The 143,793-nt window shown below is 40.6% G+C and overlaps 5 protein-coding genes and 3 long non-coding RNA genes across 9 annotated transcripts in view; 4 read left to right on the top strand and 4 right to left on the bottom strand.

The window, feature by feature from the left end:
• Positions 1-384: 384 nt before the first annotated feature.
• On the bottom strand, positions 385-5,512 carry LOC138981658 (uncharacterized). Its single transcript, XR_011460686.1, has 2 exons — positions 5,310-5,512; positions 385-730 (listed from the first exon to the last, which is right to left on the bottom strand). It is a non-coding gene; the product is annotated as an uncharacterized lncRNA (long non-coding RNA).
• On the top strand, positions 1,320-7,670 carry LOC138981657 (uncharacterized). Its single transcript, XR_011460685.1, has 3 exons — positions 1,320-1,478; positions 4,170-4,318; positions 6,334-7,670. It is a non-coding gene; the product is annotated as an uncharacterized lncRNA (long non-coding RNA).
• Positions 7,671-23,186: 15,516 nt separating this feature from the next.
• On the top strand, positions 23,187-31,602 carry LOC138981656 (uncharacterized). The gene is made up of 3 exons (XR_011460684.1): positions 23,187-23,424; positions 24,050-24,181; positions 30,146-31,602. It is a non-coding gene; the product is annotated as an uncharacterized lncRNA (long non-coding RNA).
• Positions 31,603-33,373: 1,771 nt separating this feature from the next.
• LOC138981648 (NADH-ubiquinone oxidoreductase 75 kDa subunit, mitochondrial-like) lies at positions 33,374-69,653 on the bottom strand. Its single transcript, XM_070354643.1, has 20 exons — positions 69,597-69,653; positions 69,252-69,324; positions 66,888-66,988; positions 66,437-66,544; positions 64,424-64,500; positions 62,672-62,753; positions 62,115-62,179; positions 61,459-61,536; positions 58,248-58,433; positions 56,565-56,664; positions 56,030-56,179; positions 48,733-48,878; positions 40,938-41,066; positions 40,627-40,693; positions 40,154-40,216; positions 38,905-39,066; positions 37,994-38,147; positions 36,785-36,960; positions 36,051-36,185; positions 33,374-34,798 (listed from the first exon to the last, which is right to left on the bottom strand). The coding sequence occupies exons 2-20, from the start codon at positions 69,310-69,312 to the stop codon at positions 34,649-34,651; spliced, it is 2,190 nt and encodes a 729-aa protein (XP_070210744.1). The 5' UTR covers positions 69,313-69,324; positions 69,597-69,653; the 3' UTR covers positions 33,374-34,648.
• A 594-nt stretch (positions 69,654-70,247) lies between these two features.
• LOC138981655 (elongation factor 1-beta-like) lies at positions 70,248-82,797 on the top strand. The gene is made up of 6 exons (XM_070354650.1): positions 70,248-70,411; positions 73,135-73,251; positions 74,920-75,086; positions 77,505-77,630; positions 81,631-81,698; positions 82,655-82,797. The coding sequence occupies exons 1-6, from the start codon at positions 70,332-70,334 to the stop codon at positions 82,739-82,741; spliced, it is 645 nt and encodes a 214-aa protein (XP_070210751.1). The 5' UTR covers positions 70,248-70,331; the 3' UTR covers positions 82,742-82,797.
• A 19,865-nt stretch (positions 82,798-102,662) lies between these two features.
• Positions 102,663-118,468, top strand: LOC138981650 (carbohydrate sulfotransferase 9-like). 2 transcript variants are annotated; one of them, XM_070354645.1, is made up of 4 exons: positions 102,663-103,303; positions 113,057-113,186; positions 114,966-115,003; positions 115,223-118,468. In XM_070354645.1, the coding sequence occupies exons 2-4, from the start codon at positions 113,075-113,077 to the stop codon at positions 116,882-116,884; spliced, it is 1,812 nt and encodes a 603-aa protein (XP_070210746.1). In that variant the 5' UTR covers positions 102,663-103,303; positions 113,057-113,074; the 3' UTR covers positions 116,885-118,468. The 2 variants fall into 2 exon arrangements, with proteins under 2 accessions (XP_070210746.1, XP_070210747.1); XM_070354646.1 differs by having other exon boundaries at positions 102,664-103,303; positions 115,607-118,468.
• Positions 118,469-120,293: 1,825 nt separating this feature from the next.
• Positions 120,294-134,261, bottom strand: LOC138981654 (uncharacterized). The gene is made up of 7 exons (XM_070354649.1): positions 134,017-134,261; positions 133,287-133,520; positions 131,500-131,685; positions 129,701-129,870; positions 122,719-122,901; positions 122,256-122,442; positions 120,294-121,676 (listed from the first exon to the last, which is right to left on the bottom strand). Exons 2-7 carry the CDS (start codon positions 133,462-133,464, stop codon positions 121,666-121,668), a joined length of 915 nt encoding a protein of 304 aa, XP_070210750.1. The 5' UTR covers positions 133,465-133,520; positions 134,017-134,261; the 3' UTR covers positions 120,294-121,665.
• Positions 134,262-137,826: 3,565 nt separating this feature from the next.
• LOC138981651 (uncharacterized) overlaps positions 137,827-143,793 on the bottom strand; it is a 24,317-nt gene continuing 18,350 nt past the window's right edge. Inside the window, exons 8-11 of the mRNA XM_070354647.1 lie at positions 142,572-142,682; positions 141,671-141,790; positions 138,908-138,989; positions 137,827-138,539 (exon numbers count right to left, since the gene is read on the bottom strand). Of these exons, the coding sequence (XP_070210748.1) occupies positions 138,304-138,539; positions 138,908-138,989; positions 141,671-141,790; positions 142,572-142,682 (549 nt within the window). The 3' untranslated portion in view covers positions 137,827-138,303. The remainder of the gene's footprint in view (positions 138,540-138,907; positions 138,990-141,670; positions 141,791-142,571; positions 142,683-143,793) is intronic.

Here is a 143,793-nt window from a genome sequence, read left to right as displayed (position 1 = left end):
TTAACCCTTAGCTGTAAGCTAGATATGCACAAGTCATGTCGGTGCCACATAATGCAGACACACATGTTCCTAGATCCTGTGCATAGTTTATGGATAACGTGTAGTTGGGAAGTTAAGAGTAGAAATAACTAGTATTTAGTGTAGGAGGAGGGTTGGGGGTGGGTAGGGAGGGGGTTGGTATGGTTTACTTTGAGCAGGTCGGTTTCAGTTTTAATAAACAATTTTAGAGAATTGTGTATCTTATATTTGAGTCTTTCGTGTTTTAGACATTGATGCATTTAATAGTTTTAACGAGTTGCCTTTTGTTTTATCATTCTGGTGTTTATCTAGATGTGCTGTGTATCTTATAAGAAGTTCTTAAAAGTTCGAAGTTATTTTAGCATATAGGTTTTTTTTATGGTCTTAACAGTTAAACATGTATTACGTTATCATTAAGATTCATGCTTTGTTAGCACTAAGCAGTTGTTTTAATCAGTCTGGTTTTCTCCTGTTTTCATCTTATGAACATTCTAAATGTTAGACTAACTTATTGTCTTGTACAGAATAACAACTGTGTGAATGGTGCTATACTGAATGAAAGAGTGTGACATGAAGTTCTTTTACATCATTGTAAAGAGTGTGAATGACGTTTTTAGTTTAGATGTCAAGCGCTTAGAGCAAGCCTTTTTAACGAAAGTTTTTGATTTAGCGCTATATAAATGTTCTTCTTCTTATTATTATTATTATTATTCTCAACATTAAGATATTGGATGTTGATGATTAAATGATGAAATGAATAAAAACATTACTTTTTAACTGAATTAATCAACAAAAATATAAATAAATAAAAACGTGTTCTACTACAGCACTTACAGGAACATAGAAACGGTTGCCAGGTAAACTCACATCATGGCACTGCCAAGAGAGAGAAAAAAATGAAACATAGACAACAAAGGGATAAAAGGAAGGGGAAAGCAAAGGCCTGACTTCTTTACGGGCTTGTAAGTCGCTTGAGGCGTGAGAGCCATTGTTGGCTGACGAGGTAACAGTCGACATTGCTTGACGAGTGTTTCTTACACGCGAGAAGTGCTTGCAGCTAGCCGCTCGCTCTGCAAGACAGCGAGAGTTATATGAAACGGTTTGACGGCTAGCTACGCAAGAATTAAACACCATTGGGTGATACCGAAAAGGGTGTCTGCACTGGTCGGCAAACAGCCATGAACATCCAATCGGATTGGCAGCTGTGCGGCTGCCATTTGTTCTCGCGTAGCGAGCACCTCTAAGCCATGCTCACCTACTCTCGCCAAATCCTAGCCTTTCTCGCGGCGAGATTTGCTCAAGAAACGCAACTTCCTCGCCCCACTCGCCAAATCTCGCGTCAAAGAAACGGGTGACTGGCTGCAAGGCTGCAACCGCAGAAGCGATCGAAGTCTGCAAGCGGTGGAAGGTGTCTCCGATTTCTCAACATCAGCTTTTGTTGACTTGTACGCGTGAGGAAGGTAGGTTTGGACAGCGTTTTGTTTCTTGTTGGTGTTGCCATTTTTTATGTTAACGTTACTTTTATCGGTGACAGTTGTCGATCGTAGACATAAAGTCGTAGTTCGCCGCTCTTTTCTATGTTGTCTTGGGATTGACAGTGACAACAGCAGGATTATCACAAGGAGCAGCAGCAGCACTATGTACTTCTTGAACGTTTTTCACCTGTTCTTATGTTAGGCCCGAGATTGTTTCGATTTCGCGGCAAGTAGATGCTCAAAGACAATCTTCGCGCTTTTTCTTTTTTACATTTTGGTCAAGTTTGACTAAATGTTTTAACATAGGATTTAGCGCTCTACAAGTGTTATACATTATTTCTACATACATTACTTCTTCATAAAAAAAACTTGTAAAAAATAAATGTTGATTCGGAAGAAAAAAAAAGAAGAAAGGTTGCATGTTGGAGGAAACTTAACATAAAATGATATGCGAGAAGAACAGCTGAGTATGCGTATAATATGTCCTGTGTCAGTCCGCGTTTCGTCAGCTCACACATTGCAACTGCACCCCATTACTGAAAATGGGTGTGGAGCGATTGTTTGTTTTGGGCCGTGTATAGTTCTGTAGATCCTGTTCGTTCCGCACCACCAACTTGGTCTTTACATTACACAGATTGTGTCAGTAAAGATTGATGGATGGCTTTGCGTTATCAGCGGAAAAATAATCAATAATCACCATGAAAGTGTACGCTTGAGCGGGCACGAAGAGAATTGTATAGCAGGGATATCGTTCGGCGTCGGCAGTCGACAAAACGCAGAAGCTTCATTCTAATCGCCCCAAACTTTGTCGTCATTTCGGCAGATCTGCCAAACTATTCCGACAGCAAGGAAAGGTGATGCTAATAGGAATGCCTAAAACTTCCCAACATTGCCGGAACTTCTGGGACCATGAAGGCAAATTTGCAAACATAAATCCAAGAAACATCCCCTGGGAAGCAATTGTGTGCGTGTGTGTGTGTGTGTGTGTGTGTGTGTGTGTCTGTGCGTACGTGCGTGCGTGCGTGTGTGCGTGCGTGCGTACGTGCGTGCGTGCTTGTGTTTGTGAGTGTATGTGTGTGTGTGTGTGTGTGTGTGTGTGTGTGTGTGTGTGTGTGTGTGTGTGTGTGTGTGTTTGGGTATATAGAATTCCCACTCTTTGTATTATTACTTTTTTTTACATTTAGTCAAGTTTTGACTAAATGTTTTAACATAGACGGGGGAATCGAGAGGAGGGTATGATGTATGTGTGTCTGTGTGTACGTGTAGAGCGATTCAGAGAAAACTACTGGGCCGATCTTCATGAAACTTGACATGAAAGTTTCTGAGTGTGATATCCCCACGATTTTGTTTTGTTTTTGATAAATGTCTTTGATGACGTCATTTCCGGCTTTTTGTGAAAGGTGAGGCGGCACTGTCACGCTATCATTTTCAACCAAATTCTTTGAAAGTTTGGTCAAGTAATCTTCAACGAAGCCCGGTCAGTTTGGTATTGTATTTCAACTTGGAGGCTTAAAAATCAGTTGATGAGTTTGCTCATTAAAGTTGTCATTAAAATCGAATTTTTGCAAACAGATTTAAAATTGATTGCATCGTATTATTCATCAAATTCTGAATCTAAAAATACATACATATGTTATGTTTACTCTTATAATGTGATCACAATTAACGAAAATAGTTTAATTAGTACTACGATTAAATGTTAAGAAGTCGATCCAAAAATAATTTCATCTTATTCTTTACCATTTCCTGATTCCAAAAAAACGTATAGATATGATATGTTGTATTCAAAACAAGCTCAGAAAGTTAACAAGAATACAGAAAAGCGCGCTTTCCTGCTTGGCGCAATTCGCTACCGCGCTATTCTGGCTTGTCAATTTCACTGCGTTTTATAATAATAATAATAATAATAAATGAGCATTTATATAGCGCAACATCATAACTTTACAATTATGCTCTTTGCGCTTGACACATTTAAAATTAAAACACAGTTATACAAGCATTTACATCTACATTCATAGTCAGCAACGCTTAATTAAAAGCATTCACCATCAAACATACATTACAAAAGATTCTTCTACTAAGTAAGTAATAAAAACATGAATAAAATAGGTAGTGAAATGCACGTGAAAAGTGAGCGATTTCCTTCTCGCGGGGATTGACGAAGCTGTATTGTCTTGGTGAAAAAATGCAGTGCGTTCAGTTTCATTCCGTGTGTTCGACAGCTTGACTAAATGTAGTAATTTCGCCTTACGCGACTTGTTTTTTGTTTGTCTTTGTTTAAATTAAAAAAAATTTTTTTTTATGCATTGATTGATTTCCTTGCTTATTAATCTTTAGGATTTTTGTGCACGCAAGAACGCACACGCACGCGCGCACACACACGCACGCACGCATGCACACACAAACGCACGCACGCACGCACACACACACACACACACACACACACACACACACACACGCACACACACAGACACACACACTCACACACACACACACACACACAAACAATGTTGTCTGTGTACCATACATTTGTGTGTGCGTGCGCGTTAATGTATTACGTTTGTATATCAGTCTATCTGTGTCCGTCTGTCTGTCTTTATATGCATATTTTGTCTGTCTGTTTGTCCGTCCGTCGGTCTATATCAATAGATAACACCCTACTTATTTATCTTTCAGTATTTCGTCTCACCACAGGCTCAGATTCAAGCAAGTCTTCTTCAACTTCCAGAATGTCGCTGCGAAGTCACTGTCTTCTCGTCGCTATATGCGCATCTGTGATCTTTTGCACATCCAGGACCACCGCTGTTGTTCAAACAACGTTTGAGGTAAGTTTGTAGGCCCTGTTTGTCTTCTCAAAATAAGTAAAGTATAACAGATCGATGACAAGGTAGTCTGTGTCGTGTGGAGTGTGCTTTATGTATTTAGCTAGCAAAGATTATGTTTGGTTTAAAACGGATTCTTTTTATTTAAAATTGGTATTATGAAACAATAAATAGCAAACAATTAGGGCACGAACTCAAGTGATAGCTGATCCTAAATAACAAAGGATTATTTGATGTATTTACTTTCAGGCTGGTCTACCTATATCATTTTGCTCCCAAAGTTTAGTTTTATCACACTTAGAACAAACCATATGAGATCAAATTTAAGACAATTAGTTTAAGTTTGAGGCCTTTTTCAGAAGTATTTTACTGGACTACATGTTCACTTTAAAGTTTAAGGATAAAAGAGACCTAACACATTGATAGATATTAAAATGTAGACTACATTTATTGCCTATTCTGCGAGTGAGACGACCAAAATGTCCCTAGCTTATTTTCCGACTGGATCCGTGGAACACAGACAGCGTTTGTTTTAGTAGAGACTTTGACAGGAGACACGTGGCTACTGAACTTCTTGCAGGCAAACTCAAAGTACCAGGGAGTGCTCCAAACCAAAATACTAGTCATAAACGTTATCAACTCTTAGCTCTATTTTTTTCATGACTTTTTCCAACACGCCTCGGTTACCCTCAATCTCATGGGTGCCTACATCAGAAAAAATAACTTCATTTTAACGATTAGTTGAACAGAATGTGAACTTTGTCGGAAAATTAGTTTGGATTGTTTGTGATATCCACAACACTGACGTGTAAAATATCACAGGTTAGGAGCCACGACAGTTTCCATAACTCCTCGTGGCAATTTCTTTAATCAAGTTGTCATTCCTGCCTAGAGATTGAACTGAGGGGGCCCGGGTAGCTCAGGTGGTAGAGCACTGGACTTGTGATCGAGAGGTCGCTGGTTCGAATCCGGGCCGGGACGGACACGGGTCAACTTTATGTGCAGACCCAGAGACGGTATCCATCTCCCACCCCCGTGTCACCACAATGGCACGTTAAAGATCTTGGTCATTCTACCATAAGTGCAGATGGCTGATACCACCTAAACACGCAACCATCAAAAAGCCGTGAGGGCGTAAAACTCGAATCGTATAAACCAATTCATGTCCAATATAGGCAATTAAGACCTGACGGACAATAAGCCTTTTAAAATTTACTTTTAGATTGAACTGAAAGTGGGCAACCGAAATGACGTTTTCTCTCGTTTAACTGACCCCCAGCATTTCGGACTAAGTGTTTAAAGGATTCATGCCTTATTTTAATGGCTTTTTTAGCATAGGCCCCAATCATGTTCTCTAAAGTTTCTATAACTTTGGACAATAGTATTCAATAGTCAGTCAGTCAGTTCTAAATAGCAGGTGTCCCCTCTCAATATCCCTCGTAGAAAATTGCTGTGTAAAAGCCGCCGATCTGGTCGCAAAATGAACAGCGGCCATTTGGAATTCATGACCAGGTGAACTGTGACGAATTTCATTGAAACTGATATCCTCATAAATTACAGGTATCTTCTATAGGTAGACAGAAAATCAAACAAAACTCTTGGCAAACAAAACTTTGGGAGCAAAATCAAAATTGGTACACGTTTTAGGATTTCTCTGTTGGTTTTTTATTTGTTAATTTATGTATCTTTTATTTGTCTAATTGTATACCTTCATAAACTTCAACACAAATATGTGGATGTACGCGTATAAAAATTGGCAAGAACGATCGATGTGTGCGTATGTGTGTGTGTGTGTGTGTGTGTGTGTGTGTGTGTGTGTGTGTGTGTGTGTGTGTGTGTGTCTCTCTCTCTTTCTCTCTCTCTCTCTCTCTCTCTCTCTCTCTCTCTCTCTCTCTCTCTCTCTCTCTCTCTCTCTCTCTAAGACTATCTCTCTCTCTTTGACTTACCACTAATGCTTATATATTTATTGTGATAGATTTTTTCACAGCCATAATTTCGTTGTTTCCGCTGTCATACAGATCTGCGAGCAATGCGCCGGTGCCCCGAACTCGTTGAAAACCATGAATCTGGCGTCCGTCACAGCGTGTGCCATTTTCTGCCGCCACCCGGGTGGCGTTACCGGGTGTACTGCCATCCACTACGATACCCAGACTTCTGAGTGCAAGTTGTGGGACGGTCCTGGCCCCAGCGCGGGTGCTGGCGTGGTTTTTAAAGTCACACCATAATTGTTGTGTTTATAAGCAATGATCTGCAGAGAGAGATGGATGGGAGGAGGTGGGGGGGGGGGGGGGGGTATTTTTTGTTTGGTTTTACTGCTGATAATTTGATGACCTGTGAAGACAATTTGTTTAATTACCGATAAATCAGTGCTATAATCAAGAATCAATCCAACAATCTGTCAATCTGTCAAGATATCAGAAAATAAATGAATATACAGTAGATAGATAGACTGATGAATAAATAGATGGATAAATTAATTAATGATAAAATAATAAAATAATTAAGACAATAATAAATAGATCCTTCAATAATCAATAAACATAGTGCAGAGACCGCTCGAAGACAAGGGTTTTAGACAAACCCGCACACCTTCAATATAATGACTACTAGTACTGCTATATAATTCATCTCTTAAATTTCGGTTTGTTTTGATCTATGAAATGTTACACTAAACTGAACAAATTGCTGCGGACCATGTTTTCTTGTCAAAGTGTGTTCGATTTTTTTTCTGTTACTGTTTTGTCAGAAATAATATATTTTTGTGTTCGAAATGTATTGCCATTGTAAATTCTACAACCACTTGAAAAGGATGTCCTTTTCTTTTTTTCTCTTTCTGATTTTTAGAAAATGTATTGAATCAATGTTTGACACATATGGCATAATAATTATTAGTAGTAATTCCGCAGCCAAACCCTGGGAGAAATTGTTTTTGCTTACTGGTACATCAGTTTTCCGGCCATCCGACAAATACAGTCCGTCCATTTTTCCATTCTTCTACCTTTGATTTTTTTTCAACCACAAAAGCTGAGACAAACAAACGTGATACTCATGTGAATTTGTATTAATATTATTCATTTTTATTTTTTATTTATGGCAACAACATACTTGGCCTTTGTCGTCTCTCGAAGTTATTCCATCGTTTTTTTCCCCTTCTTATTTACCCTGTGCAACTTTAAAATACCAACAAATCAATAACACAACAACTCATTTTCAGTTTATCTTGGCTCAATAAAGTTAGTTATTTCTAATATTTACATTACGATTTTTTTTATTTTTTTGTTGCTGCTATGTATCTTACCATGCAATTATCCTATTATAAACATTCTTGAATAAAATTGAGTTATCTATACTAGTACATGAGACTTGTGTTATTTCATTAAATTAGTTTAAAAACTGTAACAAAAATACACCTTAATCCTTACACGATAACCGTCAATGCTCTGTGTGTGTGTGTGTGTGTGTGTGTGTGTGTGTGTGTGTGTGTGTGTGTGTGTGTGTGTGTGTGTGTGTGTGTGTGTGTGTGTGTGTGTGTGTGTGTGAGCATCCTTCGGAAGGGACACATACCAATTATCATACGTAATGTGTATTTTTGACCAAAATGTGACATTTTACACAGATCGAGGCAGTCCTTGGCCTCAAGGTGAACAATGCCTGTCGATCGATATCTGTGTCAAATGTCTTATTTTGGTCAAACATACAAATTACGTTTTTGTGTCGATCTATTTTAGTTAGAATTTATTTTATTCATTTATTTTTGATTAACGCACACAAACATGCACTTTTTTGTTGTTTCGGTAAGCCGCCAAAATATGAATTTTGGTGGGCCTCTGAAGTCACATGGCTCAAAGAAAAACACCCCTGTCGTCTATTCTCAGTCAGCAGATTACGTGCTCGAAGGAGGATTCAAAGACAACCTTCTATTGTTTACCTCACACGTCTTTTTTCCATCTTTCTTTTCTTTTCTATTTTTCTTCATTTCTCTCTGTCTCGATCTCTGTCTCTCTCTGCCTGTCTCTCTCTGTCTGTCTATGTTTCTGTCTCTCTTTCTCTCTGTCTGTCCGTCTCTCTCTGTCTGTCTGTCTCTGTCTGTCTGTCTCTCTCCCTCTCTCTCCCTCTCTCTCTCTCTCCCTCTCCCTCTCCCTCTCTCTCTCTCTCTCTCTCTCTCTCTCTCTCTCTCTCTCTCTCTCTCTCTCTCTCTCTCTCTCTCTCTCTCTCTCTCTCTCTCTCCCCCCTCTATGTTAATCAGCGTAGACCAACGGATTACATTAAATATACAAAGTACCTTCCTTCTTCTGTAAACCATCAAGTTAACTCCTACACATCTATCCAGAGTTTCACATGACGCAAAAAGATCCTGTCACTTTGACACATACCAAAAATCAACAGCGTGTCTGCTTACCGTGAATCGTGGAAATGTTTAGTTGCGGTTTGAACAAAGCCATGGAATTGATTATATAACAAAGGGGCACAGCAAGATAAACTTATGAACGTGGAAATAGATTTAACTGGAGATTTACCAGGACATGGAGGTATCTTTCAGCTATTGAAATCCTGCACTGTCATAAATCGCACACAGAGCCATTGTTTGCAGTGCTTCAGACAAAATGTTTGCGGATGGAGATCGGATGTGCGTGTAGCACTTAATTAACTTTCAGCCACACAAGAGATCTGGCGTATGCTATGAAAGGAGTGTATCATGCAGATGTTTTCCTGCACTCCCTGACCTGCGGCGCATTACTGCGAGACAAAAGTACATTACTATTTTCAACGGCATTATGTGACATGTTGTGACTGTGGGGGGAAAACTGACTGTGGATATCTATACATAATAATACGAATAAAGAATGAATAATATTAAGATCGAACCAACTGTCTTAGTTCAAGGACAGTGAAATAAAATGGTGAAAATATAGCCATAGCAACCAGTACGTACAGTAGGTTTTTGGGGTTGTTGTTGGTGTTGTTGTTTTTGTTGTTGTTTTCTTTTTTCCCCTTCACACACACACCCGCGCACACACAATCACGCTCTCGCACACACACATACACACACACACGCACACACACACACGCGCGCACACACACACACACGCACGCACGCACGCACGCACACACTCTCACACACACACACGCACGCACACACTCACACACACACACACACACACTCACACACACACACACACACACACACACACACACACACACATCCACATACATCCTCGCTCATTTTTTTAATTGACATATTTCTTCATCAGCAAATCCTTGTATTACTGTAATAAACTTGGCTGATAACAATATTTTCTATGTAAAAGAATTGTGAAAGTCACAGTCCTTCCCGTTTTGCTCACATCTCAGATCTGATTTCAGGGGCGGGGATGTAGCTCAGTCGGTAGCGCGCTGGATTTGTATCCAGTTGGCCGCTGTCAGCGTGAGTTCGTCCCCACGTTCGGCGAGAGATTTATTTCTCAGAGTCAACTTTGTGTGCAGACTCGCCTCGGTGTCCGAACACCGCCGTGTGTACACGCAAGCACAAGACCAAGTGCGCACGAAAAAGATCCTGTAATCCATGTCAGAGTTCGGTGGGTTATAGAAACACGAAAATACCCAGCATGCTTCCTCCGAAAACGGCGTATGGCTGCCTAAATGGCGGGGTAAAAAACGGTCATACACGTAAAATTCCACTCGTGCAAAAACAAAAACCACGAGTGTACGTGGGAGTTTCAGCCCACGAACGCAGAAGAAGAAGAAGAAGATCTGATTTCACAGAATGCTATCGTGTCCGATAAGAAATCAATCCATCACAATTCCGACCATGCATTAACATCAGTTTTACATCGCAGTTTGTTTAGGTGTGTGTCCAAGTGTAGGGATGATCTTGTCCAAGTACAAACCTCAACAGATCATTTCAACAGGAAGGACCGTATCTGTCACTGCTTCATGTGGTATTAAAGAACCTTACTACCGGTGTTAAAAAAAAGGGAAAAAAACTATTGTCCACCACAGATCTGTCCTTGCTTTTATCTGGGATGAGAATCCTTCCACATGAACAAATATAAAAAAAATCAACAGGCCAGCTGCTTCGAGTGCAAAGAACAACATTTCAGTAGTATTTTTGCAAATTGATACAAGTGTCAGTAATGACCATTCTGTACAGAAAGCAGTCAGGCTGCTGGCTGGGTAAGAGTCGAAGTGAAAGGATGCTCTTGGTCTTATCCATCCAAATATCATGAAGCGATCTCATTGTTATTTACAAGCTAGTTTGCACGAGAAGAAAGAATCTCTAATTGCCTTGCATTCACATCATGTAGAAAAATAGAATAGTAAGAAGGAAGCCATTTCAGAGAAGTTTTCTGGCGAATTCAAACGAAACAAATCCAAGGAGCTGCGTTTGCTGATTCAAATTAGACACACTGCCGCGGTACAGGGGAACGACTCATGATGTCCGCAAACTCTTCTTTATTTCATATTCTTTTTGGCCTTTTTACGTTTAGTCAAGTTTTGACTAAATGTTTAAACGTAGACGGGGAATCGAGAGGAGGGTAGTGGTGTATGTGTGTATGTGTGTGTGTGTATGTGTGTGTGTGTGTGTGTGTGTGTGTGTGTGTATGTGTGTGTGTGTATACATGTATGTATGTGTGTACGTGTGTGTGTGTGTGTGTGTGTGTGTGTGTGTGTGTGTGTTGTGTGTGTGTGTGTGTGTGTGGTGTGTTTGTGTGTGTATACATGTGTGTGTGTGTGTGTGTGTATGTGTGTGTGTGTGTATACATGTATGTATGTGTGTACGTGTGTGTGTGTGTGTGTGTGTGTGTGTGTGTGTGTGTGTTGTGTGTGTGTGTGTGTGTGGTGTGTTTGTGTGTGTATACATGTATGTATGTATGTGTGTGTGTGTGTGTGTGTGTGTGTGTGTGTGTGTGTGTGTGTGTGTGTGTGTGTGTGTGTGTGTGTGTGTGTGTGTGTGTGTAGAGCGATTTAGAGAAAACTACCAGACCGATCTTCATGAAAATTCACATGTGTATAATATCCCCAGATGTTTTTTCCTTTTTGTTATTAATGACTTTGATGACGTCATATCCGCTTTTTTGTGAAAGTTGAGGCGGCACTGTCACGTCCTCATTTTTTGATCAAATGGATTGAAATTTTGCTCAAGCAATCTTCGACAAAGGCCAGACTTTGGTATTTCATTTCAGCTTGGAAGCTTATAAATTATTAGTGAGTTTGGTCATTACAAATCTGAAAAACTGTAATCAAAATTATTGTTTATAAAACAATCCAAAAATAATTTGATCTTATTTTACATTTTTTTCTGATTCCAAAAACATTACCCAATATTGACGGACTGTGTGATGATATCTTCTGCTATGGTCTGTTGAGACAGTGATATCAAAATCGAGACCGGAGGTCGAGATTTTAATATCACTGTCGAAACAGACCAATAGCAGAAGATATCATCACACAGTCAGTCAATGTTAGATATATTGCTAATTCTCTGGACATTTTGTATTTACTGTAAAGAAATTACATAAGTATTTGTCTCAGTTTTGGCTGTTCCATATCCCTCCCTCTGATTATTATTTCTTTTTGTTCACTCTTTTCTTGTACTTTTCAGTATTTTAAAATGTCTTTCCTTTCAAAAAGTCTTTAGTCACTTGCTCAACTAAATTCTGGGATAATTACATTTTCATACATATTTGTTTGTTTTTAAATGTAGGTGTTTTTGTTTTTGAAGTGGGGAAGCAATAAAGAGGTCGTCGATATCAAAACTGATATCGACGGAAATGTCGTCGATATCACTTTTGCACTGAGCTCAGTTTTGCCCAATTGACCAATGGAAATCCACGTAACATATGAAATAGCAATATATAAGTATGTTATATATGGAGAAAAAAAATACAAGCTCTGAACATTAAGAATATGAAAATTATGATTAAAATCAATTTTCCGAAATCGATTTAAAAACAATTTCGTCTTATTCCTTGTCGGTTCCTGATTCCAAAAACATATAGATATGTTATGTTTGGATTAAAAACAAGCTCAGGAAGTTAAACAAAATAGAGATAATGAAAACCGTGCTATCATGCTGCATGCAACCACTACCGCGCTATACTGGCTTGTTATTTTTACTGCCTTTTCCACGAGCGGGGGACTGACTGTATGCTACTGCGCTATACTGGCTTGTCACTTTCTGCACCGGCTTTCCTGAGAAGCCCTATGAGCTACTTCACTGGAGTAGCTCATATAAGCGTGCAGAAAGTGAGCTATACTGGCTTGTCACTTTCTGCACGCTTATATCGTGCACACGTTGAGCGCTTTCTTTGCGCAAGGCCGCGGGGAACAAACTTATTAAGGTTTTATGAAAAAAGGACTGCAGCCTGTTCATTTCATTCTGTGAGTTCCACAGATTGACTAAATGTGGTAATTTCGCTTCACGCGGCTTGTTTCTTCTTTTTACATTTAGTCAAGTTTTGATTTTTTTCTGTCGGCATTCATAACGCTTTTAGTCGAGACTCGTTTGAATTTTGCCACTCAAATTGCGTGTGCTAAGTAAACTTCGCCGCTCTCAGGGCAAAAAAGAAGGGCGGAAACAAAAACAAAGACGATCCATCGAGAAATAACAGTATGGAAGATAACCCAAACCCAGTGTTTAATATTTGAATATTTGAACGTCCAAACACTTATTTTGAGGTATTCCGGGTGTGTGATGACATGTAGATACAAACCAATCTGTAGCTCTTGGGGCGATTTGAGATCGTGCTTCACAAGTATCCCTTCGTGTATAAGGGGTTTCAAAATCCTTCTCCACGGTTATTCCAGCATATCTTTAGTCAGAAGACATTACAAGTTACGTCTGCAAGAGCTTACACACTGCTTCCACTGCTTTGCCACTGCAACGTCGTTCTTGGATGTTAAACTGCAGTGAAGGAAGGTACGCCAGGGTGTGGTTTTTATCCACAAAATTAAACTTTTTGACTTTTAACAAAAATAGAATCGTTTGTTTTTATTTTATTTTGTATTTCGTTTGTTAGTTAGTTAGTTAGTTAGTTAGTTAGTTAGTTAGTTAGTTAGTTAGTCAGTCAGTCAGTTAGTTAGTTAGTCAGTTAGTTAGTTAGTTAGTTAGTTAGTTAATTAGTTCGTTTGTTTGTTTATTTGGTTTTTTGTTTGTTTGTTTGTTCGTTTTTCTGTTTGTTTGTTTGTTTGTTGTTGGGTTCTTTTTTCTTTTTTTTCTCTTTTGTTTTACTCTTTTTTTTCTACTTTGTTTCTTGGTGGGAATCAGCTTTTTTCTCAGATATATGGGCTTACAAACGGAGTTGTCTTATTATACAATCTCATTAAAATTTTGAAATATTTATGTAAGGTGAATTTAAATTAAATAAAGAATAAATCAATCAATTAATAAATCAATTAATCAATGCGTAATCAAGTAAATAGTAACATTAACAGCTATTGTGTTTTCAGCGTAGCAATAGGGCCCGATATTTAGACGAGACAAGTATAATGCCGACGAGTCGAAGACGAGTCGCATTATACTTGTTCGAGTCTAAATATCGGACCCTATTGCTACGATGAAAACACAATAGCGTTTATATAGCCATTCTGACATTAAATTCTGTGTTAAAATCATGTTTTTGTCAGCAACAAGTACCAGAATGGTCCATGTCGTTGGTTGCAGACGACGGTTCCCTTTCCGCATGAAGCCACGGAAATAACCGAACATTGAAAAACACACGGACATGTATTACGGAGAAAACTCGAGATAACCGGATGTTTAGCATTACGTCAATATGCTAGGAATCATATCTTTCTTTATTTGGTGTTTAACGTCGTTTTCAACCACGAAGTTTATATCGCGACGGGTAGGAATCATATGACGTCATGACGTATCTTGCTTGCCTACGTAGATTGTATGTTCGAAAGTCTGACTTCTGTTGGGAATTCGCGTGGTGAAGACTGCGGTAAGTCTGTAGATGATAAGAGAACAAGGATTGTCTCAGAAGAAACGACTAAATGTTTCAGACCGGTAACTTCATTTCAACATTGCACTGTACAATGGACGTTCTATGTGACAGGAGAGTTTGCTGATTTTGTGTTAAACATTGGAGAGATCGTCTGCTAGAATCAGAGAAAGGTCGCTTCAGATTGCAGCTTCTGGAAATTTGCACGGTTTGTTGCCTGTTGAAGAACTGGGTTTTACACGAGTGTATGTCATGTACATTAAGCAACAACAAAAACACACACAATGCAAATGGCATCGTCTGTCGACTTGTCACATAAACAAACCTGGCGAGGTATGCGTGTACTTTATACACGTGGAAGAAACCGGAACCATGCGTCTTTGTTATTGACAATATGCTTTTGGATATTGGCAAAAATGGCCGACTTCCGTAGCATTATGCTTTGATGATCGGAAAAGGGATGTGTGAGACCATCCAATCACAGCCCCCGAATTCCCCCACGTGTCCATCAGAATAGCTATATAACGTTATAATAAATACATGAAAACTTATATTCGACTGGCCGCTTTTTTCTTTTATTTGTCATTATTACTTAACATGCTATCATTCGATTACAATTATTATTTTTATAAAACCAAATGTAATTTTTTTTTCTAAGATTACAATAAATATATTATACCAATTAACAAAACCCACATATAAATAAAACATAATTAATCTAAAATATCTTCAAAATAAATCTTTATTACTTCAAAATAATGATCAATTAACCAATCTTTTAACTACTTATAACCGCTTATTTTATTTTAAAATTATTCTTATTTTTATTCTTTTTTATTCTTTTTTTTTCTCGTAAAAAAGTCTATAAATGAAATCAAAAATCCCCGTCTGTTTGTCCCATCTCTGTCTTAAAAAATTGTTACATCATTTTCCCACTTGAATTAGTTTGGTTTTTTTAATATGTAGGCTTAGGCTATTTCCTTCTTTTTGTTATAAATGCTGTTATATATAATCACAATGTGGGTTTGTCGTACAACCGTATTATATCCTTATTACAATAATATGTTATCACTCATAAGACTTCTGATCAAAATTTCATGCAAGCACTCAAATGGATTTGCTCTTATTTTATGATAGACCCCTGAGTATCAAATCCCTCTGAAAAATAAATAATATTTCAAGCGGTGTCCCATATCTAAATTTTCCAATACACATTTTTCCAATCAAAATTAAATAAGTTAAATACTTGTACATGTCATCTGTTAAACCATCCTTGCCGCGCACACCAATGAGCACATCTATTACATTTAAAATAATTGCTATGTTATATCATAGACCAAATAGCCTGGACCGCCAACTCGTCACGTGACCCTTCGAGGTTACGACGCTCGACTTTCACAGGGGCGCTTAGCGTCCGGTTTGAAAGACAGTGAAAAGAAAGCACGCTCCAGTTATTTGTGACAATGGGAGGTGACAATGAACTGGATTTTCCAAAACTCCAAACTAAACTTAACAAAACTCATCGAAAAACATGTTCCATATGCACTTTAGCTGAGTTTATTTTAGCATTTTCAGAACTTACCTCGGCAACTTCGTCCATGTTTACAATCGACACCGGATATGACATCCCCCTGATTTCTGAAAGGCCAAGAAGAGCGGGGTAGTAGTTGCGCTGAGAAGGATAGCACGCTTTTCTGTACCTCTCTTCGTTCCTAAATGCGAGGGGCCGCTACCTCGTAATAGAGAGAAAGAGCGGAGAGAGAGCTAGTTGGCGGTCCAGGATAAATGGTCTATGGTTATATGGAGCGTAGAACAAGGTTTCAACATGTTTTCAAAGTCGATGAATTTTCCTGCAGTGAAACAAAAAGTGTTCAATAAAATCAACTTGTTGTATACAAAATGGACATTTAATCATTATTTACTAATCCCATTTTTAAGAGAAGAATATTGGTAGGGTTTATATTGTGCAATATCTTCCATTGTAATTCTCTTAAAGGCAGAGTAAGCCTCCCGTAAACCATCACAGATACGGTCAGGCTTTTACACACAGTACAAACACCATTTCATTTAAACACTCACCAATTGAGAACATCCTAGGTGCCCTCCGTAAAGAGCGAACAATTTTCAAAGAATTTATTTTTGCGTGGTTTATCTTACCCCTGAGCCATCGTGAACCCGTGTGATCCAGTTTTCCCTTTTCACAATGCAGTCGTCATAGTTAGTCATTTGAATGCGACTCGACGTGAGCTTATCTACAATAGCACTTTTTTTTTATGCACGAAACAACGGCTGTGGTTCACAAGAACTCTAGCGATGGCTTTTGACTGTTGAGAGGAACGGCGATTTGCACTGATAAACCGGCCGTCGTCTGCTACGACCCTTGCGTGACCCTGCTTCCGGGCTTTTCTTTTTTTAAACTTTTACAACTTCGAATTGTTCTGATCTTGTCTTGATGAAAAACGAATTCTTTTATGATTAAAGAATGTTTGTGTAACAAGCTGTCAATTTATTATTTAGATTTTAAAAGTTAGGTCTAGCGCAAAAACGAGGCGCCGTTGTTGTTAACGGAACAAGTCTACGAAAATAAATTCTTTGAAAATGTCTCACGCTCGACAGAAAGCAGCCAGGATGTTCCCGTTCGGTGAGCGTTCAAATGGAAGTATGCTTGTACTGTATTTAGACGCTCGGGGAGCTCTGTGATGGTTTACGGGAGGCTTACTGTGCCTTTAATCTGCTCTCTGACGTGGTTTGCTATGTTATGAGCCAAACTTTTTCATCAATTTCAATACCAAATTTCTTCAACCAAAATCGAACACAGCAGGTTGACTGTATTTCATTTCTGTCATATAATTTTGAAAATGTCTCGGTTTAAACATTATTTTATCATTAAAATACAATTATTTTTTAAATTCAGTGACAGAATTTACATAATCGGTATGCTTCCTTGAATAACGAGACAGAGCAGAATAAATAACAGCGTACTGCAAATACAGTTCTGGTGATGGACCAGTTAACCTTTGTACATTCTGAAATTAAAAAATCACATCATTTTCTACAATTGATATTGTATATCTACATTGTTCCACATGAAAGCCATTTTAAGAGATACAGGAGAGTGTTGTTTATTTTTTTCCAACCAATTTTTTTATTTTTTATTTTTTATTTTAGCTTCCTGGTCACCCTTCTATCAGCCTGTGTTAAAAACAATAATGCCGAACTTTCGAGAAAACAAATTATCCAAATAAAGTTGATCGACGATTTCAACTTTAGGAAAATAAACAATAATATTGTTGGTTTTTCTCCGCCGCATGACGTTCAGTATTAGGGGGTTTCCTATTATAAAAAAAACCTGTTTTAAATCATTGGTTATGTTATGTGGGGATTATGATGGTTTTTGTTGTTTATTTTTAAATTGTATTTACTTATGTATTTACCCATTCGTTCATTAAAGGTGTTTTTTCAGAACCGCACCACCAAAATCCAAGATGACGCTGCCGAGCCTACCTGTATGGTTTGTGGCCATATTGTGTGCAACGTTTATCCTGTACTGTGGAGCTGATACTGTCAGTGTTAACGGCACTAACGGCACTCTCTTTGAGGTAGGCTTGTCTCAAAATGACACAAGCAATCGTGACTATTACTGTGAATATAAAATCACGAATAAAGTCCAAATCTTAATTAGTTGTTCTGGAAACACTCGCTGCGGCAGTTTCATATTAGACTTATAGTATATGAGACTTATCTTAATAACTTCATTTCAATTTGAGAATTGTCTCGATAAGTTTATCTACGTGTCGGTCTTGTCTTAATACTTTTTCATCTTAGTCTTACGTCTCGACAACTTGTGGGGGTCTAATAAAACCTACTGCTTCATGGCGAAAACAACCCTGTTTTATTTGTTGCGGAAAAGTTGCACTCCTTCAAAACAGTAAGGCAAACACACTTGGTCACTGATCCGTGGAGGTAAGAAGTAATGGCGGCAGCGAATAATGAACTCCGATGAGCATATTTTTGAAAGAAAAGGGCATCATATCGAGCGGACACCGTGTTACATGTACATTGCCACTCCGGAGTTCATTTTTCACTGTGACCGCTTGCGTTCACTGATCAGCAAAGTGTGTTTGCCTCACTGTTTCGAAGGGGTGCAACTCTGCTTCAACCACTTAAAACCTCCAGATGGAGTTATTTTCGAACATTCTCTATTGCAGATGTGTAATGTCACGACCTGCACGGGACAAGGCTCAAACATAAAGCCAATGTTGCAACGGAAGATTAAGAGTGCTCGTGCCTGCGCCTTGGCCTGTGAGATGAGTGCGGAAAGCGACGGGTGTCAAGCCTTCACCTATCGTTCTGGAGATAATGATATATATGTCAACTGTTTAAAGGATCTCCTCAGTTCAATAATACTCCTGTTACTGTGGCCTTTTTAAAGCGGTTAGCATGAACATGGTTCTTTAAGTTTCCAAGTTTCTTTTTATATTTAGTCAAGTTTTGACTAAACTACTGGACCGATCTTTATGAAATTTGACATGAGAGTTCCTGGGTATGATATCCCCAGACGTTTTTTTCATTTTTTCGATAAATGTCTTTGATGACGTCATATCCGGCTTTTTGTAAATGTTGAGGCGGCACTGTCACACCTTCATTTTTCAATCAAATTGATTGAAACTTTGATCAAGCAATCTTCGACGAAGGCTGGACTTCGGTATTGCATTTCATCATGGAGGCTTAAAAATTAATTAATGACTTTGGTCATTAAAAATCTGAAAATTGTAAATAAATTTATTTATTTATCAAACGATCCAAAATTACTTTTATTTTATTCTTCATCATGTTCTGATTCCAAAAACATATAAATAGGCTATGTTATAATCGGATTAAAAACAAGCTCTGAAAATTAAAAATATAAAAATTATGATTAAAATTAAATTTCCGAAATCGTTTTAAAAACAATTTCATCTTATTCCTTGTCGGTTCCTGATTCAAAAAACATATAGATATGATATGTTTGGATTAAAAACACGCTCAGAAAGTTAAAACGAAGAGAGGTACATTAAAGCGTGCTATGCAGCACAGCGCAACCGCTACCGCGCTAAACAGGCTCGTCACTTTCACTGCCTTTTGTACTACCGGCGGACTACGGTCATTGTGAAAAAATGTAGTGCGTTCAATTTAATTCTGTGAGTTCCACAGCTTGACTAAATGTTGTAATTTCGCCTTACGCGACTTTTTTTCTTTCTTATTAATGCATGCTGTTAACATCTTAGCAGGGACATTGTTGCGAATACGTTTTCTTTCAGGAGTGAACAGTTTAACGGCACAGTAAGCCTCCCGTAGACCATCACAGATACTGTCAGGCTTTTACACACAGTACAAACACCCTTTCATTTAAACACTCACCGCTTGAGAACATCCTAGGTGCCCTCCGTAAAGAGCGAGCAATTTTCAAAGAATTTATTTTTGCGTGGTTTATCTTACCCCTGAGCCATCGTGAACCCTTGTGATCCAGTTTCCTTTTTTCACAATGTAGTCGTCAGTTTGTAATTTGATTGCGACTCGCTGTAAGCTTATCTGCAATAGCACGTTATTATGTACCTCTGAATCTAAACGAAAGAAACGGCTGTGATTCACAAGAACTCTAGCGATCGCTTTTGACTGTGCAGGGGAACTGGCGATAGGCATAAACCGTCGTCTGCTACGAGAACCACGACCTTGCGTGACCCTGCTTCCGGGCTTTTCTGTTTTCAAACTTTCAAAACTTCGAATTGTACTGATCTTGTCTTGATGAAAAAAGAATTCTTTTATGATTTAAGAATGTTTGTGTAACAAGCTGTCAATTTATTATTTAGATTTTAAAAGTTAGGTCTAGCGCCAAAACGCACCACGGTTCGATTTTGTTATCAGACAATCCGCAAAATTAATTCTTTGAAAATTGCTCGCTCTTTACGTAGGGCACCTAGGATGTTCCCGTTCGGTGAGCGTTCAAATGGAAGGGTGTTTGTACTGTGTGTAAAAGCCTGACAGTATCTGTGATGGTTTACGGGAGGCGTATTGTGCCTTTAATCTCTAACTCATGATTTTTGCTCTCACCATCTTGATGTACTCAGAAAAGTAATTTTGTTGGTCTCATTATTGTTTTTATGTCGCTCCACTACAAAGAGCATTAGATACAAGTGATTTTTTTCGTTTATAATCAAACGTTCTACATGTAGATACCAACCTTACTTGGGTTTTTTGTGCGTGTTTTTTTCTGACTCAACACGTCCCTTGTTTTAACCCTTTATGTCTGTGTGTTGTCCGTGTTCTTCAGGGCAAATGAAACATGAACGAAATAAATGTACAAGAGTAGGTCAATTGATGTCTGTTGCAGTTTTGTTCATACTTTTTTCAGAGTGTTCAGGTCCAACATAAATCGATCCAAAATAATTTCCGTTTTGTTTATTTGTTTCCACGCTTCATTATTTCTTCTTCTTGTTGTTTCTGTGTTGTTCTTTTTTCTTTCCTTTCTTTTACTGCTTGGTTCAGCCGTTTATCACTTACGTTATTGCAGGCAAACACACACACACACACACACACACACACACACACACACACACACACACACACACACACACACACACACACACACACACACACACACACAATTTCAAATGATTTAGATGTTTACCGAATTTATCCAATACGGACGCACCTATTCATCAAATTAATTGATAATTACTTCCCAATAATTAATCATCTCATTATTTCATTAAGATTACTGCAACAATTCCCTGCAAAACCTGCTGCTAGAGCAGTTAAAATTTTGCTTGCAGAGTATCTCTTGAACAGTGAACTGTGCCCTCAAAGCAGTCTCATTCAGAGGAGCATGTATCAAAGCGCCGGTCGTTCAAGTATCCTACTCCTATATCCTTACTGTAGTAAGGCCTACTACTTCTATTATTTACTACAGTAAGGGTAGCCTGAAGGAGTCAGATAATTCTATCGACCGGCGCTTTGTTATAAGCTCCTGTGGTCTCCTTGCACTGTTTGGTGAATAAAAGAAAAACTGCAGAGTCTTTCCGTCTTTCTGGTGTCTGTCCATTCCGCTATTGAAGGCACATTCCTTCTCGTGCAAGTGATCGTGTTCATCCCAACAAATCTGTTCCGGCTTTTACACAGGGTAAGAGCATCTTTAAACTTACACAAATCTACAGGCTGGCTGCTTCGTTTTCAATTTGATTAATTGATTTTTTTTAAATCCCACCTATGTTGATCCGCTAAATGAATTCAGCGAGACATTCCCATCCTGCTCAAAATGCAGCCACGTTATTCAATTTCGGTATCTGTTCAAGTGAAGGATGCTCACTTTCCATGAACATGATCGTGTTCGCGGGAAGGACGGTACCTGTAGTCTGTGTCAAGTTCCTGTGTCTCAAATCTGAGTCTTTCTTCTGTGTTGTCAGTGTCGTGAAACAAAAGGGGTAAATCGGTACAGCAAAATATGCACTCTCTCTCAACACTTGTATCTCAAATCTGATTCTTTCTTTTTTTGTTGTCAGTGTCGTGAAACAAAAGGGGTAAGTCGGTACAGCGAAAAATGCACTCTCTCTGAACACTTGTGTCTTAAATCTGATTCTTTCTTCTGTGTTGTCAGTGTTTTGAAAAAAGGGCTATAGGTACAACAAAATATGCATTCTCTCTCAACACTTGTATCTCAAATCTGATTCTTTCTTCTGTGTTGTCAGTGTTTTGAAACAAAAGGGGTAAGTCGGTACAGCAAAATATGAATTCACTTTCAACACTTAAGACGCTAGCATCAATCCCTTATTCTAATCTGGTCAGTGAAAAAAATATCAAGAGTGACAAAGCTTATGTATGAAACTGTAAACACAAGTGGTTAGTCGTTTCAAATCTGATTCTTTCTTCTGTGTTGTCAGTGTTTTGAAACAAAAGGGTTAAGTCGGTACAGCAAAATATGTATTCATTCTCAATACTTAAGACGCATAGCATCAATCCCTTACTTCAATCAATATGAGGCTGATATTATCGCGCGTATTCCGTGGGTACTGTTCTAAGCGCAGGGATTTCTTTTATTTTTTTATTTTTTATTTTATGCAATTTATATCGCGCACATATTCAAGGCGCAGGGATTTATTTATGCCGTGTGAGATGGAATTTTTTTTACACAATACATCACGCATTCACATCGGCCAGCAGATCGCAGCCATTTCGGCGCATATCCTACTTTTCACGGCCTATTATTCCAAGTCACACGGGTATTTTGGTGGACATTTTTATCTATGCCTATCCAATTTTGCCAGGAAAGACACTTTTGTCAATCGTGGGATCTTTAACGTGCACACCCCAATGTAGTGTACACGAAGGGACCTCGGTTTTTCGTCTCATCCGAAAGACTAGCACTTGAACCCACCACCTAGGTTAGGAAAGGGGGGAGAAAATTGCTAACGCCCTGACCCAGGGTCGAACTCGCAACCTCTCGCTTCCGAGCGCAAGTGCGTTTACCACTCGGCCACCCAGACCTGGTCTTAAAAGAAAGATCAACTGAGTGAAAAATCTTCTGTATGAAACTGTAAACACAAGCGATAAGTGGTTGGAGAATCTATTACCAAACACTGGACTTGCCTGAACTTCCGATTCAGTGCAAAACAAAGGCAGGTGATATGAGGAGCTAGACTTGGGCACACCAACAACAGTTCTGCCTTTGTGTACTCCACAAGCGCCTTTTATGGCGTAAACGTTTTGAATACAATTTTAGAGTGATCGCGTCTACACCAACAAAAGTTACAAGCGTGCATGCAGGATCCATATAGACCACACCAAACAACTGGAATGTTAAAACTTAAGGCCCGGAGGTAAAACTCAGTTCAGCTCAAAACAAGATTCCTAAAGTGCACGCGCGCCTTATTGTATTAATTATTATTAAGCCTTAATTAGTGTGCCTGTATGTCTATATATCTGTACGATTTTGTCTTTCTGTCTCTGTGTGTCTGTGAATAAGAAGCGTTTTAAAAAGCTTGTAATCCATACAAACCACGAGTTATTTGTGTCGTACATGGTCTTCTGTCTGCTGTGTGAGTAGCAGACAAGCCACAGTCTTAGGTGTGATTCACCCAGGTATCCGTGACGTAAAACAACTTTGTCTAATCAGAACCCTGAAACGAGGTGAGTTGGAACTTTAGCATATTCATTTCTGTTCATGCAATGTGCGGACATGTTTTTCTTGTTTCCTTGGGTGTAGTAGTTTTTATGTTTGTTTTGTTGCTTTGTTGTTGTTTTGTTTTGTTTTTAATGTTGTTCAGCTGCATCATTTTCTCTTGTGTTTTGCTTTCATTTAAGTTCGTGTGTGTGTGTGTGTGTGCTCTGTTTATTTTTTGTTTTTTTGCTGTCAAAATTTGATCGTTTTTAAGCGTTAGGATTTTCTTCTGATTATTAAACACATTAAAGTAATCACATACAAAAATGTATTCGTTCAATTGCATAAAGTTGACTTAATAAATCACGAAATATACGCTACTGCGTATCTGCATATTTGTGTGTAGATTTTGGCTTCACCCTGGTGATCAAGGCCTATAAAATTAAACTGTCGACTCTCTCTCCCTTACACACACACACACACACAAACACACATACACACACACACACACACACACAAACACACACACATACTTGACACGCACGCACGCACACACACACACACACACACACACACACACACACACACACACACACACACACACACACAGGGACTGGCACAATATAACGAACAAGATATAATTTGGTGTTTCAGAACTTGATCCACAAGCACACTCTCATCCAGAGCGACTGACTGGCCAACATGACCGTGAGTAGCATCTACTTTGTGGCTGTTGCTTGTGTGTCCTTCTTGCTGTGCTCTGCAACCCAAAATGAAACATTTGAGGTAAGTATGCTGATACTTTGATTTTTACTGTGATGTTTGAAGGCAAGGCAAAAGATTGCAGAAACGAATGTAAATACTCTTTTTTTTTGTTTTGAGGATGAAAGTCGCTTGTTCATTTCAATGCTTGTTATTCTCTCTGGTGCCGGGAGAAAGGTTCCGTACAACTCTCGCTTACTCCATTACACATTTTGTATGCATAAAGAACGATTACTTCCCTTTGGTTATTTGATACTCTTTTAAACAAATTAATAAAAAGCGGTCTGCATGCGATTTAGGTTCAAACAATAGACAGATTATAAATGGGTGAGTCGCATGTTGGAACTACATGTATAACTAACAGTCCATCCCTTGTCTGCCGGGAAATTTTTTATTAAGACCCCCATAACACACGAGACAGCTTGATGCAAATCAACGCCAGCAGTTGTTTCCCTTTTCAGAGCATTGTTACTTGGTAATGTCAAAAGAACGTTAACAAAACCACGTCAGATTGCCTTACAGTCAGGAAACATAGCTGTTACCAGTCTGCGACAATCAAGAAGATTTAGGAATTGACTGAAAAATAATAAGTTTAAGTAGGTGCGTCAGTTTGATGAAAATTACTTATTTATCGTAAAAATCTCTACAAAACAAACGTTTGTGTGAAATGTCTGGAATAACTAGCCTATGTGAACAAACTGCATGTACACTCGGGCTTTGGTGAACTAAGAAAAAACTTAAACCCTAAGCGCGTCTCAATTACCTAGGATCCGTATGGGCGGGGACGTAGCTCAGTTGGTAGCGCGCTGGCTTTGTAGCCAGTTGGTCGCTATCAGCGTGGGTTCGATCCCCACGTTCGGCGAGAGATTTATTTATCGGAGTCAACTTTGTGCAGACTCTCTTCGGTGTCCGAACACCCCCGTGTGCACACATGCGCACGAAAAAGATCCCACGTTCACAGCGAAAGTCTCAGGGCTTGGAAAACACGAAGACACGCATGCATCATCTCTCGTCTCCGATTATCATGATCGTATTTCGATACTTTGACGAGACAAACCCAATGCTGGTGTGTCGAAGAAGACAGCCACAGCGGGCTTGTTCGAATCAAAGTATCACACCATATCTTCAACGTATTACCAATACCTGTCCCAATATAGACCAGCTGGTCTAAGAGGACGTTAAACCCCAATAGTCAGTCAGGATCCGTATAACTATCGCTTACTCCTTTACACATGTCGTATGCATAAAGAGCGCTTACTTCCCTTTGGTTATTTGATCGATAGATAAAACGAGCAAGTAGAGTGTTTTTTTCGGACTTCAAACATCTTCCTAGAGGAACCATAAAACCTTGATAACTATTCAATATTTAGAAAAAAATCATGCTATGGATCGGAAGGATTGAAGAAGAAACACTTCATCTTACTCGGGATGATGGCTTCTCTTGAGACTAATTAATTTTAAAGATACTTTCTAATTAAGCTATTGAAAATTCCACAAAGACAGCGACACTTTGTTTGGAAAATCTTAAAGGGATATCTAACTGTTCAGCAACTTCCAACAACAGGAGTACAGGCGGCTCTGTGTATTTTATCGACTGAGGGTCAGTTTACAAAAGATTGATACTTGCTAGTGAAAATTCAGTGAGGAGAGCATGGTATTGTATTATCATAACTGCATTTATACTTACCCGTCATAAAAAAATACTAGGCAGATGCTTTTGAGGGCAGATCTTTCTGATGAGTCTGTTGATTGTAAAACCAAGTATATGACTAAAAAGACCATTCATTCCCCTACCGTATTAAAAAAAAAAACAAGATTGACTTTACATGACCCCCCACACAGACACACAGACACCCCAAAAAATTTAATTCGCAAAATCAAGGTTCCCGCGTTAAAATCGACAAAAAAATCAGAGTAACTCAACCGAAACATGTTTTGCATGTCAATAGACAGAACAATCGAATCTGCTTCCAAAACTGTCTTTGGTTTTGTTCACATATTTTGTCTAACATGGACGCTATGGCATGGTGAGCGGTGTAGGTGTCAATTATCTCAGAAGGCATAAAAGGCAGTTTTTGAAGCCGTTTTAACGGGTAATGAGACAACAAACGGTACATTTAACGCATTGCCTTCACATTGTCAGTGATTTGTGCGAACACATGTCGTAAACTACACACGGAATCTCAAGTCATTTGAGATATTAGTTCTGCTGTTATGCGACATGCCAGAAAGAGTTTTAAAAATAAAGATGTACCCTGTCCGACTGAACAGAAAAAAAAATTAAAATTAGCTTGCACAAAGAAAAATGAAAGCTTCAATTTACCCTTAAATTAAAAACATTTTCAACTATGGCTGTTCACATCGCAGTTGTTTAAACGCACACGCAAATTCTTTGAAAATGCTCTTTCAACTTCTTAAAGACTACTTTCGCGTTGAAATCATCATACAACCCATGTCTGATTAAATATGTACATGAAATTTGAGTATGTTCCGCATCTGTTATTGTTCTTGAAGATAACAACAAATTATTGTTTTTCCGATGAGTCAGCAAAGACCTACCGTCAATTTAAGAACTCTTTCTGGCATGACAAATAACAGCAGATCTAATGTCTCAAATGACTTAATATTCCGTCTGTACTTTACGACATATGTTAACACAAATCACCGAAAGTTTGAAGGCAATCAATGTGTTGAGGAGTTACTGACATGTACCGGTTTTTGTCTCATTATTCACTAAAACGGCCTCAAAAACCGCCTTTTACGGTTTCTCAGAGGAATGACACCATCACCATTCAGCATGCCATTATGTCAGTGTTAAAAAAGATATGTAATCAAAATTGACTGATTTGGATGCAGGTTTGATTGTTCTTTATACTGACGTGCAGGACATGCTTTGTTTTAGCAGTTCTTTTTTTTCTTTTTTTTCCAAACAATATATTTTATACAAATAACTACAAATAATAATGTTGCATACAATGAATTAAATACACTTTAAAGAGTACAACAAGCTTAGCTTATAAACGTGTTTTTGTTTTTTCTTTGTTCCTCGAGCATTCACACAAAAATGCTTCTTATCTGTAACTGCCTATTAAAAATACTTTCCAACGGTAAAAACAAATTTGATTTTTTATATATACTAACGCACATCTTTCCAATCAAGATAATGTGGTTCAATTTATAAATAGTTGTCTTTTTCAACATTACAAAATTCATACCAAATAAAACATCACTAACTTTCAAAACAATCTTACTTTCTGAAGTATGAAAAATAAATTCTTCAATAAACTTCCAAAATCTGTATACAACCGGGCGTGTTCAATGAAATCTATTACATCACAACAATAATTACATTTATTAGTTTCTGTTACTTTCATTTTACACAGGAGAATGTTGGTCGGATAAATATGCAGAATTTTCCAGTGTAAAACTCTTAATCTCGTTTCTTATGTAGACTGATAGGCAACTATTCAAAATCGTTCATCAATTTCTACATTAAACATTCTCTTCCAAAATCCTCCGGAACATGGTACATCTGTTTTCTTATTAATAATCTTTCATATTCTTTGGCACTTGACACATTTTTGCCGTTAAACAGTGAAAAGGTAATACAAACATCATCACTCATATTTACAACATTTTCCCTCATAAATATTGATACATTAGCTTTTACAACATTATATTCAAGAATTCGGTTTGGCGAATTTCCAATCAAATCACATATATACCTTGATATGATAATATGTCTCCCGAACGTACAATATCAGTTAATACCAATACACCTTGTTGTATCCAACTTTCAACAAATAAAACTTTGCCACTATACGTCATGCATGCATTATTCCATAATAAAGTCGGTCCGACTGTACCACGATCATAGTGGTTATCATCCAGCCAATACTTTAACACTGCTTTCCAAAAGTGCGATTTCACTAGGTCTAACCCTTTAAATCTTGCACTTTTTACATTCGATAAAAAAAACCCATTCAAAATGCTTTCCAAAACGCAAATACATCATCTTTGGGGTGAAACTCCAATTATCATTTTCATTTGATGTACTCAATTGTGAAACCCATTGTAATAAAAAAAAATTGCATTTGCCTAATATCGATCATTTTTAGGCCACCTTTTTCAATTTCAAAACATAAAACGTTTCTTTTCACCTTTCCAAAGGCCTTCCGATTACAATCTGTTCTTTGCCACAAAAATCTAAACAATAAGGTATTTACTTCATTCAAAACACGGTCAGGTAATACAAACGCTTGCATGATGTACACACATTGTGAAATTAAAAACGGTTTCACAATACATATTTTCCCTAAAATGCTCAGATTTCGCTTCTCCCATGCGCAAATCAATCGCTTAATATTCCTTATCCTTCCAATCCAATTATCTTCTACCAAAGAAGCACTCTTATCATTACAAAAATATACACCCAAAATCTTCAACTTTTTCTTCCAAACAAAATTATAAAATGTTTCATCACAATGTTTCCTTCTACCCAATCACATCGCCTCAGACTTTCTCTTATGCATCCGTAAACCTGAAAAGCTAGAAAAGTCATTCATTATTTCAAGTGCATAATACATATCAATTTCATCCTTTAAAAAAAAGGTGATATCGTCTGCATACAGAGCAATTTTAATAACGGTTGCAATGTCAACGTTATTCCATAACGAGATTCCTCTAATACGTCAACTCTGTCTATTTTTGATGCCAACAATTCAATTGTGCCAGTACAAAGGCCAAACATGAAAACGGGCACCCTTGACGAATCCCGGCTTTCACATAAAAAATATCAGACAACCATCCACAATACTGCACAGAGCTAACCGTGTCGTTCATTAACACATTCACCCATTGAACAAATTCTGGCCCAAACCCGAATTTTTGAAAGGTTTTTATAATAAACTATTTGAAATACTATCGTACGCTTGGACACAGTCAATTACGACCAATAGACCAGGTTGGTTTAACTCGTGTGACTGTTCGATTACATCATCAATTAACCTATGGTAGACACTTTTCTGCCTTTAATATATCCGACTTGATCTTTCTGAACAATATCACCATTAACGCTTCCTAACCTTTTTGCCAAACACTTGGCTATCAGTTTATAATCGCTGTTTGTAAGGGAAATGGGTCTCCAATTTTTCAACTCATTTTTAGGCAAATCTTTTCCCTTGTGTATTAGGGTAATGACAGCTTTGCGCTGCGTGGAAGACAAGTTTCCATCGTCAAAACTTGCATTAAAGGCGCGATTTACAATGTTCTGATGCGGTTCCAAAACACTTACACAAATTCTACAGTAATACCATCAACCCCCGGGGCCGATCCAGATTTTATTTGTTTAAGTACAGCTTTGGCCTCAGTTATCAACCCTTCACACTGTTTTAGCAGTTCTGATTTTTTGTCAATGTTAAACGCGGTAACCTTGATTTCGCGATTTTGATTTTCGGGGGTGTCTGTGTTGTAGGTTCCACTGTATAGACACTACCTCATGTAAACCCACTCTGTTTTCTGAATATAAGGTAGTAGATCTATAGGCGAATGAATGGCCTTTTCAGTCATATAACTGGTTTTACAATAAACGGCCTCATCAGAAAGATCTGCCCTCAAACGCATCTGCCTAGTTTTTTTCTATGACGGATAGTACGTATAGAAGAAGAAGAAGAAGAAGAAGGAGAAGGAGGAGAAGGAGGAGAAGAAGAAGCAGGAGAAGAAGAAGCAGGAGAAGAAGAAAGAAGATGAAGGGGAAAAAGGAGAAGATTATGGTGATGATGACGACGACGATGATAATGATGATGATGATGATGATGATGATGATGATGATGATGATGATGATGATGATGATGATGATGATGATGATGGCACAACAACAACAACAACAACAACAACAACAACAACAAACAACAACAACAACAACAACAACAACAACAACAACAACAAACAACAACAGAACAAATCCAACCCATTTTTTTGTAATTACAGATGTTTTGCCCAACCCAAAGAGGTTGCTTCGCAGATGACGCCACCAATGAGCTGACCAGTGTGACGACCCAAAGTCTTGTTTCCTGCGCGATGACCTGTGTCTCGCAAAACGGGAGCACGTGCCAAGCCGTCACCTACATCGAGGACACAGGACAGTGTCAGCTGTGGAATGTAACCGAACCCGCGGTTGCCGTTGGTTCCATCGGTTTTAGAATACATGTATAGGCGTAGATTAGTTGGTTTGAACGACCTAATTCGAATGTTTGCAAAGAACAATACCACATACATGTAGTTAAATCAAGCGTAGACTAGTTGCTTATGTTGAATCGTCCAACCGAATGACGTGCCCTTTGTCGTGAAAGTAGTGGTCGAACTGCCAATATCTTAGATTGTACAGTCTTAGATTTTATTTTAGCAGGCAATACAATACTTTGGTAAAATCAAAGTGACAGATCTTCCCAAATTTTCTGTACAGAGTTAAGAGTCATATGTTTTGACTTTTTTTCTTCTCAGTTATAATTATATAAATCAGTTTTAATTACTGATAACATATTTGAAGCGGGGTGGTGGAGCGATAATTACGGATTCTTGTTTATTGGTTCTGGTGAAATACTAACGCAAACTATTAAGTATATGATGGTTGCAAATTCAAACGTGCATGATCATCAGTGAAAAGCTATATGTATGGATAAAATCGATCAGCAATAAAAGGAGATGCAACTTTGTTGTTCTGTGTCTTTTTTCCCTGTCCGCCATCCTTCATACCAGAGTGCCACATCACGTAGAGTTGAATGCATTGCACCTCCTGGGATGATGTACACGAGAAGGTTACCAACTAGATGGGAACCAGCCGCGGGGCCGCCGGTTTAAATAACAAACGCATTTCCAGCGCTTCGTTTCCACCCTTTGGGTAACTTTCTCGTGCACACCTGGTGCCGAAAATCCCACAATAACAATTAATTGAGGAGGTATGACAAGTTTTTATCCTGAAGGTATGAAAACTTACAGTGTTTGTGTGTAAAAGGTAGCCTATCAAGCTTCCATGATAAACGAAAATCCTATGTCACCGACTTATGTAATTCGACACACAAAAGTTCAAAATAAATAGTAAGAAAACTCACCTTCAATCGCCTTTTCTTCCTATTTTGTAAAGCTCATTGTTTATTTCACTATATTCCAAAAGTATCCAGTTATTGCAAACCTTTAGTCAATGTACAGTTGGCACCTCTAAAGTTTGTGGTTGTTGTGTGTGTTCGCTTGTATCGCAAAAAGAAGAGACAAGTATAAAACCTCTAAATATTTCAGGGGTGGGCTCTTGTGATGAAAAAAGAGGAAATCCCTTTTTACAAGGGGGGTTCGGGGGCATGCTCCCCCGAATTTTTTTTAAATGGTACATTAAAATCTGTGCAATCTGGTGCATTCTGAGACTAAAATTTAACTCGGGTAAAAAAGACATTTTCCACACTCCCCACCCCCCAAAAAAACAAAACCAACAACAACAACCCTACCAAACAAAAAACACACTTTCACACAACCATGGTAACAATGTAATGGTGCATACTAACGTAATGAACCATGTATCCATAATCCAATACTGGCAATAGTATGATCCAAGTGACGCCCCAATGCATTGAAGCTCAAAATTACTATTAGTTATCAGGAGTTTTCAGTCAGCACAATTTAACTCTCAAGCCTCCAGTGTTCTGCTCCATCTTCACTTCTCTCCATATCATTCAGTCAACAAGTTATAGATACTGTGATGAAATGGGACGCGGAAAAATAGATTACTCCAGCGGAATTCGTAAGTTGTGTCCGCGGAAATCCGCGGATTCGCGGAAAAGTCCCACCCCTGTTGGAGAATGCAAATACTTCCTTACGCACAAATAGAAAGACAAAACAATCAGACCGAAAGATAAGCGCGTGAGCTTAGACGCACGCACGCACAATCACGCGCATACACACACACCATGGGGCATGTGTATTTGTGTGTGAGTATGTTTGTACGTGTCTGTGCGCGTTTATGCGTTTTTGTGGGTGTTGTGAACCATTTTCGAGACAAATATTTTGTCACCTCTTGACAAGTCTCTTGTGTGTTTCTTAAAACGAGTTTACAACCACACAAAAAAAGAGTATACAGTGTACCAGGTATCAAACTGTTCCGTCCTCAAAGGGGTCACAAACGAATCTGTGCTCTATATTTCTTGTATATTCAGAAACCAAGGGGCGAGATGGTCTTTGATAGAACATGCAGCAGGGTTAGTTAATTAGTTAGTTGTTGCTTTTGGGGTCCAGCGGACCATATAGGCCAAATCAGGAGCCCGAACAGCAGAGTAAGACACCACCACACAACAGTTACTATTGGCAACACTTTGTCTTCAGAACACCAGAATTTCTCATTCAAGGCACAGCCATTGCCGTGTAAATGGATGAGCCAGATCTGGCCAGGCTCCACTTGGACACATACCAAGAATCAATAATCTGACTGCTTGCTTACTGTGCAGAATAGTGTTTTTTATGGATTTATTTTTCTATTTGAAAGCCACTGGTAGATTTCATGAAATTGATTGACTTGTATCTTTATATAAGACATTCATTAATTAGAATTAAATCCAACTCTGTACGGGAAGCAGTCAGGATGTTGATTTTGGGGTATGTGTCCTTCTTCTTCTTCTTCTTCTGCGTTCGTGGGCTGAAACTCCCACATATACTCGTGGTTTTTTTTTTGCACGAGTGGAATTTTACGTGTATGACCATTTTTTACCCCGCCATTTAGGCAGCCATACGCCGTTTTCGGGGGAAGCATGCTGGGTATTTTCGTGTTTCTATAACCCACCGAACTCCGACATGGATTACAGGATCTTTTTCGTGCGCACTTGGTCTTGTGCTTGCGTGTACACACGGGGGTGTTCGGACACCGAGGAGAGTCTGCACACAAAGTTGACTGAGAAATAAATCTCTCGCCGAACGTGGGGACGAACTCACGCTGACAGCGGCCAACTGGATACAAATCCAGCGCGCTACCGACTGAGCTACATCCCCGCCCTGGGTATGTGTCCAAGTGGCGGGATGGTCTTATCCCGTGTGAAAGCCTGGAAGAATTGTGCTTCAACTTCTGTGTTTTATTGTTGTTGTGAACACACACACACACACACACACACACACACACACACACACACACACAGAGTAACTAACAAACTAGCAAACACACCAAAAAGACAGACTCAAAACTTGACAAAAACAATTTATTCACAACTTCTGTAACAAAAATCCTCTTCTTGCTAAGAAGTTAAACTTTGAAAGCCACACTTTTTTCCCTCTCCTTATAATAAGTATGTACAATACCCTCCTTAGATGTAGCACATCACATATCAAGATCAATTTGAATTCACATCTGAGATTAACAGTTTTCAAGAGTTGTCTTCCATGCCAATTTGTAACTGTGTTGCTTCTAAGTGCAGGGAGACAAGAGTACAGCAAAATATTCACTAATTCATTTTAATACTTGAGTTGGGTCTTTCTTTACTGAATGAGGAAGTACACCAACTGATAACAAAGCATCAGTGAGTACTATCAAACATGCTGTCATAATAAAAACAAAGAGAAAATAAAATTTAAAAAAAATAAAGAAAGAACAATGAATAAAAGGAAGAGAGAAAGAAAAGAAAAAGGAAAGAAAAATGGTAGCTAAAAGTGTGCATTACATCTCCATGAACTGATATTCAATATTTCACAGGAGCACACCAACTCAAACACTTAAATGTTCAACACACAAAAACAATGGCTGGACAAACACACTAAAGAACAAAACTTTTGTTCAGTTCCCACATGGCTTAGCTATATTGAGAAGAACACACAAATGTCACTGTTATCTTTCTACAGCAATCCCTCCTTTTAGAGTGTAAAGAAAACATGTCAGAGAGAAGCCACACTTGAAGGACAACTTCTCTAGGATCCGACAGAACCTGAATAATTGAGTGATTAGCTGATAGAAGTTTTCTTTGAAAAGGATCTTTAAATGTCACCTGCACTGTGTGCAGTATAAAAATAGATTTGAGAACAAAGATGTATGCACAAAAAAGAAGTCAGGAATTCAGGACCTTCAGCTCCAACTGCAGGCTATGCCACTGCCAGAGAGATTTAGTATTCATGCAATCCTTTATTTTCCAAGAGTAGAAAAAGAAAAATGAGAAAAGTACAGAGAGAGAGAGGGGAAGAGAGAGAGAGAGAGAGAGAGAGAGAGAGAGAGAGAGAGAGAGAGAGAGAGAGAGAGAGAGAGAGAGAGAGAGAGAGAGAGAGAACATTGTTACCTCAAACAGCCTTCAAATTTTACTTCCAATACATTAACACTTTCTTTATTTCACTTAGAGCAATCCTCTGCCATTTTTCACATCTAAAGTGAGCAAGACTTTCTTTTCAACCAGTCCAATCAACCACTAGCAACACAACTTATCTAACCTTCCTCTGACATGCCTATCACAAAAATTGTCCCCAAAGTGAGTTCTTTCAATGGACACTACTCTCAGCCTCTGTAGCGGCCTGCACACATTTTGCCATGGTAGGTGAAGCGCGAGTGATGCTGTCCGTCATATAGAAATCCTTCAGAACCTGCTGGGGCGGTACCAAGGGCTCTTTGCCCAAACTGGTTTTGCCAGCCTGAAATGCAGAAGCAATCGGAAAGTTTTTATTCTTTGCTTTTATGGAATTGCATTCAGATGATGCTTTTTTGTTTGTTTGTTTGTTTGCTTAACACCCAGCCGACCACGAAGGGCCATATCAGGGCGGTGCTGCTTTGACATTTAACGTGCGCCACACACAAGACAGAAGTCGCAGCACAGGCTTCATGTCTCACCCAGTCACATTATTCTGACACCGGACCAACCAGTCTTAGCACTAACCCCATAATGCCAGACGCCAGGCGGAGCAGCCACTAGATTGCCAATTTTAAAGTCTTAGGTATGACCCGGCCGGGGTTCGAACCCACGACCTCCCGATCACGGGGCGGACGCCTTACCACTAGGCCAACCGTGCCGGTTATTCAGATGATGCACTGAGGTTAAATGGCTTCAAAGATGCAAACATTGACCAGTTCATTCTTTTCTGCAATGGTTAAAATGTTTGTATATCTGACCAAACTGTTCCCGTGTGGGATGATGGATAAGGGGGAGGGGAGGGGAGGGGATGGGGAAAAGTTGGGGGGATCAGGGGATACGACTAATTCACACAGATACCCCTGAAAGTTCAAAGACCTTCACATATTATTTGACTGCTTGCGTGTTGGATATTAACATTCTCGCATAATCTGTAAAACACACTCAAAATGTCCCATTCTTAATGATCTCAAAGTAACAATAATAACAATGTTACTTCATTCATCCAATGTAGGAAACTTGTTTGAACCTTACACCAACATGCTAAACACACACACACACACACACACACACACACACACACACACACACACACACACACACACACAAAGCATATGACACCAAGAAACTGTCAATTATTAAAAATCAAAAAACAAGAAAGGTAGGTCGTTGGAACCTTTGTTATTGACAAAACAATACATTCACAGATATTTTGAACCAACGGTCTTTTAAGTGAACAGACAAACAAATATTCACACAAAACTTATCTTGATAGTTCTATCAGTTTACGTCCACTTGTCAGGAAGCCGAGATAATGAATAAGATAAGTGTTGTGTGAATATTTGTTTGTCTGTTCACTTAAAAGACTGTTGGGTCGAAATATCTGTGAATGTATTGTTTTGTCAATAACAAACGTTCCAACAACCTACCTTTCTTGTTTTTTGATTCTGAATTTTGGAACTTTGGCAGTCTCTTTGTTTTTGGATTTATTTTGTCAGTTATTAAGCAAAACGTGGCAAGCCAAAATTGAACTCTACCTTTGTGGCTTCAATGGCCTGCTTGAAGAAGTTGGCCTCCTCAATTTCCCCGACACGCACCAGTGTGGGTGAAATCTCTGCCATGCGCTGCCGCACCTCCTGCAGTTTGTCGTACGGTAACGTCACACCAAGCAACTGTCAAACAAGACAAAGATCATTAATCATTACAAATGCATACACAGAGAAAAGGGCCTTGTGAATGGAATTAAATAACCGATCAAACCCGTAAGAATATCAACAACTACAAGAAGTCAAAAAAATCAACATAAACAATACAGCTAAAAGTTATAGAAAGGAAGAAGAAAATGTCACATCAACTACCCGGAGGCAAAGATCGAAAACAGACAGCCTGCCAACATTCCAAAATCAAGACTTCTAGCTGGGTCTTTTTCTTCTTGTTTTTGAGTCTTACCAGAGGCTTCATAATATCTCTAATCACTTTTGTAAAAGTCGGCAACTCAGTGAACTAACAACTAAGAGCAAAATACACCGAACATACACAGGCTTTTCTGTTCTTGTTTTTGAGTCTTACCAGAGGCTTCATAATATCTCTAATCACTTTTGTAAAAGTCGGCAACTCAGCAAACTAACACTGGGAGCACAATACACCAAACACTCACAGACAAATATAAAATGGGCAAAATACTAGAAATACAGAAAAGAAGGGGGATTTTCAAAATAGGGAGTGTGCAGAAAGGAAGAGCAGACCAACGCTAAAGCTGACAAGCGCGCACCTCAGACAGAGCCCTCAGGACCTTCCAGTCGTTGCGAGCCATGCCGGGGGGAGTGACGGCTTGGCGTGTCAGCTGTGCGCGACCCTCCGTGTTGACGTAGGTGGCGTCCTTCTCTGTGTACGCGGCGCCGGGCAGGATGACATCCGCCATCTGCGCTCCCTGGTCGCCATGGTGACCTGTTATGGAACCGTCAATGTTGTTTTGAGCTAAGTTTCTTCCTTTGTGATGACTTCACTTTTTTTTTCTCCACAGCTTCTCTTCCCTTCCCCCCTTCATGCTCCCATTTGTCTCTCTCTGTCTCTCCTACTCTCTCAAACAAATGAGCATTAGCTGGAATTTTTACAGAGAATAAGAGAAGTTCCAAACAAATAACAAATCCATACAACTTACTTCTTCTTCTTCTTCGTTCATGGGCTTAGACTCCCACGTTCACTCATGTTTTGAGCACGAGTGGATGTTTACGTGTATGACCGTTTATACCCCGCCATTCAGGCAGCATACGCCGATTTCGGGGGAGGCATGCTGGGTATTTTTGTGTTTCTATAACCCACCGAACTCTGACATGGATTACAGGATCTTTTCCGTGCGCACTTGGTCTTGTGCTTGCGTGTACACATGAAGGGGGTTAAGTCACTAGCAGGTCTGCACATAAGTTGACCTGGGAGATTGGAAAAATCTCCACTCTTAACCCTCCAGGCGGCAGCGACCGGGATTCGAACTCACGACCTCCCGATTAGGAGGCCGACGTCTTACCACCACGCCACTGCGCCCGTCCATACAACTTACAAGATTTACCTCACCACATGTGGTACACTATAAAACGAAGTTACTCTTCTATGGGTACATTTGAGGTAGGACAACACTGCCTGGCACTCTTTAGAGCCATCAATTCCATGAAGTGATCATAGCTTTTACTTTGTTCAGACCTTTACTTTCTTTGAACACACTGCCTGCAAGAACATCTATATAAGTACTCTGATTCTGGATTCCGGCATTGACACATGTACCCATACAATCCCCACCTCGGCTACTGCCTCTCTCCAAGTCCAATCCTCTCTCCAAGTCCAATACTAACATAATGGAAGTTTCAAGTCGGTTCTTTTTTTCAACACTTGTTGCACTGAATCTGGCAGAGCCACATATTCTTACACCGATAAGACAATAACAATTCAGATCATTGTTCCAACAACACCACTAAGTCTTCCTTACCCTGGTAGACAACAAAGGCCCCATCAGCCAGGTCGCTGCGTGTGATGGCACCCTCGTCAGCTCCCAGGAGGAACAACATCTGTGGTTTGGCCTCACGCACACCGCTCACACCCGCGGAGTAGCCCAGGTCCAGTGCTGCCACCTGGCTGGCCACCTGTGCACAGATATACAGTGTTATTAACACACTCCATGCAAATCCTTTTCAGTAGTACCCGAATTCAGTGATCAGGGGAGCTATTGTCCAAACCAGTATTTCTTTGCAAGTAACAACCACAGAAACTAGTCTCTCTGTCGCCCAAAGTAAGAAAAAGTATGCTAAGATTTCACTGACATTGCACTTGGAAGAAAAACCCTGTCAAACAAAATATGAAAGTTGTTGTTGGTGTGTCATCCTGCAATTTTTAATTTCAACCAAAACCATACTGTTAATTAATCCTCAATGTCATCCATCTAAGAACCCCTCATTTACGTACAATATGCAAAACAGTCACTCAAGCTGACTCATTTGTTTCAAAGCATGTTAAACTCTACATGCCTTAGTGTGCGTGAAAGAAAGAGACGGTGCTTGTGCCTTTGCATACATATTTTACTGCATGTAATAGACTTCAATAAAGTGTCTCACACTTTTAAACAAAGTATCAACAACACGACCCTGATAAACTTGAATAACGTGTCTTATGCTTTTAAACAAAGGATGAATGTGAAAACATGAAAGCAAAAACTCTCTACCCATCACCCTGTGGAGATTGTTGAGCCATCGCCATTTTCTCGCAGCCTTTCCGCAGCCCCTGACAGATTTTAATACCGTGTCTCACACTTTCTTTTTCTTCTTCTTCTACGTCTGAGGTTTTCACGCTTTTAAACAAGTTATTAACCTGAGCACATGAAAACAAACACTCTCCCCCACTCACCCTGTGCAGAACGTTGAGTACTCTCCACTCTGCGTCAGCCCCAGACGCTGCCTTGACGCGGTTGGCCAGAGTGGACACCATGAAGTGAAGCGCGCTGCCGTCGCTACGCTGCAGACAGCTGCTGCCCATCACCACCATGGGACGCTTGGCTGACTCCAGCACCTATCCACACATAATGCACAGTGTGAGCAAAAAGACAGAGATCAGTGAAACCTCCCTTTTAATTTAGACAGCCACAACTTTTAGTACATCAGGTCTAAACAAGAGAGCAATTAAATGGAAAGCATTGACAGAAAATATGAACAGAACAGAAAAAGCAAGATCTTAAAAGAGGGGATATCTGAAACCAGGGGGAGGGGGTCGGGGTTAATATGTGATTCCACTGAAGGTCAATTTACTGATACAATGAAAGTAATACAGTACGTTCACTGTACTTAGTAGTGCAAAAAACACATAAACCCTTTACATAAGCATTCAAAAACGCACAAAAAATGTTCATTCACAAAAAAGGATTCCATGTGCTACAAAGTAAAACTTTTACAAGCTTCATATCTGATCTGAGTGAAATACCTTACAAACTTTTAATGAATTGAATGCAGGCTATTATTACAAATCTAAACAAGAAGAGCAAACGCTCGATCGAGTCACTTTCGCAGTTCTGAATATTATATGAGGCATCAGATGGACAGGAAGAAATTGCTATTCACAACACAATGAGTCACGTTCACATAAAATTTGAGCCCGGTCACTTTTATAGTTTCCGAGAAAAGCCCAACGTTAAGTTGTGTGTTGCCGAACAGAAAAGGCTAGTTATCTCCCTTGTTTTTCTGATAACGTTCGTAAAAGGCTACAGATGTAAATACTTTGATGTAAAGAATAATCCTACAAAGTTTCAATCACATCCGATGAACTTTGTCAAAGATATAAAATGTCTAATTTTTCCTTTGACGCTGACCTGTGACCTTGAAAAAGGTCAAAGGTCAACGAAACCATCGTTAAAGTGTAGAGGTCATTGGAGGTCACGACTAAACAAAATATGAGCCCGATCGCTTTGATAGTTTCCGAGAAAAGTCCAACGTTAAGGTGGTGTCTACGGCCGGCCGGCCGGACGGCCGGCCGGACAGACTAACACTGACCGATTACATAGTCACTTTTTCTCAAGTGACTCAAATAGCAAAAATACAACAGCAACAAGGCTTTCATTTCAGGAGGGCAGTTTCATGGTCAGGCATTTTGCGTGAGCACAAACCTTGCAGAATGGATGGTTTCCCCCTGCCAGCTTCTCGATAACATCCACTGTTTCTCCCAAGTGCTGTTGACACAGAAAACACAGACAAGGTTTACTCATATCTTCAATGATCAAACCATTGAACAAACACAAACATTACCAACTGTGCAGCATAAGCTCACAGTCCCTAAAGTTTAAAGAAAATTTCAAGATGACTTTCACTTTTCTAACAAAGATTACAGATTATTTCAAGATGACTTTCACTTTTCTAACAAAGATTACAGATTATTTCAAGATGACTTTTTCTTTTCTAACAGAGATGAAAGATTATTTGAAAATAACTTTCGCTTTTCTAACAAAGATGAAAGAGCATTTCAAGATGATTTTCACTTTTCTAACAAATATTAAAGAGTACAGTATATCAAGATGACTTTCACTTTTCTAACCGAGTTGCAGCTGTGTAGCTACCAACAGAAACAGAAAGATACACTTACCTCATACTCATAAGTAAGGTCAACAGGCGCGCCAATCATTGCCACCTTCAGGTCGTTGTGGATCCAGCTGTAATAACACACACCCTCACAATCAGTCACACACTAGCAGCACAATTGTGGATAAGAAATGAACAGAAAGAAACCACTTTTGTTTTTTAAAGCTACACCTCTTGCGCCAGAAATGGTAGAACAACAAATCGAACAGCACGAAACAAAACACAACGGCAAGATCTTCACGAGACACAGTCACCCTCCGTTATGACATTTTCACTCAAAAATGCCTGTAGAACTTACAACAAAAGAATGCTAACCTCTTGCGAACTCTGGCATTGAAAACAGGGGCTTCAAAACGTGGGTTGGTGCCGATGAAAAGAACCACATCAGCCTCTTCCACACCAGCAATGGTTGTGTTCATCAGGTAGTTGGAACGGAAGTCAGTGCTGAAAGAAAAACAAACAAACATGAACATTGATTTAAATAAACTTTTATTTGAAAAAGTTAATTGCCTTCAGCTGGTATTCTAACCTTCAGAAAACAAACATTGATAACAAATCATTAGATGTACAGTGGTACCTGTGATGTAAAGCCCCTCTCGGCCTCTGATGAGAGAACATCTCCCAAAAAAGGACTTATTCTTCTCCCTTTGTTTAGTCACCTACAATGTAGGAACACTTGTGGCTTGTTCCGAGGATATCCTTTCATCACCAAATTTCGAAAATTTTTATTAAATTTTGATTTAATATAATATACTTACCCAATTCTTATGAATGCATTGACTTTAGTCCCACATGCTAGATGTCGAAAAACCTCTCAAATTACCTGCCCTTAGTAGGGTGGTAACCAAGCTAAAAGCGACGCCATAGCCGTTGCTATGGCCTGACCTTGCTCGGTTACCCATAACACCCTGCGCACTACGTGAGCGCCAGCATCCGTAATAATCATTAGTCAAACAAACCCCCAAGGACATAATCCAGCGGGGACGGATGGGAGGGTATTAACTATAAGAATTGGGTAAGTATATTATATTAAATCAAAATTTAATAAAAATTTTCGATTTAATCACATATTCTTACTCCAATTCTTATGAATGCAGATTCCCCATAAAGGTGGAGGGAACCTACTTATGTCCTTGTAAGAACCTGCCCTGCAGCAGCCAAAACCAGCAATGAACTGGAGCCCACTAGCCGCGTGCAGGGGATATCCCAAGGATAGAAACCGATGAACACATCATCTGATCTCCAATAAGCCGTTTGCAAAGCTTCGCCTAGGCGACCAGAACGCAACACGGCAATAAAAAAGCACAAAATCTGTACCCGAGCTGTTGGCAAACCTCGCATAGGCGAGAGGAACACCACCAGCCAGAGAAGAACACCAGACTCCGGACTCCCGAACGCCTGAAAAGGAATAGAGGGAGGACAGAACGCCCCCCCCCCCCCCCCTGTTCAAAACGCACCACTCATAGGACTGTCCTATGAATGTAGCAGAGCCCCTAGAGAGAGACAAATAAAAGATGTCTCTTTCGCTCCATTGTAAAGAAATAAGAACCTGAGCTAAAGCTCGTAGTTCCAAAAGACAGTAACGTCAAAAAAGGGATTTAAAAAGTCTAACCAGACAGTTAGAAAATCCGAATCTCCCGGAGCGAGAATCCTCCCAAGAGGAGGGAATCAAACACCAGAGGATATTGACCAGGTTTCTGAAACCCCAAAACCTGGCCAAAAACCGTGAACAAACGGAACCAAAAGCCCCAAGGCTACATCCTCTGGCAAACACCAAAAACGCATGCGCCTCCCTGCCCTATAGGGCTGAGGCCCAGAGTAAGTAGAACAAAGTCCCACGCGCTAAACAAGGGGGAGCCTCTAAACCTCGTAAAACAAGGTCCTTTGATCCTGCCCACAGGAACGCCATGAGCAACAGAAGAGAGGCCTATTTGTTCCAAAACAGCTGAGATAGCCGAGACGCCGGAACCCCAAAGAAGAGGCCCAGCTGCCCAAAGCCAAAAACTGAAACAGAGGTGAAAAACCACCTGGCTTGAGAGAGGGGCGCTAAGGAGTTGCACCCCTGCTCTAAATCCCTAATTGGCCAAGGAGGCCAAAAAAGGAGCATACACAGATAAAGTGGAGGAAAAATATGCTTCGTGCCCAAAGATCAGAGTCATCACCCATGATTTAAAACACAAACAGCACGCCTCCAGACCCGTAAGCAGACGGGCCAACCCCTGTGCCAGCCCTGAGAGGACCTGTTGAGCGAGTCGGCCAGATCGCAGAGCTGGCCGGGGAGATATTCCCCTGAGAAAATGATTAAGTGTAAAAACCCCATCAGAATCCCTTATACTCTGTCTGACAGGGAGTGAGAACTTGCTCACCCCAGCTAGTTCACATAAGAAGCAACAGAAGAATTGCCCGAATGCAACAGGACATGCCTGTAAATAGCCAAAAAAGGAAAGGCTAGCAGACTAAGAGCTACTGCTCCTAACCTCAGGCAAAAGAGAAGCCCAAGGATTCGCGTCTACATCACAGCCTCAAGACTGCAATTGCCAGTGCAGGACCCATCTAGACGAAAACGCATCAATAAAGCGGTCTAAGTCCAGGGGGAAACAAAGCTAGGGAAAAAAGTCCCCTGAGCGATACAAAAGGATTCCAGCCACCTTCCCGCGTGGAGGAACCCACTCTGGAGGAGGACCCTCATGTCCCAGACCTGTGAGGCCGAACCCCCAACAAAACTTGAGGAAAGACTAGAGGGCCAGCATAGCAATCGATACCGTCCGACCGAAGATCGGGTCTAAAGACCCCGCAGAGGCCTGCTCTCGTGCCAGTCTGGCAGAGAAAAGAGCTTAAAGCCTCCCTATTCTCTTGTGTGAAGAATAAACCTTCCAAGAGACAAAGTCGAACAGCATGCCCAGGTAAAAAACCTGGGAAAAGGACAGCTCGGAATTTAGCCTGGTTACTGAGAGCACCAGGCAAAAAACCTGGTTCAACACCAAAAGAAAGTGCCGCTGACAAGCTGATTGACCTTGAAAAAGCTCAACCAGCCCCCGAGAAAGTCCAGAGACCAACACCCCCAGAAACCGAGCCCTTTCCTGTGTGCAGAAACGCAGAAGGAAAGCTCATGTGAGAGCACCGAGGAAAATCTCAGCCAAAGCTGAAAGCTCTAGCCCATGCCGACCCACCTCCCGCAGAGAGGGAAGAGACACCGAACCAAAACACCCCTTTGCAACCGGGAGCGCATAAATGCGCTGCCAGAGGTCCAAGAAGGAAGGGAAAGATTCCAGCTATTGAGTAGGTTTCAACAACCCCCGAAAAAGCCTGACCCTTGCTTCCTGCAACCAGCATGAAATCAAACCCCTTGTAAAGGAAGGAGATCACACCAAGCCAAAACAGTGTGGGCCTAAAACGTCACAGAGAAACCACTCCGCTCCGTGACCACCCTAGCCCAAGCTGCCAGCAGCCTGGCTAAAGCCTTATCCAAGGCATCCTCCCTAACCCAAAAGAGCGTTCCGGGAGGATAAAATTGCCTATAAGAAAGCACAGAAGAGAGTCTCAGCCAAAGCAAAAAACTCCAAACCATGCCATCCTATCTCCTCCAGAGAGGAGAGGGAGGAGTAATATCATGAAAACTCCATGTTCCCTGTGGTCTGTAAGCGAAGCCAGAAACTAGCCCCTGGCCATAAAAAAAATCCGGATCAGACCCTGAGCCTGAAAATTCCCTGCTATCTTCTTCCGCACTAAAAATGAGGACGAAGCAGCCTGAAACCCCGAAGCCAGCAGTCCCCTGCGTAAAAAGCAGCGGGAAAGGTGTATGCTGAAGACCACTATCCTAAGGTGCGGATCAAGCCAAAAAGTGTGGCATGTGGAAGGCAATCACCGCAGACTCAGCAAATGAAACAAATTGCGAGAAAGCCTGTGAAAACCCAAAGGCATCCCGGAAGAGGAAGGAAGAGAGACACCCCCAACCTATCCGGGCCAAAGTAAACTGCAACAGCAGCCGCTCTATGTATGGGAAGCCTACAATCAGTCGGCAACCCTATACACTCCCCCTCCTTAAACAAGGAGTCCGAACCTAACCACCAGTTGTGAAAAACACAAAAGGAGGGGAGGCAGGGGAGGTCGCGCACTAAATCTCCTGCCGATAACACCGCCAAGAGTGTGGATGAAAAGCGTGATCAGTCTCTGACTGCCAACCCAAAACCGCCCACCTGAACAAGAGGTGGGGGGAAGAGGGGTTGGTAACTGGCACAGATCTCTGCCAAGAAGAAGAGAGAGTGGAGAAGCAAGACAAAGCCGGGCCCGGCGCGTCTTACCCCACCCGCTGTGCGAGAGAAGCATCCCAGTGCTAAGAACCAGACTACCTGGTATGACCACAACCCACCCCAAGTGGGGAGGGGGGCGGTCCAGCACAGCCGTAACCCCAAGAGGGGGTAAGGACTGAAACAGAGAAACGGCCGTAAACGGCCGATCCTCGCTCGTCCACCTGCCGAAGTCAAGTAGCCCTATCACTCACCCACCCCTAGGAGGGGGGGGGGGGGGTGACCTATGCTGGCTACGGACAATGACCACCGGCCAGGCGATACTAAAGCCGAGTCCCTGCAGATCATTGTGAACACAAAGAATGGGAGACTGGAGAGAAAGGGTACGTTCTGTCTCCGCCTGCCATGTAGACAGCCGGCACAGCCCGTGCAGAGAACAAAACGGAGCACAGCTCATTGTTCCCTGACCACTGTGCGAGACACCCTGCCGAGAACAAAAGAGAGTCAAGCTCATTGTTTCGCGACCGCTACCCGCGACAAGCGCGGGCAGCTAACACAGCCACCTGCCCCAAACGGAGCAGAGAAGGAGTATGTAAGGTAGCCTGGAAAGCCGTACATAGCACCCCCACTGTGTAGCAAGGCCTGAGTCAAGACACGCCCCAGATGAGGAGGGGGGTGGCTCGTCGCAGCAGTAAGAGCGACGGAGAGAGACGAACCGAAAAACGGCCGACCCCCCTCCGTCCACCTGCCGTAGTCCTATAGCCCACCGCCCACACAACCCGAAAGGGGAGGAGGACGACTGTCGGGCCAGGACAACAGAGGCACAGACTGTGAAGACAGTCCAACAGCGCCCACCCCGTCCGACCCAGAGGGAGGGACAGGGTGGAACGCTGCTCCAGCCCCCACCCGATCCTGCCCAGTGGGCGGGAAAGAGTGAGCCACTGACACCCCCCCACCCTGCCCCAAATGGAGCAGAGAAGGGGTATGTAACGTAGCCTGGAAAGCCGCCACCCCAACGCGCCCGGGGGGCGGGAAAGGGTGGGAAGCTAACACAGCCCCCTGCCCGCAAAGGGCAGGGTGGGACAAGCCCAGACCGTGACTTACCGAGCCCCCTCTCTCCCTCTCCCACCCGGGGAGAGAGCTGACTTCCCACCGCAGCAGTGCTAAAAGCAAGCCGAGCGGGAAGAGAAAAGAGAGGAAGCAGCAGCCCCCCGCCCCCAATGGGACAGGGATGGCCAAGGCCAGGCTGCGACTTACCATGCCCCCCCTCTCCCTCTCCCACCAGGGGAGAGAGCTGACTTCCCGCCGCAGCAGTGCTAAAAGCAAGCTGAGCGGGAAGAGAAAGAGAGGAAGCAGACCCCCTCTCCTTACGAAGAGAGTGCTCGCGAACAACCCAGCCTACCAGTGGCAGAAAGGACTGAACCGAGCTGGCCGTTAGCACCAGGCGACGGTGCGACGCAGGAGCGCCCCCCTATCCCCCCCCATTGGCGGGGGGCTGCGTAACACACTGTGAAGTACCGGCGGTAATCAGAGTGGTTAGACGCAGGCAGGGAGCAGGCCCCCCCTCCTAAAAGGAAGGGGTGCTCGAGAACAGCCCAGAGCCACCAGAGGCAAAAAACGGGCTGAACCGAACAGGCCATTTGCACTAGGCCACAGTGCGAAGCTGACGAAACGGGAGGGCGGGAACCGCCGATCGCGCCTGAAACAGCCGAGAATATAGACACAAAACATCGTTAAGTCCCCCCCAAAAGGAGGACATTGACTGATTCCTCTTACACAGAGAAAGGGGAAAGAATAGCCACACGGCTACCCTCCCCCCCCCCCATCAGTCGCACCGACGACGATCCAACAAAAAGTCTATAAGGAGCCTAAAGGCTGATTAACCCCAACAGGGGAAGCGAGCTGTGAAAGAACTGAACCCACCCTCGGAGGGATAGGAACATAAAAAGAAGTGCTGTTTGACGGATCTACGACCCGCATAATAGGCAAATCAAAGTTCTTAGGCTACTCTTAGGTATAGTTACTAAACCAGGCTAAGAGCTTTGCCACCTTCCAGTCTCGCGCCGAGTTTAGCTTTGTTGTCGGCCATTTTAAGACCGGCGAAAAACAGTCACCCAGAACCAAAAACTTCTGCGTGCATGTTCAACACAAAGCTAACACCATTTAACCAAACATAAACAGGAAAGATCTCACCAAAAGGTAGACGGACAGGTAGACCCACAGGAAACCGGCTAGTCTCACGGACAAGCAGGCATGTGAAGGCCAAAAGTGAGAGCGAAATTCGGACACGTCCACCGTGTGTTGTCGAAAGTCGAGAATGATTATTACGGATGCTGGCGCTCACGTAGTGCGCAGGGTGTTATGGGTAACCGAGCAAGGTCAGGCCATAGCAACGGCTATGGCGTCGCTTTTAGCTTGGTTACCACCCTACTAAGGGCAGGTAATTTGAGAGGTTTTTCGACATCTAGCATGTGGGACTAAAGTCAATGCATTCATAAGAATTGGAGTAAGAATATGTGATTAAATCATCATTACAGGTACCGCTGTATTACGGACTGAACTGGCTGTGCATTTTTTTATTCAAGCATGTTAGATGACTTGTAGATCGCAAAACCAAAAAAGTGTTAACCAGACCTGGGAACCCCTGTTTTGCACTTAAGAGTATTCTCAAACAAACTTGGTGTATTTTCAGAAAAATAAGCGTATTCCACACAGCATTTGAACATCCATGATTCAAACATGCTTCACACGCGTCCGCCACATCGTTTATTAAGTTTACCTATACAGGCGAGATCGCTTTACACGAAATGAAAGGGACCAACATTTTTGTTTGAGTTAACGGTTTTTTTAAAAGCAAGATAAAAAAGATAAAACAGCGCCATACCTTAAAAAAAAAGCCTCCGTAATGCGCGGCGGACGAAGTACACGGTTCAGTCAGAGTCTGCAGTTTTGTCGTCTGCTAAAGTTCATTATTTTGTTGTACACTTTAATTCCCCACAAAAAAGATTAAAATCCATTGCAGTGTTTAAAATGCATTGCAGTGTTTATGAATTCACACAGAACGAAAGAAATCCGTCAACTTCAACTGTTTGACAGGCTCACTGCACTTTCCGAAGAACCGTTCAATTCTTGTGTACATTTAAAACAAATCCTTTTTTCAATTTTTACTGACAAAAACTGTAATCATGTGTCAAAATACTGGATCGGCTTCAAGATGGGCTTGTGAATAAAAGTAGTCTAGGAATTTTTCTCGTCGTATTTTTTTCCCACTGACCGTACTGATCGTATTCTCGACAATCATGCGTACAGAATACGGCGAAATCGTATGGGTTCCCAGGTCTGGTTAATCTTTCAAGCAATTTGGTCGCAGCTTATTTTAAATACATGTACATATTGAAGGCTTGGATGATGCATGTCAGCTATCACCAACACTACAGAACATATTGAATTCTTTCATATAAAACTAAAAGACTCCTTCAGAAATCGATTAGAAATAAACAACCAGGCCTAAAAGTAAGAGTTCCCACTCATGCACACACACTCACATATTGCACACGCACATTCACACTGCTACGCACAATGCGATACTAAGAATCAGTCCTTTCAGCAGACTTCGGAACAAGATACACCAAAAAGTCTGAAACTGAAAGCGGTTCTATTCTAACACAGTACTTATTAGGATGGATCACACACAAAAATGTTCTGAAAGTGTGTCTTGGAGCCCACAAGAAAGTCTGATACAGCCAAAAGTCTGATACAGCCAAAAGTCTGATATGCAGCCAAAAGTCTGATACAGCCAAAAGTCTGACAATTCTTATGTGAGTTAAAGACAACGTTCAAAGGCATAACAAGTCTTCCCTCACCCAGATCCATCCATGGGGAAGATCTCCTCAGTGCAGAGCGTCTCACAGCCCAGCCTGTTCATCAGGTCTTTGAGTGACGTCAAAGCCTCGGCATCCACCAGACCACCCGCCACTGCCGCCATCTGACTCCCCTCCACTCCCTGCAGCTGCAAACAGAAAACGTCGCATTTAACAGAAAGTAATATCACTGAAAAGAGAGAATCGTACCTTACCTGCAACAAAAGGAATTTATTAACATCGACAGACATTAAGCCACATCAGAAGAATTTTGAAGTTCACCTTTACAGTGGAGCAATCTGACACATATGTGGTCATGGCTCAGAAAAGGTGTCGAATTTGTGGGACACTTGAGTCACAAATACAAACTCTTGGATTACTTTCCATTTTGGGGTCCAGCAAAACTGTTTATGTGTTTAGTTGTGTCTGGGCAGTAACAATGTATTTTCATCAATTACTGCGGAATGAATTGCATTTTAAATTTTAACTGGAGTGTGTTACATAACACCGTGTCACACATTGTTTTCTAATATACAGTTAACAATAAACCTATTACACAATAAAAGTTAACTGCATTAGTTAGTATCTACCTTGATCTTCATTTGTGAAAAGTGGCATTCCCCGACAGCAATAATCTGCATATCTAGGTACCCTAGGAATGTGTGTATGTTACATGAACACCAATAAACAAAACAACGATCAAACAAGTACTCAAAGAACTGAAAAGATTACTGTTTCAGCAGTCAATCAATTCTTAGTTCCACACACTTCATACGGACAGTCTGCAAAAAAAATCAAATCAGAACAAGATGTGAAAATGTATTCAAACAAAAATCAACTTTCTGTGTCTCACAACACAGACATTCAAAACTGCTCAATTCCTATTTATTTTACACACACAACCTTAGAAATACATGTAATGGGAAGAGAAACAAGTACATAATAGTAAAGAGTTGAAATGCATCAATGATACCGGACCCGTTATTCCCATTATCAGTTATCTGTCAAGTCATTCCTAAAAGTTTCCAATGAGTGTGTTACATTTCACCAAAAAAATCAAACTTTAGGACACTGTCAAGATATTCACATGAAAAATGCATGCAAAAGAATGAAAAATGAAAGAGCAAAACCATAACAACCTAACAATGATGTCTTATGACTTCTACCATGCTCCAATTCACAATACAGAGAAGATTTTCTCACTTTTGACACTGAGTGTGTTACATTTCACCAAAAAAGTCTTACTTCACATTATTTTGTAAGGTATAAAGCATATATCCATCCACTTGGTAATGAAAACAATACACTGTACAAAAAACTTGATAAACCCCCCCAAAAATCTTCAGGTTGAAGGCGGATTTTGAAGTTATCAAGAAAAATGCTGTTTATACTTTATTCGCCAATGAGTGTGTTACAAAACACTGTCATAACATGAACAAAACGTTGTTCATATTCAGTGCATTCAGTTAATTGTGAAATTAATTGTAAGAATGACACCATGGTTGCTACACAACTATTGAAACTATTGTTGACACATTCCGACAGCAATAATCTGCATATCTCGGTACCCTAGGCAAGTGTGTGTGTTACATGAACACCAATAAACAAAACAACGATCAAACAAGTACTCAAAGAACTGAAAATTACCAATCCTTCAAAGTAAATTGTAACAAGAAGGGCAAAGCCCATACGACTCACATGCTTGACCTTGACCTTTACATGACCTTGACCTTCAGGGTCAAGGTCAAATAACTAAACCTAGCAATGACATCATACACTAAGAACTGCTTTACACATTTTTCCTACCAAAATACATGTGACCTTGACTCAAGGTCAAGGTCATCCAAGGTCATGCAACACAAAGCTGTTAATTCAAGACATAGGAAGTACAATGGTGCTTATTGGCTCTTTCTACCATGAGATATGGTCACTTTTAGTGGTTCACTACCTTATTTTGGTCACATTTCATAAGGGTCAAAGTGACCTTGACCTTGATCATATGTGACCAAATGTGTCTCATGAGGAAAGCATAACATGTGCTTTTAAGTTTGAAACAGTTATCTTCCATAGTTCAGGGTCAAGGTCACTTCAAAATATGTATACAATCCAACTTTGAAGAGCTCCTGTGACCTTGACCTTGAGGCAAGGTAAACCAAACTGGTATCAAAAGATGGGGCTTACTTTGCCCTATATATCATATATAGGTGAGGTATTGAATCTCAAAAACTTCAGAGAAAATGGGAAAAATAGCTGTTTTTTAGACAACATTTATGGCCCCTGCGACCTTGACCTTGAAGCAAGGTCAAGATGCTATGTATGTTTTTTGGGGCCTTGTCATCATACACCATCTTGCCAAATTTGGTACTGATAGACTGAATAGTGTCCAAGAAATATCCAACGTTAAAGTTTTCCGGACGGACGGACGACTCGGGTGAGTACATACTCACTTTTGCTTCGCATGTGAGTCAAAAAAACACTCTAATTCAAAACAATAAACGCAGACATCCTTTTCTGTTTACTTGATTCATTCCTTACTTTGTTCCAGCAAGATTTAAATAATTTTCAAGATAACTGTACAAACTATTGGAGTGTGTTACCTCTCACGATGTGCGAGTGGTGTGAGTAACACACTCAACACTGTTCCTAAAAAACCCCACTCTAATTCAAAACAATAAACGCAGACATCATTTTCTGTTTACTTGATTCATTCCTTACTTTGTTCCAGCAAGATTTAATTAATTTTCAAGATAACTCTACAAACGATTGGAGTGTGTTACCTCTCACGATGTGCGAGTGGTGTGAGTAACACACTCAACACTGTTCCTAAAAAAAAAACTCTAATTCAAAACAATAAACGCAGACATCATTTTCTGTTTACTTGATTCATTCCTTACTTTGTTCCAGCAAGATTTAAATAATTTTCAAGATAACTGTACAAACTATTGGAGTGTGTTACCTCTCACGAAGTGCGAGTGGTGTGAGTAACACACTCAACACTGTTCCTAAAAAAAAACCACTCTAATTCAAAACAATAAACGCAGACATCATTTTCTGTTTACTTGATTCATTCCTTACTTTGTTCCAGCAAGATTTAAATAATTTTCAAGATAACTCTACAAACGATTGGAGTGTGTTACCTCTCACGATGTGCGAGTGGTGTGAGTAACACACTCAACACTGTTCCTAAAAAACCCCACTCTAATTCAAAACAATAAACGCAGACATCATTTTCTGTTTACTTGATTCATTCCTTACTTTGTTCCAGCAAGATTTAAATAATTTTCAAGATAACTCTACAAACGATTGGAGTGTGTTACCTCTCACGATGTGCGAGTGGTGTGAGTAACGCACTCAATGTAAAAAAACATATTTCTTTTTCCTGTAATTTATTTCATTAAATTGGCATGAAAACAAAGCACAGGGTGAACTGTATGGAAAGACTATAGAAAAGGCCAGAAAAAACACATGCAATGACATGAACGCTGAATAACTTGGGAAATTGGTTGAATCGTCTCAAACATATGTCTTTAAAAATCAAAATAAAGAAAAATCTTTGTCCTAAAAAATGCAAATTTTATCAAAACAAATCACAATAACACTTCTAACTTTCAGATGAAAAAAAAAGGAAGTAAGTTGTTATTTAGTGAAAATAACAGTGTTTCAAACTGCAGGTGAGTACGTTACATACAACGAAAAACCAGTGGTTTTTATCTTGGCCGTTTACGTCCATCTCCTCCATGCCACACTGAGTTCTGAGTTCGAGACAGTCAATGCAACTTTGTAGCAGACGATAGAACAGTTGTTTCCATCGTTGGAAGTCAGGAACATGTCGATAAACAACTTTGATTTACGTTGTTACTTTTCGCGGTAACACGAAAGTACACAACAACGAACTTAAGACTTATTTTCATTGCTTTGTCTTCTGTGTTTGTGCATATTTTTTGTTTTAAGTAGTAGATTGTTCTTTCTTGTCCAAGTTTATCGCTTAGTTCAACGTCTGTCATCATTATTAAAAGCGCGGCAAAAGCTAAAACTGCCTACGTGACTCCAAACACGAAAAGTAACATACTCATCGTTGGATCTAACCTTGATCTCAGCCGACTGTTGGGGTGAGGTACTGGTTATCGTGCAGTATGTAAACAATAACTAACACCTTCTCTTTCCCTCTCCATCAAGTTCTTATCCAAGCAGTGTGTGTAGTACGCACAAATACGACGTTTCGACACCAAGTAAAAAAGTGTCCCAACTTCCGGCCCAAAAATCGACGTAAATTCACTCTACTATTGCGCCTTGCTCGAAAACAAAGTCATCAAACCTTTCGGTTTCTACCAGAATAGTAACTGTATTCATATCTGCACCCCGTGTCAGTACTTTCAAAGGTAGAATAAACCATAACTGAGCGTGTGGGGCGTTTGAATGGGGCAAGGGTGGAGTTCGACGCCATTTCTGAGCCGTGACCATATGACTAACTGCCAAAAAGTGCGCACGAAAAGCGGACAAAGGGGCTAAAAAATAAAAGTTGACAAACACGACTGATATTGGGATTTTTGTTAAGACAACAGATGCTGGAACCCAATTACGAAAAGAAAAGATAAATTTACCCAAATGATTTTACAAATAACGATAATTTTGTTCGTTATATCATTCAAAACGGCACTGAGTCATAGCATTAAGGTTATCTCGCACGTTTTTAAAGCTAGGGCTTTGAAACTTGGCACACAACCAAAGTATAATGACCTCCAGGTATGGTGCACATCACATTAAACAACATTGAATTTCAAGGTCACAGCGAGGTTAAATTTCCTTTGCAAACTGGAAAATTGTCGTTGTCACGTCTTACATGTTTTAATACTAGATCAGTTAGACTTTACATACTTCACATACTTTCAGCATTTTTATAAAACCTCATTAAAAGTGACCTGCTGGTTAATCTTTGTCAAAGTTCAAGGTCACAGCGGGGTCACATCTGGTCCAAATGTGGAATATTTTCAATTTATTCAGCGCGTTTATAGCACGAGCTTTGAAAATACACACAGTTCTAGTGTATAATGTTCACACACGATTAAAGTCTGGTTGAAAAAGTCAAGGTCACAGCAGGGTCGCGTTGAGGTCAAACATATACATTTTTCAATGAGGTTTTCTCATATGTTTTTGAAGCTAGGGCCTTGAAACTTGGCACACTACGCAAGTTAAATTAAACCTCATCAAATTCCAAGGTCACAGTAAGGTTAAAGATCCTTTAAGGATATTTTCTAAAAAATGTGTCCAAGCAAGGAAAAACGCCATTTCTTCAAAGGCTGGAATAACTACAGAGGCAGCCGCGTCATTACACACAATGCAATTACGTCATACATCATACATTTCTATGAGTCATGTTGAATGGAATGGTGGCATGTGCCTCTATTCTAGCTAACAACAAAGCTGAAAAAATGAATATTATCTGTTTGTTTTGTTTGTTTTACCCGTACGAGACCTTTCTGTGACCTTGACATGTGACAAGGATCTACCTTAACTTCTTTAAGTCGGAGAATCATTGAGAGTTGTGTGATGTTTGAAGGCTCTCCCTTTAAAAACAACTGAGATAATGATGCATTTTCGTGTTTTTGATTTGCCCATATGTGACCTTGAGATTCGACAAAGGTCAACAAGACTTTAACCGTGTATGGAGGCTATTAAGCCCAAAAATGTGAACTTTCAAGGTTCTTGCTTTGAAAAACTCTGAGAAAAAGGTTATGGTTTTTTGTTTTACCCACACGAGACCCTGCTATGACCTTCACATTTCTCAAGGATCAACCTTGAATTCTCCATGTTGAACAATCATTAAGCAAAAGCGTTGTTTGAAGTTTGAAGGTTCTAGCTTCAAAAATCTCTGAAAAAATATGTTTCATCCGTTTTCTGAACCATATGTGACCCAGCCGTGACCTTGAAATCTGACAAGGGTCAACAAGACTTTTACCATGCATGGGGGCGATTAAACCCCAAATGTGTGTGAAGTTTCAAGGTTTCAACTTAAAAAACGTCTGAGAAAAATATACATTTTCCTTTTTGGACAATGTGTTGCACGCAAGACAACACGACAAACGCTCGTGTTATCATTCTTTTACTTTAAGGTCGACTTGCGTGCCCGCTCTTTCGCTAATCTCAATTAAAATTCATCTTGGAAGTTCGGTTTTATTACGCTTTTAATTAAGAAGATTAAACTAAGACAACAAATAGTTAGTTTTACCCATTAAACTCGATAAGGTAGTGACATTTTATGTTGAACGCAAGATGGTGTCGCACGCAAGATCTGAAAAGATGTTGACGACATAATTTCAACACTTGATAGCGCATTCGTGGTTCATGATTTCTTCACAAATTTTGAACACAGAATGTGTCACGTGGTTCCGTAGATGAAGTAGATCTTTGTACATGTAAATTTTGTTTTTAAAAGAAAATAACCGTTAATTACCGAACATTTTGTCGCACGCAAGATATGACGAAATTTTCAAATCGTTTTCAAAAATGCTGTTCAAAAGTTCTGCAGTCTTTGCTGGATTACTTGAAAGACAGCAGTTTGATACACCCAGGGTTCCTGCAGGGCAGAGCTGATACAATTCAATGAGTTTTCAAGGACATTTCCAGGACCAAATAAATGCTTTTCAAGGACATGATTTTCCCCAAATTAATGCAAAGCGCCAAGTTTACCTTCAGTTTTTCAAGTCTGCAAACTATTAGTCATTCCGTAGTTGTTTCCCTTGCCAACTTCCGGGAAGGGAGGCAACTACGGGTGACTGGTAATAGTTCGTCTGCTTTCGTTTTCACTCGGTCTTTTATTCTCCCAAAATGTGTGTACTGTATTTGACGAAAAAAAAGGGGGTTGCATTTTTTTTTTTAAATAAGACAAGCTGCTGACGAAATGTATAGGCAACAATTTGGAAAAATCAAGTACTTTTCAATGACTATTTAACAAAACTCTATTTTCAAGCACTTTTCAAGGCCTGGAAAAGGTTTTCCAATTTTCAAGGAGTTTTCCAGGGTTCAAGGACTCTGTACGAACCCTGTACACCGTTATCGCTTGACGTGTCGACATCAATTCCAGAGTTTTTGAAAAAGAAATTTAGTAAATATCTGCGATTGAAAAATGTATGCCGTGCCTCAGCAAAACATTCTGGGACTTTTAAACGGCAACCCCCCCCCCTTTTTGTGTGTGTAAGAGCCTAGATTTTGTGGTGTTTTTTTTTTAAAGATTTGTTGTTCCCTTTTTAAGACCTGGCTTTCTAAGAATCTGTGAGGTCATAAAAGAGGGTTTTCATTGTACCTTTCTTGCGATTGCTAGAAAGGCGCTCTCCCAGTCGGTCTGCATCAGCTGTCCATTGGCATCCTTCAGAAACGGCGTGGTCAGGCGCTGACGCTTCAGACCGTCGTAGGCAAAGCGAGTTTTGTCCGAGATCCATTCCTCGTTGATGTCCTGTCAAAACACCATCATGTCAATGCTCATGGTCTATACGTTATCATGAGAAATGAGAGGGGAAGGGGTGGGGCGGGGCGGGGCGGGGCAGTAGAAACACTTAAACTAGGAAGGGACAGAGAGAAACATTTTCAAAATGCAAGATTTCTTGTTAGTAGAACATGTAAATATCAATTGCGCCAGCTGTCCAGAAAGTTTGTGCAGTAGTGCTATTGCAGACCAAACTTTGTAAGTCACCTAAAACTCTATTACCAGCTTTGATGACAGAGGGGGAAAAACCTTAGATCTAAATGACCAAGTCGATCAAATGACAAATGGGTTGCTTCCCTTGAACTGCCAAGTGAAGTAACTTCAAAACTGACATGCAATGAGAGTGAGAACCTACCTCATTCACTCGTGGCAGAACCCTCATCACCTCATTGGTACGCATGCTGACCACAATGTTACTGCCCAATGCATCCATTACATCAATGCTCTCAATTTTCCTGCAACATGTATACAATTTGTCATCACATTACTTATTTTTAGCATCAAAGAAATCCATGCTGTGCTGTATCATATCAAAGCACAACAGGTCAATTCTTTAAAAACCCAGAAGAAATGATAATCACAATCATCACCTATCAAGTGTACTTTTACCTTTTACTTTACTCTGAACATCTGGAAGTTATAAAGAAGCTGCACAAGTGTTATTTTCAACTATTTGACATGTCAGCGGCTCATTTTTACATAGAGGGGGAATCGAGACGAGGGTCGTGGTGTATGTGTGTCTGTGTGTGTAGAGCGATTCAGAGTAAACTACTGGACCGATCTTGATGAAATTTTACATGAGAGTTCCTGGGTATGATATCCCCAGACATTTTTTTCATTTTTTCGATAAATGTCTTTGATGACGTCATATCCGGCTTTTTGTAAAAGTTGAGGCGGCACTGTCACACCCTCATTTTTCAATCAAATTGATTGAAATTTTTGTAAAGCAATCTTTGACGAAGGCCAGACTTCGGTATTGCATTTCAGCTTGGTGGCTTAAAAATTAATTAATGACTTTGGTCATTAAAAATCTGAAAATTGTAATAATTTTTTTTAATATATAAAACGATCCAAATTTACGTTCATCTTATTCTACATCATTTCCTGATTCCAAAAACATATAAATATGTTATATTTGGATTAAAAACAATCTCTGAAAATTAAAAATATAAAAATTATGATCAAAATTAAATTTCCGAAATCGATTTAAAAACAATTTCATCTTATTCCTTGTCGGTTCCTGATTCCAAAAACATATAGATATATGTTTGGATTAAAAACACGCTCAGAAAGTTAAAACGAAGAGAGGTACAGAAAAGCGTGCTATGCAGCACAGCGAAACCACTACCGCGCTAAACAGGCTCGTCAGTTTCACTCCGTTTTGCACAAGTGGCGGACTACGGTCATTGTGAAAAAATGCAGTGCGTTCAGTTTCATTCTGTGAGTTCCACAGCTTGACTAAATGTAGTAATTTCGCCTTACGCGACTTGTTTTTATTCCTCCTGTTCAAAACTGTGCCAAGCGGCTGGTTACACACGGATCTTGCTCACTACTGTTCTCTGTACTTTGCACTTCCTTTCTTTTTTTACCAAGAATACCTTGATCTGACATAATTCAGACTTTACCATCTCCGTTATACATCATAAATAGATGATGTAAAAGTTAAACCATGAACAAGGCACGAGTCTAACTAATAAAGAACCCTTATCATAGCATTCCAAATGAAAATGGACTCATCAAAATTGAAGAGACTAATACTAGGCAGACCTGTTTACCCAAAAACTAGACAAGAGTAATGGTCAAGTCAAATTATAGTAATCTGATGATCAAAATAGTAACCCTGTGGTTACAAACGCCAACATTTGCAACACAAACCTAATTTGAAGCACATTTGAAAATCGTCGTCTGGACTCAAATGGAGTATTTTTTTCCCAAAATCGAAAAAATAGTCATAAATTACTCCAAAATAGTAAGGGTAAACAGGTCTGACTGGGTAGTACCTTTACAGAACTTAAGTATAATTATGTCAACAACTGACCGTGTTTCCCATGGCCTGGCAGTGAAGGCGTAGGGTTTTGAGGTGAGTGCACCCACTGGACACAGGTCAATGACGTTGCCCGACAGCTCAGACTGCAGCATCTTCTCCACGTACGTTCCCACCTGCATCTCGTTGCCGCGCCCTGTGGTACCCAGGTCCTCCACGCCTGCCACCTCACTGGCAAACCTGGACCACAACATTCACTCACTCACTATCTGGATCTTTTTGATGCGTTTCAGAAGCATTCGAGTATACAGTGTAACGTAAACGTTAGCCTCCAATAAAAACCCAGACAATGTTATTTCGGAATAGATAGGGTTGTGAAGAGTGAACACTCTTGCTTTTATTAACCCTTTCGGCGCCGATGTCGCATAAATGCGACCGCTTGGTTCACCGCCGATGTCGCATTTCTGCGACGAGTACACGTGACTTTACAGTTGTAGCAACAGCTCTTTTGTTTAAGAGGCTGTAAGGGTCAAATGTTGCACACGGCACGGGGATTCCCCTAACTTGTCACACCGCCATTGTTTCTGCAGTCAGCGAGTCTATTTGTATCGAATTTTTGGAGCACTTTCGATCTGCTGTGTTAGCACCATGGCACAGAATAGCTCACAACACCCAACCTTTGGAACAACTGAAGTTTTGAGACTACTGAACCTTGTTTCGCGCAACGAAACGGACATTGAATCAGATGAGGAGCACCCATGTGGTGATTACAATGATGCTACGCTTCAAGGCTGGTTGCCAAATGACAATGACAGTGAGTCTGACAGTGAAGCTACTGACATGGCAGTTCATATGAGACGTTCGCAGTCCTCCCAACGGCCGTCTGCATCCAGAGTGGATGCTGAGGATGACAGTGATGATATGTTTGGCAGTGCACAGGCAGTGACAGCCAGGGCACGTGACAGAAATGTCACTACGAGAGCGAGAGGTCGCCGACAGCGTGGCAGAGTGTCAGTGTCACTGACACGAGGAGGAAGGGGGCGTGGCACTATATCTACGTGTACCCTTATTTATTTTGTGTCTGTGCTGGACAAAATTCTTTCGATTATAGCTGTTTCCTGCACTTCATTTGGTAAGTCTGCCTTTCTACATTAAAATTGATAAACATTTGTTTGTCTTCTGTCCCTGTATATGTGTGCTGTTGAGTTGATGTGTGAATTTGGTATGTATTATTTAATTTGTGACATAATAATCTTTTTTTTTTAAATTAAACAATTTCAAAGTAAAAATCAAACCAGACACATAAAAACTTGAATCAATTTCCTACAATTTGCAAAAAACAGTAAGAGAATTGGTTAAGAAATAAGGAAGTTATGAGCATTTTAATGTAGTGACTGATGCGCAGCACTGCAGCTGCAAAAAACACCTGGCACTGGGAGATGCAGCATTTCAGAATGGCTGGCGCCAAAAGGGTAAAGTCAAACTTTCCCACGTGACATTATAGCGAGGGATGTGTCTGAAACAAATGGACAAGGAGCATTTGTGGAAAGCTAGCTTGCCTCACTAAAAGCAAGAGTGTTCACTCTCTCACATTCTCTTCCAGAATTCTATTTGTCAATAGTCTCCTGTCCGCCCAGCTGACCTTCCCCTTGACCCTGCTTGTGACCTCGATGTTTGATGCCCCCGCAAGGGGCACGGTACTCTGTAAGCACCCAAAACCTCAAAGAGATAACTGGCGGAAACCTTCCTATTGAAAGAAATGAAAAGTACAGAAAGACAATTACAGGCAAATCCAGCTAACTCACAAACGGTTAAGTCAAAAATTCGCTTAGCACACAAAGAAATTCTGGTCCGGAATTATCCCTCTTTATCTATGTGTACAAAGTACCCTGAGCTCGAAATGGGATTTCTCTTACGTAAGTCGAAAGACGGATAGCACACAACAGAAAGTCAGTCCCAAAGACAAAGTTTACTCTATATTTACTACAGCAACTCGAAACACGAAACTTGGGCGTCTCACACTAGCGCATTGTGTAACCTTATTCCCTTCTTCTCTACACGGACGCCACGAGGAGTAAGGAGGGGGCGAGGAGTAAGGAGAATTATCCAACTCCAAGAAAACATTCTGAAAAAGGTGGGGAAGTGGTGACAAGGCAGTGAACGCACTCACCATGCACTGACATCATACGAAAGCAGCCACACAAACACAGCACAGAGGCAGAGGCAGGTGTGCAGATGCTTTGTGAGAATAAGCGTTGAAAACCAGTTTGAATAAAAAAAATTAAAAAAACCAGCAGATAGAGCCGCATGTCATAATCATTCTTCTTGTCTGGCTTTATTGACTGCATGCCGATCTTGTGGCAGTGACTTTTCACTCTTCAGTCGGACTGTACACAAACAGCTCTCACTCTCCCTCACTGACTACCCTAAGCCCTACAACTGATCTTTGGAAATTGTTTGGAAGAGTACACCTCTCTATTTCTCTCCAATGCTCTTCCTGCTGACTTCAGTGACACCGGACACCCCACTGAGTTTAGCCAGCTACCCCCCACCCCCCCCCCCCCCCCCCCTCTCTCTCTCTCTCTCTCCCCAGCCATGTACTGTTTGGTGCTGTGGCCAGAGAGGTGTCACCGGCTAATTGAGGCCAGCTGCACCGCTGTTCACTCAGAGCAAAACTAGTTGACTGTGTCTAACTTTTGACAAAGCAACACAACTGAAGGGTTCACAGATTAGGTAACCGACTCACTGGTCAAGGCTGCAGGGAAACAAGAGTATCTTGTCAATGAAAGAGGTTACACACAGATACGCGATGCTGAGAACGGTGGCCGATTTTTCACTCTCTTTCTCGGAGGGCCTTCATCATTGCAGGGACTGCTGTAAAGAAATGCTTGCTCAGAAACTAACTCTTTTTGCATTGAAACATGCACCAGAACTGGTGGACACCATCGACAATGTCAAACATGAAATCGAAGCAGTTTACTTGAGGAAACGGTCGTCAGCAACTCAAACTTCTCTGAAAATCTGAGGTGACTTTCTTTGTGGCCCCGCCCCCTCCCTCTGTAAGGACCCCCCTCCATAAGGACTGATTTTTGTCAACATTTTCAAGGCCGCTAGAGAGGGGTTCCACTGTACTATGACCAAGTCGAAATTTCGGATAGGACACAATAACAATTCGGTCCCTTCAATTTCGTCTTATCCGGATTTGCCTGTAGGATTAAAAGCATGCTGAAAAGAATTCCAGTTCCACAAAAAACAGGATACTTACCTGATGCAGCGTGTGCAGTGAATACACCTGGTCATGATGGTCTTGACCAGGGGACCAACATTCTTGTCCTCCACTGCCCTGTAAGCAGACACACACACAAGTTCAATGTCACCTCACCGTGGCATTGTAAACAGCCGAACCTTTGATTGAATACAGTCAAATCTTGGGATAAATACATTTAAACAGAACTGATATTATCGGGATGCAAAACTTTTTAAAAAAAATTCTAGCCCAACAGGAATTCAATTTATCAGCCCATTGAAAAGTCCACTAGTCCAAAAACGTACTGATAGTTTCCCCTTGTCTGAGAAAGGCTCAAGACAAATTGCTTGTCAAACCAATATAATAAGTCGGCAAGCAGCAGATTTTTTTTAAAAAGGTAAAAAGTAAACAAACATCTTGTTAAAATCCGCAAAATGGTACTTCAGAAGCCGACAAAATTGCAATTTTTAAGCGCCCAGCAAAGTTCAACTTGCCGTGGGGGGAATATATGCCCACATCACTGCATTATCAGCTCTATGTTTGGTCTGAAAAGAACACTTCCAGAGACTTTCATATGTGCTGTAAAATGCACATGCTTTTCACTCCATTCACATGCATGAAAACAAATAAACCTTGCATACAATGTACAGTACACCAATGCCCAATGTTCTTACCTCTTGCCCGTAAAAGCAATGTCTGTAAAGCGGCTCTTATCACTGCCAAAGTTCATAGACTGGTCCTGCAACAAATACGAAGAAGATGATAAGTTTTACATGTAAAGTATGCATGGACTGCAAATGCTCACAATTAAGTCCAAGTAGCATGTATTTAACCTCTTCAGGTGAACTACCTTAAATCCACTTTAAGTGTGAATGCTTATATATAGATACATGAAACAAGTGGAAATAGTATGTGAAATAGTAGAATAGATGCACAACTCTGGTCTACTGCTACCAAAGCAGCTTAGCTAAAGACAATGATGATCAGACATGGAATTTTGAAATCTCCATTTTTACTGAAATTGCTTATACAGATCAAAACCATGGGTCATACTTGCCTTCTACTGTTCTAGTGCGAATTTGACTAACAAAAAAATGACAACCTTTCCCCTGTAGCTTTGAAATGTATGGAAATATAGTGAATTTACATACAAATCTCATGCCTGGTGAGAATGATGGCAACGATGAGGACACACCACACTGAATGAGAATGATCGTCACACACAAATCACCTGCAGATCACACTCTCCTCCCTGGTCACAGATGGGGCAATCCAGGGGGTGGTTCATCAGCAGAAACTCCATCACTCCCTCCCTGGTTGCAAAATATGGGGTGGAGTGTAAAACAATCACCGAGTTTAATTCTTTTCAAGTTATTCACGAATTTCTGTTGGCTCTGCTTTCAAATAAGCATGCTCACAGTTGCATTAACAGCTGGCTAATTTCTAAATGAGTACCATACTTTCGGGACTACAAGGAGCAACTTTTTTCCCTCAACTTTTACCCCTGGGTCCTATTGACCGGTATCGCCTTGTGTATGGCTAAAGAAGAGTACAGATGTACCCACATCCCTATACAAAGAAAGGGAACAGTCCCTCTCCAGTGATATGCATGTTTCTACTTCTTTGACCGGACAGTTTCCTCTCAAACATCAAAGGGTGTGTCTCACACTGTCATAGCTAAAACTCTGTCATTCACCCGGGGTCAGAAGGTCAGTGTCTGTAAACTAGGGCAACCATTAAAAAAAGTGTGCAGTTTCTGCTGATATGATGGAAAAAATGTTGACACTACAGTAAAACCTGAGTCTAGCGGACCCTTATTGTAACGGCCACCTGCTACATACGGACAGTTTATCATGGCACGAACACGATTTCAACAATAACTAACCTTTAACGGGCGGACACCTGCCACTTACGGACGCGGACACGATTTTTCGGACCGTAGGAAGTGTAAACACTGTCACAAACGGACACAACGTACATAAAAACGCAACTTCGAAAACTCGACTGTTATGCAGACAGTGCTCGGCAGCCGTAGCCGTAGCACAAATGGTTGTTGATTGGTTGTCCTGTCCCTTTTCTGACCAATCAGTGGCTTGTTTAGATGGAGACCCACTTTCGCTCACTCACTTTCGCTTCGCTCACTTTCGCTTCGCTCACTTTCGCTTTTTCGCATTGTGGATACAGTCACAACCAAAAGCAACAGTAGACTACTGTGTTTGAAAATGGAATCTCCAGCAGGAAAAAGAAAAGCGTTGACTTTAGAGCAGCGTGTCGCTGCCTTGAAAAAACTAGATAGCGGCCAATCATGCCGAGATGTGGCGAAGGAGATGGGATGTGGTAAAACACAGATCGCGAGGATCAAATCGGAAAAAGAAGACGTGATGATCTCTCTCTCTTTGTAAGCAATCGTTCGAAGGAAACAATAGTTAACACAGCTAAATTTTTGTTCCATGCATTTATGCTGAGACTAGAAAAACTGAATGAAACAAGAGCTGACCCAATTTGGTCGAGACACACTGCGGAATTTCCCGTTGAATGACTGATGAAGAGTCAGCTATTTTTAGCTTTGTGACGTCCGACTTGCGTAAGTTTGAATGCACAGTGTGTGTAGGGAACGGGGTAGGTGGGGGGGGGGGGGGGGGGGGGGGGATGTTGTTGTTGTTTGCTACATGTATCATTTGTTTACTCACATTTTCAGTGAGTCTCATGTTCAATCCAATAAATACATACTTCAGGACTGACAAAAAGTGTCTTGTTCATTTTACGTGCTCTTTGTAAAATATTGCCCCGGCCCCTCCACCTGTGAAGAAGGGACACCCGTCTAATAGGGACACTATTAGTATTACCATTCCCAAAGGGTGTCCGTTAGAGACAGGTTTTACTGTAATTGAAAACCATTTGGCATTTTACTGACGGCAGACACCAAACCACATCCGTGTGTTAATCTAAAGCTTCCTGACTAAATATATATGAGCAATCTCACCTGGCTTTCTTTGTCACAGGAGAGTCGGTTTTGACTTTCATTCCCTTCATCACAGGCATAGCACATGATGCAATAGGCTGCAGACACACAAACCAAAACAAACAATGTATTTATCCATAGAAAAGTCTCCTTGGGTATTTTGTGTAACAAAAATGTGATCGCACATACCTTCAGGCTTCAGAGCATTGCAGAACTAAACCCATTTGACATGTGAGCATCAAACATTATAGTCTGAATCAAAATATACTCATGTCATTGTCACACTACAAGTTCAACTTCTTACATTTGTCACAAAAAATACAGCCCACTTTGTCAACATCACGGGCCAACGAATTTAGACACAACCATCATCGAACGCTGAAGAAGAAGAAGTCACACGAAAATGACAGCCTCTAGACAGCTCTGAATAGGCACCACCCACTTTCTCTGTGTTATGCTGACCAGCTTGCTTTAGTATAAAATTGTGTAATTTAAGTAATGAAGAATCAAGTAAACTTATGTCACTTATTTTGTGTAAAATGCACTTTGAAGTCACTTCCTTTCTCAACTGTGCCAGAAAATTATTGACTCCGGGATGAATGCCTCAGTTGGGGTGCGACAGTTGTTGCAAGAGTTTGTTTGTGTGCATAGTTTATTTGACGCTGATTCTGAATCTGCCTCTCTTTCTTAGCCAAGAAAATGTAAAGTATATAGTGGAAATGCTTTTTCAGCTTTGCTCATTGTCTGAGAATATTTCGTCGGAATGTATTATAATAATAATAGCAAGGACACATGAAATTTTGAAATTAATGGTTGAATGACAAGAAACACACCATTTTAAAGAGATCAAAATTCTGAGCACATAGCAATTTGTTTTATTTAAATCGGTGCAGTAGTTCTCGAGATATGGTCATTTTAGTTGAGAAATTTTGGGCGTCATTTGAGGACAAAGCTAGTAGCTACATGATTGCTGTGGCAATGACATGAAATTTTGAAATTAATGGTTAAATGACAAGAAACACACCATTTTAAAGAGATTAACATTCTGAGCACATAGCAATTTGTTTTATTTAAATCGGTGCAGTAGTTCTCGAGATATGGTCATTTTAGTTCGAAATCACTTTGCTTTGAGCGAGCCGAGATCGCAACCTCTTCAGGCTTTTGATCGACCGAGTTTCGCATTTTTCGGGTCCAGTTTTGCGCAGCATAATCGTTGGGAATAAGTCATTTCTCGCTCGATTCTTTTGATTTTTGGCTAAAATGAAACAGAAGTTAATGTTTTATAAACTGCATTTTAACCGTGTATGCCGATGGAAGTTTTCAGACCAAATTTTAGTGAAACTCACACGAGTAATATTCACCGACATGCTGACGGAGATGTAGCTTCCGGTGGTTCGCGTTTTTTTGTATGGGAAAGATGTAAGGCTTTCTCTGATTGGTTGCAAAATATCACAGCCCTCCAATGAAAATTACGGTATTCCGAGCAGTTTGACATGAACTGGTCGTCTGCTAAGAGTGACGCGAAAATGGCCGCGAGAGGCAGTGAAGACAAACAGGCACTTTCACACTCAAAATATTCCAAAACACATCTTTTATTAATTTCATACAGTAAACTTTGTTTTTGAATCATTTCTTTATTCATTCCTTTTTTATTTGATACATAATATGTGACTCACAAACATCAATTATGCCAATTATTTTTCACTCAAAGTGAAAAACAAATGCCTTTTCACTGTGTCCTCAGTTGACGCTGGGCGATGTGGCAATGCTAATAATAATAACGGGTATTTATATAGCGCCTTATCCGAAGTTCAAAGCGCGTATTCATTTTCATCATGTGAGGTGATTGATTGGCTGCGCAGCAAGGTCATGAGTATCCTTCGAGTTTGCCTAACAGACATAACCAGATCGGAGAGGTCCATTGCAGATAACTTAAAAACAGCTACCACTGAATTAAATTTAAAACTGCCTTTAGTATTACAAAGCATGGTTCAACTTCAAAGTTGCAGGAGAGTAGGAGAAGAGCATACTGACCTTTGCTGACCTCTCCACCTCCACGAGACACATGCGGCAGTTGCCAGCAATGGACAGTCTCTCATGGTAACAGAATCGGGGAATTTCGATTCCAGCAACGGCACATGCCTAAATGAGAGAAAAAGACCAAGCCTTGATTTATGTTTACATAAAAAGCACAGTGAAGCACAGTAAACTTGCAGTTTTCAGTTCAAATACACACAAACACAGACAGAAGAAAGAACTCATTTTGTGATTTTGTAAGTGTAAGTTCAGTACACAGGTTTTTTTTCTGATTCCAGAATTAAGCACAGGGTATATTAAGGTATATATCAAGCAAGTTCTTCTATTTTCTTATTCAAACTAAACACTAAAACCCAAATTCATTTGTCTTTTTTTCCCATTTTTAATTTCAAATGATTGTAATTGGAAAATTCAAATGCCCCTCCAGATTAATTCTAAGAACACCAACCTGAAGTACTGTTGTTCCTGGTTCCACAAACACCTGTTTATCGTTGACAAACACTTCTACCAGTTCAGGTGCTGGTTCTGGTGCTGTTGACTTCTGGCAGGCTGAAACAGCGGAAAGTTCACACGATCAAACACATTGTCGATTGATGCACTAGTTTCAGTTTTAAACTTTAATGTGACCTGTGAGAACCATCAAGAAAGTTGCATTACATAATGAAGTAACGAAAGCGCCTATGACATATATTGACAAACGAAAACAGGAATGTAACGTATAACATAGAAAAAACTTTAAAAAAAGGGCACTTTAAACTTAAAGCCTCTGCTTCAAGTATTGTATTTTGTCCAAACTGTCTTTAATTTTCCTCAACATTATTACTTTTGGGATTATCACGACTGCTTATAAGAGTAGATTTGATTCCGTCTTCTCTCCTAGTCCTACTTTCTCATCAGTTGAGAAGTACAGCCGTTCATCTTACATCACTTTGTCTATGGGGAAAGAAGTGATCTCCATTCCCAGTTTCACACACATCTTCTTCCAAGTTCTTAAAAAAAAGGCTAGCCATAATTTAAAATTACATTGATATTCTCCAGCACTTCTGTTGTTCCTGCAGCTATCATCCACAAGTCCTTGCTAACTCACAGCTGCAACAAACTGTCAGCAAGCTCTCTCTCACACTCTTGTGAGAACCTAGTTCAAGAGATAAACAAAATGCTTGCACAAACAAATTTAATGCTCGAGAGTGGAGGTACTTTGCTATTCTGCATGCCACTACAAAAAACATGTCTTGAGGAATGGAAGACTTGTTAGTCAATGAAAAAGCCGGTCCAAGGGAAAAAGACAGGCACAATATACACACCAAGGATCTGAGACCTCACATTGAATGGGTTTTATTTTAATGTTTATCACTTCATGGCTGTATTCTATCAAATCTGGTCGCTATTACTAATAGTATTAGTCAATAAAATGGCAATGTCCTTAGTCCTTTAGCATTGTAAATTCATAGCTCAGAATCCACTGCGATTCATTGACAAACGACATCGACTTAACAAACCAAGACTTCTCTTCTTGACCCTGTATTCCAAACTGACATCTCTTACGCCATAAGTTGATAAAAGGTAGTGAAGACGTCATAATGCGAAGCATCAGGTCACCTAAAACATTGTTACCAGGGGCTCACATCCATGAGAGGTGGCATAGGACAAATGTCCTGGACAATGCAAAAGTGATGGGACAAATGTCCTGAACAAAAATAAATCAATAGGACTTTTTTTTTCGAAACAAAACGTCAATTTAATTAAACTTGACTTTTTGTGTGTGTATTTTTGTGTTTTTGTGCCTGAAGAAGACCCTTAGGTCGAAACGTCGCTGTTATTCGTTCCGTGTTCGTCATTTTAACGTGAGTACATTGCTTTTTGGTCTCTTTAAACTTGACTAGTTTCTTGTCACAAAGGTAACAGAACAAATAAAATAATGTTCTTGGCAAAAAGGTAACAGAACAAATCAAAGTAATAAAAACGTGTTGTTCCGTCTCTGAGCAAATGACGACAGTTCACTGTGACTGTTCCTTTCTCTTTCTGGTGGATGCCCACATTTCCACTATAGGACACATGTCCTCTTGCATGAAAAATGTATAGGACATTTGGAAAAAATATCCATGTATGTCTGATGTCCGACGTGGTTACATTTTTAAGAACTGACAAAGAATTTTGAAAAATAAGTTTGTCTCAGTGACTTCTTCATATATCACTTTCAGCAGAAAAAAAGCAACTGTAAAGTCCAAGCCAGGCTGTGCATGTATCGGTGTCGGATCTCATTAAGCCTCTAATATTGCAGAACCTGCTCTTGTATTAGTTGTAAGCATAACAAGTCATCTTAGATACCTTTGAAGTCACGGAATGAACGGTATAGATGCCTTTGGTTTACATGGGTTCTAGAAGCAAAACATCGGCAAAGCAATGTTTTCCAAGGAGGGGAGGCAACTGTCGATATTACGTATCGTCGTATGCATTTTCTCATCATTTTCGTCCTTGAAATGACCAAATTAATTAATTATGCTTAAGTTTAAAGCTCAATCCGTCTTATTAATTTCATCATAAATATTCTTTGTTTGATAAAAGGGACTTGCACTTGCCGTTGTATCAAAAATAAGTTAAAAAATGCCACTAGATTATCATTATGGGCTATGAATTTACAACGCTAAAGTTAAACATTACCTACATATGATCAGTCCAGATTAACTGACCTAATGTCCTCTTAGTCTGGGAACATCACTGGTAATGTTTAAATATAACAGTTAACACTCGTTATTAGGTAATCTCTGCAACTGCTAGTGCTAAGTACTACATGTTTACTACATAAACTTACCTGGAATAAACCGTGCTCCTGCCGAAGACACAACCTGTCGCAGTGGCCACAGCCGCAACATAGCTGAATCTACCTGTAAGCATACACAGTGACAAAATAAATATGTGTCCGTGTCTCTGATTGTAAAGCAAAACTAGAATCAGTTGGATTGGAGAGGTGTCTGGCTGCCAAGAAGCGAGAAGTTGAGGTTGCAACTGTTTCCAACCCATTTAGTGATCAGAAGTCTTACACAAGTCCAACAATTATTCGCTTATAAAGTGACTGTTTAAATCAACGATCTGAAACGATGCATTGAAATAATCTGATGCATGTGCAGCATGATAACTATTTGTTTGTCTGTCTCACCTAGAGTCCGACCTTCTGCGTTTACGAAAACCTTGCAGACCGCTTACTTCCGGTGATTTTTGCTCTCACGGGAAAGAGATGGTACAAACATTTTTTTCTCTAGTTATTTGAGAGAGAAAAAGAAAAGTAGCAAGAATTATCTCAAAAACCGTGCAAGCCAATATTATAAAAGTATTGTTTAGTGTCAGTATTTTACTCCTTTTAAAAACGAGATTTAAGTCGAGAACACGTCAATGTTAGAGAGGTTAAAATAACAGCTTCCACATTCATTAGTGTCCTATTCTATAAACCAGAGAAAGGATGTCGAGAAAGGGAGGAATAGATTTTCTTTGAGAAAAGCAAAGCATATAGATGTATATGTCAATTGCTTTGCTATTATTGGAACAAGATCTGTCCTTGTTTTGCATTTGATGCCAAACGTCGATGTTGAGACTTGTGTATTGTGTGTAATCTCCTTATAAAAAAATCTGGGATTGCCAAGACGTACAAAGTTGAAAATTTAAGATAAGTAAAAATGAGAAAATTTTAATGTTGCAGAAATACAACAAATTCAAAGGATGTCCCAAAATATATAGAGTGTTCCTTCTTTTAACAGGTTTGAAAATGTCGGTTTTTTGTGTCCAATTTTACTTTTCCAACAACATACTGACGTAACTTCCTTTCCCGATCTGCCGGTGCGCCCCACCACGTTGTCCATCTGCTGCTCAGTTCCTATTTTCAGATCAAACACTAATCATGGGCTTTGGCGATCTCAAATCCGATGCTGGTCTGAAGGCTTTAAATGACTTCCTTGCGGACCGCAGCTATATTGAAGGGTAGGTAGCTACGGGTGGTTTGTTATGTTGTTATTAATTTTTTTTTTAATGTGCACGGCCTGGGCTGGAAAAGGGAAAACTCATAATGTGAAGTAAGGCCAAAAAAAAAAAATGCTTTGGTTACGGTTTCATGGCCAAAAAAAATAGGGTAGGTAGGTCGATTAAACTTTTTTTTTTTTTTTTTTTTTTTTTTTGGTTGGTCCTTCTTGAAATGATAAAAATATTTGTGTATGCAAGATATTCGAGGTATTTTCATATTGGTGTATTCGTCCGCTTCACTGCCATCAGGAGTCAAACGAACACACTTGAAGTGAAGTGATTTGATGTGGAAACTTTCCAAGTTTTCGAGAGTCATGCCAAAGTCCAGTTCGAAAGAGTCTTCGGGCTCGGCACTTATTTTCGTCGACCCAACACATTTTATCCCGAACAGTTTGCCGTCCAAAGTTGGATGAAAATCATGAAAAATGTCCACCAAGGTTGCACTCTTCGAGTACCGACTTATCAGTCGTGTTTGTTCGATATGAACGCACTTTCCGAATACGATTGCAAATGCAGACGACATTTTTTTACGTTCGCGCAACGAACGAACGCACGCACGAGACTGACTTCCCTTGGATATGGGAGTTGTAAAAGGCGGAGTGGTGTCCCTTGTCGGGCTTGTTGTTGTCTGCTCTTGGCGATCGATGTTTTCTCTGTGCCGTGGTGTTGTCGTTTTCGGTGGGTTTTTGTGTGTGTGTGTGGGCTTTTTTTGTGTATGTATGTGTTTGGTTCATTTTATTTTTAGCTTTAGGACCAAAAAAAAGTTTAGGGTCGGCCCAAAAAGTTAGGGTCGGTCGGGAAACCGTAACCAAAGCATTGGTTTTTTTTTGGCCTAATCCATTTAGTTTTACCTTTTTTTTTTTTGATGAGTACAACCATCAGTTCGTCAACATGAATAACTTTACTCATAAACGTTGTCATGCTTTATCAGTCGTATCATACTATCACTGTATGTGACTCGTGAGTCTAGTGACTGAACGAGGCACAGAAGCTTTTCAAGTCCAGCTGAGTAGCCTAAACGTTTTCTGATACGCATGATTGCTATTGCTAAGTGAAGTCCACTACAGTTCTGGATGGGGTGGTCATATCTGGGTTGATGGACTAGTTCAGTAGTTGATTGAGCAGACAGGTTTTGTGGTAATCTTGAACTTTAGCGTGTTAATTTCATCAATCAATCAATCAATATGAGGCTTATATCGCGCGTATAGACCCTATCGGTATTCCAAGCTCTCGTGATCTCTCGCAAACTTCAGAGCATAGCAAAGCATGCGGTACAGCGATCTCGTGCGAGCTGCACAAGCCAAAGTTCGAAGTTCTCGCGATGTTCAAAGCATAACAAAGAGCGTGTCTCGCGAGAGCTGCTCAGATACCGAAAAGGTCTATTCCGTGGGTACAGTTCTAAGCGTAGGGATTTATTTTTTTATTTTTTTATTTTTATTCAATTTATAATCATATCGCGCACATTCAAGGCGCAGGGATTTATTTATGCCGTGTGAGATGGAATTTTTTTTTACACAATATATCACGCATTCACAATCGGCCAGCAGATCGCAGCCATTTCGGCGCATATCCTACTTTTCACGGCCTATTATTCCAAGTCACACGGGTATTTTGGTGGACATTTTTATCTATGCCTATACAATTTTGCCAGGAAAGACCCTTTTGTCAATTGTGGGATCTTAAACATGCACACCCCAATGTAGTGTACACGAAATCCTACACGAGATTTGATGGACACATACCTCATAATTCAGTGGCATTTAAGCCTCCAGATTTGTAGAACCTGCACTTGTAAGCATGAGAAGTCATTTTAAAAGTACCTTTGAAGTCACGGAATGAACTGTACGGATGCATTTCGTTTACATGTCTTTTTCAATGAAAACATAGCAAAATCCTCCATTATCGATGGAGGGGAGCCAACTCTGTCTGTCAATATTACGATGGCGGGGAGGCAACTTCATCGGATTTTTCCGATATTACGTATCTGTTTTCTCGTCATTTTCATCGAACAAATAACCAAATTAATTAATTATGCTTAAGTTTGGACCTCAATCCGTCAATTAATTTCACGACAAATGTTCTTTAGCTTGACTACAGGGACTTGTATAAAAAATAAAAAATAAGTAAAAAATGGCAGTGGATCTTGAGCTATGAATTTAACACCCTAAAGTTCAAGATTACCGGTTTTGTCATAACATAAAGGAGCTTGTCTGTACTCTGTAGCAATAGCATAATTTGGTCACTGTAGTACTAGTAGACTGCTTACTAATGCATACATGTGTGAGAGGGAGAGATTTGGTAAGGCCAAAAAAAAAAATAGGTGTGGTTACGGTAACATAGCCAAAAAAAATAGGGTAGGTAGGTAGGCAATCACTTTTTTTTTTTTTAACTTTTTTTTCTAATGTGTACAAATTAAACCTACTTGACAGGGAAATAAGTGTGCGACACGGGCGCTTTCGCTTTCATTGCGTTTTTTGCACTGTTTTTTTGTGTTTTTTTGTGGTTTTTTTGACAAATGTAATAAAAAGTTATAGGATCGGCCCCTAAAAATAGGGTAGGTCGGGTTACCGTAACCACACCTATTTTTTTTTTAGGCCTAACCACTTGATTAAAAGAATGTGTCCATCAAATCTCGTGTAGGATTTTCGTATTACTTTTAATTGACTCAAACCTACTGTTTGCAGATACACAGCATCCCAGGCGGACAGTGTGGTGTTTGCAGCACTGAGCAGCGCACCCAAGGCCAGCTTTCCCCATGCTCTGCGTTGGTACAACCACATCAAGTCCATGGACAGAAGCGCGTAAGAACAGCAAACTACTTTTTGTGTGATAGCTTTATACAGAACTGCATCTTTTATACAAAACTCCATCTAATACCCCCCGCGGGTAAGGGGGAAGAATTTACCCGATGCTCCCCAGAGGCGACAAACGGATTCTGTTTCTCTTTTTACCCTTAAGTGTTTCTTGTATGGAATATAGTCAATTTTTGTACAGATTTTAGTCAAGCAGTATGTAAGAAATGTTAAGTCCTTTGTACTGGAAACTTGCCTTCTCCCAGTAAGGTAATACATTGTACTACGTTGCAAGCCCCTGGAGCAAATTTTTGATTAGTGCTTTTGTGAACAAGAAACAATTGACAAGTGGCTCTATCCCATCTCCCCCCTTTCCCCATCGCGATATAACCTTCGTGGTTGAAAACGACGTTAAACACCAAATAAAGAAAGACTCCAACTAATTTTCTCTTTACAGTTCTGGTTTTGGCAAACAATCAACAGTTCAATGTAACCAAACGATCATTGTGAGGTAAACGAAACAAGGTACTGCTCAGTCAAGCTCTTCTGAAACACATGCTGAAACAAGAGTAATGATTTTTAGATTTATTGACTCACATGCGAAGCAAAAGTGAGTCTATGTACTCACCCGAGTCGTCCGTCCGTCCGGAAAACTTTAACGTTGGATATTTCTTGGACACTATTAAGTCTATCAACACCTGATGTGGCCTGATGGTGTATGGTTACAAGATCTCAAAAAACATGTGCGGCAACTTGACCTCACTTCAAGTTCAAGGTCACAGGGGCCGTAATTGTTGTCTTAAAAACGACCATTTTTCACATTTTCGCATTTTTTTCTGAAGTTATCGAGAATGGCAACCTTAGCTATGTATGCTATACAGGGCAATGTAAGCCCTATCTTTGGACACCAGTTTGGTTGACCTTGCTTCAAGGTCGCAAGGGTCCTTTAAAGTTGGATTGTATACATATTTTGAAGTGACCTTGACCCTGAACTATGGAAGATAACTGTTTCAAACTTAAAAATTATGTGGGGCACATGTTATGCTTTCATCATGAGACACATTTGGTCACATATGATCAAGGTCAAGGTCACTTTGACCCTTATGAAATGTGACCAAAATAAGGTAGTGAACCACTAAAAGTGACCATATCTCATGGTAGAAAGAGCCAATAAGCACCATTGTACTTCCTATGTCTTGAATTAACAGCTTTGTGTTGCATGACCTTGGATGACCTTGACCTTGGGTCACATGTATTTTGGTAGGAAAAATGTGTAAAGCAGTTCTTAGTGTATGATGTCATTGCTAGGTTTAGTTATTTGACCTTGACCCTGAAGGTCAAGGTCATGTAAAGGTCAAGGTCAAGCATGTGAGTCGTATGGGCTTTGCCCTTCCTGTTCAGTGTGACGCTGCCGCCCACACAAGGCTAAATCTGGATATCGTTGAATAAGTTGAACTAGATATAGTAATACAGTAAAATTAATCCTGTGATGAGACGACCAGCCAAAAGTGTTCCTACATTGCAGGCGGCCTTTCATGAGAGAGTTGCTTTGTTTAATTTAAAAGACCAAAAAAAATGTCCACACAAAGTGTTCTTTATCATGAGGTGTCATGTCATGAGAGGGGCCAGACTTGACAGGTAGCACTGTATAAAAACTTTGTTGTTGTGTCTGACCAGCCTTCCAGGCGTGAAGAAGCCATTGGACAGCTATGGCGGCGCTGTCCCGGCTCAAGGAGGCGGTGATGCCGACGATGACTTTGACCTCTTTGGATCCGATGACGAGGAAGAGATGGATGCCATCAAACAGCAAAGGATCAAAGCTTACACCGAGAAGAAGTCTGAGAGTGAGTTGTTTGTTTGGCTTTTCTGGCCACTTGTGGTGAAGTGTGGGAGAAAGCTATTAGTTTTACAGTGGAACCCCCCTTAAGACCTCCAAAAATCTGTGAAAATCAGGTCTTAAACAGGAGGGAATCTTAAATTGGGGGTAAATTTACAAAGGCCATGACCAGAAAGTCTGAGAAAAGATGGTATTAAGAGGGGGGTTCCACTCTATCACTTTATATGTTGGTCTTACAGAGCAGTGTCTAATCAATTTGCTCATGTTATAATTCAATCCACAAGCTTGAGTATGCGTTGCAAACAACGGTGGAGTATAGTGCAAATTTGGCAGGAATCGACTTGGCTAAACCAAAAATCTACAGCTGTCAGTGTCTCAGTCTTATGCTGAAAGAAGTTTTACAGTTTTAGGGAAGATAGCAAACATACATCATTTATTCAGTACTTCCAATTGTGTTTGGAGGTCTATTGGCTTAAGAATTAAAGATGTTTCTAAAGTTTCTGCACTGTTTGCATAGAAACATCTGTCTTTGTTGTATGTGAACACTTGAACTGCAGATAGAAATTAGAGAAGGAAAGCTCTAGGTGTTTTTATTATGTAAGAACTAAGATACTTGAATTCAGTAGGGTGGTGCACATTACCTACTAGTGCCTAGGGGGTCTGGAAGCTCCGTCTGTAGAGCTCTGAAGCACTAAACTTGTGATCCTCAGGTCACAGGTTGGGGTCCAGGCCACAGGGATGAGATTCTTCCGCCAATTCGTTCCCAGGACCATTTTACTGAATCGTCTAAATCCGTTGAGAAAAAAATGGGGGGGGGGGGGGGTAGAGTAGTTGTTGTGGTTCCATTGGATTCGATCTGTAAAGTCCTACCTACAACCCTAAAGTCGATTTTCCAGATCAAATCTCCGATAAAATAATGACAACATAACCTCCGTATCGAAGGAAGTGGACCTTCGACCCGAATATGAACTTTCCATTTGGGACTAAGTTTCCCTTTCACGAGTGTCTTCATTCCCATAATTCATAAACGGGCTGATTCAGCTGTCGGCTTTAGCCTGCTTAACAAAGATGGCGTCGGTGAGAACATTGACGGAAAGCGAACATGTTTTGGCGCTCAAGCAATTTATTTAGGTCCAGTTCTTTTATCAATACCTTACGAGCACCATTGGTCATTGTGCAAGTAAATTGTGCCGTTTCTAAAATTTTTGAAAATTCCTGAGCTAAAGTTACTTAAATTTTGCACATATGACTGACAAAATGTTGTATGCTTCTACTGCTCGGACTCATTTCCAAGTCTTTTTTTATGGTCAAAGTGTCAAAAAATCTTCAGCTTCAGGGGGCCTGGACCCCACTAGGGCCTTCACCGGCCCCCAGACCCCCGCCAAATAATTTCCTCCCAAAACACTTTTAGGGAATCTCATCTCTGAGGCCAGGATCGACACAGGTCATCTTGATGTGATGCATTCTGATAATCATCGGTCCACGCTATCGCTCAAGTCTCTCTGACAGGACGGAGAATTACTACGTGGAGGAAGGGGAGAGAAGCGGAGCTTAAAGCCGAAATCTATCAAAACAAGAATACAGAGTTATCTCCCTTATGTTTTTCGCTAATGTTTCTGATAAAAGATGAATTCGATTTCCGAATGACTGACTTCGACAGTGATCTCCGTTCTGTTCTTCACAGATATGATAAAGACATCGTTCTAAGGTCAAAACAAGTCGAAATTTGAGACTGCTGTGGGAAGAAGACCGTGATATTGTTGCATCACTCCCAACTGGTTACGGAAAAAGTATCGTCCGCTCCGTAGCCATTTTGTTATGATAACGTGACAAAGTTGATTATCATATTTAGAGTTGTTTGCACAGGAAATACATCAGCGAAAGATAGCTCGCTTGAAACTGTCTTACATAACAATTCCTTTGTAATTTAAAAATTACACACCATGAAAAATCATTATCGACGATCGCGAATCTGCTTATATCAATTGCACATTACGAAAAGCTCTAAATATGTAAAACATTCGATTTCCTCTCCAGAGAAGAAAAACAAAGGCATCCTGTCAGGGATAAATGAGACCCGAAGGGAAGGAACTCATTTTGACCTGAGTTCAGGATGGATGTGATGATGATGACTCAGAGATGGTATCCATGTCACTATCATGACACATACAACTAAAAACCCTTCATTATTCTGCCTGAACTCAGAAGTACAGGTGGTTAATTACACCTAAACGCACATACACCTGGGCAACATCTGTTGCTGCTGACTGTCCACTGTAGTGATCCGAATTTCCTATCAGTGGGAAAATGAAGTATGAAATGAAATGCATTAATTTCCACTGGATCTTCTTGGTCTCATTTACATCTTATTTTGTTTGCTGTATATGTTGTGTGATGCTTATGTTTGTTTGTTTTTTCCTCCCAGAGCCCAAACTAATTGCCAAGAGTAACCTCATCTTGGAGGTGAAGCCGTGGGACGATGAGACGGACATGAAGAAACTGGAGGAGTGTGTGCGCACTGTCAAGTGTGATGGACTCATCTGGGGAACTTGTGAGTGGAGTGTTTGGTGGCTGGAAACGATGTAGTGGCTCAACACAAGTGCCTACACTCGGGGATTCCACTTTTCAACAGATTCACACATTTCTTTAGAAATGAGAAACCTGTGCTCCATTTATTATGTTAATTTAAAACAAATCGCGTAATGCGAAAATACAACATTTAGTCAAGCTGTCGAACTCATAGAATGAAACTGAACGCAATGCTTTTCTGTATGTCTATTCTTTTTAGCTTACTGAGTTTGTTTTTAATCCAAACATATATCTATATGTTTTTGGAATCAGGAACGGACAAGGAATAAGATGAAATTGTTTTTAAATTATTTCGGAAATTTAATTTTAATCATAATTTTTATATTTTTAATTTTCAGAGCTTGTTTTTAATCCGAATATGTAGAGGTTACACGCCGAGTCTCAGTGATTATCAAAAATAATGGTCGAAGTTAGCGGATCATGAAAAATGCGAGCTTTAGCGAGCTTTTTCATGACCGCGAACTGAGACCATTATTTTTGATAATCACTGAGACGAGGTGTGTAACCTCTTTATTCCTCCTTTCTTCAGTTATTCAAAGAAAAGAGGAGTTTTTTTGCGAAAGTTTGATCGAATCCTATTCTCTCAACCAGTCAACCTGCGCAGGCGATCGATTAATGCGCGGTTGTATAGTTCCGTGCAAATCATTCCATTCTGTTAACACTTCTTGTCAGTTTTCCTATTTTGGGCTAAAATCAAGTACACAGATATGCTGTTATTCTGCCGTGGCGGCAAAGGCAGATATTGTGTGTTCTGTATATGTTTTAGTATCGCTTAGGATAATGTTTTTTCGTCAAATGGGACTAGCAGACGAACTTTTGCACCCGTGTTCCAACGTTAAAAACTGTATGAAGTTCAGTTTTCTGGGGAAAATAGTGTATGAAACCCCTTTATGTTGTTTAAATTGATGAGATGTGTGCATTTGGTTGCGTGTGATCTGTTTATTAAATGAAATATTGTTGAAAACTGACCGTCGGATTGCAGTCTGTTGTCGAAGGAACTGAGTGAAAAGAAGGGGAACTACTCTTGTCGCTAGACAAAGTATGAGTTACTTGCCTTGGGAAATTGCTTGTGATGAACGGCTTGACGGCACGGCAGATGAGATTCAGAAAACAACCGAACTCATGGATTTTATATGGAGATTCATGTGTGCAGGCCTGTAGTTGTTCATTTAAATGCGGTATGTTTGTATTGTTTGCTCCAGAGATGTATACTTCGTACATTAGAGCGTTCGGAACTTTTCAGTCGTAAAAAGTAGTACCGAAACAGAACAACCTCTCAACCCATTGCACTATCGAGGATTCAGGCTGTTGCTGGGTCGTTATTTGTTTGGTTGCTGGGTCATTATCGAAAAATAACTACCCCTACAAGTTTACAGAGGCAAAGAAGCAGAGGGGGGAATAAAACATAATTATATGTTTTTGGAATCAGAAAATGATGAAGAATACGATACACGTAATTTTGGATCGTTTTATAAAAAAAATAATTTTAATTACAATTTTCAGATTTTTAATGACCAAAGTCATTAATTAAATTTTAAACCGGCACGGTTGGCCTAGTGGTAAGGCGTCTGCCCTGTGATCTGGAGGTCGTGGGTTCGAACCCCGGCCGGGTCATACCTAAGACTTTAAAATTGGCAATCTAGTGGCTGCTCCGCCAGGCGTCAGCAGGCATAGGAATTGTCCGCCGAACGGCGGATTTCCGCCGAAATTTTTGTTTGTTCCGCCGGAAAAGCAAAAGTGTCCGCCAAAAAAATAAAGGGGGGAGGCACAAAAAAAAGCACCGGTTACTTTTGCCTTAGCGCGAAAGCCCGCGAAAACTTTGTTCACGCACTGCTCCCGCCCGCCTCAGTTACTTGAACTTTGAGTGAAACAGCTCGCTGTTGATTCGTGGGCACGCTATAGGATTCGCGGGCACGCAGACAGCATTGAACGCAGTGTACCAGTGAAAATGTCGATCGCGCGTGTTGTAAAACGTGGTCAAAGATTTGATGACACTGGATGCGCGAACAAATGGAAATGAGAGTGTGTGTCGGCTGTTGTGGAAGTGAATAGAGACAAGCAGCGCGTCGGCACTCGATTTAGAAAAATTGATGTCCGTGGTTCAGCATGGTGCATCGTCTGCAACACCTACTAGCTGTTACTGACCATCTCCGCAGGAAGAAGCACATTGAAATGTGCTCTTCTCTGAAGGACAATCAACGTTTGCCAGGTTTTTTTTCTGCTCAAGTAAGGCACAGTGCTCCTGAATTGTTTGATTTTCCTTCGATTTTATACGGCAGAAGAAGAACAGATTTTGGTTCAAGTCAAGCGAAGAACACCGCTCTAGATCTGAAGTTTGCGCATATGTTTCAGTTTTTCTCCATTTGAATGTCACTGTGCTGATCGTATTCGTAATCTTCGAACTATATTTACCAAATTTAAGCAAGGGTTGGAGCTGGGCTGGTACCCAAACCGCTAACCCACAAATCGAAGAAAAATCTATGCGTTGAGCCTTATTTTCTTCTTTTTTTTATACTTTTTTAAAAACTCATTGTAAGAGATCATGGGAAAGTAACTTAAGTAGGCAATTCTTATTGGTGAGCCCTTGTAACTTTTATGTTTGAAAGTAAACCAGATTGTGTTACAAGTTACATTTTCCTGTTTGTCTCAACAGATCAATTTAACAAATTTCAACCATATAATACATGTATATATTTTTTTTTCTTCAAAAAATAAAAAATTGGTACTAAAAACTCTGATTCTAAAACCAGAATTTAATGGCAAACTTGGAGCTCAGATGACACTAGATTGCACTATCTGGGTTCTTTGAAGAAAAAATTTCCGGGGGGGGGGGGGGCATGCCCCCGGACCCCCCTAGTAAGGCTAGGCTCTTCGCGCCGTCGACTTGACGCTTCGCGTCTTCAGTTAAAAATGTTCAGCCTTTTTTACAATTTTCAATTCCCTTGCCTGGTCTGGCATTATGGGGTTAGTGCTAGACTGGTTGGTCCGGTGTCAGAATAATGTGACTGGGTGAGACATGAAGCCTGTGCTGCGACTTCTGTCTTGTGTGTGGCGCACGTTATATGTCAAAGCAGCACCGCCCTGATATATGGCCCCTCGTGGTCGGCTGGGCGTTAAACAAACAAACAAACAAAATTAAATTTTAAGCCTCCAAGCTGAAATGCAATACCAAAGTCCGGCCTTCGTCAAAGATTGCTTTGCCAAAATTTAAATCAATTTTATTTAAAAATGAGGGTGTGACAGTGCCGCCTCAACTTTTACAAAGTGCCGGATATGACGTCATCAAAGGTATTTATCGAAAAAATGGAAAAAAAACGTCTGGGGATATCATACCCAGGAACTCGCATGAAAATGTTCATACAGATCGGTCCAGTAGTTTACTCTGAATCGCTCTACACACACACACAGACAGACACACACACACACACACACACACACACACACACACACACACACACCACGACCCTCGTCTCGATTCGCCCCTCTATGTTAAAACATTTAGTCAAAACTTGACTAAATGTAAAAAGACCCTAGATTCCTCCTCTTCCCCACGCCCCTAAAATTTCAAGCATTTTTGTGTTTTTCTTTAGTGGAAGACCTACAGAATACCGTATGTTAGCAGCATTCGTTGCCATGTCTTTTTTTTTGAATGGTTTATTTTGCAAATGAAACGTTACGTGTTTTGATTTGGGGGTTGATTTACCTCAGAAGCAATGTGTTGCCTACCTCAGAACTATTATTGTATTGATAGATTGTTAGCTATCAAATGTCCTAATCTTGTTTAGAAAAAAAATGCTACACTCCTGGTAGATCATCTAAGTTAACTTCATTCAAATTGTCAGAAGACTTTCTTTTTCTAAATACAGGAAGTAAGCCTGTTGATTTTAGTCCAGCATTGGCAAGATAGTCACTGATGTTCTGCTTGTGTCAAACATGCTTGTAAGGTTTATTTTTCATTTCAGCCAAGCTTGTTCCTGTGGGCTACGGAATCAACAAGCTGCAGATTTCCTGTGTTGTTGAAGACGATAAGGTCAGTATTAAGATTTTGGTCTCCATGTTGCTTTGTCTCTGTACTGTTGGTGACTTTGTTGGGCAGTTGCTATAATGAAACTTAATTATAGTGACAAGAAGGTGAAGATTTTATTGAATCATATACATTTATGAGGGAGGTAATCCAGTCATAGCCACACCATGTGTAGATGAAGGGTAGTGTCCCTTCTTTGTTGTTCCAACCTCATTAGGTTCATGCAAATAGACCATGCTGGAAAAAAAGTTTATCTGGGTTATTTATAGGCTGTACAAGGTAGGCACCCTTTAAAACACTAAGGCAACTCCACACAGTTTCTGGAAAACGTCAGTTGTGAAAGCTAACTGGCGTAATCATTTTAATGTTTGGCCATTTTTTTTCTATTTGATTTTTTTAATACTGTAGACATACCGACTGTTAAAACAAATGTATCGTGGGTGATAAAAATGGGTGGATTGCTGTGTGAAGTGGTGCTCAGCCGGTTAGCTACTCAGTGCTGAGTCGCCATGACAGCTAATCCTACAGCAAACTGGGGACTTCTGGGAGCAGTGCTGCATTCACTGTGCTGTTCTTCGTTCATCCCTGTACATTTTGCAATCACTTAACACCTATGTGTGATCAGATTCATATTATGTGTCATGTACACTGCTTGTTGGAGCTGTGATAAAATTGAACTTATAGAATGTAGGAATGCACACGCACACACAATCACACACACACACACACTCTTTCTCTCTCTTTCATACATGCGAGTGCTCACAACCACAAGGTCCATCCCTGTGCAGTTGGTAGTTTATTATACCTTCTTTTTTTTCCATGTACATCACTGAAGATCTGTCCAGGATTTTGCACGAACAAGAAAATCTTTCAATTTGGACACATGCCAAAAATTAGCCTGACTGCTTTCATGTTGCTTGAAGACATCAATTCACGGCAGTAACATACACTGTCTGTTTCAGGTTGGAACTGACTTCTTGGAAGAGGAGATCACCAAGTTTGAAGACTTTGTGCAATCCATGGACATTGTTGCTTTTAACAAAGTTTAATATCATGGAAAACGATGTTAGAATGGTTGACGAATGAAGTAAATTATCAAAGTGTATTGTTTCTTGTTGTGAAGTCTTTTGGTTTTTCAAGGTTGTGTGTGCGAGTGTGAAACCCAGCTACTGCAGTCTCTGCCGAGAGGTTACTTTAACTGCAATCTTAGCACAGAAAGTTACACACACACTTTCACACTTACTATGTTTTGTTAGCCTCGTCTATAACTGGTACAATAGAGCGTTCATGATTTGCAGGCTTATTCAAGTACAGTATATCTCGGCGAAGTAACACAAAATTTGTTCACCATTATGCAACAAACAAAAAGAGAACCGGAAGCTTTCGATGACTTTCATTTCCGATATTTCCAGATACTGTTTAAGGCACGTTTCATGATATTGAGGATTGCAGTTTCCCCCTCACACACAATATTCCAAAATAATAAATAGTCAAACATGGGCCAAAAAACAGTTTGCACCAAGAGTTCAACTTTTATCTATCCAAAACAGTAAAAAAAATTATATGAACATTCGTATTTCCAAGATGATTGGCGTTCCAAGACGCTATATCCTAAAAAACCCAAAACATGCTTTTACAACTTCAGTGCATAATAACTGCCCAAAGGTGCTGTTTAAAGCAACCATTGATAATAATTTTTAACATACTCCTTGAACACATTAAGAAAAATGGTTAACTTGCAAATAAAGGGACAGCATTGATCAGAACAATGGTAAGATAAAGGACGCTACTTATATTTTGTACATTTTTTATCTTTATCGTTTCCTGTAGACCTCAGAAGTTCTAGCCAGCTTAAGAAATCATTCTAAAATCGAAAAACAAACATCTATACATTTTGTACGCAGAGTAGATTGATATTTGACACAGTCACACAGACATACGTGGGCTATGGGGCAACCCTACCCCCTAAATTTGAAAACGGGGTCAATTTCTTAACTGCATGCATTCAGCAAAACAATCCCTAAAACATTTTTTTTTCACAAATGAACTTATGACTTTAGAAAAGCATTCAAAAATGCATATATACAACGCTTTTTCTTTGGTCCCAATTCAAGGGGGTGTGCTATTCTCAGGTAACACTGTGAACGCTCAAATGAGACTTGGTCACATGTCAAAAAAAGTAATCCCCCCTGTTGTTCATGGTTGGTTGGTGGGATTTTTTTTTATCTGAGCCATTGGCAAGCATGAAATGTCATCAACATTAGGAAAGACATAGTATCTCCCATTGTCTTTTGCGCGCAAACACTTCACACAGATCTCCTCTCGATCTGGCCCATCGGGGAAATGGGTTGACTTGGGGATGATCACCGCCCTGTATCTCTCCACCTTTCCATCCATGCTGACAAAGTCAGCGGTCACAAAGTCCCCAACTTGAATGTCTCACTGTGGGACAAAGAACCTGGTTTTCACGACTGGCACCACATGGTTGGCTGACCACGCGGCATCCAGTGGCGTGTTGTGGGTAGACGTCCATTGGACATAAATTGGGAAGGACGTCGCTGGATCATCTGGTTTGCATACTTTGTTCATGTACAACATTTAATCAAGCTGTCGAACTAACAGAAGGAAACTGAACTCACTGCATTTTCACAGCAAGAGCGTATACTCGTAGCATCGTCAGTTCACCACTCGATGCAAAGGCAGTGAAATTGACAAGAAGAGCGGGGTAGTAGTTGCGCTGAGAAGGATAGCACGCTTTTCTTTATCTCTATTCTTTTTAACTTTCTGAGCGTGTTTTTAATCCAAACATATCACATCTATATGTTTTTGGAATCAGGAACCCACCAGGAATAAGATGAAATTGTTTTTAAATCGATTTCGGAAATTTTGTTTTAATAATAATTTTTATATTTTTAATTTTCAGAGCTTGTTTTTAATCCGAATATAACATATTTATATGTTTTTGGAATCAGAAAATGATGAAGAATAAGATGAACGTAAATTTGTATCGTTTTAAAAACAAATTATTTTGTTTTTAAATTTTCAGGTTTTCAATGACCACAGTTATTAATTAATTTTTAAGCCACCAAATTGAAATGCAATACCGAAGTCCGGCCTTCGTCAGAGATTGCTTGGCCAAAATTTCAATCAATTTGATTGAAAAATGAGGGTGTGACAGTGCCGCCTCAACTTTTACAAAAAGTCGGATATGACGTCATCAAAGGTATTTATCGAAAAAAATAAAAAACATATCCGGGGATATCATTCCCAGAAACTCTCATGTCAAATTTCATAAAGATCGGTCCAGTAGTTTGGTCTGAATCGCTCTACACACACACATACACACGCACAGACAGACACACACACATACACCACGACCCTCGTCTCGATTCCCCCTCTACGTTAAAACATTTAGTCAAAACTTGACTAAATGTAAAAATAAAAAAAAATAAAAATAAAAATGGGATAGCGGCGAAACGGGATTGCGCCAAAATGGGATGCGGTAGTAAGATGACGCTTGGCTTGTGAAATGTCGCCAAAATGGGACGGCGGCAAAACGGGATTGCACGTAAATGGGATATTGCGCGAATTATAAACGAAGGAGTAGGCCCTAAGTTTCTCGTACGAGATGTTTACTGGGAGTAAATATTTGGGGAGTACAAATTTAGTTCCTTGTGGAGTTCTTTTTTCGTACAAGATTTTTCATGGAAGTTTACTCGAGTCAATTTTTCGTGGAGTAAAAATTTCGTGTTACACCGGTTCATGACCGTTGTGGTAACGAGCGCACATTGCTCTTCGATATTTCCGTCTGTCAGCGTCGCCAACGTTCGACAGATTGTACTACTGTTACTCACAAACTTTCAATTTACACAATGAAATGCCAATAACATGCAAACACAACAATGGGAGACGAAGGGAAAACCTACTAGCGATTGAAATTATGCAAACGAACTCACAAATCCCTCACTTTCCGAATGCAAATGCTGCAAATCCGTATGCGTGCGTCGCTGTGTCGAACGTTGGGTTGACGAACGTTGCTGACAGACGCAACAAAACTTGATCAAAAGGCACTAAAAACGATTAAATGTTTTACTCACTGGGTATCGCATCATTCCTCTTTTTCTTCCTGCAGACGATATGAAGCGGTTGAAACGTCGTTTCTGATGAAAGGCTCGGTTATTTCCGTTAAAAACGAAGTTTGCCGAACGTGTGATTCAGTCTACAGACACCGGTCGGATCACAACAAAAATGTTCATTCTTTGCGATTTTGTGATACTGTTGATGATACACCTGCTTTCCAGTGAAGAACATCAATAAAATGATGTTCACAAGCAAGAATAACAGACAAAAGCACGCGATGTGTAAAATTAGGCTTGGCTTTGCAAACAAAGCACGTGTTTTTTTTACTGACAGACACTTTCGGTGGCGATTGAACATTTTCCCAGAAACGGTTTTATGCTCCCATTTGATATTTTTTTCCCTATTTTATCTAGTCAGAGACTAACCTTGTGTATTAATTGAATTAATAACCCCATTATCATAAGTTTTGTGTGATATTTCGTGTCTGCTTGAATCACACTTTGAGATGGGGTCATGTGACAGAAGGAAATGGTGTCTGTCAGGATTCACACGTTCGCTTCGAAAAACTCGCTCAAATAATTGCTCAAACACAAACATTTTAGCTTTTATTTATTTTTTTGTATTGCAAATACCATACTTACTCATGCCAAGCAGAAAAAATGATGAAAATCAACACAGTAAGCAAGTAATTTGAAGGCAAAGTTTACACACATCAAAGAGTCTGATTACCGTGAAACCTGCCTTAACACAAAAAAAAATACCAGAAATTCTTAATTTACCATTACCTTTGACTGCACCATATACTGTTCTTTAACACTGCATTTCGGTTTTTGAATGTCGTTTTTACCTGATCCAAACGAGTTGAATTTTAGTCTCAGAATGCACCAGATTGCACAGATTTTAATGTACCATTTAAACATTTTTCGGGGGAGCATGCCCTCGAACCCCCCCTAGAAAAAAGGGATTTCATCGTTTTTCATCACAAGAGTCCCACCCCTGATTATAAACCACACAACGTAGTTGTAAATGGTCTTGGTTTAATGGTTATACTTATAGCAATGAAATGAACATAAATTGCTTTTCAATTACAATGCCTAATCATATAACCTTCACAGGATCACACTTTGGACTACAGTCTACACAGTCCGGATGATGTGGGTCGTGTACAACCCATACTTTGTGAAGAATTATTTAACATAAAAAGTATGGGTTGTATATGACCCACGCCATTCGAATAGGGATAAACTCTTTACCGCCTCTTTGCAGAGTATGGGTCGTACACGACCCACGCCATCCGAATAGGGATACACACCGTAAAATGCTTTCTTTAATTCCCAATGTGTTGTCCACGACCCACATCTGGACTGTGTAGTTCAAATGACGTCTTTGTTTATTTACAAAGACAATCCTTTAAAAATTGGTTGATAAAAAGGTTCTATAGTGTTTGAGGATTACATGAAGTCTCAATCAAAAATTCCCCATAGTTTTAGAGATACGGACACTTTAGTGAGGCTCTGGGTCATCCCACCCAGGAAGCACAGTGAAGGTTAACAAACGTGTGACAGCATTAAAACCACACTATAGAAAATAAAAAAAAAAGTATTTGGGAATTGCTCGTACATTAAACACGACACACAAACAAGTATAAATAGAAAAACAAGAAAAAATGCTTTCTTAATTTTAAATGCTAGATGTACACATACTGTACGTAATCATACCAAGGAGCTTCCCCAATGGAAAGAGTGCAGTGAAGCCTGAAAACGATGCCAGACCCATCCTACAGCCGTTCCACCCCTGACTTGAATAAAACCTCACTGGCACTTCTGACGGATTGGCAAGCAAGGACAAGGTACTTAGTGTGCATCCCCATAATTCTCGAACAAAATATATGCTGTTCTATAAATTACTGGAATGTTGAAATTGATAATTTACAATTTTGACTCACCTGAGTGTATCATCCTAATGAACAGTGCTCTCAGCAATGCAACTGAAAGCAAGAACAAATACTTTTCCTGGTCCTGGGTTCCGGAACCCCCCCCCTGACAGTCTGATGGTACCTCGTCTCATCCTTTTTTGGAGACAATTTGGTTTCCGGACACGAGGATAGACCCAACAATTACCATTGACAATGTAAAAATGTTTTACCGTCAGGAAGGCTCTTTGCTCCCCTGACCTGTCGATCTGCAAAATCAGTACAGTAAAAATTCCAGTTCTGAACAGGAAGAATTAATCCATTGTGATAGGATGTTCTTAGAAGCTTATTATGGTGCTCATGATATTATAAAATACAAGAAGAAGTGTATCATGTTCTGTGGGGTTTAAGTTTCAAACTGTGCTAGCTCACATGGGACGAGTGCATACTATTGTCAGAGACATACATACTATGTCTCTGCTATTGTGCATCGATTGCATGCTCGCTTTGTAATCTAAACAACAGCACAAGTATATACAGTCGAACCCACTTAAAACGAACACGCTAGTTACGAATTTTGACTTATAACGAATTAGTTTTAAGTTCCCAACTGCTTAAAACGAATTCTTTATAACGAATTTACGCTTATATGTAACCAAGTGCGAGGGATTTGCGGTGTAGGAGAAACAACTACGTTAGTCAAAGAAGGGATTGGACCGCGAGTTTGTTTCCCTTTGCGTTGCTGAGGTTAAAATGTAGATTTGCTGCAAATTATGTTTTGACAACAAAATACGTTTTTGTGTTATTAAGATTTTATTTTGATTGATAGGGTATGAGTTCACAAAGGATTTGTGAGTTGGAAAGTGGTTTGAATCACGAGTACTGAAGGATTTAGGTTTTTGGCAGGAGAGTATTTTTGGGTCATGTGATTGGAGACGCGCGCGAAGATGTTCCTTTTCCGCCTGACTGCGAAGTCGAGAAGACATGCTGGCGTAGTATTGAGAAAAGAATCGGGAAAGAAATAGAGATTCTTGGCAGCATCCGGTGATCTAATGTGGTAGATTGTGATGCCAGACGTGGAGGTAATTTTGATTTTATATTTGTATGATCGATGGTGAGATTAAGGATGAAGATTTGTTGGATTTGAAGTGGTGCTTGTGCGAAAAGCCTGTTTGTGGATGGCGCCGGTGCAAATCATATTTTTGATGAAAATTGATGATTAATCACAGGTATATTGGTAAAATAGGATGATATTTTGGGAGAATATTATGTTGGTAGTTATAAGGAATGGGTTTGAAAACGATTGATCAGAAAATTGAACCTTTAGTTGAGTTGTGAAAGACAGTCTATTTTTGACGTTGTGGGATCAAAAAGGGAAAGATTAAGAGTTGAAGTGGAAGCGTGATGTGACAGCCGAGACCATGTTGTTAAACTGTGTTGTACACAGTATTAGAAGAAAGTGTACTATGATAAAACATAAATTGTGGTAGATTTCCGGGAAAAGTATTAATTTCATAGTGAAGTCAGTCAGTAATCTGAGATGACAACATCTCGGATACGACAGGAAATCAAAATCGTTAATTTAGTCGCTATTGATAGTTCCGTAATAATTGCAGATGGAGGAGGATGCCGCGGTTTTCATGTTTTGGTCAGCGGTAGCGTGACCGAGAGAAAAGGCATGAGAAGAGGTTCGTACATTCTTTCCTTTGCTTATAGTTGAATTCGGTGAAGAACAAGATGGCATTGATGTGTTATTAATGTAGTGTTAGCTTTGCTAATGAGTTGTATTGAAAGAATTACGACAGACATTGTGAAGATTTGATGATAAAATCGCCATTTAAACTTGGTGAAAGAGAGTGAAGAAAATTATGTTCCAACACAGAGAAAGCAGGTAAGAGGTTGTAATACCTTGATGTACATACCCACTGTGAAACAGGCAGTAATGTACCCTGGGTGTGTGTGCTTTTGTGTTTACAGGGAGCAGACGTCGTTTGTAGACTACTCTTTCCTAAGGGGTTTTCAGTTTCAGTTTCAGTTTAGGTTTTAGATTCAGTTTTCAGTGTTCATTTTTCAGTTTCAGTTTAGTTTAGGTTCAGGTTTCAGTTTTAGGTTTTATTTTTTTATTTTTATTCTAGATCTAGTTTTATTGTCTTACGGGGTTCTCTCGGTAATCATTGTTTGTGACTGTTGTGAACGTCAAGTGTGCTCTCCCCGTATAGTGTAATCCAAACTTTAACCGGAAGTTGTGATGACATTGTCCATGGTAGGGATGTTTGTAATAGTTGGCATTGTGAAGAGGACAGTGTATTGATTTTTTTTGATAAAAGGATGGTTGTGTGATCTGCTAGTATTGGGGTCAGTGAGTGCCCTGTGGATGTATGAGAATGATCTAGCATGGGATTAACCCTTTTGTCGCCTGACAGAGATATTGTACGCTCAGGCTGAAGCCCACCAATCCTCTGAGAACTCGTCTTGTCTGTACGCATGTGTATTAGCTGCCATTATATTAAGAAATAAAGTACAAAGTGACAACATTTATTGTGTGTCGTGGTGGTGAAAGCAGACGCGAGTTTGTGTTGTAATTGTTTTCTACGTTTGTCCTGTTTTGTGGAATTATTTTATCTTTTTAATTAGTTTCAATTGGCCAAGTCTTTCCCGGTTCTTGTCTTATTTTTCAACGGGGTCTCGAGACACGAGCCCACGGCAGGCCTTGGGTTAGAGCTCCCCCCAAGTAAATATTGGGAGTTCAAAACTAGTTCCAACCACTCTTCTTGTATTTTTATCACATATTTGAGTGAGAGAGTGGAAGTTGATAAGTTCGATCCGTGCAAGTCTCGCAAGAGGACGTAGGAAATCCTCTCCCGGGCATAGTTCGTACGGAGAGAACGGGGCTAACTCAATAATGTGATTGGCACCTCCTTGTTTATCTTAGATTTTTACTTCGGTCTTATTTGACCCATTGTGACCTTTGTTGGGCATATTTGGGCTGTTATTTGACCGGTGTAGGGTCTTATATAACGAGCACTTTTTGGATTCCCAAGCATGCATAATGTCTGTAATTTACTCACGCTTATGACGAAATCTTTAAACTCGTCCCGAGATCGACATATCATGGGAATTTGAGAAGTTTGAATACACGTGTGTCAAAGTCTTCCCTTGCGTCGACTGCTTGAACCATTGCTCAACCGATCACTGAATAAAGTTAAACTGATTACACTGTACTCACAAAACAATTTCAAATTTAGAATCAAAGTGATTGATAGCTCAGACACTGAACATGAATGACTGACTGACGTTTATTTCCTTCGCGAATACCAAAAACGAAACATCGAACGGAAGCCATTGCCAAAAAATTTAGATGCCAGAGTGGTTTCCCTTGTCCAAGGGAAACCACACTCTCAACGTTTGCGTTCGCCGGTTCGCGATAGTTTATCAGTCAGTCAGTGCTTTCGATTTGGATTTGAACATCATGTTGCAACAAAAAACCAAAAAACTAAATTGGCCAAGGTTTGCTACCCGTCGCCAAGGTAAGTGATTCCGGACAAATGATAGGAACACCGCGAATGTGGACAGTGTCAGTGTGTGCGCGTGTGTGTGACCAAAAACGTAACAACTGGATGAAACATCTGTGTGCTCACTCTCACTCTGTACAGAAAGAACGTTACCTTAACATCCCGAGGTCAGAAAGAACTTGCACCAAATGTGTATCACAAGACATAGGTGATGAATTCCATTATTTATTTGTCTGTGATTTTTTCAAAGAAGAAAGAGCTGAGTTGTTACCACCTTACTATTGGAAAAAACCTAATGCACTTAAATTTAAAAAGTTGTTTGCTACTAACAAAAAGAAATTGCTAAAGAATATTTTGGACTTTATTAATAGAATCTGTAACAGTTTTTCATAATCTTTTTAATATGTATTTATTTATTATATTAGCATATAATTATCATGATTGTATTGATTGTATTTATTGTTCAAAATGCCCCCAGGGGTTATGGACTAATAAAAAACTTGAAACTTGAAACTTGAAACACTCAAACTCAACAATCATCACTCAACATGAGACACACATGAACATGTACCTGAATATGTCACTTTATAATTATTGTCTAAACGTGAAGCAGCATGAAAGTTGCGAAAGAAACAAATTGAAACACCATAAAATGTACAAGACTTAATAAAAAAAAAAAAAAAATAAAAATAAAAATCGATCAATTTTCTTAATACGAATTTTGGTTAAGACGAACTTTTTTTCCGATCCCCAGTGATTCGTCTTAAGCGAGTTCGACTGTATGTTACAGTTAATCTGTGAAACCAGGGAATACGTGTATTAACTAAACTATTTTAGGTAATACATGAATTAACTCAGTCTTTTTTTCCGTCAGTTGATTCATGTATTACCTAGTTAATACACGTATTCCCTGGTTTCACAGATTAACTGTAACATATACGTAGATCAAGTTATGTCTGTATATTTATGACTTGCATACAGGATTACAACATTTACAAACTGAGAACCTGTCTCTCCCCTCCGTTTGAGAAGGCAGAAAATCGTTCATGATGCCCGAGTGTGTCTGACGCGATTCATGAGAAACTGAGAACCCCCGTCTCTTCCCGCCGTCTGAGAAGGCAGAAAATCGTTCATGATACTTCGAGTGTGTCTGACTCGAAGTTCATATTCATGTCAAGAAGAGACCCTGTAGGGCAGGTTGCTGTTTTATGACAAAGTCAAATGCCAATCAAAATTCGGTTTAGGTGACATATGCCGTTAGAAATGCCTTAAATTTATACGTTAGCGGGTTAGTCGTCACAATTGACAAGACTGTACTGTCTTCATGATGAAAGTTAATAGTATCTAAATAAAGTAAAAGATCTGTGCCACATACCCATGCATACGCACGCACGCACACACGCATGATCACATAGTGACGAACTTAATACGCACGCACAAAACACACACACACACTTGACACACTAGATACATTTAGCACACACACACATATCAGGTATGTAGACATTCAGAAACTTGTAATCGTCTTGATTATAAATATTTCCCGAGAAGAAAAGCAGTTTGCAGTTGAACAACAAAACAAAACATTCAAACGATTCAACGTAAGTGATCATTTCCAATTTACCTTCTTAGTCGAGTCAGCAACTGAAAATAAATCTAGGAATCCGTCAATTTTGGACACATGCCGAAAATCTAGTCTGGCGGCTGCTTTTGTACTGAGTAGGCTGGCCTAGACTATTCTTCTTCTTCTTCTGCTTCTTCTTCTTCTTCTTCCGCAGAGGACTGGGTTCTTGCGAACGTCTCAGAGTCCTGCGGTTGAGTCACTGTTACCGAGAGTGGCTAGCTCCGGCAAACAGGGAGATTAAAAAGGTGGGGAGGTTATTCGTATGTGTTCCACCGACAGCAGTACAGATGCTTACTTGGTTTTTCTGTCCCCAGAACAGTATTTGGGACATAACGTGGTTACTGAGATAATTATGCTAAAAGCCAGCAGAAGGATGCTTACTTTTAAACCTGGACAGATCATGATTGCTTACACGAGAAGTATCAATGAGCTAGTCATCCTCATAGCCGCACAATTCTGCCATGTTTGGCCCGCGTGTGTTATCATGAGGATTACTAGCACTTGGTACTTATCGTACACATAGCCCAACCAATTAGCTACCTATTTTTTGCAATATCACAAACGTGCGAAGCCAACACGTTTTTCCCCCAAGCAAGTGCCGCAAATGAGGCTGTATGAACGGAAACATCCTGCGTACGAACGGAAACATCCGGTGTATGAACGGAATCAGTCCGACACACCGTGTTCCAGGAACGATTTGTTTCGGCTGGTGTGCGTTGACTTGTAGCAGCCATTCATGTGTGTGCTGTGCGGTGCTTTGACTGAGTATGTGTACAATGTGGTGTGACGTAACGTAGGCTATGTCACACACGCATTCTGACATACGTCACATCACATCAAGTTGTACATAGACTGAGTTAAAGCACACTCGCAGTCAACATTCATTCTCAGTCACGTCAATAGATACACGACAAAAACAAAAACACGTTTCTACAATTTATATACAGCTTCAACGAAATGAAAAGCCGGGTTTCAAAACAAATCAGTTATCCAAAGTAGCATCTAACGTGGCATGTTAACGGTAGGCCTACTGTATGACGGCTTACTTGTGCCAAAACCTAGGGTTATCGTTTTCACGTGAAAATTAGTAATTAACAGTGTTAATTACTAATTTTCATTTTTGCCTCGTTTTCGGTCACAGTAGTCGGATTTTAAGAGTCCGCACTGAGAGGCTTTAACGCCCGGCAAACATCACTCTCATACTATTTCTAAAATATCTTTTAATAGAAGGCCTTATCGAGCAAGTAATTCGACGGGAAGATGCGTGTCACTGTTTTCTGCAATAGCGCTATCCTAAACGTTGTTTTGGGTATCTTAGAAAAGAATAATCGACCCTGAAAACTTTCGAAACGAAGCTGTTCGTAGCAGACGGACTTTTGATCGGCTGTGGTCTCACACTTTCACAGATATCTTTCAATATAATTCCTTATTCGACAAGACTAGTTGTCAGGCAGACAGCTGTACTTCATATTTGTTTCCACTACCACACTCATACATTTGCTTAAAAAGTGTATTAGGGAAGGACAATCGATCCGAAAATGTTCGAACCGAGAGAGGAAAATGGCGGCCGGTCGGACATGTGCAAAAGGTCCGACGACTAGCAGACGGATCTCTTCATCGAGACTCACACACTTTCACAAATATCTTTCGATAGAATTCGTTATTCAACAAGTTTTCGGACAGACAGTTGTATGTCACGGTTATCTACACATGCGCTCAGCTCTTAGTGCTAATTTACATCTAATTAAAGAACTATGGACCAGAAAAGTTTCGAATCGAAGGATGTTTTGCTCTGGCAGGTGAAACAGTCGCGCATGCGCATTGAGCCCCCACAGTCACGAGGTACAAGAAAATTAGTAATTAACGCGTGAAAATAATTTTTAGTTTTGGCACTAGTAAGCCGTCAGGAAGCGAGCCAAAACTGAAAATTAGACATTAACACTTGAAAATTAGTTATTAACACTAGAAAATTAGTAATTAACACGTGAAAATTAGTAATTTTCCCGTCAGAATTGTAATTTTCTCGTGAAAATTAGTAACTTTCACGGGTTAATTACTAATTTTTAGTTTTGGCGCTAGTAAGCCGTCATACTACTGGGCTAATGGTGTAACAGCTACCATGCCTTTTTGCCAGTTCCTTCTGGCTTCGGCATCTCACTACCTGTCACATACGAACAGAAAACTCTGCCTGAACAATCCTTCTCATTGCGGTCAATGCGCATGCGCTAACATGGGGAGATTAATCAGGTTGTGAACAACCTAACCCTAAACCTAATCAGGCCTAACCCTAATCCTAACCCTAACCCATGGTTCGTTCGGTCAAAGGGTCGCATTTTTTAAGTCCAAGATTGGCGCATGCGCATTGACCGCAATGAGGAGGATTGTTCAGCAGAGGTTTCAGTTCGTGACACCGGTGTAACACGAAATTTTTACTCCACAAAAAATGTACTCCGGAGTAAATATTTCGTACGAAATTCTTACTCCGAGTACACTTTTCGTACGAGAAAAGAACTCCCCAAGGCACGAACAAATTACTCCCTCCACGAAATTTTTACTCCCCATTTTTTTTTTACTTCCAGTAAAAATCTCGTACGCAAAAATGGGATGCGGGCGAAGGGATAATGCCAATAAGTGATCTCGCGCACACGAATGTCGCGCTACCCTCCCTCCACCCCTTCCACCACCAAGACTAACAGGGGACAAGGGAATAAAAATTTCGTACACCTGGCATGGGAAGTTAAATTGCTCGTGTTGGGGTGAAGTAATTTATTCGTTATTTATTCGTCAGGGGAGTAACATTTTTGTACGAAATGTTTACTCGGAACTCACCTGTCTTGGGGAGTAATTTTCTCGTGCAATGGGGGAGTGCTTTTTTCGTAAAGGGAGTAACTTTTTCGTACGAAATGTTTACTCCGGAGTAAAAATCTCGTGGGAGTAATTTTCTCGTGTTACACCGGCAACAACCAAACCTGTACATTATCAAAACATAATCGGGAGTACGTTACAATCAGGCAAAAACTAACTCGCCCTGTTTACACAGGATGATTATCACTGAATAATAACAGTCAGTTCTGTTTTGGTTGTAGTAATGGATATTTGTTGTTTTGTTTGTTTGTCGTGCAAAGGACAGATTGTAAGAAAAGGCCTAGCCTTAAATCTTTATTCTTGTAAAATAAAGTCGTTCAGTCTCAGTCTCAGTCTCTCTTTCTTTCTCTATCTCTATCTCTTTCTCTGCCTCTCTCTGTCTCCATCTCTGCCTCGATCTCGCCTTCAAGTCTATCTCTCTATCTGTCTGTCTGAGTCTTGCTCGCTCTCTCCATTATTCTTTCCGTCCCCCCTCCTCTCACTTTCCCTCTCTCGCCCCAAAACCCCAATCTTTCCTTCTTTCATATTTTTTTTCTTCACACAAAAAATGTCAGAGTAAAAAGTCGGCGTAGAAGCAGTGTCGGCCGAGCAAATATGAAGGGACGATGTCGCTCCGTGGTGAGCGCAGGAGTCACGTCCCTTAGAAAATGGGACTTGCTAACTCCAAGCGTTCTCAAACATGCGCGCGTGTTTTGAGCTTTCGCTTTCTCCTCTGATCTGCGCGCTCCACACATCTGCATAGCTTTGGCTTTTTTTAATGGAAAAGTTCAGTGGAAACTTTCTAGGGCTCTATTGCCAAGTTGTTTTTTCTGAGAGAGAGAGAGAGAGAGAGAGAGAGAGAGAGAGAGAGAGAGAGAGAGAGAGAGAGAGAGAGAGATTCTTTTAGCAAGCGTTGTGTGTACCTCTGCATGAAAAAATAAGTTAAAATGTGGTCCTTCTATGTTATTCAATACATGCGCACGCGTGTCTACGCACACTTACACCGGTCACCCATACACATGCACGCACCCGCACATGCAACTCCCCTTCCTTAATGATCTGATGTCAGATTAAATCTGGACACACACAAACGTCAACCTCTTGGTAGCGCGATTCTTGTTGCTGCTAGCTTTCTACTTTGATGAAGCGACCCACATTTCCAAGCAATGGGATAACAAAGTTGTGAAATACATAAGTTAATTTAAAAAACCCCACCGACAAACTGAACAAACAAACAAACAGGCGAAGATCTGTCATCGGCACAATAAAGGACGATTACACGAATGTGCCTATGACGGTGATAGCATTCAAACAACAATACCCACACCAATGTGACAGAGACAGCAGCCGCTGCATCGCAATTTAGCGGTTTAAAGTCAAGACGCCTTCTCGACGTGACCATCCATGTTCTTGGCGTCAGGTGACCGTCGATGTTCATTGTCATTTTGTGTCATAGCTTTCACGTGGAATGAGAACATCATTTGTGTTGGACACATACCCAGGGCCGGACCTGGGATGTCCTGGGTTCCGGACCCCCTATATGTACCTCTTCTCATCTTTTACATTCAGTCAAGTTTTGACTAAATGTTTTAACATAGAGGGGGAATCGAGACGAGGGTCGTGGTGTATGTGTGTGTATGTGTGTGTGTGTGTGTGTGTGTGTGTGTGTGTGTGTGTGTGTAGAGCGATTGACAGTAAACTACTGAACCGATCTTTATGAAATTTGACATGAGATTTCCTGGGCATGATATCCCCAGACGTTGTTTTCATTTTTATGATTAATATCTTTCATGACGTCATATCCGGCTTTTTGTAAAAGTTGAGGCGGCACTGTCACACCCTCATTTTTCAATAAAATTGATTGAAATTTTGGCCAAGCAATATTTGACGAAGGCCGGACTTTGGTATTGCAATTGAGCTTGGAGGCTTAAAAATTAATTAATGACTTTGGTCATTAAAAATCTGAAAATTGTAATGAAAATATTTTTTTATAAAACGATCCAAAATTACGTTCCATCTTATTCTTCATCATTTTTTTATTCTAAAAACATATAAATATGTTATATTCGGATTAAAAACAAGCTCTGAAAATTAAAAATATAAAAATTATGATTAAGAAAGTTAAAACGAAGAGAGGTACAAACAAGTCGCGTACGGCGAAATTACTACATTTAGTCAAGCTGTGGAACTCACAGAATGAAACTGAACGCACTGCATTTTTTCACAAAAACCGCGCAAAAACTTGTGCATAACGGAGTGAAACTGACGAGCCTGTTCAGCGCGGTAGTGGTTTCGCTGTGCTGCATAGCACGCTTTTCCGTACCTCTCTTCGTTTTAACTTTCTGAGCGTGTTTTTAATCCAAACATATCATATCTATATGTTTTTGGAATCAGGAACCGACAAGAAATAAGATGAAATTGTTTTTAAATCGATTTCGGAAATTTAATTTTGATGATAATGTTTATATTTTTAATTTTCAGAGCTTGTTTTTAATCTAAATATTACATATTTATATGTTTTTGGAATCAGGAAATGATGTAGAATAAGATGAACGTAAATTTGGATCGTTTTATTTATTACAATTTTCAGATTTTTAATGACCAAAGTCATTAATTAATTTTTAAGCCACCAAGCTGAAATGCAATACCGAAGTCCGGCCTTCGTCGAAGATTGCTTTACAAAAATTTCAAACAAGTCGCGTAAGGCGAAATTACTACATTTAGTCAAGCTGTGGAACTCCCAGAATGAAACTGAACGCACTGCATTTTTTCACAATGACCGTAGTCCGCCGCTTGTGCAAAAGGCAGTGAAAGTGACGAGCCTGTTCAGCGCGGTAGCAGTTGCGCTGTGCTGCATTGCACGCTTTACTGTACCTCTCTTCGTTTTAACTTTCTGAGCGTGTTTTTAATCCAAACATATCATATCTATATGTTTTTGGAATCAGGAACCGACAAGGAATAAGATGAAATTGTTTTTAAAACGATTTCGGAAATTTAATTTTAATCATAATTTTTATATTTTTAATTTTCAGAGCTTGTTTTTAATCCGAATATAACATATTTATATGTTTTTGGAATCAGAACATGATGAAGAATAAAATAAAAGTAATTTTGGATCGTTTTATAAAAAAAATAATTTTAATTACAATTTTCAGATTTTTAATGACCAAAGTCATTAATTAATTTTTAAGCCTCCATGCTGAAATGCAATACCGAAGTCCGGCCTTCGTCGAAGATTGCTTGGCCAAAATTTCAATCAATTTGATTGAAAAATGAAGGTGTGACAGTGCCGCCTCAACTTTTACAAAAAGCCGGATATGACGTCATAAAAGACATTTATCGAAAAAATGAAAAAAAACGTCTGGGGATTTCATACCCAGGAACTCTCATGTAAAATTTCATAAAGATCGGTCCAGTAGTTTAGTCTGAATCGCTCTACACACACACACGCACAGACACACACACACACATACACCACGACCCTCGTCTCGATTCCCCCTCTATGTTAAAACATTTAGTCAAAACTTGACTAAATGTAACAATTTGATTGAAAAATGAGGGTGTGACAGTGCCGTCTCAACTTTTACAAAAAGCCGGATATGATGTGCCCATGCGTGAGTCATCACGCCGTTTGAGGTGCTGGCGGGCCAGGACGAACCGGATGAGGGATTCCATCCTCCCGAAGGCTGTACGACTCTACACCCAGTCCCTGTGAATGTGATAGTATACTAGATAGACTTGAGTGCTGTGAAATTTGACTGTGAGGACTATGGGTGATGTGAACTGTGCTGTGAGGACTATGGGTGATGCGAACTGTGACTGCGGAAGGACAATGAGTGCTGTGAACTGTGGTACGTATAGGGGGGGTGGGGTATGATGTAATGTAATTTGTGATAATGTATGGGAGTTATGATGTAATGTATATAATTATGTATGATGATGTATTCTGTGTCGATTGTGAATGTATGGTGGGGTGGGGTGGGGTGGGGGGGGGGGGGGGTACGATGTAATTGAATGTACGATGATGTACTTGGTGTTTGATAGTGTATGATTGTTTGTTAGTTGTAGATTATAGTACGATGTTTGATGTTGTAATGTTTGTGCGTGTGTTATAATGCAATATGTTATGATGTAATGTATGATGATGTATTCGGTGCATGATAGTGGATGTATGCTTGTTAGTTGTAGATCTAGTACGATGTTTGAGGTTGTAACGTTTGTGCGGGTGTTATAATGCAATATGTAGCCGTATGAGGGTTCCAGTGTGTGAGTTGTACATGGCCGGGTGCTAGAGTGCTGCATGAATGAGTAAGTGCATGTGGAGCTGTATGGCTGGGTGAATTGTGGGTTGCGTACGTCCGAGGGGCACATGTAGCCTGTGTGTCTGAAGTAGTGGGTATGTTGCGTAAGGGTGTGCTGATATTGAACTTCAGTTGTGTTTTGAAAAGTCTATGTATCAGTGTATTATGTCTTGCCACACACATGCCAAATTTCCTTGTATTGATGAGGACAATAAAACTTCTTGTATCTTGTATCTTGTATCAAAAGTATTTATCGAAAAAAAGAAAAAAACGTCCGGGGATATCATTCCCAGGAACTCTCATGTCAAATTTCATAAAGATCGGTCCAGTAGTTTGGTCTGAATCGCTCTACACACACACGTACACACGCACAGACAGACAGACAGACAGACAAACAGACACACACACATACACACACACACACACACACACACACACACACACGCACATACACACACACACACACACATTTACACCACGACCCTCGTCTCGATTCCCCCTCTATGTTAAAACATTTAGTCAAAGCTTGACTAAATGTAAAAAGCGTGCTGTGCAGCACAGCGCAAGCACTACCCGGCGCGCTAAACTGGCTCGTCAATTTCACTGCCTTTTGCACGAGCGGCGGACTACGGTCATTGTGAAAAAATGCAGTGCGTTCAGTTTCATTCTGTGAGTTCCACAGCTTGACTAAATGTAGTAATTTTGCCTTACGCGACTTGTTTTCATTTTTTTCTCCCCATTTTTTTCTTACTGTGTATTTTTTTTGGAGACAATTTGGTTTTCTGACACGTGGATAGACCCAAAAATTACCATTGAAACGTAAAATGTTCTCATCGTTTGGGGGGAATTTCCCCCTGATCCCCCTCCCCCCAACAGGGCGTCGCCGCCCGTGTACCCCACAAGGGGCCTGGGCGGCCCCTGGGGCCCTTGCCTCATTTTTGGATCCCCTCACCCTCCTCTCTTATACTTAATCCAGCCCTGATACCAAGACGCAACTGCGTGGCTGTATATTGTGCAGAGGGGAATATTTTATATCACATTGCATCATGAGTTCATTTTAGTTACACAATAATGGTTCATAATGGGGATTACACTCCAAAGGAAAGACATCTAAAAATAACCCAACTTGTCTGTGCGGATGGGCGGGGATGTAGCTCAGTCGGTAGCGCGCTGGATTTGTATCCAGTTGGCCGCTGTCAGCGTGAGTTCGTCCCCACGTTCGGCGAGAGATTTATTTCTCAGAGTCAACTTTGTGTGCAGACTCTCCTCGGTGTCCGAACACCCCCGTGTGTACACGCAAGCGCGGCACGAGACCAAGTGCGCACGAAAAAGATCCTGTAATCCATGTCAGAGTTCAGTGGGTTATAGAAACACGAAAATACCCAGCATGCTTCCTCCGAAAACGGCGTATGGCTGCCTAAATGGCGGGGTAAAAAACGGTCATACACGTAAAATTCCACTCGTGCAAAAAACACGAGTGTACGTGGGAGTTACAGCCCACGAACGCAGAAGAAGAAGAAGAAGTCTGTGCGGATATCGCAATGAAGATGCTGAACATTATTTATTATTTTGTAGTAAATACGATGATGTCCGAAGACTAACAATACACATTTTACCGGATGATTATCAAAATGTACAATGTTTATTGTTTGGCTTGCCAAACCTACGTTTTTCCGAAAACATCAAAATATTCGAAAAGGTACATAGTTACCCTGTGGTTACCGTGTTAATGATCTAGTACTTGATTATTGGCACGTCATGTTGTTGATGTTTTTATTGAAGGTTATGTTTGTGTGAATCTTAATCTTAAAGGTTTGTTTGTGTGTTCACATGACTTATCTCAGCTTGATACGATTGGACAACATTTTGGATGAAATCATTGCTGCTGCAGGAACATTGAATTGGCAAGTCTCTGATAGTCATCATCTCTCTAACCCCCAAATCTTAAACCAAATCTAAAAACAAAATCATAACCCACGTAAAACTGACAAATCCGTGTTGGGTCAAGGGAAGCTATTTCACGTTAATATTCATATATTAAAACATGAAAACGTCATTTGTGCGATTCAGCACTGTTTTTGTTTGTTACCTCTACACTTTACTTTAGGTTTGAAAATAATGTGAATCGTTACGACTCACAGGTCAGTGAAATGTCAGGTCTTCACCTCTCTTTTTACTGACTCCTGTTTTAAAGGGACTGATAATCATTTGACATTATGTGCGCATGTTCCTCTTAGCAATGCCAGGTCGAGACACGTAATTGTTCCAGCCAAACTGGTGTGGCGTGGTTTTAAACGGCCTAAAACCAAGGTTGCCATTCGCACGAGGCTGGTGTGTCTCTGCAGTCCCTTTTTTCACACTGAGCGTTACGAGGATGGCTGTGTGTGTTTAGCATGTTGGTCCCTGGGTCTGTGCTCTCCGCTCTGTTTGCTACTCGCCCTGTCGCGCACACAAACACACAGAGAAGTGCACACGTTCAAAAAAGCACCACTCACAAGGACAGAGAGAGAGAGAGAGAGAGAGAGAGAGAGAGAGAGAGAGAGAGAGAGAGAGAGACGAGAGAGAGAGAGAGAGACACACACACACACGAGCAAACTCGCACGCACGCACACACACGCACGCACTCACACACATACACACACACACACACACACACACACACTGGACTCAAGAGGTGGTTTTGCTGGATAGCAACAGGGCGTTCTGTTCATTGCACTGATTCGTGCTTGGGGGAGCATTAGTGGTGTGTTGTCTTATTATGAATTGCTTTGTCGGTGAGTTTGTCTAGTTGATCTGACCAAAAAGGAAAGGAGACGCGAAGAAAGGCCGAATTGATGGAGTAGTAGAGAGGAAACTAAGTTTGAGACCTAAGGAGAAAAAGACGAAGGAAAGAAAATCAAAAAGGATGAGAAGATAATTATAGAAGTAAAAGCTAGAGAAAGTAAGAAGTAAGAAAAAAAGGAGGAAGACCAATGAGAAGAAAAGAGAAGAAAAAAGAAAACATAAGAGAAAAGAGAAAAACATAAAATAAATAAAGAAAGATACAAGAAAAGAAGTTAAACATTGTTTTTAAATCACAACCACCGACACATCCAATAGAAGCTCTATCGCAACGACGACAATCTGGATAGACCTGTTAAAGTGTATACATTTTCAGTTTGCCTTGCGCTCAGTATTTCACACACGGCAGCAAGCGAGAAATGATTGGACACATCGAGGACAACCTATTCGCATGGTGGCATGCAAATTCAGTCAGCTGAACTCTGGGACATTTGTGACTGTTGCGTGTCTGGATGCGTGACGTTATATGATCGTTGGCTTATCATCTTCCATGACTGGTGAGTCTGAACGGAGTCATTATGTTGTTTTATTGCATTAGTCTGTTTTATCAATCGTCTCGGATTGCATTTTGTTTGGTGTACTTCTAGTTCTTGGGAACCTTCTAAATATTGTTTGTTGTTTTATATTTCTCTAAAGGAAATAGGGTTAGTGTTTGTTTGGTTGTGTTTCTCCAAAGGAAATTTGATCAATGTTTGTTTGATTATATTTCTCTGAAGGAAATGGGATTAGTGGTTTTTTCGGGAGTTATATTGCTCCAAAAGAAGTACGCTTAGCTTTTGTTGCGTTATATGTCTCCGAAGGAAACAGCATTAATGTTTGTTTTGCTAGGCTTCTCCAATAGAAATAGAGTTATTGTTTGTTCGCTTATGTTTTCCGGAAGGACAAAAAATAAATTAAAAAACAAAGACAAACTGATGGCTCAGATCGCACCAGATTGCTCCATTTTCCTTAATTTTTATCAATTTTTGTTCCCAGGGGGTATGCCCCCGGACCCCCCTAGGAGCCGGCCTTTGTCTTCTAACTAAGTGACGGTTTGGGAAAGTAGTTGGGTCATTTGCTGTCTCAGGTTGCACCAGATCGGGCAAATTTCCTTTTTTCGATCAAACATTTTCTTTTTAAAATTACTTTTTGGAATGTGTATTAGGGGAAGTTTTTTTGTGCTTAGATTGCACCCGATTGCTCCATTTTTCTTCTTTTTATCAACATTTTCCGGGGGGGGGGGGGGTGGAGCCCCCTGACCCTCCAAGGAGGTTCGAACGCTTCGCGCTCTCAACTAAACGCTTCGCGTCGTCGAATTGTCCCAACAAAATATTCGGAAACCCCCCCTTAAAAATGATGTGATCCGCCCCTGTAAGCGACTGACAAACATTGCTGATTGTAACTGCAAAGAAATTGTCTTTGAAATTCGATATGTTTTCTTTGTGTTACACTCACTCAAAATAGATACAGATTTGTTTATTTTCAAAGAACCGTATACACTCTCCTGGTCGTGGTTTATTCTTTGTACACTATGTAACTTTCAGTCCCAGCCTGTAGAAACTCTTTTGGTTTAAACATAAGTTTATTTTAACAAAGGTTACAATCATGACATGTATACAAAGTTCACAGAAACAGCAACAAGCTAAGCTTATAGTGGTGTACAACATATAAGGCGGTAACGGCTGAACAATTTGTCTCAATAAACCAAATCTATTAATAACGTAATAAACGTTGCGTAATGATTATAAAGAAAGACAGAAAAAGGAAGGAAGGAGGGAAAGAAGATGAATAAAAGAAGAGGGATGGGTAGGAGATGTGCAGAAGTTAAAGTTGTTGTCCGGCTTGTAGAGCATTTATTCTGGTTTGCCCAAAGCGGCCTGAACGTTCAATGAACGAGTGTACGGTGGAAAAAATGTTCCTGTTCAAATCTAAAGAATACTGTCTGTCTCTGTTTAAAAGGTGGGGGAGGTGATTTATGTGATTAGGGAGGGTATGTATAGTTTCTTGACGTGCTTCGCGATAATTTGGACAATCGAATATGAAGTGAGTTACGGATTCGGACGGGAATCCGCAGTCACAAGATGCATCTGTAGCAACGTGACGTCTCACTAGATCGGTATTAAGATCACTTATATAACCTGAGCTTTCAGTGAATTATTTGTGACATGCGATCTCCAGAATACAAATAACACGGCGGACTTAAATCGTTTTTTGACAAAAAGTGCTTACATTCACTTAGGGAGTCACTAAGTTTTATATAGTCTGGTAAAGAATTCCAGAGTTGTGTAGTAGATGGGAGAAATGAGTTTCTGTATAATTCAGTTTTAAACGATGGAACTTTCCTGTCTGGAGGTCTGCGCCGGTGATATGGGTTGTTAGTTGATATCAATGGTGGCAATATCGCAAATAAGTAGTTTGGCACCTTGCGGTGAACGATCTTGTGAAATAATATCAATTTATGACGTTTACGCCTCTCTAGTAATGAAATAAAGCCTGACTCATCGTACAATGTTTGATGGCTTGTGCCGCGGACTGCTCCAACAATGGTTCGAATTGCATCAAAGTGAATACTTTCGAGCTCGGTCGCTAACTCCTCAGGGCAGTTATCCCAGAGAACATCAGCATAATCAAAATGTGGCAATATGAAGGATTTGTACATTATTTCTAAAGCTTTTCTGCCCAGTCTATATTTATAAGATCGTAAGCAAGCTACTAGTGTACGGCATTTTGCTATAACAGATTTAATATTTAACTCCCACTTACCGTTATTCTGAATAATAATACCAAGATGTTTATGACTTTCAGTTTCTTGTAAAATTGTGCCACCGAAGTTTAAAGGGATGTAATCTGGATTTCTTTTCCTGCTTATATTCAGAAGTTTTGTTTTACTTTGATTAAATTTAACTTTCCACTGTCTAGCCCACTGGTCGATTTTATCAAGATCTGAGGTAAAAATGTCTGTTCGCATCTGAGAATTTTCCAGGCTTAAATACATACTTGTATCGTCGGCAAACAGTTTAATAATGGATTCAACGTTATCAACTATGTCGTTAATGTAAACAAGAACAAGTCGCGTAAGGCGAAATTACTACATTTAGTCAAGCTGTGGAACTCCCAGAATGAAACTGAACGCACTGCATTTTTTCACAATGACCGTAGTCCGCCGCTTGTGCAAAAGGCAGTGAAAGTGACGAGCCTGTTCAGCGCGGTAGCGGTTGCGCTGTGCTGCATAGCACGCTTTACTGTACCTCTCTTCGTTTTAACTTTCTGAGCGTGTTTTTAATCCAAACATATCATATCTATATGTTTTTGGAATCAGGAACCGACAAGGAATAAGATGAAATTGTTTTTAAAACGATTTCGGAAATTTAATTTTAATCATAATTTTTATATTTTTAATTTTCAGAGCTTGTTTTTCATCCGAATATAACATATTTATATGTTTTTGGAATCAGAACATGATGAAGAATAAAATAAAAGTAATTTTGGATCGTTTTATAAAAAAATAATTTTAATTACAATTTTCAGATTTTTAATGACCAAAGTCATAAATAAATTTTTCAGCCTCCATGCTGAAATGCAATACCGAAGTCCGGCCTTCGTCGAAGATTGCTTGGCCAAAATTTCAATCAATTTGATTGAAAAATGAAGGTGTGACAGTGCCGCCTCAACTTTTACAAAAAGCCGGATATGACGTCATAAAAGACATTTATCGAAAAAATGAAAAAATGTCTGGGGATTTCATACCCAGGAACTCTCATGTAAAATTTCATAAAGATCGGTCCAGTAGTTTAGTCTGAATCGCTCTACACACACACACGCACAGACACACACACACACACACACACACACATACACCACGACCCTCGTCTCGATTCCCCCTCTATGTTAAAAAATTTAGTCAAAACTCAAGGAGAGGTCCTAGAATAGAGCCTTGCACAGGTAAGTAGCTAGACATACTTCCTTTAAGCACCACTGCTAAGTGCTTGTGTTCGATCAGTTAAATAATTTTGCAACCAATTAAACATCTGACCTCGAATCCCTAGTGAGAATGGTCTATTCTTTTTGCAAAAGAATTGACATCGCGCAGAAAAACTCTTAAGTTCAAGATGTTTTACGATAAAGCACGATCTGTTGAATGGATAATCGTTTGAATTGCAAACTCGGCAAACTTAAACACAAGTGTTATGACAACAGTGAAATGCTTTTAGTATAATGATGGGGCGTTATTGATTTAGTTAATGAAGAAAAGGGCTAACAAAGCAGCACACAAATTGACAAAGACATTGTTCACACAAAGAAAACAGCACACACACACAGACACCCAGACATACACATACACACACGCATTTGGGTTCACTGTCATGTTGTGGACTGTTCCTCTGTCTGTCTGTAGTGTTCCTAGTACGTGTGTGTGTGGGTGTGTGTGTGTGTGTTTGTGTGTGTGTGTGTTTGTGTGTGTGTATGTGTGTGTGTATGTGTGTGTGTGTGTGTGTGTGTGTGTGTGTATGTGTGTGTGTGTGTGTGTGCACTGTGTGTGTGTGTATGTGTGTGTGTGTGTGTGTGTGTGTGTGCGTGTGTGTGTGTGTGTCTGTGTGTATGTGTGTGTGTGTGCACTGTGTGTGTGTGTCTGTGGGTGTGTGTGTCTGTGTCTCTCTTTCTCTATCTGGCTCTCTCTCTCTCTCTCTCTCTCTCTCTCTCTCTCTCTATCTCTCTCTTTCTCTCTTGCTTTACTTGATGGCGTTAGCCACACGAGTATGTGCTGGAAAAAATACAGTCCTTTGTGACAGTTTCATTAGCGTTTTTTTGGGGGGGACAAATACCAAAGAGCAATACTCGTACGAACTGCTTCTTATGTAGTCCACAATGCATGCACCGGAGAGCGACAAAACTGGTAAAGGCCTAGAAAAACAAGACATAGCCTATGTCGACAGACTGCGCGTGCACTCAATCTCCCGACCCTTAAATCGAGAAGGCTCGGAGGCGACTTGACACAAATTTATAAAAAAAAAAATCAGGGTATTGATAATGTCAAAGTCGAGTCTTTCGTCAAGAAGTCTACCACTGATGCAACTAGAAAAAATACGGACAGAATCTTAATTGAATTTTTTTTTTTCTCTTTTCCACAAATAGCATATTATTACACAAAGTACAGAAAAAGTGCTTGTTCTGCTAATTCAGAACAGTACAGACAAGCGTAAAGAGGTTAACCATAAGTTAAACAAAGTATGGTGAAAAGCAGTAACAAAAGCACCCGCAATATACATTTTAACAGAAAAGACAAACAAATAACCACAACAACAAAGAACAACAAGTCGCGTAAGGCGAAAATACAATATTTAGTCAAGTAGCTGTCGAACTCACAGAACACGTGGAATTGACAAGAAGAGCGGGGTATTCGTTGCGCTGAGAAGGATAGCACGCTTTTCTGTACCTCTCTTTGTTTTAACTTTCTGAGCGTGTTTTTAATCCAAACATATCATATCTAGATATGTTTGAAATCAGGAACCGACAAGGAATAAGATGAATGTGTTTTTAAATTGATTTCGAAAAAAAAATTTGATAATAATTTTTATATATTTAATTTTCAGAGCTTGTTTTTAATCCGAATATAACATATGTATATGTTTTTGGAATCAGCAAATGATGGAGAATAAGATAAACGTAAATTTGGATCGTTTTATAAATTTTTATTTTTTTTTACAATTTTCAGATTTTTAATGACCAAAGTCATTAATTAATTTTTAAGCCACCAAGCTGAAATGCAATACCGAACCCCGGGCTTCGTTGAAGAGTACTTGACCAAAATTTCAACCAATTTGGTTGAAAAATGAGGGCGTGACAGTGCCGCCTCAACTTTCACGAAAAGCCGGATATGACGTCATCAAAGACATTTATCAAAAAAATGAAAAAAACGTATGGGGATTTCATACCCAGGAACTCTCATGTCAAATTTCATAAAGATCGGTCCAGTAGTTTAGTCTGAATCGCTACACACACACACACACACACACACACACACACGCACAGACAGACACACATACACCACGACCCTCGTTTCGATTCCCCCTCGATGTTAAAATATTTAGTCAAAACTTGACTAAATATAAAAACAAAACAAGTCGCGTAAGGCGAAATTACTACATTTAGTCAAGCTGTCGAACTCACGTAATGAAACTGAACGTAGTCCGCCGCTAGTGCAAAAGGCAGTGAAAGTGACGAGCCTGTTTGGCGCGGTAGCGATTGCGCTGTGCTTTACTTAATTGAATTTAGTAAAACTAATATCCGGAAACATTCCTTTTCTAACAGGGTTGCACCATCATGGAACACACTGTCTGATGTTGTTAAAAGTGCACAAAACACTAACACCTTCAAGAATATGCTGGACAAAGAAAAACGTATGACTGAGTCGCTTTATTTGTATGATAATTGATATTGAGGAAACGATTTTGAGCATATTAAATATGACTGACCTACAACAATTTTGATAATGAGATGGGACGCTTAAAAGGCCGCGAGGCTTAGGCCAAACAAAAATATATGTTGGTTCAGGGTAACCCGACCGACCCTATTTTTTCCCGCCGACCCCCAAACTTTTTTTTTCATTTCTCAAAGAAAACAAAACCTGTTGGCACATTTTGCGAACCATACCGAGACTAAGAGAAGTAACCTCCTTTAAAATCGACTAAATATAAAAATTTTTTTTTTAAAAAATGAAATACAAAAATAAAAAGCCGACCTACCGACCACGTTACCCTAAACGAGCATTATATTTTTGTTTGGCCTTATGGAAACAACTTCCAGTCCCAACTACTACTACTACTTCTACTACTACTACTACTACTACTACTACTACTACTACTACTACTACTACTACTACTACTACTACTACTACTACTACTACTACTACTACTACTACTACTACTACTACTACTACTACTACTACTACTACTACTACTACTACTACTACTACTACTACTACTACTACTACTACTACTACTACTACATGTAAACCAGGAAAAGATTTTAATGTCAGTTTTTCATCACCAATTATCTGTTTCCTCATTTAAAACATCAATGACGAATTGTTTTTCGCCAATGTTTGGACAAATGCGTTTTTTGTATGATTTATTATCATTTTGTGTACGACGATTTCAGTTACCGTTTCCAGCATACCCAATCGAAGCCAGCATGCAGCCCATGCATGCACTTTTCGCCGGAATACACAGCTATAGGCCTTATAATGTATTTAATAGCCCGAAGCACCAGATTCAGTATAGGGGCCGCCATAATAGGGGCCACGGACATTTAAAGGGCAGTGTCTGTCAAAGGTTATATGCAACCTTCGCCTTGATCGTCCGATAAATGTCAGGTTGCTTGCCGCAACATTTATACACCGCAACCCCCCTCCCCTCCCCCCTCCCAGCACGCACACACATGGCCCCATTCCCAAAAACGTTCACTCACTAGTTACTCAAAATTGTGTCATTCTTTTGGCAGGGACAATGTTAGGGCAGCGGGACTTCAAACGGTATTTTCATCACCATCCGCACAATGGACAGAATAGTCAGACTACATTTTAAACCTCACAAACCAGCCCCGCTCCCTTCCACCACATCCAACCCCTTTTACCACCACTTTTGACCCACTAGACCACCGCGTTATCGTCACAGTGCAGCAGGAATTGTCATCAGTAATTTCACGATCAAAATTCGTTAAAATAGTCAGGCTAAAATGACACCGGTAGCGTTGACATCAATGTCAAGAATCGTTTAACAGTCTAATTGAAATGACAGACTGACAGAGGTGGACGGTAACGTGACTATTAATTTAGTAGTCAGACAAGAACGGCAGTGCGAGCACCTCATAGTGAATTTCTATTGCAGTGTCCAGTCAAATTCTATTTCTGCGTTCAAACTGCTGACTTTTTGTTGACGTTTAACGTGAACACCACTGACACAGTGGGTTCTGGTGGTAGCAAGCAATGGCATGGTAGTATAGTGAGAGTAAACCGCTTTGACGATCTATTATGAGGGCGGTGCTCATCTGCTGTCCCTGGCTACCTTCAACCCCCCCCCCCCCACCCCCTCCGCCCCCCCCCCCCCCCCCGACCGACCCCAACAGCATCCCGGCATGAATATATAATGATAATAATAATAATAAAGCGCCCGGCTCCGCGTGTGTATGTGACAGGAACGCTTCAGTCATATCACATGATGCATGTCCTGGACGATATAGCGACCGCCTGACACATCGACATGGCTTCATTTAAAAGTTTACATGCAAGGTTTTAGCAGGGAACATCAGTATTAATACTTGTTAGCATCCAGCTTGTGTATACACGTGTGTGTGTGTGTGTGTGTGTGTTTTTGTGTGTGTGTGTATTAGTGTTAGTGTGTATGTGTGTGTGTGTGTGTGTGTGTGTGTGTGTGTGTGTGTGTGTGTGTATTAGTGTAAGTGTGTGTGTGTGTGTGTATTAGTGTAAGTGTGTGTGTGTGTGTGGGTGTGTGTGTGTGTGTGTGTGTGTGTGTTCATGTTTGAGTGTGTATGTGTATGGACGCGCGTGTCTGCAATGAACAACGTCTGACCTGAAAAGAAAACCCAACAATTAAACTGAACAATTATTCATCACCTGACAGGTAGGAAACCACGTTACAGACAGAATCAAACGAACTGTGGATAAAACTCGGCTGTCAAAACACGCTGCCAACAGATTTATTCCACGTAGGGGTAAAGGGGGGGGGGGGGGGGGTTATTTGGACACCCTAAGAACTAGACGCTGTGGATGGCGCATAGAAGTCGGTAAGCAAAGACGTTGGGCCGGGTATATCTGAAGATTGGGATTAGACCTACACAAATATATGCAAGTGAAATAAAGGATCTTATGTGTTTTATCAACACACGGACTTGTTTCTTGATATGTTCCTACATTTCAAATTTGCCGACTAGTCGGGTAAATTGAACAGGGCAATGTTCAAATTAGCCGAACTCATTTGCACAGGTAATTAACCCAAGCCGACTATCTTTCCTTGCTGCCAGAGCTTTCTTAGTATCTTCCTCAGACCATTTTTCATGACTGAAAGATCAAAGAGTAGAGAGTGCAATTTTCTTACATGAAAGCTAAAAAAATGAGATACATGATAAGCTATTCAGCTAAAATATTCCAACAATTCTCACCTGCCACCCGTTGTCAGTCGTTGCGCCTATTTTTCGTATCCAATCACCAGTAACGTAAACATACAGTGACAGAAAAAAGTCTCGGAGTATGACAATAACGGAATCAAACTCGCAATCGTCCCCCCAAAATGCACACATGGCTTTCATTTCTCCCGCGGTTCAACACCGAGAAAACTGCGAACGGCATCCCAGACGATAGTACTGTTTGCATATATACGCGATTTTAGCTGCCCCTGGATAGTGGCTCGCTCACCTGTGAGTTTGAATTTAGAAGGACAGAGTTGTTTAACCCTTTCTACCCCATCTATGTTGACCAAGGTTGTTTTTTTTAGCCGAGACCAGCTGTGCTGCAGCAGGTCACTCAGAATTGTAATAACTGTGTAGTAACTGTGTATCAACACGCTGGAATGCAGGCGTTAGATGGACGTTACAGGAAGCGACTGAAGCTAACAGTCAGAGCGGATATTCGTACCTGGTCAGATACAGCCATATGAGTGGGTACGGATATATTCGTACCTGGGCGAAGTCGACTACGCGAAGTATTACTTGGCGAAGCTGGCCGCACGAAGCTTTAGCACTGAGTTTTCGGTAAAAAGACTTCCGGAAATCTTCGGGCTCGCCTTTTATTTACAGAGAAGACAAACATATCAAAAAGAACAAACATTTTGCGCATGCAGACACAGAAATACGTCATAAAGAATGCGATGCTTCAAAAGATACAGACTGTGACGGTAACACACATACCGAGACGTCATTCATAGCTGTTCGGTCATTTCCGTCAAATAAGTAGATCTCTTGAGAGCTTACAATCATGGCTGGCAAGGTTAGTCTGCCAAAGCGTGAGTACTCAAAACGTGTTTGTTCTCTCCTCTGTTGAAGCTGAAAGGCATAAATGCTATTCAGACTTGGTCGTGTGACAGAGTTTTCTTCCACACGAGATTACGTTGATTGTCTAACGAAGCCGTCAGGCTGAGTTAGACATCAACTAATCGAGTGTGGAAGAAAATTCTGTCACACGACCAAGTCTGAATAGCAGGTAATGTTACCCTCTATACCCGACTCGTAATCTTTAGTTGCATACATGTCTGTTTCAGAGATTTGCGAGCGTTACCATGACAATCGTTGCTCGCGTTCGACGTCTGAGAGTGTGGCTACTGGCTGTAGTGTTGGTGATTCTGCAGACATGTTTCATCCTGCAACAAGCTGTTAATATACACTCCATGGGTTAGTGACTGCCGGTCTGCCTGTCAGCGTGCGTGCGTGTGTGCGTGTGTGTGTGTGTGTTGCACCAACGCTCGCACTCTGGCCCACACTCTTATTCTGGCACTCATTCTTACACCACCATTCTCACTTTGCCAACACCGTTCTCATTCTAACATCACCATTCTCACTTTGCCAACACCGTTCTCACTCTAACATCACCATTCTCACTTTGCCAACACCTTCTCACTCTAACATCACCATTCTCACTTTGCCAACACCTTCTCACTCTAACACCACCATTCTCACTTTGCCAACACCGTTCTCACTCTAACACCACCATTCTCACTTTGCCAACACCTTCTCACTCTAACATCACCATTCTCACTTTGCCAACACCTTCTCACTCTAACACCACCATTCTCACTTTGCCAACACCGTTCTCACTCTAACACCACCATTCTCACTTTGCCAACACCGTTCTCACTCTAACATCACCATTCTCACTTTGCCAACACCGTTCTCACTCTAACACCACCATTCTCACTTTGCCAACACCGTTCTCACTCTAACATCACCATTCTCACTTTGCCAACACCGTTCTCATTCTAACACCACCATTCTCACTTTGCCAACACCGTTCTCACTCTAACATCACCATTCTCACTTTGCCAACACCTTCTCATTCTAACATCACCATTCTCACTTTGCCAACACCGTTCTCACTCTAACATCACCATTCTCACTTTGCCAACACCTTCTCACTCTAACATCACCATTCTCACTTTGCCAACGCCGTTCTCATTCTAACACCACCATTCTCACTTTGCCAACACCGTTCTCACTCTAACATCACCATTCTCACTTTGCCAACACTGTTCTCACTCTAACACCACCATTCTCACTTTGCCAACACCTTCTCACTCTAACATCACCATTCTCACTTTGCCAACACCGTTCTCATTCTAACACCACCATTCTCACTTTGCCAACACCGTTCTCACTCTAACATCACCATTCTCACTTTGCCAACACCGTTCTCACTCTAACACCACCATTCTCACTTTGCCAACACCGTTCTCACTCTAACACCACCATTCTCACTTTGCCAACACCGTTCTCACTCTAACATCACCATTCTCATTTTGCCAACACCTTCTCATTCTAACATCACCATTCTCACTTTGCCAACACCGTTCTCACTCTAACATCACCATTCTCACTTTGCCAACACCTTCTCATTCTAACATCACCATTCTCACTTTGCCAACACCGTTCTCACTCTAACATCACCATTCTCACTTTGCCAACACCGTTCTCACTCTAACATCACCATTCTCACTTTGCCAACACCTTCTCATTCTAACATCACCATTCTCACTTTGCCAACACCGTTCTCACTCTAACATCACCATTCTCACTTTGCCAACACCGTTCTCACTCTAACATCACCATTCTCACTTTGCCAACACCTTCTCATTCTAACATCACCATTCTCACTTTGCCAACACCGTTCTCACTCTAACATCACCATTCTCACTTTGCCAACACCGTTCTCACTCTAACATCACCATTCTCACTTTGCCAACACCGTTCTCACTCTAACATCACCATTCTCATTCTGTTTCACTATGTGCGTGCGTTCGTGCATGAGTGCCCGCGTGTATCTGTGTGTGTGTGTGTGTGTGTGTGTGTGTGTGTGTGTGTGTGTGTGTGTGTGTGTGTGTGTGTGTGTGTGTGTGTGTGTGTGTTTTACCTTAATTATTCATGGTTATATTAATGCTGTATTACATTTTGTTTCAGAAGCGGCATTGAAGAATAACAACACAGAAGTTAAAAAGGTCAGTTGATATTACATTTCACGTTAGAAATCAGCCCTTTCAAAATCTTCATTATTGTAACATAAATGGTATGATTTAAAAATAAAAATAAATGTTGACCATCAAGTGATTTGAAGTTTAACCCCCGATAAGTTAAGTCTCGTAATATCGTCATTATCGTCAGGTGTGTTTAGCGATTATGTACTGTCCGTCTGGCTCACAGTAAAAGACTTTTTGCAGGATTTGAACACAGTCGGCCGGATAGGCCTATACTCGTTGTCAGCTGGTCTCCCGACACGTCACTCTAACGGGCCAAAAGCTGAGCACAGCCGAGAAATTAAAGATGGCGGCACTTTGATTCAGCAGCGGAGAGACGAACGTTTGCAAGGCGGAGAGCCAGGCAACAGAGTGCAAACCCAAAGAAAAGACCCTGGCACTTTAGTTCAGCGAACAGAATTCGAACTTTCCAGAGTAAGAGGTACCAGCGTCAAAGTTCGAGCACAAACAAAGCACCATCCAAATAACCGTACTGTTTTCTTTCAGCAGAGTGCAGCACAGGTCGCCAGCCGTCATCAGCTTCCAGTCAGCGAGCCGCACGCTAACCTCAACGCCTCTCATTTCCAGATTGAACGACTAAAGCTGGTGTCAGACACGTGTCGCCTTCATAGTCGCGAAATCGCCGGCGCCGTGGAGCAAGTGTATGTCTACAAGGCCAAGCGAGTGGCGTACTGCTCTACGCACAAGATTGCATCCACTTTCTGGATCCGCGTGTACCGCTGGTTGTACAACGATACGCGGACAGGACATGTCCGGAGCCCGCTGGACATTTCAAAGCTGGACACTCACCTGCTGAAGTTGAAGAAGCTGAAGGTCCGCGACGTCACCAAGAACGCTTTGGACAGGGCCCTGGTGAAGAGGAGCTACAGGTTCCTCTTCACGCGGGAACCCTTCGCCAGGCTGTGGTCCGTCTTCATCGACAAGTTTCTCCTGCCTGACAACTACTTCTGGAGCGCGTACTCCCCCGCCATCAAGAAGTCGGTGTACGGACCCGAAAAGGTAAAGAATCCAGGCAGTAGGTCTAGACAGAAGGCTCCTGCGGGCATTATCGACATAAAGCGTCCTCTTGTTAAACCCCCAGCAGCGGCTGCGGTTTTCAGGGCAGCGGTACAGAACGTGAATAACCAGAACGTGGCAGCGCCACCCCCAGTATCTACCGCTAGACCAGCCGCGTTTACTTACGTGCGCGAGCAGAACTTACCTGCCCCAATCAGAAAACCTGTGCGGTGCTTCAACGTGACCTTCTCTGAGTTCCTCCAGTACATCGTCAACGTGGCCAACCAGAGGTCCGGCAAGGCGCTGGATGACCACTTCAGACCCGTCCACTACGGGTGCAACCCTTGCCTTTTCAACCCCGACTTCATCGGCAAAATCGAGTCCATGCGGACAGACAGCGAAGAGGTGCTGAGGCGGATGGGGCTGGAATTTCTCCTGCCCGAGCTCAGCAACTCCAGCCACGTGGAGCAGGAGATGAACATGCTGACAGATTTCAACTTTGAGATCGTCATCAAGAAGAAGCTTCAGAAATCGTGCGTCACCCATGCAGGCCTGGAGAGTCGCTTGATCAGGGCGTTCGTCTACAACGGGTACCTTACAGAGGAGGATGAACGCTTCCTTCAGAGTAGGATACCTTTAGGGCTAAAGCGATTCAAACAAGTCGTGCTGGATCTCTACAAAAAATCGGGGAGGACGTCTGCCGATGTTAAAAGACAAAGGACGAGATACAAACAAGAAGCATACAAAGGACTGCCGAAGCCTTTGTTGGATTCTCTGCAGAAAGTATTCCACTGGGACTTTGTATTGTTTGGATATGAACCATTTCCATCAGAGATCTTTGGAAGATAGGGAGTGATAAAGGGATCCTGTACTGCAATCATCACTCATCATCATCATCATCATCATCATCATCATCATCATCATCATCATCATCATCATCATCATCATCATCATTGTCGTCGTCGACGTATCTTTTCATCATCATCGTCGTAAATCATCATCTGAATCCTTATTATCGAAGCATCTTTAAATAGCTTTGTTCGGTTTTGCCTTTTACATTTTTTTTAACACTTAGTCAATGTTTGAAGACAGACGGGGAGTCGATCGAGGTGATGGTGTGTATGTGTGTGTGTGTGTGTGTGTGTGTGTGTGTGTGTGTGTGTGTGTGTGTGTGTGTGTGTGTGCGCGCGCGCGCGCGCGCGTGTGTGTGTGTGTGTGTGTGTGTCCATGCGTGTTTGCGTGTGTGTGTTTGCGTTCGTGTGTGTGTGTGTATGTTTGTGTGTGTGTGTGTGTCCATGCGTGTTTGCGTGTGTGTGTTTGCGTTCGTGTGTGTGTGTGTGTGTGTGTGTGTGTGTGTGTGTGTGTGTGTGTGTGTGTGTGTGTGTGTGTGTGTGTTTGTACAAATTCGCTGCATTTAACCTGTCTTGATAACGTGCACAAGTAAACACAGTTGCAAACACACAAACCACAACCCGTTAGGCTTTTTCTCTTTGTTACACATGAGACACTGCCAGTCTTTGAAAAAGCGTAAATGCGTTTCACTTTTTGCTGAATTACATTCTTGAATATAATGTGGTGAAAGCTGCTGTATTATTATTTATGAGGAAAAATGTTGTAAGAATGAATGGTGATGATTGTAATGCCTTACCACTGCTTAACAGCAAGTTATTTGTCAAGTGCAAGAGAATATAGGAAAGAGATTATTAATATGATAACGGATATACCATGGTCTGGAGGATATTGGAAGAGAAAGTTTAATGTAGAAATGGATGAACGGTTTTGGATAGTTGGCTATCAATCTACACAAGAAACGAGATTAAGTGGTTTACACTGGAAAATTATGCACAACATTTATATGACCAACATTCAATTGTGTAAAATGAAAGTAACAAAACCTAATAAATATATGTATAATTATTGTTTTGATTCAATAGATTGTATTGCACATGTCTATTTTGAATGCCCGGTTGTATACAAATTTTGGAAGTTTATTGAAGAATTTATTGTTTGTACTTTCGAAATTAAGGTTGTTTTGAAAGTTAGTCATGTTTTATTTGGTATGAATATTGTAATGGTGGAAAAGTCACATAATTATGTTTAAATTGAACCACATTATTTTAATTGGATAGATGTGCGTTAGTACATTATAAAAAACGTTGGAAAGTATTTTTAATAGGCAGTTACAAATTAGAACCATAATTGTGTGAGTGTTGGATAAATGTTTACATAACGCCAGTGTACATTTTTTGATCAAATATTATTTTGAAGAATGTATCTGGATTATTATTTAAAAATGTCAATGACATTTCGTAATGTGTATGTGTTTGCACATCGTTTTTTTCGTTTTTTTTCTTCCTCCAAGCGGAGAAGCGAAATATTTAGTGAAGACTATACAATGGACACATCAGAATTCTAATAAAATCTTGACAGAGATATACAGTTCTTTTATTTTGCACAAAAAAACAAATATTTACAAATCATTTAAAAAGTTGTCATGCGGGTAAAATGTGACTCACTGTACAAACTCCAAGCACAAAGTTGAACTTCTTCGCGAGAAAACAAGCTACTTATCAGCATGAAACAACAACTCGCACGAAGCGAAATGAATACGTTTATTCAATCTGTAAGCCCGATGCTGTATTTTTCATCGAGACTAGTACCCTTGCCTGTTCGAAACCCTTCGGCAAGGATAGCGTTTACTCTGTGGTCGTGGTGACAAAGGTCATGTCAACTGAAGCTACTTTGCATAAAACGGATTATCTCGATGTTTCAAGTTCATTTTAAATCCAAACAAAACATATGTATCTATTTTTGTGGAAATAACAAAAAAGTACCATGCAATCAATTATGAACATGTGATTGCTATTTCATTTCAAGCCAAAATTTAATTGACAAATTAGTTCATTCAGTCGTAATATTCCAAGCTGAAAAGTAATATAGTAATCCAGACAGAGTCAAAGAATGTTTGACCAAAATGTCAAAGATTTTGATTGAAAATTTTTGTCGCCACAGAGCCGCTTGAACTTAAACTGAAAAAATAAAAGAACACTTTATCAATATCTTTCTTCTTCTGCGTTCATGGGCTGAAACCCTCACGTTTTCACGTATATGACCGATTTTACCCCGCCATTTAGGCAGCCATACGTAGCTTTCGGGTGGAGCATGCTGGGTATTTCCGTGCTTTTATAACCCACCGAACTCTGGCATGGATGACAGGATCTTTCCCTGTACAATCTTGGCCTTGTGCTTGCGTGAACACACGAAGGGGGATAAGGTACAAATTTCCTCCCGGACAACTGCCCCTGGACAATTGCCCCCCCTAGGACAATTGCCCCCCATTCTTTTCTGTGTCTTTATTGATATTTTAAGTGTTGTATTGCTGTATCGAGGTATACATAGGTACTTAAAGTATATAACTGATTAACTCTATATCTATATTATGCTTCCTGGTTTCAACACACACACACACATATATACACTCACTCACACACATACGATCGCACGCAGACAGACACATAGACACATACACAGAAATACTGTAAACTAACAGACATAGACAAACTGACAGACATACACACAGACAAACCGACACAGACACACACATTTGCATGCACACACTTACGCAAACATACTCACACGTACACAAACACACACACGCACACACACAAACACACACACACACACACACACACACACACACATTCAATCAAACGCACACGTGTACATAGACACACACGCTTGCACGCACTCAAAAACGCACACACACGCTCAATCAGACACACACACACACACACACACACACTTATTGTAATGAATAGCTTTTGCAAAAACTTGCACGAAGAGTGCTAAAAAAAATCGGGGGGAAGTTGTCCGGGGGGCAATTGTCCTCCCATGGTGGGGGCAGTTGTCCTAGGGGGGCAATAGTCCGGGGGCCAATTGTCCAGGGAGCAATTAGCCTGCTACCGGTTAGCATATCAGTTGAACTTGGAAAACTACCCTTAGTCCAACCAGGCGCGGCCGGGATTCGGACTCGCGTCATATCCATTGGGCCATTGCGCCCTTTCACTTTTTGGACAAAACTTCCAGATGATATCCACACAAAACATTTTTTCTCCACTGTTTATCCAAAACTATGGAGAAAAAACTATGTGGATATATCATCTGGAAGTTTTGAATTGAACAGTTTTCAAAAATCATCTTGGTAGTAGTTTTGTGCGACTCACTCAAAACACACACACACACACACCGGCACACACACACACACACACATATATATATATATACACACACACACACACACACACACACACACACACACACACACACACACACACACACACACACGTTTCCCAGTCCACCGGAATTCGTTTCCAAATCAAAAACTGGCTGAATGTTAACAGATAAGAGAGTCATTCCACGCAAACACTCACCAAAAATTAAACATTCTTGCTAATTGATGTTATATGATACATTACACATTACAAATTGCCAAAACGATTGGTACGACCCGTCTGGGTCAAGGTGTACCAAGATTGTTAAAGGCACGCTCTTTCTCGTGAAAACATTTCGTGTCGCCATCTCAGGCTTATCCGGGCTTTTATGTGGGAAAGGAACATTCCTCCACTTGAAAACATACCAAACATTAACACCCTAGCTGTGGGCTCTCTGTGCAATAGTAGGATTGGTTTATCCAATTAATTTCTAAACAGACGCTTTTGGCAATCTGTGGAATTTATTCATCAAGAATTTATCATCCTGGTCGTTGAATTATGGTTTGGGGCCAAGTGGAGGGATGGCCTTGGTAAGATTTGAGATGGTGAGTCCAAATTATTTCACGGAAAGGACTGCCCTTAAGTGTGTGTGTGTGTGTGTGTGTGTGTGTGTGTGTGTGTGTGTGTGTGTGTGTGTGTGTGTGTGTGTGTCTGTGGTCGCCATACCTCAGAGATGGACAGAAGCAATGAGCCGCAGATGTACGTGCACCTGGGTTTTAGTTTCTTGATTCAGTGTTTGCTTTCTCGAATAACGAACCTCCCCATTGTTAAATACAGCCTATAATATAGTACAAGGGAGGTCACACTTGCTTTGTTATCCATGGAAGGGGGTAACTCTTATCATACCAGCATACCGTATCATTCTTAAGGGATGTAAGTAAAATGATCAGTTAAACCTGCTGCACAATTATCTGGAATTTTCTCAAGGAAGGAAGGTTATATACGCATTCCATAAAAGCCATGTAAGCAGGAATTGAATTTATGGTGACACTCTGAGTGGGTAGCATATGTCTTCAGATGCTTTTGGGGCCATACAGTATTTTAAATGTCCTAAAGTTTTCAATTTACATAAGTAAGGGAGGTAGCTCATTTCCCCAAAAAGTTTTTGGAGGTTTTTTTCCACATTTTTCTTTCATTCATGGTTCTTTCATATATAATTCAGAAAACTCCTGTGTGATGGTTCTTTGAATAAATTCCTAAGGGCTCTGCTAATACCCCGGGCGAAGCCGGGGCCTGACAGCTAGTTGGTTTAAAAGAGTAAATGTGTGCGAAAAGCAGAAAGTAGAAGCTTTTTTGTTCAGCCGAACGGCCACTGCAGAACGCTGACCACAGCACGCCCAGACGACAGCACAGACTTGCTCATTTTGGAACTGTGGAGAGAAAAGAACATACATGTACTGCACTTAGCATATCCATACATGTGCTTTATACCTTGCTGAATGTCTCTGAAACATGTTTGGAGATAGACAGACAGACAGACAGACGGACATACGGAGGAAAATAAAACAGCTAGAAGAAAAAGAGACAGACAGACACAGACAGACAGATAGATAGATAGATAGATACACACACACACACACACACACACACACACACACACACACACACACACACACACACACACACACACACACACACACATGTAGTGCTGTCAATAAACAACGCAGAAAATGGGATGCACTTGGTTCATATTGAGATTTCAACCAATCCAACTTGACAAGTGAGGCGCTTTCTTGGTTATACCATACCAAATATCTTTCCATTCTGTCAATCAAAGCCCCCCCCCCCCCCTTTCTCTCTCTCTCTCTCTCTCTCTCTCTCTCTCTCTCTCTCTCTCTCTCTCTCTTTCTCTCTCTCTCTCTCTCTCGTAACAACCCTTGTAAAATAAAAGTTGATTTGATTTGATTAGATTTGATTTGATCTCTCTCTCAACACACAGTTGTACTAACCACAAGACAAGCGTGTTTGAGGCCGCTTGACCTTGTACACAGTGCCAGGCGGACAGTCGGCATGAAGCACTGGGTCATCGAGACCGGTTTCATCCGTCACAAGGTCAAGGTCATTCATGTTGAAGAATCCCGAGCGGGCCTGTGATCTCATTTGATCGATAAAGTTACCAGCTCCCTCTTGGTAGTTCTGTGAATGACAATAATACTTGATATGTGGTGCCTGTGCTTCTCGTTACACTGGTTAGACACTACAATCAAGCTGTGTGTTGAATATGGTAGGGAATGGATGGCCTTTTCCAAATGGTTTACCAACCTCATCACAAAGATCAATGCCCACAGGCATTTTCCTAGTTTTTATGTTTGGTATGCTCATCGACAAAGATATACTATCTATTTGGCTTCACTTAAAGATTTCCTATAATTTTTCAGAAGACCAAAGATTTATTTATGAAAATATTACTACCTTATAGGCTTCCTCTGGTGTATGCGAGTCCTCTTTGTATGGCATGGTGACGTGGAAAGTGACGAGAACGGCGTGTGACGTCAATCTGCTGACGTCACGTCGCGTACGACGAAGTCTCATCAGCAACGCGTCATCGATTTCTGACCGTCTTCGCCGTCTGGAAGATACCGGGCCGCATTTTACCTGCAAAGCAAATCATACGAGTTTTTGTGATAATAATAATTGTCAGTAAGTACTGGTGTCACATGACTGATGTGAACCAGTTGATTGGCTAATGGCGATGCGCTAAAACTGTTAGCGCACTCTTGGAGTGCGCTAACTTTTCCACAGAGCGTATTCTTACGCCCTTTACCTAAGCAAGACTGTGCTCTCATCCTCAGAATTAATTACTGACATGTAGCTTATATTTTCCACAATACCAAATGACCATAAATTCCCTGCTTCTCAATTAAAGCAGAAGTGGTTTTTTTCTGACAGATTGCATGTGCCTGTGCCACAGTGCGGCTGCCACTGATCTAAAAATACAAGCCGCTGTGTTTCATCTAATTCTCGCCGACTTGCATAGATTCTTCTCATCGTGTTAGTGGCATGTAGCTTATCATCCACATTACCAAATGATGAGTTAATATAAAATTCCCACCCGCTAGCAGAAAACACAAGTGTTATTCCGATAACGTACCAGTTAGACCAGTTTGGAAGACTGACTCGATCGACTCTGTCATACGTAGCCGCACTGACTACACTGAAATACGACTGCATCAGTTCAGTAAATGAATGGTTTCCGAATTATCATTTCAAGGCAAGAACAATCGTAATCGAAAACGTGTAGGGTTCAGAACGTTCTTACCATTATAAGATTTATTACCAGCGTGCCTCGTGCGTGCAGACTCAGTCAGTGCAGACTGCATGCAGTGGTTTGATTGCCCTAGCAGACGACATAAACCCCGCTCAGCAAATTAACATGTTGGGCAAATGTGAACGAAAAAACGATGGGGATATAATACGTGTAGGGTTCAGAGCATTCTTACCGTTCATATTTAGTATCAGACTCCCCGATGAGTGAAGATTAAAGACGAGAAATATGCCACATTTGTTTTGAAAATGTGCGAACCGTCGAGTCCCGCGGCTTCGAGTCAATTCAAGGGGAGTCACTCCGCACAGTCAATCCGTCGAAGCTCGACTGGAGGTTTCGAATCGCAAATAATGAAGAGCACAGCCCTTTCTCCGAGTTCAAATGAGGTCTCTCTGAAAGATCATCACTGTTCAGATTAACGCTACACTGGAATTTACCAACAGAAATTAAAATGCGTGTGACGAAAGCACGACACTGTGCACACTTGAGACACCCCACACAAAAGTAGATCTTTACTGTACACGACCTGACCACACAGTTATGCCTATTCAAATGCGCGTTGCAAAATGTGCGCTTGGAATCTTCTTTTTTCTATGGCGGTACTGACAATATCGTTATTGAAACAATCCCAGTGCACTAAGGGATTTATAGAGCAAATCTCGAAAATAATTATTGAACTCAGCGCTATGCGCTTCGTTCAATAATGAATTTTCTCGATTTGCTCTATAAATCCCTTAGTGCACTGGGATGTCTCAATAACTTAAAGGCCAACATCCACAGGAATTTTTCTCCTGGAGCGACCTAAACTTGAACCCGAGGCAGTTCGCCAAAAAGAACCGCCGATCACGAGAAAAGCATGCGTATCGCATGCGAGACGATTTGCAAGCCAGCCAGCGCAGCAGCGGGTGGGGATTTGGTCTCGGCAAAGAAACTACAATGCAGTTTTTGGTCTCGGTGAGACTGAAAGAGAGACAGAGAGCACGAGAGAGAGCGACAGGGACACAGTGATTCAAGGCGCACAACTCTAGTAAAGTTGTCGTAGCACGTCCACCTATGGCCAAAGTGATCCGGGTTCGATTCCCGGCATGTGTGGTCTATGTTTTTTGTGTGTGTTTTTTTTAATTCTTGTTTACTATTGTTTATTATGAACGTTTTAATGGGTTTTTTTACTCTAATAATTTTTGTAATTGTGTAAAATAAATAAAAATAATTTTTTTTTTTTAAATCCACGTGCACAAGACAAAAACTTTCATACTGAGGGAGCGAGCCAGTCTAAGTACTCGGGTCCAGCGCCAGCGTTTTTTTTATAATTTCGCTTCACGCGACTTGTTATTTATGTATCCAAAACATCATAGAACGTGGTACAATGCATGAAAACAACGCCGACAGTAAACAAGATGTTATCTGGGCAGTACATTGGGTTGAACTAAAAGAATTCTGCTGAGAATGTACAAGAGAAAACAAGTCGCGTAAGGCGAAATTACAACATTTAGTCAAGCTGTCGAACTAACAGAATGAAACTGAACTCACTGCATTTTTACAGCAAGAGCGTATACTCGTAGCATCGTCAGTCAACCGCTCGATGCACAGGCAGTGAAATTGACAAGAAGAGCGGGGTAGTAGTTGCGCTGAGAAGGATAGCACGCTTTTCTTTATCTCTATTCTTTTTAACTTTCTGAGCGTGTTTTTAATCCAAACATATCACATCTATATGTTTTTGGAATCAGGAACCCACAAGGAATAAGGTGAAATTGTTTTTAAATCGATTTCGGAAATTTTATTTTAATAATAATTTTTATATTTTTTAATTTTCAGAGCTTGTTTTTAATCCAAATATAACATATTTATATGTTTTTGGAATCAGAAAAGGATGAAGAATAAGATAAACGTAAATTTGGATCGTTTTAAAAACATTTTTTTTTTTTTACAATTTTCAGATTTTTAATGACCAAAGTCATTAATTAATTTTTAAGCCACCAAGCTGAAATGCAATACCGAAGTCCGGCCTTCGTCGAAGATTGCTGGGCCAAAATTTCAATCAATTTGATTGAAAAATGAGGGTGTGACAGTGCCGCCTCAACTTTTACAAAAAGCCGGATATGACGTCATCGAAAAAAAGAAAAAAACGTCAGGGGATATCTTTCCCAGGAACTCTCATGTCAAATTTCATAAAGATCGGTCCAGTAGTTTGGTCTGAATCGCTCTACACACACACACACAGACAGACAGACACACACACACACACACACACATACACCACGACCCTCGTCTCGATTCCCCCCTCTACGTTAAAACATTTAGTCAAAACTTGACTAAATGTAAAAACAAGTCGCGTAAGGCGAAAATACAACATTTAGTCAAGTAGCTGTCGAACTCACAGAATGAAACGGAACGCAATGCAATTTTTCAGCAAGACCGTATACACGCCGGAACCTCAGCTGTACCCGCGGATACCCGCAGGCTCTGCAGGCTGTTCACCGCAGACAGAAATTGTCAACACGAGTGGTGAGTGTCTGCACAAAATCGTCTCTGCTTTCTCTAAAATGACATATCATTACAAAACTATTGTTTGTACTTCAACCTAAGGTATTATAGCACCCTATCATCGATTTAATTTTTTCCTTTCGTTCGTATGTGAAGGCTGAGCTTCGAGTATTTGTGGATTTCCTGTAAAAAGTACCAAAATTCTGACTTCTGCAGCTTGTTTAATAAGCTTGGATTTCCGTAATAAATGTGTAAAGTCAGAATGTTGGCACTTTTTACAGGAAATGCACAAATACTCGAAGCTCAGCCTTCACATTCGAACGAAAGGAAAAAATTAAATCGATGGTAGGGTGCTATAATACCTTAGGTTGAAGTACAAACAATAGTTTTGTAATGATATGTCATTTTAGAGAAAGCAGAGACGATTTTGTGCAGACACTCACCACTCGTGTTGACAATTTCTGTCTGCGGTGAACAGCCTGCAGAGCCTGCGGTTATCCGCGGGTACAGCCGAGGTTCCGGCGTGAGGTATACTCGTAGCATCGTCAGTCCACCGCTCATGGCAAAGGCAGTGAAATTGACAAGAGGAGCGGGGTAGTACTTGCGCTGGGAAGGATAGCACGCTTTTCTGTACCTCTCTTCGTTTTAACTTTCTGAGCGTGTTTTTAATCCAAACATATCATATCTATATGTTTTTGGAATCCGGAACCGACAGGGAATAAGATGAAAGTGTTTTTAAATTGATTTCGACAATTTAATTTTTATAATAATTTTTATATTTTTAATTTTCAGAGCTTGTTTTTAATCCAAATATAACATATTTATATGTTTTTGGAATCAGAAAATGATGGAGAATAAGATGAACGTAAATTTGAATCGTTTAATAAAAAAAAATTTGTTTTTACTTGACCAAAATTTCAACCAATTTGGTTGAAAAATGAGAGCGTGACAGTGCCGCCTCAACTTTCACGAAAAGCCGGATGGTGTGTAGAGCGATTGAGACCAAACTACTGGACCGATCTTTATGAAATTTTTCATGAGATTTTCTGGGATTGATATCCCCGAACGTTTTTTTCGTTTTTTTTTAGAAATGTCTTTGATGACGTCATATCCGGCTTTTCGTGAAAGTTGAGGCGGCACTATCACGTTCTCATTTTTCAACCAAATTGGTTGAAATTTTGGTCAAGTAATCTTCGACGAAGCCCGGACTTCGGTATTGCATTTCAGCTTGGTGGCTTAAAAATTAAGTAATGACTTTGGTCATTAAAAATCTGAAAATTGTATAAAAAAAAAAAAGTTTTTATAAAACGATTCAAATTTACGTTCATCTTATTCTCCATCATTTTCTGATTCCAAAAACATATAATTATGTTATATTTGGATTAAAAACAAGCTCTGAAAATTAAAAATATAAAAATTATTATCAAAATTAAATTGTCGAAATCAATTTAAAAACACTTTCATCTTATTCCTTGTCGGTTCCTGATTCGTGAAAGCAAAATTACAACATTTAGTCAATCTGTCGAACCCACAGAATAAAACTGCACGCACTGCAGTGTTTTCAGTCACGAGAATAAAACAGCTTCGTCAATCCACGCGGCAAGGAAGTCGCTCAATTTTTGCGTGCAACACGAAGTAAACAGACATCCAAGAATAGCGACGGGTTCAAGTTTAGGTCGCTCCAGGAGAAAAATTCCCGCGGATGTTGGCCTTTAAATAATAATGCAGGAATGAATGAATAAATGAAAAAACTGTTTCAGAATTAAGTCTTCGGAAACAACACACACACACACACACACACACACAAACACACACACGCACGCACGCACGCACGCACGCACACAAATACACTCACACATACACACAGACACACACACACACACACACACACACACACACACACACAAACACACACACACAAACACACACACACACACACATAGTCGGACAGAGGTGATCAATTTATATAGGCTACACAAGCATGAACCAAAAACAAATGTTGTGAAAGATGTGAGCACTACTTTAACTTGTACAAAGGGTTTGTTAAATAAGTTGCGCCGGATATTTGAGGAAGACAACTAGTCGAAAGAAGAACATATCTTGAGAAGTCTAAATAATGTTTAGAACATACTGCAGCGACAAGCCTAGCTGGAACGGCGTCTTAAGCTACCCTTGTTTCAGATTTGATCATCAGCAAGACAGTTCACCAACATGGATCCACCAATGTGTTTACACAAGATAAGATTACACTTCAGTTTTAACCTTTTGCTCAAAATGAACAGCGTAATGTTGCCACAGAGAGACTCTTTATTATGTCGTAAATGAAACCAATGTCTATGTTGAATTAATTCAGCAACAAACTCGTACTCGTCACAGAAAACAGCGTGACGTTTTTGTTTAGTAGTAGTAGTAGTAGTTAGTAGTAGTAGTAGTAGTAGTAGTAGTAGTAGTAGTAGTAGTAGTAGTAGTAGTAGTAGTAGTAGTAGTAGTAGTTGTTGTTGTTATTTTTGTTGTTACATTTAGTCAAGTTTTGACTAAATGTTTTAACATAGAGGGGGAATCGAGACGAGGGTCGTGGTGTATGTGTGTGTGTGTGTGTGTGTGTGTGTGTGCGTGTGTGCGTCTGTGTGTGTGTAGAGCGATTCAGACTAAACTACTGGACCGATCTTTATGAAATTTGACATGAGAGTTTCTGGGAATGATATCCCCAGACCATTTTTTTCTCTTTTTCGATAAATGTCTTTGATGACGTCATATCCGGCTTTTTGTATAAAAGTTGAGGCGGCACTGTCACACCCTCATTTTTCAATCAAATTGATTGAAATTTTGGCCAAGCAATCTTCGACAAAGGCCGGACTTCGGTATTGCATTTCAGCATGGTGGCTTAAAAATTAATTAATGACTTTGGTCATTAAAAATCTGAAAATTGTAAAAAAATAAAAAAATTTAAAAAACGATCCAAATTTACGTTCATCTTATTCTTCATCATTTTCTGATTCCAAAAACATATAAATATGTTATATTTGGATTAAAAACAAGCTCTGAAAATTAAAAATATAAAAATTATGATTAAAATTAAATTTCCGAAATCGTTTTAAAAACTATTTCATCTTATTCCTTGTCGGTTCCTGATTCCAAAAACATATAGATATGATATTTTTGGATTAAAAACACGCTCAGAAAGTTAAAACGAAGAGAGGTACAGTAAAGCGTGCTATGAAGCACAGCGCAACCGCTACAGCGCCAAACAGGCTCGTCACTTTCACTGCCTTTTGCACTAGCGGCGGACTACGTTCAGTTTCATTCTGTGAGTTCCACAGCTTGACTAAATGTAGTAATTTCGCCTTACGCGACTTGTTATTTTTGTTGTGTGTTGTTATTGTTGTTGTTGTTATTGTTGCGTGTTGTTGTTATTGTTGTGTGTTTTTGTTTTTGTTGTTGTTGTTGTTATTGGTGTTGTTGTTGTTGTTGTTGTTGTTGTTGCATGTATCCAAGTGAAAGGATGCTCTTATGTAGTGTAATAGCCTGAAACGATCTGTGGCAGTGTACGCGGGAAGAACGGTATCTTTCATTCGCCCGTGTCTTCCATATTTTTGTTTAAAAAAAATGAAGTAATTTAAACGTGTACAATACGTACGTACGTACCTCAATGTTCTCGGCAACACAGGTGGGTATCCTGGAGCAGACACCGCCAAAGATCGTCTGGTTGATGCGTGAAGTAAAGGTGTGACGTAACTGTTCCGTGGAGATATCACAACTTCCGGCAAAGTACAGCACCTCTGCCAGCATCCTCACTCGACCCGGCCTTGTTCGTGCTGCACAGAGACACTGAATTAACTTACTGACATTTCGGTTACACTGACTAGCACATAGACAGTTTATTAACTTACTGACACTTAGTTACATTCGCTCCATCAGGCCTTATTCGTGCTGACACAGACACAGTGAAGTAACTTACTGACATTTGGTTACACTAGTACAGAGAGAGAGAGAGAGAGAGAGAGAGAGAGAGAGAGAGAGAGAGAGAGAGAGAGAGAGAGAGAGAGAGAGAGAGAGAGAGAGAGAGAGAGAGAGAGAGAGAGAGAGAGAGAGAGAGAGAGACAGAGAGAGAGAGAGAGAGAGAGAGAGAGAGAGAGAGAGAGAGAGAGAGAGAGAGAGAGGGGGAGAGGGAGAGAGAGACTATTAGTTACATTCACTGAACCAGGCCTTGTTCGTGCTGACACAGACACAGTGTATGAACTTACTGACATTTGGTTAGTAACTTACGCTTACTCAATTGGGCCTTTTCCGTGAGACAGTGAAGTAACTCGCTGACATTTGAACTGTCATTTGGTTAAACTAGCACAGAGACAGTGACTGAACTTATGACATTTGGTTACCTTCACTCAACCAGGCCTTGGTAGTGCTAGCACAGACACAGATCTGCCCAGGATTGTACACGGGATAAGGCCATCCGTCTACTTATAGACACGTACATACCAAAAATCAACGAGAATTTCTTCCTGAATTAGTTGTGCAGACTGACACTTTCAGCCTTAAAAAGTGAATTAATCGAAAATGTCAACTCTGCACAAAAAGCTTCCATGATGTGGATTCTTGTGTCAAAATAGAGGGATGGTATAATTCCATGCAAAAACCTGGTCAGATCTGAGATGGTACCGGTGTAGTATCCCGTTTAGTCCCCCCTCTGAAAAGGGCCTCCGGGGGACTTTTTTTCAGCTCCAAAAAGGTCCGCCTCCACCGATCAAGCCTTGTTTTCGATTGGCCCCCCTACAGCAATTTTGGCCTCCCCTCGCATCCCAGATAGTCTCCCCCCCCCCGAAAAGGCCCCCCCTTTTGTTTTTAAAGCAATTTCGGGCTAGTTATTACACTGTATCATCACGTGGCCCAGATGTCCACTGAGAGAAAATTGAGTCAAGAAACAATTACATGAACTTCGACCCATAGATCTATACTCGACCGCTTCGCAAGGCAATTGTGACATCGGATAGTGACGTCACTTTGTTCTAAACTTAAAGTTGATTCAAGATGGACGACAGCTTGTTTGCTGAAATTGCAAACTACAAACTTATGTTGTGAAGTTGAAAGTGGGAGATGAAAGTGAGAAAAAACCCATAAAACACCCAAAGTAAGATGTAGGACTGCGGATCCGCAGTCAAAAAGGGGGCGGGGAGGACCTTTTCAAAGGGGAGACCATCTGGGATGCGAGCAGGGGCCAACATTGCTGTAGGGGGGCCAATCAAAAACGAGGCTTGATTGGTGAAGGCGGACCTTTTTAGAGCTGAAAAAGTCCCCCGGGGGCCCTTTTTAGCTCTGAAAAGTCCCCCGGAGGCCCTTTTCAGAGGGGGGACTAAACGGGATACTACACCGGGCCGAATCGTTTACACGGAAAGGGCTGTGCGGTTAATGCAGCATCATCACCGTCACAGCTGTAAAATACTCACCAACACAATCTGGGACAAAGTCGGGTATCCAGAACTGCAAATCGCTGGAGCACACAAAACGGTCTTCTGTTTGAATGGGTACATCCCATAACGCACTGCAGGACATGAAGCAATCCCATGCATTGTTGCCTTGGTAACAACTCAAAGCACCGTTCTTCGGGGGTGACAAGGGTGGGCAGTTGTCCTCTGCAATTTAACACAAAGTCAATGCTGTCTTTTAATGTCATAGGAAGAAAACTCCAAGACATTCCGACCAGACCTCTTTATAAGGGAGAACCAAGAATACATCGGAGAGAACGACAAGTAAAGAACGGAAAAAGAGAAAAGAAAAGAGAAAAAAAGAAAGGAAAAAGAACAGAACAGAAAAGAAAAGAACAAGAATAACAGAAAACTACACACACACACACACACAAAAGCAAAAACTACCGAAAAATGAATGTACTGACAAAATATATCAATGCCATTTGTATTCAACGCTTAAATCTTTCGTGCAGTATGATTATTACGGTACTAGTCGGACCCACCCAACACAAGCAGCACACTCAGAGATACATTATTAATCTGTATCCTTCAAAGGTCAGTTTTATATGGCGTTTAAAAAGGAAAGTTATTGACCGAAAATGCAAGAAACTGGCTTGCACTTTAAACGTAAATAAAACAAATTCCCCTCTCATACAACTGTTCAGGGTGTCGCGCTTAATTGACACAGCTACTTCAAAATATGGTACAACGAGTGTAATTACTAGCTACATGCCTGTGCCCTATAGTTTGACAGCATTCAGTGCCAATTCTACAAACCTCTGCTACATGGTTTGACAGCATCGAGTAAAACAAGAAAAGCAAATGCTTTATACGACTCCCCTTCGTCATGTCCATTAGGGGTTTGTAGTTCTTAAAAAGAGGATTGCACTACGTATGATACCGCCCCCCCCCCCCCCCCCAAAAAAAAAAAAAAAAAAAAAAAAAGCTGTTACAGCTTCATAAAATAATGTTCAAGAGAGCTTTCACGACTGATTGACACAAACTTGATCCTTATGTGACCTGTTTCAATCCATTCAACCCTACGTATATTTTACATAATTATATCCAAACCAACCTACTTCCAATCACCATCACTAGCCTGACGTTTTTAACATCCACCAAATTATTTTCGAAAAAAGAGATTTTTTTTTAACAAGATTCATAATAATGTCTCATTTTCTTTCCCAAATTGAGTTTTGGCTAGCCGAAAACAAAATATGTATACTCTTTTATGAAACCAACATTACCCCGCTGTGACCCCCACATTTGACAAGAGTCAACCAAAGTGGGGTCACTTCGTGAGATTATCCAACTCTAAGAGCGTGCAAAGTTTCAGAGCGTGCATATGAATCCTAATACTCACCAATTACTCAGGTGAGTCAAAAACCGTTATATCTCTGCTTCATGGTTTAATACCATCGAATTAAAAACTACATACCTTTGCATCGTGGTTTGACGGCGTACAGTGTAAAGCCTGGATACCGTTGCACGGTGTTTTAACAGCATCAAGTGTAAAATGAACATTCCTCTTTCATTTAGTCCAGAAATATAAAGCAACTAAAGACCTCTGCATCGTGGTTTGACAGCATCTAGTGTAAAATCTACTCATCTCTGCATCATGATTTCACAGCATCGGGTGTAAAACTATTAGACCTCTTTTCATCATAGTTTGTATACATCTGTATAGTGTAAAATCTACGCCAGGTGGATAAACAACTACTACTCTACACTGTAGTTCGACAGCTTGCAGCGTAAGAATGACATACCCTTGCACTTTGGTTTGACAGCATCGGTCCCCGACCACTTCCAGCTCATAGTTGGCGGGTGTGTACTGTCGTCACGTTCGCACGTGACGGTGTCTATCCCCTGCAGTCGATAACCATGGGTACAGTTCAGCGTGCAGCTTGCACCGTGCACGTAGCCGTCCGGACAGTTCTCTAGCATCGGGCTGTATCCAGTTGCATTACTCGGCTGTAGGTCAGGTGTGTCGCACTGCAATGCTGCAACACGCGAGAGGAACACCAGCTGCAATTTTGAATATGTAACTTACGTTCGACACGTAACACGGGTTTTAGGTGAAGAAGAAGAAGAAGAAGAAGAAGAAGAAGAAGAAGAAGAAGAAGAAGAAGAAGAAGAAGAAGAAGAAGAAGAAGAAGAAGAAGAAAACAACGAACAAGAAAAACAAGTCGCGTGAAACAATATCAAACCATGAAGTCAATCAGTCGGCCTGACACAAAAAGATCAACACTGAAAACCCGGGATCAGACCCTCTTTGCATTTGGTGCGACCAGTAAGACTTGACTTACAATGCTCCACGGAGACCAGCGCGACCCGAATCGATCTTCGGGTGTCGTCTAGTCAGGCCTTACTAGTCTCGATGATGACTGATCCGGGGGTTCTGCGTGTCGATCTTTTTTGGTTCAGGCCGACAGATTGACTGAATGTTTTGATATCGCTTTCAGCGACTTGATTTCTATTATTAGTAACAACGTATACCTGATACGCTAACGTTGATGTAGCATGAATTCCTGTTTTTGCTGGCGTCAGTTGCTGTATACGTCACAATGGTCGTGCCAAGGGGAAATGCACTTCCAGACCTGACGTCACTGGTTACTTGAATGACGTCACCCGAGTTGTCTGACGCTGTAGGAGCTGTCAAATTGACGAAAGTTTGTTGTCCTAATGGAGCAGCATAAACCTCGATATTGCCATGGCAACCGTTGTCAAATACTGGTGGATCAACGTCTGAAGAAAAAACAAATTTAAACTTGCTATTTAATGATATATGATATCGATACAGTCATGCACAGCCTAGCGATGACCTGATACACGATTTTCAACTGCTGGTATGACGAGTTCACCAAGACAAACTGTGTTATCGAATTTGCTTGTCAATTTATGGGGAGGCATGCAGAGTAAGTAACACAGCTTGTATGTGACGTCTTCTCAAATTGTGTTTTGCCTTTGACCTGAGACCATGAGCCTTATGTCCTTGACTTTTCACTGACTTTCAGTTTGTATTTTAAAGTTGTATGTCTTTATTTATGTTTCACCGATTCGCATTGTAAAAGCGCTTCCATTATTATGTTTTCTTCTACATTTTTTTCGTACCTGGTTGTTTCTACCTTGATTAGTAGCTAGACACGAACCAGATACTGGAAAACGATGTATTTGGAACCTATGTAATCTACGGATTTTGTAGTCACAAAATAAAACTGTATGCTTTAACACTGCTCAAAAGAGCTGTAAGCCTCCCGTAAACCATCACAGAGCTCCCCGAGCGTCTACATACAGTACAAGCATACTTCCATTTGAACGCTCTCCGAACGGGAACATCCTGGTTGCTTTCTGTCGAGCGTGAGAAATTTTCAAAGAATTTATTTTCGTGGACTTGGCCCTTTACAACAATGGCGCCTCGTTTTGATACTGGACGGCTGTTATGAATATCCCGGAAATCACGCCCGGACAGTAAGCCTCCTGTAAACCATCACAGATACTGTCAGGCTTTTACACACTGTACAAACACCCTTCCATTTGAACGCTCACCAAACGGGAACATCCTAGACGTGCCCTACGTAAAGAGCGAACAATTTTTAAAGAATTAATTTTGCAGATTGTCTCGAACACTTTTTGGACCCATCCTGAACTCAGGTCAAAAATGAGTTACTTCCCTTAAACTCGCGATAGCCGTGGATCGATGATTATCAGAATGTTTTTGGACCGTGGTGCGTTTTTGCGCTAGACCTAACTTTTAAAATCTAAATGATAAATTGACAGCTTGTTACACAAACATTCTTTAATCATAAAAGAATTCTTTTTTCATCAAGACAAGATCAGTGCAATTCGAAGTTGTGAAAGTTTGAAAAAAGAAAAGCCCGGAAGCAGGGTCACGCAAGGGTCGTAGCAGACAACGGTTTATGCGGCATATCGCCGTTCCTCTCAACAGTCAAAAGCCATCGCTAGAGTTCTTGTGAACCACAGCCGTTTGTTTCGTGCATAAAAACGTGCTATTGTAGATAAGCTCACATCGAGTCGCATTCAAATGACTAACTGACGACTACATTGTGAAAAAGGGAAACTGGATCACACGGGTTCACGATGGCTCAGGGGTAAGATAAACCACGCAAAAATAAATTCTTTGAAAATTGTTCGCTCTTTACGGAGGGCACCTAGGATGTTCTTAATCGGTGAGTGTTTAAATGAAAGGGTGTTTGTACTGTGTGTAAAAGCCTGACCGTATCTGTGATGGTTTACGGGAGGCTTACTGTGCCTTTAAAATTTGAAAAAAACAGGGTCTGCTACCGGGCGTTAGGGGTCTTCAAAGGGCTTGGGGGGTATCGAGTATTCTATTGGAGGGTGGGTCTTAAAGAGGGAGGGGGTCTTTTATCGGGGGGTCTAATGAGAAAGGGAGTCTTCTATTTGGGGGGTGAGGGGGGGGGGGTCGTAAAAGGGAGGTTCCACTGTAATGAGAAATGACGAGGGAGAGTCGTATGAACATGTGCTTTTCTTGTATTGTGTGTAATAAATTTGTTTGACTTGTCGTTTCATAGCATATCAGTCATTATTTGGAAATGGTGACAGTGTGCGGGAAATGCAGCAACATGCATGTTGAAAGAGTGCACTGTTCTCTGTAATTTGACTATTCTGAAAGTATGTAGAGAATGCAAAGCAAAAGAGAAGAAGTTCTTTTCTATCGTTTGTACTTCTGGAAGTGTCACTTGCGTTTCAGTGTGACATTATTCCACAATTTGAGAATCAAATGGGGGGGGGGGGGGGGGGGGGTGTCTCTTTCAATGTTTGAAAGATGGCACTTCACATAAAAGTTAAACAAAAAAGAGAACAAACCTTTGGAGAAATCACCCAGAAGAATTCACATGCAAAGTGCAATAATCATAATTATGTCCAGTGTGCCTCAAATTGGGTTAAAGGATTAATAAATCTTCACATTTGAGATCTGTGTGTGTGTGTGTGTGTGTGTGTGTGTGTGTGTGTGTGTGTGTGTGTGTGTGTGTGTGTGTGAGAGAGAGAGCAGAAACGTAACAGTCGGCGGTGGCACTTTCTTTCTCCCATTTTGTGCATTAAAATGTCCCTCAAAGTACACACTAGCATCATTTGGATAAGCGCCTTGATTATGACTTTATTTAATACATACAAAACAACAACAGTCAACAAGAAAAAAGCATCTAGTGTTACACAACTTTATTTCTATTTCAAAGAAAGCACACTTGAAAAAATACCCTTTTTGCATAAAGGTCAAAGAAAAACAAAACACTCATAATTAACGTGGCATACATATCTTAGACATCTTTGGCTCGCTGTTTTTCCATCAGAGTGCAAATATAACAGGAACACAGAACAAAGAGTTTTCTACTTGGACAAAAACTAAATTATATACGTAATTGAAAGACAAGAATATATGCTTTCATTTGGAACAGTGAGATTTGTTTTCTAGTAATCCACTCTTCTATCATACACACGTGAAAGTCAGCCTCGTATCTGATTATTGTCCTGCCTAGTTGTTCAGCCACGCTCCGTGAGCTATGTCCATAAATGGCCCAAAAGGCGATTATGGTAATGTTGATAAAAATTCGTCAGCTTTAACAGATTTAACACTCGTATCTGTTACCAGACGGGCGGAGTGGCCTAGTGGATAAGATATCGGCCTCCTAATCGGAAGGTCGTCCGATCTCACAGGTCAACTTAATATGTGCAGACCTGCTAATGCCTTAACCCCCTTCGTGTGTACACGCAAGCACAAGACCAAGTGCGCACAGAAAAGATCCTGTGATCCATGTCAGAGTTCGGTGGGTTATAGAAACACCAAAATACCCAGCATGCTTCCCCTGAAAGCGGCGTATGGCTGCCTGAATGGCGGGGTAAAAACGGTCATACGCGTAAAAACCCACTCATGTGAAAACATGAGTGAACGTGGGAGTTTCAGCCCATGAACAAAGAAGAAGAAGGAGTATCTGTTATTGATAACCTGCGTAGAAAGCAGTCAGGCAGTTGCTTTTTGGTTTGAGTCAAAGTGGATGGATGGGTTTACTCTTTGTAACAGTCCGGACAGGTCTGTAATGGTAAGCCAAATCGTTTTCACATGAACAACTGTGCCGTTCTTTAAACGAAAAAAAGAGAGCACTTGTAATCAAAAGCAACACGTAGACCGATGATTCAACTGTTATTTTTACAGCAAAGCAAACATGTTGTTTAGAAAAAGAAAAAAAGAAATCAAGCATACTCTTGGTTTCAGGCAAGAACAGTCGGTCGTGTGTTAGTGTTCAAAAGAATCACGACGAAAAGTGAGCAAAACGGTTAGGCGTGTATTCGTTATCCAAACAATCATGATGGAAAACAAGAAACGATTAGGCGTGTAGCTGTCATAATTGAAAACAAGCATACGGTCAGGTGGGCATTCTTGTTCAAAACGTTTATGATCGAAAAACAAACACATACATGTATAGTCATGCGCAATTTTGTGTTCAAAACAACTAGGCTATGATGGAAAACAAACAACCTGTAGGCTTTCGCCGCTTAACATGATGGAAACAATTAAGCGGGTATTTGTGTTCAAGACAGACATGCCGAAAACACAGAAATAAACAAAAACAAAACAAAATGCCCTTTGCTTATCCTCCAGTGGTTAAAATACCGAATTTTACAGCCGGATATGAACAGTTTTACAACTAATCTGTGAACGTCACAACATTCCCCCCACCCCAACCAAAACACACAGACACCCATCCCCGATCTTTTTAAACAATATATCTACGCTAAACAGATGTTCTAATGGACAAGCAGCGATCCAACGAAAGTGACAACATTGGCAACAGCCCACGCCCACAGTGCGCAGATAGTGATGACGTCATGGGATCTGTTACCGCGGCGTGACGTATCGCTTTGTGTAGTGTTGACGGCAAATTCCAGAACGTAGACCTTTGGGTAGCCGTGCTGCAGACTGATCGTGAAGGAAGCGTTTTGGACCACTAGCGTGTCATTAGCATGGTCTACGTTGATGAAGGCTGCACATTAACGTCATCAAATCCATTTAGAACGATGTTTATTGTAAGATATCAGTCAATGTTTGCATTTTAAATTAAAAAAAAATAAAATTTTGTGTTGCTGGTTTGCATTCTCTTATCAAAGACTATTTCTTTGAATACAATCGAGCCCAATGCCTATAACGTGAAATAAATCAGACACATACAGACAGACGAACTTGCGGATGTAACTAAGTAAGCAAACACAGAAAGACAAAAAGGTAGGCTGAAAGGCAGACATATAGACAGTAAGAGAGTCACACCTTACACACACATGTGCAGACGAGACAGACAGGCCGTGAGACTGACGGACAGACAGACAGACAGACAGACAGACAAGCCGTGCATACTTGTCTTGTCTTTGAAAGGCAGGTTGGTAAGTGTTCTGGTGATGTTTGCATTCTGGCCAACATTGGTTATCGCTACGAGAATCTGCAACAGTACAAACAAATAAGTTTGATACTTGCTAAACTTCAAGTTCTCGCTTTAAAGCCAGCAGTTTGAACAATAGAGTAGGCACACGGCCAAGGTAAACAAGACAATAATACAGGAACTGTCGCATAGACAGGATGACGATATGTTCCCAACTACAAGACGAACTTCACGAGTTACAGTCTAAGTTAAAATGTTTCAACCAAACCAAACTGTTCAAACGGATATATGCAAGTGTACATCAGTTTTGTTTGCCGTAGCCGTGCCTTTTACATGAGTTACCTGCCTGCAAATGGAAGTGGCTTTCTATTGGATCATTATAAACACACACACAAACTCATGAAAGACAAAGAAGAGTCGAATAACCTTTCTTTTCTTCTCGTGTAAGATAATTATCCGTCTTTTACGTGTGCTACGGTTATTCTTCCGCTTGGAAAAAAAATAAAAAATAAATATACAACAACAAAAATAACACACCCCAGGGCCTGGCTGCTTCCCGCGCAGATTGAATTCTAGAATTGTTGATGGATTCATTTTGCAGTTTGACAAAGGTTCGGGTACAAAATCAATTCAGCAAAAATGCTAATTCTTCACAGACAGCAGCTAGGCTGTGGATTTCTGGTATGTTTTCATATGGAAGGATCATCATTTCCCATGTAAAGACCTAAATGGAACTATGATCATTTGAAAGACCGTCTACACGGGAAGGAAGGTTATCCTTAATAATTCATACTCAAAGATGAGGTCACTTTTGTGTAAACGATTCGGCATTAGGCTAACATCACAAAGTCTCCACACTGCACAGGAAGCACAATTGTTTTGTATATCTCCAAGGGAAGGGATGGCTCCCATGTACAAATGTGACCCTCCACCACGAATTGAGTCGCATGTCACCTTTGCATGATTTTCATATTTGTACATTTTCTTAAAGAGTTTTTTTATGCTCTATCCAGTGGTGAAAAGCGTTTTAGAAAAGAGCGAAAACTGTTTGAGTTATAAGCCTGTGACTAAGGTGACCCTCACACTGTTACCAGACACTCCCAGGGCCGGACTAGGCGAAGAGGAGGGGGGGGGGGGTTGCCAGTGGTGGCCCAGGGGGATGTCCCCCCTGGCGGCAGGGGTGGATCAGTTCATTTTATGACTGGTTTTTTTCAAAAGTATATTGTGAAGATATGGGTGTGAAGGCGCGAAGCGCCGAGCCGACGGCGCGAAGCGCCTAGCTTGCTAGGGGGGTCCGGGGGCATGCCCCCCCGGAAAATTTTGAAAAAAGGATGCAAAATGGTGCAATCTGGTGCATTCTGAGGATGATCATTACCAGTTTCAGGCAGCAGATTTTGTCACTGATTAATACCCCAAAAATTGAAACTCAATGTAAAATAAAGAAATGCATATATACCTCATTCAATATTTTTATTTTTTGGCTGGGGGGGGGGGGGGGGTCCGGAAACCCTAGAACCCACCCCCCCTCCCCCCCCTCGTTGTGGGGGTCAGGGGGCGAAGCCCCCTGAAGCTGACGGGTAGGTCATATTCTGAGATAGGAAAATGGTCGCTCCTTGCATGAAACGGCATAAAATAAGCAATAATAAAAAAAAATTAAATAAGTAAGGTACATGTTTAGGCTAGGGGGGGGGGGGGGGGGGTTGCGCAACCCCCATAACCCCCCCGGTAGTCCGGCCCTGACTCCCCGGACTTATATTAAGCCAAGCGCAGAACCGCGCGAGGTAACATGCGACTCATTTCGTGGTGGAGGGTCACAAATCTGGACAGATCGGAGATAGCGAGCAGACCTTTTCTTTATTTTTTTCATTTTTATTTTGTCATTTGTTTTTCAATCTTTTCCAAAATTGCCAATCTGCACAGGAAGCAGTCAAGATGATGATTCTTGCTAAGTGTCCAAGGGGAGGTTTGAAATGTAAGAACCAGGGCAGATTGGAGATGGTGAGCACAACTTTTCTTATTTCAATGTTTTAAAAATGTTTTCCTTACTTTTAGTTCTATTTCTAAAAGTAACGTATACTTCGATCGTTGATCTGAAGTCATCCAAGATGATTACCTTGCCGGCATCTTGCATGCGAGATTCATCGACGCTTTTGAGACACGATCATAGTTTGTACTGTGAGGGTTTGTCTGTCTGTGTACTTAAAATACCACTGGGTATACGTACTGTAAATGTAACGTTTTGCTTTGTCAATAATCAAACTTTCCAATAACCTTCAATTCTTGGTTTTTTTTATTCATCCAACATGATAATCTTAAACGAAATGAGGCAGAGCGTTGTTTAGAGATCGAATAACCGAAGGGAAGTAAGCGCTCTAAATGCATACGACATGTGTAATGAAGTAAGCGAGAGTTATACGGAACCAATCTCCTGGCACCTGACAGAATAACAAGCATTGAAATGAACAAGCGACTTTCATCCTGAAAGAATGATTAAGTTCTACAGAAATAATTAAATTTATGAAATATATCAAAGAGGATGAAAATCGCTTGTTCATTTCAATGCTTGTTATTCTCTCAGGTGCCAGGAGATTGGTTCCGTATAACTCTCGCTTACTCCATTACATCCAACATGAGGCTTTCCCTCAGCCGGCCATTCGCTAGGTATCTATACAGCTAAGTGGCGCAATTTGGCGAAGAACGGCTTTAATGGGGAAAACTATGTCTTTAATACAAGATCGGACCTGCGAGAGGGCTCCTCGTGTGAAGACCATCAGGTGATCGTCAGCGTACAGCTCCACCTGGTTGTTGAGGGGAAAGTATACAGCCAGCCTGTGCCGCATTGCCAGCATGCCCTTCACAAACTGCACAGATAATGAGAACAGTAATGGTTCTGTTTCCACACTTGCATTGATTTATTGAGTGTTCGCGCTTTTTGGTTTGTTGATTTATTGATTTATTTGTTTATTAATTCATTTCTTTATTCATGTATTTATTGTATTTATTTATTTAGAACGTATTCATTTATTGTTTTCATTGTTTGACTTTCTCACTCACTCACTCAATCACACACTTACTCATTCACTCACTCACTCACTCAATATTTAACACACTCACTCACTCACTCACGCACTCACTCACTCACTCACTCACTCACTCAATATTCAACTCACTCACTCACTCACTCACTCACTCACTCACTCACTCACTAACACACTCACTCACTCACTCACTAACACACTCACTCATTCACTCACTCACTCACTCACTCACTCACTCACTCACTCACTCACTCACTAACACACTCACTCACTCACTCACTCACTAACACACTCACCCACTCACTCACTCACTCACTCACTCATTTTATTTGATTGGTTCACATAATTATTTATATTGCTTAATTAGATATAATCTGACCGCTACAACAATCACTGTTTATTGTTTTACTATGGAATGGCAGGTGCAAAGTGAAGAGGCCTGTGTGTTCTTCAGAAATTAAGTAAGTGTAATATGAAATTAGATTCACTTTTGAGGATTACGTGTTGTTTTCCCCCTCAACATTATCAAATTGTGTGTAGAATGCGAGATATTTGGCAAATGCCGTGTTTCGGGTCCACCCCAAACAGGTGACAGCCTACTAACCAGGTAGGTGGAAGACGTCTGGTTGTAACACGGCCACAGGGACTCTCTGTTGTGAGGGTCGTTGCCGCCATGAAAGTCTTGCTCTGTGCCGTAATATATGATCGGGATACCCTGCACACATAATGTTTTAAAGAAAACACTTATTCTAAAATGATGATCGGTTATGTAGAAAAATAGTGTCCCTAGTTCATGTAAGCTACCTGTTGCAAAGTACCAAACGACAGGCATATGGCACTGGGTGGGAGTGAGACGGGTGATGGGGGTGGTGGGGAAGGGATGGGGTGATGGGGGAGGTGTGGGGTGATGGAGGAGGGGATGGTTGGTTGGGGGTGGTGAGTCCTAATCTTGTCTACTTATACAAGTCTGTAGAAATAGTAGCAGCAGTAGCAGCAGCAGCAACAGCAGCGTGATTTTCCATAGTTTGAAAATGGCTACCTTCCACAAGAAAAAGCAGCGCACACACAAAACAGCAACAAAAACTGTCCGTATGTTGTGCCCATAAAAGATCCCCCTCTCCCTCCAAAATAAGAGAGAGAGAGAAAAAAGAAAAAGAAAAAAAAGGTCTTTTAATGTGTTTGTTTGTATAGTCGAGGGGTTATTTTTGCTCGTTTTGTTTGAGTTAACTTTAAATAATTCAAGACTAGTGTTCATCATTGGACGGCAGTGGAAAAAGTCCACGTTTTGTGTACACTAAAGGCAGTAGGTGATTTGTTTTGTGTACGGATGTCCATAAGCCTTGACGGAACTTTGAGTTTGAAAACATGTTGGAAATGTAAACAATATCGTCAGTCAAATTGTAGGACCCCTTCCCACGGGACAGCGCAGGAGGCATCCCCAGAGAATACCGCAACTACACGTGCGTTCCACTTGTGACTTTCGCACGACTTTATTCCACAAGTTAAGATCACCCCAATTCCCTGTTTTTTGTTTCGTTTCAGATGTTGCTTTTGTTATTGTTGATGTTTAAACTAACTTTTATCGAACGTTTATCATACGTGAATGTTCGCTGTAAGTATATGACTGTACTCATCACAGTGACATCTTATCCTTGTCACCTTGAATGGAAATGTGTTACGTGTGAGCATGTGTGGACAGCGTGATTTGATACAGAGCCCACATGAAGCGCAATTAAAGTACCATCCCCCCCCCCCCCCCAGCCCCCTGCCACCGCCCTCCTCTCTCTTTAAAGGTAGCTCTTTTTTTCCTCAATAGTACTTATCGT

Source organism: Littorina saxatilis, linkage group LG12 (assembly GCF_037325665.1).
Source record: "Littorina saxatilis isolate snail1 linkage group LG12, US_GU_Lsax_2.0, whole genome shotgun sequence".
Classification (NCBI taxonomy): domain Eukaryota; kingdom Metazoa; phylum Mollusca; class Gastropoda; order Littorinimorpha; family Littorinidae; genus Littorina; species Littorina saxatilis.
This window is presented reverse-complemented; position numbering and strand designations above follow the sequence as displayed.

Bases quoted from the DNA above. Each gene is read 5' to 3' on its own strand.
- LOC138981648 (XM_070354643.1), bottom strand. From the start codon at position 69,312: ATGTTGCGGCTGTGGCCACTGCGACAGGTTGTGTCTTCGGCAGGAGCA. The intron at 64,501-66,436 runs GTCAGTATGCTC...GTGTGTCTGCAG, and splicing joins AGGTGGAGAGGTCAGCAAAG to CCTATTGCATCATGTGCTAT. The intron at 61,537-62,114 runs GTAAGAACATTG...GTCTGCTTACAG, and splicing joins ATTGCTTTTACGGGCAAGAG to GGCAGTGGAGGACAAGAATG.
- LOC138981655 (XM_070354650.1), top strand. From the start codon at position 70,332: ATGGGCTTTGGCGATCTCAAATCCGATGCTGGTCTGAAGGCTTTAAAT. The intron at 70,412-73,134 runs GTAGGTAGCTAC...TACTGTTTGCAG, and splicing joins GACCGCAGCTATATTGAAGG to ATACACAGCATCCCAGGCGG. The intron at 77,631-81,630 runs GTGAGTGGAGTG...TTTTCATTTCAG, and splicing joins TGGACTCATCTGGGGAACTT to CCAAGCTTGTTCCTGTGGGC.
- LOC138981650 (XM_070354645.1), top strand. From the start codon at position 113,075: ATGACAATCGTTGCTCGCGTTCGACGTCTGAGAGTGTGGCTACTGGCT. The intron at 113,187-114,965 runs GTTAGTGACTGC...ATTTTGTTTCAG, and splicing joins TGTTAATATACACTCCATGG to AAGCGGCATTGAAGAATAAC. The intron at 115,004-115,222 runs GTCAGTTGATAT...GACTTTTTGCAG, and splicing joins ACAACACAGAAGTTAAAAAG to GATTTGAACACAGTCGGCCG.
- LOC138981654 (XM_070354649.1), bottom strand. From the start codon at position 133,464: ATGCTAGAGAACTGTCCGGACGGCTACGTGCACGGTGCAAGCTGCACG. The intron at 131,686-133,286 runs GTATGTCATTCT...GTTAAATTGCAG, and splicing joins TGTCAAACCAAAGTGCAAGG to AGGACAACTGCCCACCCTTG. The intron at 122,902-129,700 runs GTACGTACGTAC...TTTGCTTTGCAG, and splicing joins GTGTTGCCGAGAACATTGAG to GTAAAATGCGGCCCGGTATC.